General features: G+C 43.9%; 11 protein-coding genes and 1 long non-coding RNA gene across 15 annotated transcripts; 6 read left to right on the plus strand and 6 right to left on the minus strand.

The window, feature by feature from the left end:
• Positions 1 to 3,265: 3,265 nt before the first annotated feature.
• Positions 3,266 to 6,675, plus strand: LOC127765807 (50S ribosomal protein L6, chloroplastic-like). Its single transcript, XM_052290766.1, has 3 exons — positions 3,266 to 3,366; positions 4,767 to 5,075; positions 6,215 to 6,675. Exons 1-3 carry the CDS (start codon positions 3,332 to 3,334, stop codon positions 6,549 to 6,551), a joined length of 681 nt encoding a protein of 226 aa, XP_052146726.1. The 5' UTR covers positions 3,266 to 3,331; the 3' UTR covers positions 6,552 to 6,675.
• Positions 6,676 to 12,328: 5,653 nt separating this feature from the next.
• LOC127765159 (protein PYRICULARIA ORYZAE RESISTANCE 21) lies at positions 12,329 to 13,813 on the plus strand. The gene is made up of 3 exons (XM_052290001.1): positions 12,329 to 12,431; positions 12,743 to 12,827; positions 12,946 to 13,813. The coding sequence occupies exons 1-3, from the start codon at positions 12,396 to 12,398 to the stop codon at positions 13,572 to 13,574; spliced, it is 750 nt and encodes a 249-aa protein (XP_052145961.1). The 5' UTR covers positions 12,329 to 12,395; the 3' UTR covers positions 13,575 to 13,813.
• Positions 13,814 to 16,665: 2,852 nt separating this feature from the next.
• LOC127768846 (uncharacterized) lies at positions 16,666 to 19,171 on the minus strand. The gene is made up of 2 exons (XR_008016625.1): positions 17,894 to 19,171; positions 16,666 to 16,848 (listed from the first exon to the last, which is right to left on the minus strand). It is a non-coding gene; the product is annotated as an uncharacterized LOC127768846 (long non-coding RNA).
• A 7,347-nt stretch (positions 19,172 to 26,518) lies between these two features.
• Positions 26,519 to 31,969, plus strand: LOC127766914 (phytochrome C). The gene is made up of 4 exons (XM_052292091.1): positions 26,519 to 29,289; positions 29,394 to 30,210; positions 30,607 to 30,900; positions 31,459 to 31,969. The coding sequence occupies exons 1-4, from the start codon at positions 27,225 to 27,227 to the stop codon at positions 31,694 to 31,696; spliced, it is 3,414 nt and encodes a 1,137-aa protein (XP_052148051.1). The 5' UTR covers positions 26,519 to 27,224; the 3' UTR covers positions 31,697 to 31,969.
• A 222-nt stretch (positions 31,970 to 32,191) lies between these two features.
• LOC127766915 (meiotic recombination protein SPO11-1) lies at positions 32,192 to 36,110 on the plus strand. 2 transcript variants are annotated; one of them, XM_052292092.1, is made up of 15 exons: positions 32,192 to 32,330; positions 32,425 to 32,536; positions 32,614 to 32,690; positions 32,777 to 32,878; positions 32,973 to 33,046; positions 33,276 to 33,292; positions 33,582 to 33,651; positions 33,739 to 33,775; positions 34,251 to 34,298; positions 34,391 to 34,449; positions 34,539 to 34,570; positions 34,648 to 34,753; positions 35,145 to 35,265; positions 35,384 to 35,447; positions 35,809 to 36,110. In XM_052292092.1, exons 1-15 carry the CDS (start codon positions 32,231 to 32,233, stop codon positions 35,933 to 35,935), a joined length of 1,146 nt encoding a protein of 381 aa, XP_052148052.1. In that variant the 5' UTR covers positions 32,192 to 32,230; the 3' UTR covers positions 35,936 to 36,110. The 2 variants fall into 2 exon arrangements, with proteins under 2 accessions (XP_052148052.1, XP_052148053.1); XM_052292093.1 differs by having other exon boundaries at positions 32,623 to 32,690.
• Positions 36,111 to 36,226: 116 nt separating this feature from the next.
• LOC127766918 (senescence-specific cysteine protease SAG39-like) lies at positions 36,227 to 47,472 on the plus strand. The gene is made up of 6 exons (XM_052292094.1): positions 36,227 to 36,781; positions 36,910 to 36,973; positions 37,069 to 37,149; positions 38,664 to 38,801; positions 45,543 to 46,092; positions 46,458 to 47,472. The coding sequence occupies exons 5-6, from the start codon at positions 45,627 to 45,629 to the stop codon at positions 47,042 to 47,044; spliced, it is 1,053 nt and encodes a 350-aa protein (XP_052148054.1). The 5' UTR covers positions 36,227 to 36,781; positions 36,910 to 36,973; positions 37,069 to 37,149; positions 38,664 to 38,801; positions 45,543 to 45,626; the 3' UTR covers positions 47,045 to 47,472.
• On the minus strand, positions 36,949 to 41,057 carry LOC127766919 (two pore potassium channel a). 2 transcript variants are annotated; one of them, XM_052292096.1, is made up of 3 exons: positions 40,882 to 41,057; positions 37,517 to 38,444; positions 36,949 to 37,430 (listed from the first exon to the last, which is right to left on the minus strand). In XM_052292096.1, the coding sequence occupies exons 2-3, from the start codon at positions 38,404 to 38,406 to the stop codon at positions 37,277 to 37,279; spliced, it is 1,044 nt and encodes a 347-aa protein (XP_052148056.1). In that variant the 5' UTR covers positions 38,407 to 38,444; positions 40,882 to 41,057; the 3' UTR covers positions 36,949 to 37,276. The 2 variants fall into 2 exon arrangements, with proteins under 2 accessions (XP_052148056.1, XP_052148055.1); XM_052292095.1 differs by lacking the exon at positions 40,882 to 41,057 and adding an exon at positions 39,305 to 39,729.
• A 2,221-nt stretch (positions 47,473 to 49,693) lies between the features above and the next one.
• On the plus strand, positions 49,694 to 53,854 carry LOC127766673 (uncharacterized). The gene is made up of 5 exons (XM_052291788.1): positions 49,694 to 49,937; positions 50,098 to 51,633; positions 51,899 to 52,012; positions 52,159 to 52,290; positions 53,349 to 53,854. The coding sequence occupies exons 2-5, from the start codon at positions 50,164 to 50,166 to the stop codon at positions 53,484 to 53,486; spliced, it is 1,854 nt and encodes a 617-aa protein (XP_052147748.1). The 5' UTR covers positions 49,694 to 49,937; positions 50,098 to 50,163; the 3' UTR covers positions 53,487 to 53,854.
• Positions 53,855 to 53,934: 80 nt separating this feature from the next.
• Positions 53,935 to 64,059, minus strand: LOC127766674 (MADS-box transcription factor 14). Of its 2 annotated transcripts, none has more exons than XM_052291789.1 (8): positions 63,497 to 64,059; positions 58,155 to 58,233; positions 55,745 to 55,809; positions 55,557 to 55,656; positions 55,381 to 55,422; positions 55,129 to 55,170; positions 54,905 to 55,044; positions 53,935 to 54,412 (listed from the first exon to the last, which is right to left on the minus strand). In XM_052291789.1, the coding sequence occupies exons 1-8, from the start codon at positions 63,679 to 63,681 to the stop codon at positions 54,304 to 54,306; spliced, it is 762 nt and encodes a 253-aa protein (XP_052147749.1). In that variant the 5' UTR covers positions 63,682 to 64,059; the 3' UTR covers positions 53,935 to 54,303. The 2 variants fall into 2 exon arrangements, with proteins under 2 accessions (XP_052147749.1, XP_052147750.1); XM_052291790.1 differs by having other exon boundaries at positions 54,905 to 55,023; positions 63,497 to 64,053.
• A 7,441-nt stretch (positions 64,060 to 71,500) lies between these two features.
• On the minus strand, positions 71,501 to 78,430 carry LOC127766676 (MADS-box transcription factor 34). The gene is made up of 8 exons (XM_052291791.1): positions 77,692 to 78,430; positions 75,277 to 75,358; positions 73,711 to 73,772; positions 73,468 to 73,567; positions 72,724 to 72,765; positions 72,554 to 72,595; positions 72,028 to 72,161; positions 71,501 to 71,783 (listed from the first exon to the last, which is right to left on the minus strand). Exons 1-8 carry the CDS (start codon positions 77,874 to 77,876, stop codon positions 71,711 to 71,713), a joined length of 720 nt encoding a protein of 239 aa, XP_052147751.1. The 5' UTR covers positions 77,877 to 78,430; the 3' UTR covers positions 71,501 to 71,710.
• Positions 78,431 to 87,841: 9,411 nt separating this feature from the next.
• On the minus strand, positions 87,842 to 89,826 carry LOC127768411 (uncharacterized). The gene is made up of 2 exons (XM_052293993.1): positions 88,286 to 89,826; positions 87,842 to 88,090 (listed from the first exon to the last, which is right to left on the minus strand). The coding sequence occupies exon 1, from the start codon at positions 89,749 to 89,751 to the stop codon at positions 88,327 to 88,329; it is 1,425 nt and encodes a 474-aa protein (XP_052149953.1). The 5' UTR covers positions 89,752 to 89,826; the 3' UTR covers positions 87,842 to 88,090; positions 88,286 to 88,326.
• Positions 89,827 to 101,266: 11,440 nt separating this feature from the next.
• Positions 101,267 to 103,381, minus strand: LOC127768507 (uncharacterized). Its single transcript, XM_052294100.1, has 2 exons — positions 101,843 to 103,381; positions 101,267 to 101,509 (listed from the first exon to the last, which is right to left on the minus strand). Exons 1-2 carry the CDS (start codon positions 103,299 to 103,301, stop codon positions 101,412 to 101,414), a joined length of 1,557 nt encoding a protein of 518 aa, XP_052150060.1. The 5' UTR covers positions 103,302 to 103,381; the 3' UTR covers positions 101,267 to 101,411.
• Positions 103,382 to 121,113: the final 17,732 nt, after the last annotated feature.

Consider the following 121,113-nt stretch of genomic DNA (forward strand, 5'->3'; position numbering starts at 1 on the left):
CCGTAAGCAAGACTGTAAATCACAGTGGCCTCCACGATCACGTTCGTTACATGCAAGCCACTCGTTTGGGCGTATTAATTTAGCAACGCGAAAGTGGAGTAGAGTAGCGATAGATTTCGATGGATAACGGTGGTTGTCGCACACTAACCACGCCTCGCAATGGCCCGGCTCTCCGGTGCGGGGAGGCACGTGGGGATCGCGAGGCGCGCCCGCCGCCGCCACATGCCCGCGCACGCTGCCGCACGGGCCCCGCGCGCGCCACCTCGTCGCCGCCGTGGCCGCGTCCACGCGGGCTGCACGGCGAGCGAGCGCGATTAGTGGGGAAATCATGAGGCTAATTTTTTAGCGCGCATATGCTGCACTTTTGCTTCATCGAGTGCTCCTCTGTGGACAGTGGACACATCACACATGAACTGTGGAGGGTAGACGTAGCAGTGGACCAACGAGAAAAGGCGTTGGCAGAGACAAAAAACTCTCGATGGACGCATGAACAGGAACGTGCAGCAAAGCAAGAGAGAATCTAGGCCTCTGGGGGGTCTGGGGCCTTTTGCGCCACGTACGTGTTGGGCCGGGGTGGGTGGTGCTGGCTCATCGTATCGTATCCTGTAGCACGCAGGAGAGGAGAGAGGGACAGCGAGCATTGACCCCCGGCGAGTCGCGCGCGCTTTTCTGCTTTTCCGCCGTGCTGTCCCCCCCCCCCCCCCCCCCCCCCTCCCCCCCTCTGCTTTTGCATCGCAGCGCAGGTCCCCCTCTGCTGCTGTTGCATCGCTCGCGTTCCGTGGACTAGTCAAAATCTGGCCCAACCAGCCAGTCATCCATCCATGATCCATCCGTCGCACGCACGCGCGGTTGGCTCCCCTCCCCACTATTTTTTCTCGAACATTTTTCTCCTCCGCGGCGAGGCGCGGGAGCCAGCCAAAAACGTACATTGGCTGGCATTCGCTCGCGTCGCCGTCGTCGCATCCCCGACCGGGGCACCACCTGCCCACCGCCCGTTGCAGGTGCAGCCGGCCTCTCCGATTCGCTGCGGAGATGAGTGGATGGTGCCTGGTGTCGCCGTGTGCCGGGTTGCCGAGCCAACGACCGCGCAAGCGCCGAGTTTTACTGACACGGCCCCGGTCACGGGTGTAACCAACTTACTGTACGTTCAACCTCGCTGCCGTAGAAGACAGGCACGAGAGTCTAGTAGGCTATATATACCAAATATGGAATGGACTGTAACTACTACGTGGAAGGAAATGTGTACGTGGAGGCGTGGAGCTACCAATGTTTTCTCTGCATCGTGCACTACCGTGTCTGTGCTAGTCTGTGGCCCATCATGCATGTAGTGGGGCGTCGTGACGGCATCGATTGCACATTGTATAGCACCAACGCGTCAACGCGTGACGGATCTCATACATAATCTTTGACCCTTTTTAGATCCTACTATAAAATTTTTCACCCTGTCATATCGAACGTTTGGACAGATATATAAAGTGTTAAATATAGACTTAAAAAAAACTAATTGCACAGACTGCGACTAATTTATGAGGCGAATCTTTTAAACCTAATTGCTCCATGATTTGATAATGTGGTGCTACAGTAAACATTTGCTAATGACGGATTAATTAGGTTTAATAAATTTGTCTCACGGTTTACTAGTGGATTATGTAATTAGTTTTTTTAATTAGTGTCTGAACCCCATACGACAGCCTATATAATACCCCATGCGACACGCTAAAACTTTACACCCCTGGATTTAAACACCCCCTTTTATTGAGATCAGGTACAGCTATACTTGCAACTGCACAAAATTTTTACCATCCGTTTAGATGATCAACGGTTCAGATCAAATACTACAGTAATAACATGAACAATATCTTGATGCTTTGGGAAAGGGAGGTGGCATATACAGTCACCCCATCGACGGATGTAGCCATTGCCGTTGCCAAGCAGTGGTCTCATCTAGTGGCGGATCCAGAAAGAAATAGCAGTGGGGTCTAAACAAACTAAATAGAGTTATAGTACTCTTCTCATCTACATATAGTAAAAAATTTTAGTAGAGTCTTTACGAGGGCTCTCATAGTCTTCACCGTTAGTAGTGAGGGCTCGAGACCCCGCCGCCCCTACGCTGTATCCACCCCCTGTTCTCGTCCTCGAACGACCTCCTCGGCGAGTTCAAGCGCATGTAGTTCTTCCTTAGGACTGCCGGTGTCAGGTGATCAGGTCCGCTACTGTCTCAAGGCCCACCGATGCTGGATCCATAGCTCATGAGGCATGCTGCCTCCATGTTCCGCTGCTTCCATAACCTGCCTCTGTTGGATCCGCAGTTCGGGCGGTTGATGGAGTGAGAGGAGGGGGAGATGCAAATTTATTTTGTTACTTAGCTAATTGATCACACGATGATATTTTTCACAAGTAGTAACCACCTCTTTTAATACTAATTTTCGCAAATGATTTCCCTTAGGATATCGCTTGTGAACAATCATTTTTTACAGATGGTTTAGTGACCCACCTGTAATATGAAATAGGGGTGTCAACAAAATAGTGTTTTTAAGGTGTTAGAGGTGAGACTAACGACAATAGTAAAAACGGAAGAAAAATGCTTGCTTAGAACTCGCACTCTCTGCAACAATTCATAGAACGACGTTGATTGTTATTAGTGGTAAAATATAAAATTTCTCGAATTTGCTATATATTTGTCAACAAATTTTTCACCAAAAATTTGACAGATATAATTACAGTACAATCGTAGTGTAATTACACTGTAAATTGTATGTAATTACACTGTAATTATAATGTAACATGTATGTAACTTTCAAAAATCTCTCCATAACATTTGTTTCGGTAAAATGGAGGTTGTGAGAACAAATTCTTTCACATATGTGTGTGATGTGATTTTTTTCTTCCTCACTAGAATAAATTTTTTAATAGATCTAACGATTCAAAATTACGTGAAACTTATATACAAGTTACACTGTAGGTTACACTGTAATTACATGCAAGTTACAGTATAATTACATACAAGTTACAGTGTAATTACACTACGATTGTACTATAAATACATCTGTCAAATTTTTAGAAGAAAATTTATCGACAAATGTATAGGTGGTCCCAAAATTTCTGTTTAAAAATACAAAATTTTGTCAGGGCCAGAGAAATGCACAGTTTGTACGCGGGCTTTTTTTGTAGGCCCGGCCATCGTCGACGCCTTGACGGATCCAGCCCGTTCCTTATTGGGCTTCGTCTAGCTTCCTCGGTGGACAGGATAACGCAAGATAAGAAAACGGCACAGGCACAAGCGAGCCAGCGATCGAGCGGGGGCGGCTCCTCCTGCGACGGCGAGGCGTCCATGGCGTCCCTCTCCCTTTCCCTCCACCACCCGTGGTATGTTTCCTCCTCCTCCTCCTCCTCCTCCTCCTCCTGTTGATACCCGGCCATCTGGAACGCACAGTCCTTGCAGCTTGCATTTTCCCTTTCCCGTGGACTGAATTGCTAGGGCTGCATTGTTCATAAGGATGGAATTGCTTTTGTGGCGGCAGCGATTTGGTTGGGTTTCTGCATTCTTGTGGTTCCAAGAAGTTAGTCTTTATAGCCTCTCCCAAGAAAAGGGCAGGTGGTAATGGTACCCAGCATTCTTGATTCTGTGCAGAAAGGTTAGTAATTTGCTAGGCACATAACTCAGGGGACTTGCTCATTTTGCAACCGGGATTGTTCTGTCGATGAAGGGATCATTTTTTTTTTGTGTGTGTGTGTGGGTGTGTGTGGTGCCCTATCTTACAGGAATGCTAAGTTCCAGGGAAGCATGGATAGTTGTCCAATCAGTTAGCACAATACACCAATACCTTGATTGCAGTGCTACCATATTTTACAGAGATATTAGAGAAGAGATCCTGATTTGGAGGGAAGCCAGCATCTTTAGAGAAGTCGGCTGAGTGCCTGCCATAAGGCGGTTTCTTTTTCTAAGTTGTTCTCCCCTCGTGTCAAAAAAAAAAAAAAGTTGTTCTCCCCTCCCCTCTGCTCTTGGGTCTCGGCCCAGCCTCAACAGTTTAATGTCGATCTTGTAAAATTTGTAACACCATCTCTCATCCTAATAAAATTGGGACGGCCACCTCGGAAAAAAAAAAAGGAAAAGAAGAAGCTACCGTATTTGATAATTTACTTCCAATAGGTTGCTAATGTGTTTATTATTTCATATCTGGAACCTTATAAATTCACATAACATGATGGTAATAATGAATCATGAAGTTGATCTTGTTAATTATGATTGCCTTTGTGAACAAAATAATGGCCATGATAAAAATATCGATACCTCTTTTTTTTTTTATGGGGAACCATACCTCTAAATTGTGTGAAAAATCAGATCTAAAGATCTAACTTGGCAACAGTTTTGAGTGAATTAGTACATTGATCCATCATGACATGTTATCCTAATTTCAGGCAGAATTTTATATGCCTTTGTAAAAACTTAGTTTTTCTGATGATTTTACCTTGTTATTACTAAGAGTAAAGCGGCTCCGAACTACATGGTTGATATGTTGCCTGAAATGTTCAAGGTGAGCATGGCATGTTATAATCCAAGTTTACTATTATGCAGTTTCGCCGGCTGGCCTTTGTAAACTGTTTTGTGTTGGTTATGCTATTCTATTCATATTTTTTCGCTTACTGTATAAAACTAAATTAATGCATTTTTAATGTAATGGTTTTTTCCTTTGGGTATTATATGGGAGTTTTTTTTACCAATGTTATATGAGAGTTTTGATGGATTTTTCTTTGATATGAATCAGCAATTCAAGAACAGGCTTCCTTGGAAAGAGACAAGGGATTTGTCTTCATGTTATCCCTGCTGGCAGAGTTGGTTTTGTCAGAAAAACAATTGAGTGCAAGGAATCTAGAATTGGAAAGAAACCGATAGAAGTTCCATCAAATGTTACTCTTACATTAGAGGAGCAATTTATAAAAGCTAAGGGTCCATTGGGAGAGTTATCACTAAACTATCCAGGTGAAGTAAAAGTGGTGAAAGAAGAATCTGGTAAGCTGAGAGTCTCCAAAACAGTGGAAACCAAAAGGGCAAACCAGATGCATGGACTTTTCAGGTAAGATAAGTATTTTCTATTTCGTTTGTCTCTGGTTCACTTATCATTATATGTCAGTGTTTCACTATTTTATTGTTTGTTTTCCATAAGATTCCCTGGTATTACGAAATTTATTTACTGACTTAATCCCCCACTTTCCGTCATAAGTCACTTATATACTTGTTGCTTCTCTTTTGCGAACGCTATTACTCTGTAAGTACTACTCCTTGCAGTCACGAGGAATGGTAATTTTATAATCATGCCATCATTGCCTTAAAATAGCTTGTACCACAACATACTATTTGCAATGTGGGCATAGAAAGACACAGCCCTATACTCCTAGTAACCTATACTAGAATGAAGATTCTAGATAACAATATCCAACTTCCTGAAATCTTTTTGTCTAGCCACTTTCTTTTTAACAATCAATATTGGCGATAACCTTGCTTTGTTCAGGAGATCAGGAAGACAGGAACTAAGCATTACACTTTCAAGTTACATGGAACATAATAATCTACCTCGAGGGGAGTAAACCTTAAAAACAATTCTAGTAGTGCATCTGACAAAATCTGAAAAGTTTCATCAGTATGACGGTATATTTATTCTTGTATTTCTCGGTGTTCTATATCCATACCAAGGAAATATGGCATATGTTGTGCTATTGCTCCTTTCGTGGATTCAAGAAACAAGATCTGTAAATCTGTTCTTGAATTCCAAACATCATCCAGAGTTACTGACAAATTCCTCCATTTATTTAAAAAATAAAAAATAGCAAGATATCATATGTACTAAATTGGGACAAGCACCCACCTTGATTTCAAGGAGCACTCAGTAGTCAGTACAGGTGATGCAGGATCAAGGATTCATGAAAGGTGTGATGCGCCACCAAATATTTTCTGTTCACTGTTGACAAGCTTACTCAGTTACTCTCAAAACCTCCAGGCCTGTGTGCCAACTGCCAACCCTATTCCAATTCCTCTCACTAGCATGAATGCATGATAGAATCTAGTTTGTCTTTTCCTTATGCTGAAGAACCTTCTACAGAAGAATGTTTTGCTTTTGCTTACTAATCATAGCGTGGTCAGCTGAATGATCTTGTCAAGCCTTCATCTTTACTATTTATCCCTCTAAAAACAAAGGGTTGCAACTATTCAATGCAGGACCCTGACGGACAACATCATCGTAGGGGTATCAAAAGGGTTTGACAAGAAGCTTCAGTTAGTTGGGGTCGGGTACCGTGCAGCTGTAGAAGGCAAAGATCTCGTGATGAATTTGGGATTCTCGCATCCTGTTCGGATGGCTGTTCCTGAAGGCCTGAAGGTTAAGGTGGAAGAGAACACCAGGATCATCGTGAGTGGCTACGACAAGAGTGAGATTGGCCAGTTTGCTGCCTCCATAAAGAAGTGGAGGCCACCTGAGCCGTACAAGGGGAAGGGAATCCGATACGCCGATGAAGTTGTCAGAAGAAAGGAGGGTAAAGCTGGGAAAAAGAAGTAGAAAAGCTCTTCTGCTTCATCATCGTTTCGTTCGGCTGGTATTATATATACTTCCTTTTGGTTTTGATTTTTCCCCATGTGTAAGTGTAATCCATCTTTTACGAACAAAGAGAACAAGCTTTTTGAATCATGTAATCTCTCACGGCTTGTCGAGATATAGGACTCAAAATAGTGGAGTCACACTGTAGAGTCACTACTGTTTCCATCAGCCCATGTTTTGCACTTGCAGAGTCACACCGAAATACTACTGAATTAAACTAAGGCTGGTTGATTAACCTTCACGTTGTTGCTGCACTGGAGTCCAAAGGAACCAGACTTTCAGAAACCCAAGTTTGACAAAACAGTGGTAAACAACCTGGAAGTCTGTAAGCAGTCGCCACGCCATTTAAGGGCCCTGAGAAAATCCGACGCGGCCGCGCATCAGCCATCACGTGGTCCGCCTCTGATATTCCCGGTTCCAATACCGCGACGCGCGAGCGCACGCAAAGCTGACGCGCAACGCAACGCAACGAAAGCGATCTCGCCGGACACGGCCGCGGCGCACTACGCCCCGAACCGAACCGAGCAGCTGACCGGTGATCGAAGCGCTAGCACCGTAGCACGCGTGTACCAGCGCACCAAAAAACCTCCATAAAAACACGCCCTTTTGCCGCTATCTACTGCTCGTAGCACCTGCTTTTTTGCGTGGGTCGGCCGGACTCGTCGATCTCGTCATCATCATCGCGCGCTGAACAGAAGAATCAGCGGCGGCGCATGCACGCCAATCGAGGCAGCGATGATCGTCCAAACCTCTGACCTACACAAAGTCACAAACCAGGCTGGACTGGACTAGTGCAGTGCTCTACGATCAGGTACAATACCATTTTATAAGAGCAGGTACAATAGTAGGCTATAAGTCAGCTGCAAATATATTTTAAGGAGATAAATTAAGAGAGAAAAGAAACGAGTTACAGATTTGTATTCAGCTGTAGCACGGACTTCAAAACGCAGTGTGTCTATGACAGGTGGGACTAGATATTAATAGTGTAGTATGTAACTATTGTATGAATGAACTATTAGATTAGCTATAAATGAATTAGAGTTAGTAGTTGGCTATACTATTGAACTTGCTCTAAGTCAGTTATACTAACTTATAAACACATTTTAAGAAGATAAAAGAAGAGAGAGAAAAGCGGCGTGCTATAGATTTGTAGCCAGCTACAGCACGGACTCTAAAACGCAATGTATATATGACACGTGGGACCAGATATTAAAAGTGTAGTATATATTTATATGTAACTATTGTATGAATTGGCTATTAAATAACTATAGATGATTTAAACCTAGCAGCTGACTGTACTATTAAACTTGCCCTACTAGCTGCGGTGTGTGTGGCACTTTTGATCTTCTCTGTGCTCTCAGCCTCGCTCGATCGCCAGTTAAGTCGATATAAAAATTGGACGCCTACTCCAGAATTGAGTAGTGCAACAACCGCCAGCTACTTGGAAAATTCTCCCTTTCGTGTCATCATGTTCCCCTTCTCTCGCAATCGGCAGGTGATCTACCTGAAATCCTGATCAGCATCAATTAATTCGATCTGCTAATTAAGTAGTATCACTGATTCCCTTCTTTGTGTTGAGTAGGTGCCATTTCTCAAAGTGGAAGGCGGTGTTGACCTACTTGGCTGCATCTAGAATCTACCACATATTCAACCCAGTGTAAGTATACTTTATAATTAGTAATATATTTGCAATCAGCTTATTTGCACGATGTTAGTTAGTTGCCTGAGGCTGTTTGCTACGCAAGTCGGAGCTAATACTAGCTGCATTTCTTTATAAGCTAGTGAGCCCTTTTTTTCTTCACATCACATGCGCAGGAACACGAATGAAGAAAAGCATTATACAACCAAACAGAGCAGTCCTAACTCACCAACTAACCCAAAAGAAAGGAATATTGTTAACTTCTCGTTCGAATAAAAACAAGCTACTTTTTGTGAAGCCAGCAAGCAATCTGGTTGCATCGTAGCTCAGGCACGGCACGTCGGCAGCCAACATATCATGCCGATTCCTTTGCTCCTAATCTCACTTAAACAGAAGCATGCACCGGCCACTTTCGGCGTCGCGAAAGCCGGTCGGTCGATGAGATCTCCGCCCAAATCCACGTGTCAGTGCACACGGAGACGCGTATATATACATTGGCACGTTGATCGAGCATCTAAGCTTAACTGAAAATTTTGGAATCTTACTGTAAACGCAATGGCTTGCATCTTTTGATTCAGTCACTTTGCTGTAGCGGTAACCAAGCAGTAGTAGGAGAGAGAGGAGGTAGCGATTACGACGGCCACCGACACCGGCCGCCATCCTCCCTTCCTTTCGCACGCCTCGTGGAGATGCCCGGTCTGCCTCGCGCGATCGAATGACCGATCCATCCATCGGCCACCGATCGATGAATGGTAGGTTCCACGAGGCGACAACGACCGCGCGGCCGGGTTGGCGAAAAAAAAGGCGAACCAGTAACGCGACCGCGCGAGATGGGAGCGGCAATCGCAGCACTGTTCGGGCGGGACAGGATTAGGTCACGCCCGGTTGGGAGCTCGAGAATTTTCTCATCTCTACTCGATCGGTCGCCAGCTATCATGCAACAGGCCAATCGATCGCAAAAGCGCGCGCCGTGGCTATCGCCTGTATATCGCGAGGTGGGGTGGTGGATTGGCCGCGGGCAACGCAAGTAGCGCGAGCGACACGGTGGCGGGGCTCGGCGCGTTGCGGCAACGTACGGGGGCTCGGTTGTTGCGAGCGCGCGCGCGCGCGGACACCGCCGTTTTCTGCGCAACCACCGGGCACGGTGGCTGGCTGGGCGGCCGTGGGGATGGGATGGATAGCCCCGATGAGTACGTCGTCCGATGAGAATGCCATGTGCGCTGTGCCGGGCGGTGGGGATGGGCTCCCGGTTGTTGGCGGTGTTTTGGCTTTGGCTCATGGCTCCGTTGCGCCGCCAGTTCACACCTTCGGATCCATCCCGTCCCGTCCGTACGTGGCCCCCCGCGTCGGATTCATTCCGCCCGTCGTCTGGCCGTCGGATCAAAGACGGATGGCTCGACGTTTTTCGCTGTAGTTTTTGCTTTGTTGTCTTATTTTATCTGTGTTTTTTGCGGGTCCTTTCGGTTTCGGATAGGAAAGGGCGAGCGGAAAGTGAGAAAAGAAGGGGGTGAAAGGCGTAGGATCCCTTTCTCCGAACGGGACGCTTCTATGGGGCTTGTGACGTGCTACGGTATTCCATTTCCCATAGTTTGTTTTTGTCCTGGTTTTGGACGCACGAGTCTTACACCACGGCATTTGTTATTGGGAAGACGACCAATGGAACTGTGAGTTGAATGGTAGCCATGGACCATGGTTCTCAATAACAACATGTGAAAAAGAGATAAAATGGCTCATGATTCTTGAACCATTGAACCTTACGCATTGCCCAGATAAATGTACGCTTTCAAACTCAACCAATTTAGAGCATCACCAACAAATTATGTATAATTTTCTCCTAAAAAATTGTTTTTGGTTTTCTAAACTGAAAATAAGATGTGAAAAAATTCCTCCGTCCAACAGATAGCCTAAATTCAATCCCCAAAACTTAAAAGTGGGCCCTTCTGTTAAACTACCAAGAGAAAATTCTGTTTTTTTTCTTTCACGCGCAGAAAGATCGCTATCTCCCATGCGCGGGAACGAAGGAGAGAGGCGGGATTGCATGATTGGGAGCGACTTTCGCGCCCGCATATAAACGGAGCGAGCAACCGGGGGAAGAGAACTCCAAAACTCGAGTAGGAGGGTAGGGGATCTGTTGGAACTGATTTTTAGACTAAAATCCCTCAATTAGTTTTGAGAATCATATAGGTAGCCTGTTGGTGATGCTCTTAGTGCTTGGGTCGCCTGTGCGGCATGTATACCAACATGCATATACGTGCCAAAACGCTTCTTTTCTTTATATGTCATCATCTGTTTTATCTCTGTCAACTTAAGTTATTGGTAAATTGGCTAATGCATTGTACTACACAACATTGAAAATTTTAGAAACATCACTTGTAAAGCTGTACTGCTAATCAATTATTTAATGTTAGTTGTGCCTATCAAAAGGCCATGGAACCAATTATTAGGGTTTTCTGTGCGTATCAAAAAGGTCACATGATGTTCTTCGTTAGCACTGTGAGAGTAATTGCTAGCACACTACTGTGTAGATGACGTGTTCGAACATTGGACTCTCGTCAACCGCAAGCTGATCCCATTATTCTCATTGGCCGCATGGATCGGCAGCTGCACCTGGGACCCATCCACAGGTACAAGCCACATTATGGCTGTGTTTAGGTCTAAAGTTTGGATGCAAACTTCAGTCATTTTCTATCACATCAACCTGTCATACACAGATAATTTTTCAGTCACATCATCTCCAATTTTAATCAAAATTAAAACTTTACGCTGAAACACAACCTATAACTAGGATATATACGTACTGCACGAGAGAACGTGCTGGTGCACGAGACTTGCGGCTTGTGGGCGCACGGCATGCATGGTCCAGGTTTCCAACCGCAGCCTGCCTGCTTCGCCCATCCGTGCAACGACCCCCCAACTCTGAAAGGCTGCTCCGAAATCTCTGAACTATGATTAGCAGATTAGGTTTGACATTATAATCACCTCATTAATTACTGCCAGGTGTTTACTGTCATTCTCCCTACTTGACCCATTTTTTGTCCCCGGGTCGACGTCACAAAAAAAGGCTGAGCATGATTACGCACCGCTAGTTTCACTTTCATCGGTTGGGTGAGTGACTCATCCAGCCGTGTGTATGTACAAAGTGAGATGAGAACACCAAACTCACCGTCACGTCAGGTGAGTACGCGCACTAGATGAAAACTGTCTAGAAAATTATCGAACAACTGAACATCGTTTCTGGGTAAATGATACTCCCTCCGTCCCAAAATAAATGCAGTTTTACACTATTCACATTCAACGTTTCACCGTTCGTCTTATTTAAAAATTTTGTTATGATTAGTATTTTCATTGCTATTAGATGATAAAACATGAATAGTATTTTATGCGTGACTAAATATTTTTAAATTTTTCACAAATTTTTTAAATAAAACGGATGGTTAAATATTGGGCACGGATATCCACGGCTGCACTTATTTTGAGACAGAGGTAGTATAATTCTTATTTCTTTTCTAAAAATACCTCAACGTTTTAAATATGACGTTAAATAGTTAGATTGATAGATAAAATCATAGAAATTATTTTCGAAGGGATATTACCGTTTTGACCCTTTTTATCCCGGTGCATCGTGTGCAGCAAACTTTTTTTTTTCTTGGTGGAGCTGGCACTGTAGCTGTAGGCCACTGGTGATCATCCTGGGGAAGAACGCCAGGTAACAACAGCCGTGACGCGACGGGCGCGCGACCTGTTCCCTTTCGGGTGCGGACGTGTGGTTGATTGTGTGTGCGAGCCGAATGCTGCCTACTGCCGCCGCTTTTTTTTTTTTCTTCTTTCCTTTCTTCTCCCTTTAAATCTTCTAGGTACTTCTTCCTGACTTCCTCCTCCCTTTCTTCTCTCGCCGCCGAGAGACACGAAAAAGATGGTGGGTGTATAGCTACATATTCACGCCACACCGCATCGTCATCTACACATCTCCACCTCCCGCGGCATCACCACTCACTCCACCGCCGCGCGCTTGTTCGCAGCTCTTCCTCCTCCTCGCATTGCAGGCGGCTGCCGACTGAATCAAGGTGAGTGGTGTGTGTTGTGTGCCTTCCTCTCTGTAACTCTGTTCATCAGTCGGAGTTAAAAGACTTAATGAGTTTATGTGGTAGGATTGGGTATTAATTTTGATGGTGCTAGCTGGCGTTCTTGATGATTGCAGGAAGGTGACTGTCCTTCCAAGGATTAATTTCAGCTGTTGATTTTTTGGAGTGTGTTTCACTCTTCGAACTAGTCCTTTGCTTTTTCTTCCTTCGTGTGCTTAGTTCCTCTCTTCTTTTTGTATCTAGTTTGGTACTGGTAGTCGATTATGTAGTCATAAATCAGTTGCAATCAGATCAATACTTTGGTCTCAATTCTTCTCCGTCTTTAGTCTTCTGTAGTAGAGGTTTAGTTTCTCAACCCTGCTCTGCTTTTGAAGAAAAAGAATATTCAGGTAGGATTCTGAGTTCTGATCAGTGGGAGCTTTGCGTTGCAGATGAAGCGGACCATCATCGTCAAAGTGGACTTGGAATGCGAGCGCTGCTATGCCAAGATCGACAGGGTGCTCACCAGGATCAGAGGTAGGTGCTCTCGTCGCACGGTTTGCAGTTTCTAGGATCAAATGGTGTTTCTGGCAGCTTTTGAGCTGGGTTAATCGTGACAACAAAGATGAATCTTTGAGAGTTCTTGCGTGCGCAGACAAGGGTGAGTTCGTCATCGACGACATCGAGTTCGACGTGAAGCACAACAAGGTGATCGTGTCGGGGCCCTTCGACCCGGACAAGCTCGCAGACAAGCTCTGCTGCAAGGCGTGCAAGATCATCAAGGAGATCGAGATCGTCGACCTCCCGCCGCCGCCTCCGCCGCCGGCGCCGGAGCCGGAGCCGGAGCCACCCAAGAAAGAAGAGCCCCAGCCACCGCCTCCTAAGGAGGAGGAGAAGCCCGAGCCGCCGCCGGCGGTGATTATCGTGGAGCCACCGGCGCCGGCGCCCGAGCCGGAGCCCGAGCCGGAGCCGGAGCCGGAGCCCGAGCCGCCGAAGAAAGAGCCGCCGCCGCCGCCGCCTCCCAAGCAGGAGCCATGCCCGCCGCCGCCCAAGGTCGTCGAGGTCCCTTACCCCTGGCCCTACCCCTACCCGTTCCCGTCGTGGCCGTCCGACTGCTGCTGCCACCATGGCCACGGCGGCTGCCACTGCTGCTCCTGCGGGAAGGCGCCGGCGCCTCCGCCGCCGCAGTACATCCCCTGCTACCCGCCGCAGCAGCCCTACCCTTGCGGCGGCTACAGGATCGTCTGCGAGGAGGACCCCTCCTACGCCTGCGCCATCATGTGACCTAATGATCATCGTTATCTTCTCCTTAATTACCTTCTCCGATCTCTCCTCCTGTATAATTAAGCACGCACCGTACAGACACACGCACATATATACTACACATCCTACACGTACTCCTCTTTATCTACTCTTATACACTCCCTCTGTAACTGTTGATTTCCTTACGTCCCATTTAGAGGTGAAAAATAAGTAAGTATATATCGTCATTAATAAACAGTCCCAAGTAAATTCATGTACAAGCATTTGAATGCATTTTAGAGAGAAAAAAAAAAGGAGGAAGAGAGAGCTGTTCAGTCTGGGCCTTTGATGGAATGATCGTTTCGTCTGCACCACGACTGCTTTGCTTTGCTTTGCTTTATTTACGTTGCACTCGGGGACATCTCACTGTCGCCACCAGCTTTGCTTTGCTCCCTTGCCTCCATTTGTCACCGTGTGGTGATGGAAAATCACAGATTAGATAATGCAACAGCTCGCTTTTTCGCACACGTCGTAGTCCATCCCGCCCCAGCCGTGTAGCCAGATCTGTGCGAAAAGACGCGGCCGATAGCTGCTGGTACGCACGAATCACCCGCGCCCCGCGAGACCGCGAGACGGCAACGCGCGCCGAGGCGATCTGGACGAGACGACGGCGAGGCGAGACGGCCGACGTGGTGGCGTCGCGGTCGCGTGCGCCTCGGCACGGCTCGATCGGTGAGGTGAGCACGAGACCGCGAGATCCGGCGGCTTGGGGCGCGCACGCACGTCGGCGTCCGATGCGGACGTGCCACCGGTAGCGGTGCGCCACCACCGCTTTGTCGCTGCAGCTAGCGTCGCGTGGGCCTTGCCGCATCGGCTGCGTTCCGTTTCGGGTTCACGTGCGTGCCGGTGTTTCGGCTCATGGGCCTTTATTTTTTCCGGAGTTTGGCAACGCTGCGGAACTGGAGTTTTGTCCTTTTGGTGTTGCGTTGCATTGTGTGGACCGCGGGAGAATTGGTGGTATTACCATGTGGGGTTTGTTTTGATAGTAGTATTTGGGGTATGTATGCATGGATATCTTTGTTGGAATGCAGCATGGGAACTACTGAAACTGCCCCTGAACTGACAGAACATACCCAGGTTCCATCGAAGATTTGTTACTCATCAGTGGCAGGTGATCATCCCTGGAGCCAATCAAACGCAGCCTCTTTGGTTAGATGGCCCTTGTGGCCTTGTAGGCCTAGGACTAACAACTTGAGAAACAAAAAAGAATCTATAATCAGATGAGCATAAAGGTAGGCAGCCACCACACAGACCAGACAGCCTCCTCTGTGTTTACTGTTTCTGAACATTTGTGATATCTGGATTGCAGTGTTCTAGACTCGTTATCCCCTTATCCTTACCATAACAACAGTTTTGAGTTTAGGACTCCCCAGCCAACGGGTACCCACGAGGCGGCCGTTCAGACGTCCTATCAGGTGGCCAGGGTGCTTACGTGTGGAGCACCGCTGCTTTGCTTGACACTGTCCCATTAGCAAATCTTTCGTCCTTTAGCCGACTGATCTGTACGCATCCAACCGCAGCCTCCCACCTATCATGATTCCTGACCTGTATGTATCCATAATCCATAGGACATACGTGCGTGATTGCACTTGCATAGTTTGCATCTTGCATTGCCTCGTGTTTTCAGTGTTTGATTAGCACACGATTTTTATTAGGAGAGCCTACGTAAAACTTGAAAAAAAAAAGCCCATTTTGATTTCAGTTATTTTTTGACGGTTAGAAGAACATTTAGATTCGTGCGTAAACATTAAACCATCTCCATCTTTCTTCTTCTCCACCGTAACTTGCTCGAGCAGACCAAGTTCGCCAGCACACCATCCTTCCCGCACCAACCCCACGCGCCGCTTCTCAACCTCGCTAATGCCGGCGAGACCCACTGACCGTTAGAGATGTAAGTGGATAGTCCTACTACCCGCATACAAACCTGCTTGCTAGTTTATTTTTCATATGATAGTATAAAATTTAGAAGGAAAAATAAACTAGAAGTGAAATAAACATGCTAAAAAAAACCCGCTCGCCCGCCCCACTTGTATTCCTACTGACCGTCCCTCTGCTCTCTTCTCCCTCCTCACCTAAGACACGCCCTTCATTACTCACAGTCATCATTTTAAGCTCAGGAAAAACCCTTCATTTTTCCCAGCCCAACCCCTCCTTTACCATGACTGTAACCTTGAACCCTAATTAGTTGGGCCCGTCCTAGCCGCACTAGAGCTGGAGGAGAGGGATGCCGTCACAAATCTCAAAGTGATTTTGACGGTCCAAAATTTGATGAAAATCTTACTTAAATTTATATCGAATGAAGGTTAACAATTCTGATTTGTATTATAATATACCTTGCATTGAAACAAGCCCATACATTATAAAGCAATACCTTTTTAATCAACTACTGTCTTTTTAGTTTTACTCTAGCGGATTTTCTTTCTCTTTTTTTTTTCAGAGCATTGTGGTTTTTTTTTCAATGTGCAACCACTAATTTTGGTTTCCTGTGATTTTCTCCTTTTTCTCTCACTACTTTATTTCGACATACGATGCACGCGAGGGGAGCGGTGGAAAGAAGGATGACTTCTCTTTTAAGGTACTCCCTCGGTCCTTCCATCCCAAATTGATCATCCCTAGATTATTTTTGAGGTTTTCCCAAATTGATCATTATCTAAGTGTTATCTATTCGTTTATTTGCGTAAAAGTATTTGTGCAAAGTTAATGTCATCGTTGCATGTTTGTTCTTTTATCTGTGCAGGAGTAAATGGCACTAGGACTTTAGACGCGCTTCGCGGCGCCCTAATGTTCGTTAAGAGCTATGTAGCTTAGGAGCATTTACAAAAACATTGAATAGTACTCAAATCAGAGCAAATAATAGGACTTTGCGAGAACTGCTGAGACCAGTATTATGGACAACGAAAATCACATTACAACGGGCAAGTAGGCTTTGCAAAGTTCTACTGGGATTATTTAAAGCATGTTATCATATCTGTAATTGTATATAACTTCACTGTCATTCAAATATTGAAAAAAATTATATCAAATCATCATATTTTTTTAATATCCCATTTAGACTTAGATCAAGTACACAGATAGCCATAAGCACAATCGATAGATTCTATAATCACTTTAAATTACATATCGTCGGTAAGAAATGTTACAACTTTAACAATGGATTTATCTTAGTAAACATGTTCTTAATGTATTCATTCTAACAGAAACCGCTATACAACTCGAACCCTGCCATCACGTGAGGACCAAAAATAGAGCTTGAATTCTGCAAGATAAAATCACCTAATAAGTTAGTCCAAAATCCATGTTAACTTATCCTACTTAAAAGAGCAAGCAACAATATATATATATATATATATATATATATATATATATATATATAAAAGTCTATATACAAATGGACCTAATCATTCGGTTTTGTAAAAAAGAGCTAATTAAGTACCATTATGTGGCAATGATATATTATATGTTGCAGACCATGCACCTAAAAGCATAGATATCAAGAAACATCTGCTTATGTTAATGAAGCAGAAATTCATTTGTAGGACAGCTCCCCCCTAAAATAGTCTCTGATTAACTAAATGTTTTTTATGAGGCGACAGAAAAGCTAGTTGGTTAGATAAGACACTCTTTAGAAAAGTCATATGCCCAACTAATACATTACTGAAATCATTTCTGATGAACAATAATGTTTTGGATAACTAATCACATTACTCCAATACACATGGGAGTTCTACAAAGTATGTGGCATGGGTTCTCAGTCTTTATAGTTAATACCAAAATCTGAAACGTCACTTCCAAAATGCACATTATAGATAAGGCTACAGTAGTAGATGACTAATAAGACTGCAACTCTACAATGCTTGAAGAACATAAGTCCAGAAAAAAAATCGTACACCATTTACCAAAATGGACATGTACAAAGCGAAGAACAAGCTACACATAAAAAATCTGACAGTCCTGTTATATGGTAAGTTGCTAACAATGCCCTATAAAAAAAAGCACGCAACCCAATTATATGTATAGAACATGTTTACCTCCAAAGCAAATAATAGTTTCAGATTTGTTGTTACTTGCCGATACCAATATTACATTTATGAAGCAAACTTGATTTGTCAACAAATTAAGGAGTGCTCATGTATGTAAAGAAACAAAGAATTTGGGAATGGAAGGTTATAGTAGAAATGAGCATTCAGACATGTGGGATCTGATATGGAACCTTCGGTGGGTACAAATTAACTGACAAAGCGAACTTCATCACACAATCATGTGCAAAATCAAAACAATATAGTGACATTTGTCAAACTTACCTGAGTTTCTAGCTTTGTCAGATTCTTGGAGATTTTTCATTTCAAAGAAGCATCATGTAAACTCACAAAATAACTGTGTAATAAGTAAAAGAGTAAATAACAATTAATTCACTTTCCACTGATTCATCCCACTACTGCACTGAAACGCAGAATCCTTCAGCAAAGCAGTACTTGTGTATGAAATCCCTTGTAATTGCAATATGGATGCAAAACTGCATCTTTAGATGCTAGCAATCTGACATGGTGGCAAACAATTAGTACCAGGTGCTGACCAGAGCAAGTCGCTGAGAAGAATGAAGAGGCTGTACTCTCATGGAAAAAGCAGCACTGCAGGCGCAGACAGAGAATGGGAGGAAGATCATGAGTGGATCGAGCATAAAGGAGGTGATTATTTGGCCATTGCAACAACACATCTTCTTCCCCAGTAGCAAAATTGTGCCATATCGACCTCAAGCCCTCAAGGTGCCTGGGATTACCATCAACGCTGGAGGTAGAACATCGAACGCAATTCAAATTGCAGAGCCGCACGCCACCAACTTGAACCAAAGTCGAGGTCAGGCTCCATCCCACCGGATCGAGTGGTTGCGCTGTCTCTGGTCTCCACTCAGCCCCTCACCTTCTCCTGATGCATCATCACCCAGAGAAGAAGATAGATGAGTCAACGGTAGCGTGAGAATGCAAGGGGAGGAAGGGAGCCCAAGAGTCGCACGTAAGGGAGAGCTAGGAGGGAGAGAGGCGGCGGCGGCGGCTATGCCGACCTCGAGCGCAACGCACCGGATTGAGAACTTCATGTTGAGCTTGAGTGCACCTACCCAAAATCAGGCGATGGGCCAACAGATCGATCACCACACAGCCACACCATCGATCTCTATCACAGTGCCCCCAAAGCTAGCTCCGCATGGTCCACTCCCCCTGCTAGAAGAGAAGGGCCTGGGTCAGCAGATTGATCCCCATGCCATCGCTGGGAACAGATGAGAAGGGGAAGGCGGGGCCGACGATGGCGTGAGGATGCAAGCGAAGGGAGGGAGGGAGCGCCAGGAGATGGGCAGGATAGGGGAGAGCTCGAGGGGCAAGTCGTCGTCGCCGGCGAGGAGAAGCGGGGGAGGGAAGGAAAAGCGGCGGCGGCGCAAGGACAAGGGAAAGGAAGAGAAGGGATTGGGGAACAGTAGTGGCTAGGGTTTCGGGGGATTGGGTGTTCTTTTTTTTCAGAAAACTCCCTTACTTTCTCTTTTTCAGAGCGCTGTCCTATACTTGAAATGTTGTCTCTTTCACGTAAGATATATCTTGAGGGCCTTTACATAAGAATACATAAGACAACGAACTTACATTGAGGAACTTAAGAAAGATTATCAAGGTAAGGGAGGGTTTTTTTTTGCAAACTTACCAGCTCCAGCGCTCTCTGGTCGCGAGATGCTGATCGGACGGCGCTGCGGACGAGTAAGGAGAGCGCCCGAGGGCCTTTACATAAGAATACATAAGACAACGAACTTACATTGAGGGACTTAAGAAAGATTATCAAGGTAAGGGAGGGTTTTTTTTTTTTGCAAACTTACCAGCTCCAGCGCTCTCTGGTCACGAGATGCTGATCGGACGACGCTGCGGACGAGTAAGGAGAGCGCCCGAAAAACACCAGCCTTCCAGCGCGTGGGGGACGTGGATAGACACGCGTGCGTCCACACCATCCAAAATTCTCTGGTGCGAGCAGATCGCCCTAATATTTAACTACCCCGATTGCTGCATGCCTCGCATGTATTCAATTGCATATTTGCATGCCCATTTGCATGTATAATACAACACCTTAAATCGATAAGGCGTATTTTCAGAAGTAATGATGTTTTCTAGTCTTGATGTTGATGTTGTTCGTAAATATATGATCAAATTGAGATGGAGGGAGTAGTAGAGATGGGGTTCACAATTCCGACGAAAACTGGTTGAATTCCACGAAATTTCGAGGTTTCAACGAGGCTCGAAAATAGAACCCGTATGATATTTCGACGAGTTTCATCCAAATTCAAATTTCAATTGATAAAAAAGGAAAATAAATAAATAAAATATTATAAATAGTATAATACTCATAGAATCTATTGGGATATAAATTTTCAAAAAAATTAATGTATTTCGTGTATTTACTAAAATTTACAGTAGGAAAGAAAAGAATAACAAATTAAAAAAAGGAAAGCACTTTCAGTTTACCTCTTTTCAAGTTACCGATTGACATTTCGATGATTTCGCTCGGAATTTTGTTAAGGCCGACCAGTTTTTCACGAACTTATTGGTAAACTCAGGGAATTTATATTCAAATTTTAGTTTATAACCCCGCAAAAAAAATTAGTTTATAAAATTTGTTCAGAATCTACCGGCTTTCCACTTAATTTTATGAAAACCGTTATTCCGATAGAGCCCGAAACGGAAGGCCATCTCGGAATCGTAAACCCTGAGTAGAGATAGTTGAGACGAGCATGTGATTCTCTAGGCCTAATTTGAGGAAGCCCACGAGGATTTCAGACCTCTCCGGGAAGCCCAAGAAGAAAAACTCAAATGGAACGATGGGCTGGGAGCCTGGGACCATGTTGAACTGGTGTTTCTTCGTGTTTTTTTGCACGCGGAGAAAAGAAAGATGAGTCTCCAGTTAACTGAACTTCCTTCTATGGATCATCGGCATCTCAAATTGTTTTTTCTTGAAACAAGACTTCCTCAATTTTTGGTACGTGAGTAATCGGGATGAACGAATGCACAGAAATCTTTTCATTTGCGTTGCAGCTGGGAAATTCCTTGCTGAGAAAGTTCGGCTCGTCTAGGGAATAATGAATTCCAGCCGGTAACCGGATCACCCAAGCCAAGCGGAAAAGTACACCAGAGGTCCCTGGACTTATCACCGAGATACGAAAACGTCCTTGAACCGTAATACCAGACACCCGAGGTCCCCTAACTTTACAAAACCGGACACCGGAGGTCCCTCGGCGGTTTTCAACCCGGTTTTGTCCGACGTGGCGGCTGAGTCAGCTGGGACCCACGTGGGCCCCATATGTCAGCCGGCCACGTCAGCCTCTCTCTTCCCCCTTTCTCTTTCTCTATTTCTCTTTCCTTCCTCTCTCTCTGCTTACACTCGCAGGGACGATGCCGCGGAGGCGGCCGGGAGGGAGCAGCGGGGCACGCCGTCGATGCGGCAGCGAAGGAAGAGGAGGACACCGGCGGTGAAGGGCGGTGGCCAGCCCGGAGCTCGGCGGGGCGAGGTAGGAGAGGCGGCCCTATCCATGACAGGGAGCATGGCGGCGACGGCGGCCCCATCCCTACCCGGAGGCGCCACCGACGACGAGGCCGAGCGCTGCCACTCCCTATCCGCGGCGGCGGCCCGTGGGAGGAGGACATGGCGGCGCGGTGATGCGGGAACAGGAGGCGGCATCTCCCCTGCCAGCCGAGCGCCGCCACTCTCCATCCGCTCTCCCCCTGCCGGCCGTCGCGCGCCTCCTACTCTCCCCCGGCCGCCGCTGTTCTTCTCCCCAGCTTGCTCCCGCCTCGCCGTTGCTCTTCTGGTGATCGTCGCCTTCCTATCCCTCCACCGCCGCCGCCATCTACGCTCGCTTCCTCGCGCGCCTCCTTGCTGTCGCCGATCCCGATGCCTTCTCCTTCTTGCGCGCCTTCCACGAGCTCGCCGCCGCCACCGCCAACTTCTCCTCCTCCCACCGCCTCGCCGCCGCCGCCGCGGCGAGTTCTTCCTTGTCGTTCCGCTGCTCCCTCCGCGGCCACCCCGCCGCGGTCTTCCGCTGCCCGCTCCGCCGCGACCAGGCGCACAACACCGCCTGCCTCGACGTCCTCGGCCATTGCCACCACGAGCTCCTCCTCGACGCGTCGCCGCCGCCTTTGATTTGGGTTTCCGCCGATTTGACTCACGGCGGCCTTAGCCCAGAGCGAAGAGGGCGGGCGGGGGAGGCCACCGCCGCCTTGCTTCCCGCCGCTGCCGCCTTGCTCCCCCGCCGACAGAGACAAGAGTGAGAGAGAGAGGAGGAGGAAGGGAGAGAAGAGGGGGGAGAGGGATGAGGCTGACGTGGCCGGATGACATGTGGGGCCCACGTGGGTCCCACGCTGACTCAGCCGCCACGTCGGACAAAACCGGGTTGAAAACCACCGAGGGACCTCAGGTGTCCGGTTTTGTAAAGTTAGGGGACCTCGGGTGTGTGGTGTTACGGTTCAAGGACGTTTTTTTATTTCGGTGACAAGTTCAGGGACCTCCGGTGTACTTTTTCCAAGCCAAGCATCCAAGCTTGGACCTGTGTGCAGTTGGATGCAGGATACTAGTATCACCGTGTTTAGTTTTAAAGTTTTTTTTCAAACTTCTAACTTTTCCATCACATCAAAACTTTTTTACACACAAACTTTCAACTTTTCCGTCATATCGTTTTAATTTCAACTAAATTTTTAATTTTAGTGTGCACTAAACGCTTTTATGTAGGATGTGTCTGTCCGTGTAAATAGAAAATCGCCTCGGAGTGGGTGTTTCTCCCACTCTCTCATTGCCATGTGGTGCAGTTCCATTCGTGGAGTAAATTTTAATTGTGCCGTACGAGCAGTTTCGTTGGAACACCCAACGGAGCACTGTACGACCATACCGATTGCAGTCTTGCTAGGTGTACAATTGGAGTAACGATATATCGTGCGTGGTGCCGTGGTGACTGGTGAGCAGTGAGCCGGGTGATTATTCGTCGGGATCGATGGTAATTTTTCTCATGGTTTTCTACAGTAGCTCGTGCCTCGTGGTGTCGTGGGTTTGTGGTCTCGCACATGAAAGCAGCATGCCGGGCTCAGGGCTAACGGGGACATATATTTATGCCTTTTGCATATTACAATTTTGCTTTGCCAAAAGGGAGAAAGGCATATTCGATGAAAAAGAAAAGGTTTTGAAAGTATACATGTGTGTCTCTGTTGCTTTATCATTTACAACCCTATCGATTAATGAAACAATGTATACGTGCGTACCTTGCTAGGCACGTTCGACCATGAAACAATGTACTGGCTCTAGCTATTCACATCATTAAGATATTGCTCAAATTTTCACTGTACACGAAGGGCATAGGCAAGAAGAACAATAGGGAGCCATCGTTTCGCTTATTCGTGAAATAAGCGAAATGATATATTTACAAATGAAAAATAATCTGTGAATAAAACTTTTATATATGTGTTCTTAGAGATTTAAAAGTAAAGACTGAAAAAATAAACTTTGCTGAAAAAACCTCAAAATCAGCTCCAAATTTAAGGTTGAAAATTCAAATTTTGGCTGATAAATATAAGCATAAGCGAAAAAAAGAGGCCGATATATCATTTAATACCATTCATCTCTACCTCTTTTTTCTAGTATATCTTGTGGTCGAGACATCTCTTATTTGTCTCTCTTCTCCCTTTTCGTATATCCACATAAGCAAAATAATGGGTATTCCCTTTGTTGTAAAATATAAGGACCATATTTCTAAAAATTATTGTAAATTTTAACTAATAACTAAAGTAACAATACTATATATGTTGAGTATCATGAATATGATATCATTAATTAGGGTTCCTTTGAAACGCAGTATTCTCAATATACTTAAAAAAAATACAGAATTGAAGTATTCTAGTACTTTAAGTCTTGTGGATTGAAAAAAAAAACATAGAAAATTCTCACGAATTATTGTTTAGATGGAGCATAGAAAAATGTACAGTAACTAGAAGATAGATGGACACAAATGATCTTTTCCAATAGGTTGAAGTTCACGTTAGAATTCCTTCAAAATCTCTATGTCTCGAGCCAATCTAAAGGAATTTCATAGGATACTTTCCTTTTATCCAAATGACCACGTATGAAAGTTTTTTATAGAATTGATTTTTTTTCTTCTAAAATTCCTCAAGGAATATTTTGTTCCAAAGGAGCCAATAGTATTTGAAATTGCATTCATATGATGTTCAATTTTATACTCCCCCTGTTTCGAAATATAAGGTGTATTTCTTGTTTTCTGCAAAGTCAAAATTTATTTTTTTGACTAATAATTAAACTAAAAATATGAATGTTAGTCTCATGCATGTAGTATCACTTGATTTATATTTTAAAATATATTCATACAACGTTAGTTTTTTAGTTGCTGATAACATATTATAAAAATAGTATTGGTCACAGTATAATGTTGGAGACCGTATAGAAACATAATACGCCTCATATTGTCAGACACATGGAGTAACTGTTAATACTATTACGAAAGAAATTAAAAGTGAAAGTTTTATGTTGGAGACCATGAAAACTTGTATGGTATTTTGAAGAAAAGGAGTATATATAAGGCTTTGACTTGTCTAGATGCATATGTCAAGGTACAAGCTATCAACATCGAAGGGTGCACTACAACTCCATATATGTTTTGTCGCATAAGTCATCAAAGGAAAGGATAGTGAAATATCTTTCACACAGCAAATATTTTCTTCACTTTAAAATATAATATTACACTGATGACTTCTGATATTATTTCCATCCCAGTTTGATCACTACCTAAGAAAAAGGCACTAAAACATTTATCATAGTAAAATTAATCCTCATCGATTAAGGTGGTATGTCGGTTCGTGCGAATCATGTCCAACAAAAATTAATTCATACTTTAAATGCTGCATAGGTTAAACCAATAAAAATTAGTCTTGGTTAGTTGCATGTATACAGTTATATACATGCAGGGCACTCCACGGTGCACATGTACTATTTGCACAAAGAAACAAAGAGAAGCTTTGTTAAATGATGATTATTTTGAAAAAAACTTAAAAATCTTGGATGATGATCAAATTAGGATAGAGAGATTATATCGTTTGACTATGTTTTGATTAAAAGTTTAGTGTAAAATGTAAAGTTGTAAGTCATGCTTAAAATATATTTAGTGATAAAAATAAGACACACATGCTTACATAGTTTTAGTTTTCTCTAAGTAAGACTAACGATACAAATATCATATCTAAAAGTTAATATAGTCCATATATTTTAAAGGGGAAGATGATAGTTTATGTTTGTTAGAATTTAAAAAAAAAGTATTCCAAACATATACCAAATAAGCTAACAATATGGAGGTGTAGAATTGTGGGTCATGTATTGGAGTCAAAGGCTAACTTGAAGTACTACTAAAATAAGGATAGATCTATGACAACAATTTTTAATGGGGTTGTTTGGCGGGACTTGTTGCAGCATCTTTGCTACGCTGCGTAACCTCGTCGCTTGGCTACAGCCTACAACAGTGGACAGACTTGAGGGCTTGAGGCCGCTACATGTAGGATGTAGCGGCTGCTCGTTGTTGGTATAACTAGTTGTAGCTGTTGTAGTTATTGTTGGCTGGCTGCTGCAACAAGCTCTTCCGAACAACCCCAATAATAAAACATTCAACTTATTTACCCCTATGATAGTTAGGCCATGTTTAGTTTGCGAAAAGAAAATTTTTTGGTGTTAGATCGGACGTTTGACCGGATGTCGGAAGGGGTTTTCGGGCATGAATAAAAAAACTAATTTCATAACTCGTATGGAAACCGCGAGACGAATCTTTTGAGCCTAATTAATCCATCATTAGTATATGTGGGTTATTGTAGCACTAATGACTAATCATGGACTAATTAGGCTCAGAAGATTCATCTCGAGATTTCCTCTCTAACTGTGCAATTAATTTTTATTTTTATCTATATTTAATGCTTTACGCATGTGTCTAAAGATTCGATATGATGTTTTTAGGAAAAACTTTTGGTGAACTAAACAGGGCCTTTATTAAAACTTTAGGAAATTGATTATTCTTTAGCGTAAATCGAATAGCACTGGATTTCATCATCTGCCTCACAGCTCAAACTCACGTGTGTCAGGGTTATGGATACCACATACCTAATACCTAATAGTAGTTGATTAAATCTCGGCAGGACCCACCACATACCATGTCTTATACGGACACTGACCTCGGATATGGATGAAGTTCCGGATAAGAAAAGACAAACGGAGTTCTATATGGAAACGACAAGAACTACTCGGATTGTATCCATATTGGTTTCTCTAGTTTTACTTGGACAAGAGGACACTTATGGGTATAAAATACAAGACCCTCTAGGAGGAGAGGGGACACGGAACAATAGATCAAGACAGAAGATCAATATACAAGCCAACATACGCCAAGACAAGACGCCAGGTATCGACTTCAGAGATAGGTATGACTAGTCCCCTACGATGCCTATGGCTACCGTCAGGAGAGATATAGAGTTGTCTCTGATCTATGCGGATTCGAGGAGTAAGGCTACCATGTTGTCGACTATGAGTCAATACTACAGATCGCCAGGTCGACAACAGTTAGATAGGCTACCCCAAATATTGTACTGGTATGATTATGGTGAATAAGAGCAATACCGGCTTCGGCCAACAGGATGTAGGGTTATTACCTGACAATTCAGGGGCCCGAACCTGTATAAAAATCCTCGTCGTCATCTCTTTTACCTAAGTCTCGCATATATCTTAGTACCAACGATCCCCATACTATACAAATACCGAAATCGCGACATCAAACGTTGTCGACCGACAACGTGGTACAGTATAAAAAAGTTTTTAAATATTTTTAGGTCTGATCAAACCATCGAATCCAATCAATACAGGGCCTACTCTACCAAAGTTCTGGCCTTTGGGAAGCATTTCCCCATTTTTTTTAGCACTTACCACGAGTGGAAAAGGACGGACTTCTGCGCGAGGAAGAAGAACCGGATGACGTTGTACGGCTTTCCTCTCTCGGTTTCCCGACGCGACCGCCTCCGCCGCCATCGCCGCCTCTCCTCACCTCACCGCGCCGCGCCGCCCCGCCTCGGCCGCGCGCGTCCCCTCTTCCCCGCCTAAGCCCCGCATCCCGCTCACCCACCCCACGCACCAACCCCTGCCTCGCCTCGCCGTCATCGTCGCCGTCGCCCCCTCGCCTCGCCGCCTCTGCGTGGTGGTGAGGTAGTAATCGCTGTTGCTTCGGTTTCCCTTTGGTTGGGAGGTGGGAGGAGGAAGACGAAGAGAAGGAGAGAGAGAGGGAGATATTATCTTGGGCTGCCTTGCCGTGCAGTGTGGCTCGCTGTCCCACTCAGGTGCGGCGCTATTCCAATCCGTGCTTATCCCCGGCAGAATCCAATCCCCCTCGCGGCTTTTCTCCAAAAGCGCTCCGCCTTCTCGCCTATTTCGCTCGCTGCCGCGGCCATGATTCCCCGCTGATACCTCCGCGCGCCCATTTGGTTCCTCCTCGCCGAATCCCCCTTCGCAGCCGGTGGTTCTAGTTGAGGAGGAGGAGGAGGGGATTTGGTTGGGGGCGAGGGGGAGGAGGGGGTTGTGGAGATGTCGTCGTCGCGGTCGAACAACCGGGCGACGTGCTCGCGGAGCAGCTCGGCGCGGTCCAAGCACAGCGCGCGGGTGGTGGCGCAGACGCCGATGGACGCGCAGCTGCACGCGGAGTTCGAGGGGTCGCAGCGCCACTTCGACTACTCGTCGTCGGTGGGCGCGGCCAATCGGTCGGGCGCCACCACCAGCAACGTCTCCGCCTACCTCCAGAACATGCAGCGCGGCCGCTTCGTCCAGCCCTTCGGGTGCCTGCTCGCCGTCCACCCGGAGACGTTCGCGCTGCTCGCCTACAGCGAGAACGCCGCCGAGATGCTCGACCTCACGCCGCACGCCGTGCCCACCATTGACCAGCGCGAGGCGCTCGCCGTCGGCACCGACGTGCGCACGCTCTTCCGCTCGCACAGCTTCGTCGCGCTGCAGAAGGCCGCCACCTTCGGGGACGTCAACCTGCTCAACCCCATCCTCGTCCACGCCAGGACCTCCGGGAAGCCCTTCTACGCCATCATGCACCGCATCGACGTCGGCCTCGTCATCGACCTCGAGCCGGTCAACCCCGTAGACCTGCCCGTCACCGCCACAGGCGCGATCAAGTCGTACAAGCTCGCTGCCAGGGCCATCGCCAGGCTGCAGTCCCTGCCCAGTGGGAACCTCTCCCTGCTGTGCGACGTGCTGGTCCGCGAGGTGAGCGAGCTCACTGGCTATGACAGGGTGATGGCGTACAAGTTCCATGAGGATGAGCATGGTGAGGTGATTGCTGAGTGCAAGAGATCTGATTTGGAGCCGTATCTTGGCCTGCACTACCCAGCCACTGACATTCCTCAGGCATCCAGGTTTTTGTTCATGAAGAACAAAGTGCGGATGATATGCGATTGCTCCGCAACGCCTGTGAAGATCATCCAAGATGACAGCCTAACACAACCTATAAGCATATGCGGATCTACTCTCAGGGCACCCCATGGTTGCCATGCACAGTACATGGCAAGCATGGGCTCCGTTGCATCACTTGTGATGTCGGTCACTATAAATGAGGATGAGGATGATGATGGAGACACTGGGAGTGACCAGCAGCCGAAAGGGAGGAAGCTGTGGGGGTTGATGGTCTGCCATCACACAAGCCCGAGGTTCGTCCCTTTCCCGCTTAGGTATGCTTGCGAGTTTCTCTTGCAAGTATTTGGGATACAGATCAACAAGGAGGTGGAACTGGCTGCTCAGGCAAAGGAGAGGCACATCCTCCGCACGCAGACTCTTCTCTGTGATATGCTCCTTCGAGATGCTCCTGTTGGGATATTTACCCAATCACCTAACGTAATGGATCTAGTGAAATGTGATGGTGCAGCATTGTATTACCAAAACCAGCTTTGGGTGCTAGGATCAACGCCCTCTGAAGCAGAGATAAAAAACATTGTTGCTTGGTTGCAGGAGTACCATGACGGTTCTACTGGATTGAGTACCGACAGCTTAGTTGAAGCAGGTTATCCTGGCGCTGCTGCACTTGGTGATGTTGTGTGTGGCATGGCAGCTATAAAGATCTCTTCAAAAGATTTCATCTTCTGGTTCCGATCCCACACGGCAAAGGAGATTAAATGGGGAGGAGCTAAGCATGAACCAATTGATGCAGATGACAATGGTAGGAAGATGCATCCACGATCTTCATTCAAAGCCTTCTTGGAGGTAGTTAAATGGAGGAGTGTTCCTTGGGAGGATGTTGAAATGGATGCTATCCATTCTCTGCAGCTAATATTACGTGGCTCCTTGCAAGATGAAGATGCCAACAAGAACAACAATGCAAAGTCCATTGTTACAGCTCCATCTGATGATATGAAGAAGATTCAGGGGCTCCTTGAACTGAGAACCGTTACAAACGAGATGGTGCGCCTAATTGAGACAGCAACCGCGCCTATCTTGGCTGTTGACATCACTGGGAGCATAAACGGATGGAATAATAAGGCTGCAGAACTCACTGGATTACCCGTCATGGAAGCCATAGGGAAGCCTCTGGTCGATCTCGTCATCGATGATTCTGTTGAAGTGGTTAAGCAAATTTTAAATTCAGCTTTACAAGGTTGGCTCTATGTTGAACTTGGCCTTTTTGTACCATCCAACTTAATCATAATGTGTCCATTATTTTTTGGGTGACTAACTTAGGTCTTCTTTCTTGTATTTCAGGAATAGAAGAGCAAAATCTGCAAATTAAGCTTAAAACATTTAATCACCAGGAAAATAATGGACCTGTAATTTTGATGGTTAACGCCTGCTGCAGTCGTGACCTTTCAGAGAAAGTTGTGGGGGTTTGCTTTGTAGCACAAGATATGACAGGGCAGAACATTATCATGGATAAGTACACTCGGATACAAGGGGACTATGTTGCTATAGTAAAGAACCCTTCGGAGCTCATCCCCCCTATATTTATGATCAATGATCTTGGTTCCTGCTTAGAGTGGAATGAAGCTATGCAAAAAATTACTGGTATAAAGAGGGAAGATGCAGTAGATAAATTGCTAATCGGGGAAGTTTTCACCCACCATGAGTATGGCTGTAGGGTGAAAGACCATGGTACTCTGACCAAACTTAGCATATTAATGAACACAGTGATATCTGGTCAAGATCCTGAGAAGCTTCTTTTTGGTTTCTTCAACACCGATGGCAAGTACATAGAGTCACTGATGACAGCAACCAAGAGGACAGATGCTGAGGGTAAGATCACTGGCGCCCTTTGCTTTCTTCATGTGGCCAGCCCAGAGCTTCAACATGCTCTGCAGGTGCAGAAGATGTCTGAACAAGCTGCTATGAACAGCTTTAAGGAACTGACATACATACGTCAAGAATTAAGGAACCCACTCAATGGCATGCAATTTACTCGCAATTTGTTGGAACCTTCTGACTTGACTGAGGAGCAGAGGAAACTTCTAGCATCAAATGTCCTCTGTCAAGAACAGCTGAAAAAGATTTTACATGACACTGATCTAGAAAGCATTGAACAGTGGTGAGTGCCGTTTGTTCCACTGTAGTCTGACATATAGATATTTGCCAACTTTTATTCTGAGCCCTTCCATTGTTCTTGAAATCACGCTTTAATGATTTTTAACCATAGCAAATTTAGATGGTCTTGCAGATTCAGAACTGAAATCACCACTGTTTCATGCCTTTTCTCCAATTATATAGTCTATATGTAGAACAACATGATATGTAAAAAAGGAAACTTTCTATTTAGTGGTTGGAATTAACCTATACACGGAAAATTCCATTGGTACCATAACAGTTCCAGCACTACAAAATAAGTTCATATAAAGCTGTATAATATGCCTATTCCATTTGCTTTTTTCACGCACAAGAAGATCTGATAGAATACGTATTGGTTACTAACTCTGTGCTCCCACAGCTACACGGAGATGAGCACCGTAGATTTCAACCTGGAGGAAGCCCTGAATACAGTCCTAATGCAAGCCATGCCCCAGAGCAAGGAGAAACAAATTTCCATTGACCGTGATTGGCCTGCAGAAGTATCATGTATGCACCTCTGCGGGGACAATTTAAGGCTTCAACAAGTCCTAGCAGACTTCCTGGCATGCACGCTTCAATTTACACAGCCAGCTGAAGGGCCTATTGTGCTCCAAGTCATCCCCAGGATGGAAAATATTGGATCTGGAATGCAGATTGCTCATCTAGAGTTCAGGTAAGCCACCCATTTGCCTTGTGGAACTTATAGTGATGTTTCTTGAACTGCGAGTACAGCTTTACTGGTAATAGAACCAACTTAAACTTTGCATGCAATGACCTAATTTCCATTACTCCAACTCAACTTCTCTGGGGAGAAATCTGTTTGTTAACATGCGTTCAGTAAGTACTAGAGGCGCACTATTGAGTTCCAGACACCTTTATTCCTGCAGCTTGTGTTTACTGTCCATCTTATCAATAGAGGCAGGACACTCAGTAGTCACATAAAAACTGACGGTTCAAAATAGGCCTTCCATATTATCTCAACATAAACATAGCATAAACATAAAATGCAATATCGTAACATCTGAGTAATGACTATATAACCAATTCAATGATGCAACCCTTACAACTATTTAAGATAACGGATAACCCGGCCGACAACCCTTACAACTGTGAGTAAAAGGAGATTGATTAGATGATGCGAAGCTTTAGATTGTTCGACGAGCTTGCTGGGGCACAACCCCACTTAACAGAAGCGTAATCTAACATCTGCCCAACGGTTGGCTCCATGCAGGTTTGTCCATCCAGCTCCGGGCGTTCCAGAGGCTCTGATACAAGAGATGTTCCGCCACAGCCCAGGTGCATCTCGAGAGGGCCTTGGCCTTTACATAAGCCAGAAGCTCGTGAAGACGATGAGCGGCACGGTTCAGTACCTCCGGGAAGCAGAGAGCTCGTCGTTCATCGTCCTGGTAGAGTTCCCGGTCGCCCAGCTCAGCACCAAGAGGTGCAAGGCTTCCACGAGTAAATTCTGAACTTAGGGCTATGGCCAAAATTCTTGTGGGTGCTGTATTGTTGTTGTTGCTGCTGCTGCTATTAGCAGATCAGGCAGTCTGAGGAGTACGTTAGCTGAAGATGTATCAGATGTGTGTAGCTTGTGAAAGTGAAGGTAGTGGTTGGATAGATGTATTGGTCACGTTGATGTCTGGAGAGCTAGTGAGCGAGCTACTAGGTGTTAGTGTAATTTAACCGGCAAATGTATGAACGAATTATGAATAAAATCTTCACTTGTGTTGTCATGAATAAAATCTTCACTTGTGCTGTCATTATTTCCGAAATTATTCATCAAATTCGAAAAAAAAAAGAAGTGAACTATTTATATATTTTATCGGACAAATACACAAAAATCTTAGAATTATATCGAGTTGTGTGTGAATTAGATTGCGAATAGGCCCTTGGTAAAAATGAAAAAAAATATGGGGGTTTTCAGTTTTCACAAGCCCATTTGGTCAATACAGGGCTAGCCGTTGTTGGCCCGACCGCCGGAGGCTCACTCGCAGCGGTCGATCATGGCGGGGAGGGAGAAGAGGCGGCGGGTGGCGGCGCTCGACGGCGAAGAGCGGCGGCGGCGGCAGGAGGAAGCGGCGACCCTCCTCCACAGGATCAGAGGTGCACTCCCCCTCCCTCTCGTGATCAATCGCCTAAAAAACTTCTGAATCCTTCATCAACCGAAGTAAACACGCGTCCCTCGTTTTTTGCGCAGGGTTGGTGCGCTGGGTCGTCGCCGAGGTCGCCGCTGGCCGCTCCCCGACCGTCGCGCTCCACCGCTACCAGAACTACTGCTCCTCCGCCTCCGCCGCCGCCGCGTCCCCATGGTCGGTTTCCGCGTCTCGCCCTACCCTACCATCTCATCGGCCGTTTCAAATTCTCACCCCGCTGTATGCGCTTGCAGCGCCTGCAGCTACGACGTCCCCGTGGGCACAGATGTACTCTCGCTCCTCCACCGGGGCTCCCACGCCTCCCGGCTCAGTACGCGTCGTTGATTTTTGTCTCAACCTGCGTATCTACGATCATGTTAATGTTAATCAGTTTGGGATGTTTTAATCGATGTGCAGATGTGCTCCTCAGGGTTCTTCTCGTCGTGCAGCAACTCCTGCAGCAGAACAAGCACTGCTCCAAGAGGGACATCTACTACATGTACCCCTCCATATTCCAAGGTCTGCATAGGTTCCATGCCTCCGCTTCTGCTTTTGTTTCCTGCTGTGTGTGACAATTGGAATTCTGACACCTGTTTTTGTCTAAATACTGCAGAACAAGCGGTTGTTGACCGTGCGATCAATGATATATGCGTACTCTTCAAGTGCAGCCGGCACAATCTCAATGTGGTATGTACCGCGTAATCTGTGTTATTTTCCTTCAGAATCTTCAGTTTTGCTTCTAGAAGTTGCGTGTGCATCACATAATAAGATTCCACAGCTGCTACATCCTTTGTGCCCACATTTCTGTCATTAATCATCTGGAGCCTTTTTTTTCTCAATGCTGTTTTACATCTTGAATTCATGTGTATGTACTGTCATAACTGACTGGAATGTGTGCTACCTTGGCTGCTTGCAGGTTCCTGTGGCAAAAGGGTAGGAACTCTGTCAACTATCATAGAGTTGGAGTGTCTGAAGATATGTTTAACTCATTCTACTGTCCTATTGATTGTCCATGCCAATACTTAATAAGATAACTTCTAACCCCTTATCTTCCAAGCACTTGGTCTGCTTAAAACAAAATCTGGATGTAAATAGTGAGATGCTTCTCTTTTAGCAAGGGCTTATAGAGCACTGTGAAGCTACCATTACAGTGCTATGCTCATATATTCTTCACCTATTCATTTCCCCTGTTAAAAACTCATCAATGTCTTTATTATTCCAGCTTGGTGATGGGCTGGATTAGATTTTTAGAGGGAGAAAAGGAAGTCTATTGCATAACGAATGTCAATGCTGTAAGTTCTATGAGTTTCCTTTAATCACTGTAATATGTTTCTTTCTTTTTATTGATATGGTTTGATTTTTGCCTTCTTCAAATGCAGGCCTTCTCTATCCCAGTTAGCATCGAAGCAATAAAAGGTTGTTCAGAAATTTAAAGATCTAAAATTCAGTATTTATGTTACTGTTAATCTGCACTGAAAATAATTCCTTTACAATTTGCTGACATGGATTGCGTGAGGGGTTGGACCATAATCTCAATTATTCAGAATTAGCCACCATCCTTTGTTTTGAGAGAATCCACTTTGATATATTCTGAATCGAATAGCTAGGATTGATCTCTTAGCAAGGTGCTGTTCATTAGACTAAAGAATAAAGTCAGTGCTCAGTATCTTTACCCATCTTGATTTAAGATATGCCAGAAAAAGACTGGACAACAAGTGAACCCACAGTTTATTCTTCATTTTCCTTACAAATATGCGGTTGATTATACTTATATCTTTTACTCACTTTATGTTACAGATTTCCTCTCTTGTTATCTGTGAACTTCAGTGTTATCCCTGATGCCTGAATTATATCTCAAGGAAATTAAGCTATCTTAGGTTTTCTCTTGTAGATGTTGTTAGTGTTGCGGACTACATACTTATTGTCGAGAAGGAGACAGGTATGAGGCTTAAAGATTCCTCATGTGCATGTGATACTTGTACTCTTCCAGTTCCAGCCTTCCTACAGTTCGCTTCTGTACTCTCCTTGCAGTGTTTCAACGTTTGGCTAATGACAAGTTCTGTGAAAGGAATCGCTGCATTGTGATTACAGTACTTACTAACTGCTGAATCTGGTGTTATACACAAAATATTTTCTTGCATTTATTCTTATCTAGTTTGATGTTGTTCTGTCTGCTCAGGGAAGAGGCTACCCAGATATTCCAACAAGAAGGCATATACTCTTTGTTATACTTTTCTCTTTTATTTTTCTGAATTGATATTTCAAATGTAAATACTTTATTTTTCCAGATTCTTGCGCTACCTTGTTGAACAGCTGCATTTGCCAGTTTACTGTTTGGTGGATGCAGACCCTTATGGTTTCGACATTCTGGCTACCTACAAATTTGGTTCACTGGTGGGTCATGATTTATCTAATTAGCTGTTTGCTTTGTATTTGCTATTATGCACTATCTGAGCATACCTGTTAATTAAAAATCACATATAACCACTTTATGCAAATGACTACTACACTTTCCTTATCAGTAGCTCCCAATAGCTGGATTGACCTTTATGCATTACATTTTTGTCCAGTATCAAGGCACATTTGAATCAAACAGTATGCCTTCAGTTTGTTTGGCAGCTCTAAGCCCTTTTAGCATGTCTTGTTTTCACGATATTCTGTCCCATTTTGCTGGTAGATTTGGACCTTGCAAGTTTATTTAATTTTCCTTGAAAGCTTGGTGTATTTATTTGTGTTAACTAACTACCTTCTGCAATGCGCTTGTGTAATTCTCATTCTATTTAAGCAATTGGCATACGATGCAAATTTCCTGCGTGTGCCTGATATTCGGTGGCTTGGGGTCTTCACATCTGATTTTGAGGATTATCGCCTTCCAGACTGCTGCCTACTTCACTTGTCGTCTGAAGGTGACTAAACTGAGGGATATAAATGACTGACATTTCTACAACTTTTTCTTGGAACTTATAAGTACCTTGTTTGTTCTTATTCAATTGTCAACCTCATGCTTCATGTATTCTGTTGCAGACAGAAGGAAAGCTGAAGGAATTCTCTCAAGGTGTTACTTGCACAGGGAAGCCCCACAATGGAGGTAAGGCTGTACTTTTCGTACCCGTATTACAAGCAATTCATGATTATGATGGGAGTTTACAAGTTAGAGCTCGGACTTAGCTAGTGGAACATTTCTTTGCTTTTGTTTTAACAGTAGTTAAAGTCATTTTTTTGAAGACTTTCTTATGAAAAACAGGCCAGCTTACTAATAAAAGCTGTACTCCTAACTTAGTGCCTTCCCTTCAGTCTCATTTCCTTAGTTTGAAAAACTCCACTACGCCCAGTAGGTGCAAGTTTTGGGGATGAATTTTAGTGTACCACTTGCCTAGGAAGACTTGGCCCATTTTATTTCCAGTAACTTTAGCCCTGAATTTTTTACACTGATATACTTTATTTGGCAGGTTGGAGTTAGAAGCCATGTTGCAAAAGGGTGTCAAATTTGAGATTGAGGCGTTATCTGCATGTTCCATTTCCTTTTTATCAGAAGAGTACATTCCCAAGAAGATCAAACAAGGAAGACATATATAAGATTGGTTGTACCTGTATCTATCCAGAAATTTTCATGTGGCAAAAGTCTTATTTTGTTTTTGTCATGCTAACTGTAGTCACATGTATGGCACTCTGGTAGTTTAACCCCCAGCAAGTATTTTGTAGCAATTGTTTATATATGACGGTGATTTGGTGCTGTCTCAAGAACTGAAAACCACAAATTTACAGCAACTGAAATTTTACTATTACTATCTCTGCTACTAAGAGCATCTCCAAGGTATGTCTAAAATTAGGCTCCTAAAAACCAGTATTGGGAGTATCACAAAAGATATTGGGCTCAAAAATCACCCACATCTCCAACAGTATCCCAATACCTGATTCCAAAAGAACTTTAAAATCTGCCATATCATCACTGGTGGGTTCTCTTAAACTGATTTTTCTCCAATTGGGAGTGCGTGGAGGTGCCCAAAATTAGCTCCTATTGGGTTGGATTTTGGATGTGCCTAAATATTGGGACCTCCTTTGGGAACCTGTTGGAGGGTTGGTTTTACCCTTAATTCCCAAAATTTAACTTTTAGGAACAAGATTAGGCCTCTCTTGGAGATGCTCTAACAATACCACCTAAAGAGTTGTGCAGCTTTATTTGGTGCTTATTGCATTTCTAACAGAAACCTTTTATAAGTGAATACCTCTATAGTCTGCAATTATGCATGTCTTTTCTCATTTTCTGCCAGATCGTCATCCTGTGGAAGCTGAGATTAACTATCCCGATCTTACCTGAGACTTAGTCTCCAGCCATCATCAGCCTTTTTTCCTTGCAGAGTTGCAGTTATGGAGTTAAGAAGAACGGGCAACAAAACAAAGGAAAGGTTGCTTAAATTCCAGGTGAAATCTACACCCACACAAGTTATATCATTTGCACATAACAAGCCGAAAGCATTGCATTGACTGAAAAGTAGCTTATCGAGTTTCATATATAGTCTCCAGCCATCATCAGCCTTTTTTCCTTGCAGAGTTGCAGTTATGGAGTTAAGAAGAACGGGCAACAAAACTAAGGAAAGGTTGCTTAAATTCCAGGTGAAATCTACACCCACACAACCTATCATTTGCACATAACAAGCCGAAAACATTGCAATGACTGAAAAGTAGCTTATCGAATTTCATATATGCAGGTGTGTGAGCTCGGTGTTACTTCACAAATACTTGTCTCTTACACATGTTCAGGAGCTGATCCACTATGTTAGATGTAGGAGGTAAGGACCACTCATTTCTTTTGTTACTTACTGATTACCCGTGGGCAATTAGATAGAGTATAGGTGATAATTAGCGGAAGCAAAGGAAATCGTTGAAACAACAGATCAATGGAAAAGGCATCTGTTTTCACTGAGCAGATTGTGCTAGGGTCAGGTCATATGGGGAGAGAGTGCCAGAGTGGTCGACATCGAGCTTTTCAAACTCCTCCAGAAAAGAAGAAATCTCCTCTTGGTTGATCTTACCCAGTTCTTTGAGCTTGTACACAACAAATTCTGCAGCACTGCACAGACCAGATTTCATATATCAACACTGATTCTTTTAGGGACACGATGGAATAAAAATACTCTATGTGAGTTGTGTACTTACCCAACTTGTCGATCATCATCCAGATCGGCTGCCTCAAGATCCATCTTTGTCATTTTCCGTGTGAGAACCCAATTGGCCAGCATTTTCTGCCGTCGCTCGGTGTAGATCTCAGCAAGGTACATGAAGAATTGTGCCATGATGATAGTGCTCGTGATAATCCAAAAGACCGCGAAAACACGTCCCAGTTTGGATGAGAAGCTTTTATCCCCATAACCCAGGGTAGTGATTGTGGCACATACACAGTAGAAGGAATCAACAAGACTCAGTTTCTCCACTTTCCACAGAAATACGGTCCCAGAAATAATGGATAGCACCAGAAGCAGTGCATTTGTGTAAAATTTGTACTTTATCCTGTTTGTCTCGATTGCTCTAAGCATCTTGGTCTCACCACCCTTCAGATTCGTGTGCAATGCTTTGAAGAACAGCACCTCCTGCTTCTCAACAAGATAATCTGCTACTTTGCTGACAAAGAGAGCAACAACTGCCATACCCATGAAGACGAAAGCACAAGCAAGCAGTTTTGTTGTGTCATTGTTTGGGACGAGGTCTCCATAGCCGACGGTGGTCATTGTGACAACACAGAAGTACAAGGCGTCAAGCACTCTATTTGTTCGCTTGCCTGATATCTCATCCATGACAGCATAAAAGGCCAGGACGCCCACTAGAAGATAGATAAAAAGGAGAAGTCCTACTAGTCTGAAACTTGGCCTCATCTCCTTGAATAACTCCTTGGCTTTAACTGATGAGCCCTTTTCAGGGGGGCCTTGAAGAGGATCCGTGGAAGGAGTCGACCTGCATCGTCGAAACCGATTTACTCCTTCTGACGGCTTCCGCTGCAGCACATTAGGGTTATCAGCTAGCAGTGATTGCTGAATGCTGTTGTCATCCATTGGATTAGCCTGGATCTGTTACGGTCACAGCCAAAAACCTAAAATCCAGAAAATGGCATGAACGTTGTGCAATTTGACAAATAAGTGAGATGGAAAGAAAGGATTTGTAAGCTCAAAAGTTATGTAAAACTAAGGCAATATTTGCTGGATATCACAGGATTGCACAGAGAACCGAGGGGCTGCATTCTTCTAAGCATTATTTTTTTGTGAATTATTACATGCTAGAATCCTACAATATCTGATTGCTCCAATTGCAGGTGTGCTACGCCAGAAAATTCCAGTCACCTGCATATGCCTCCTATAAACTGAATTCTATCGGAAAGAGGTGCACGGCTGGTCATGAGCAACTCTAATTGAGCAGCAGGACGTGAAACCATTCTGCTCCATTTCCCCAGGTGAGTTACCATCATCCTAAACCCTAATCAGCTAATGTGTTATTTGACTTAAGCATTATTATACGCTAGCAGCAGCAGGCAAGATGATCTGGTTAAGGCCAAAATCAAAGCAAGGCAGCCTGACCTTTTTGACCAGTTGCCCTTTGGTCACGGGAAGGGTGCAGGTATTGACTATTGAGGATCTCTACTACCCTGATCGGATCTCCCCTCGATCTGTCCATTTCTTTGTCGACCAAGTTCCCCCACCTATCTCTATCCTCATTCGTTTAGATAATATTTCTCCAGTTCTCTCTTCTTCTCCATGAAAAGGGCATCAAACCGTAGAAGAAATTTGCGAGACGATGCAGGGATTGACTAGGGTGGTCGAAACAGCAAATAAGGTACTAGCACACATCAAGAACAGCTGCTCTCGATACAGTCCCACGGCCATATGCCAGTATGCCACTGCTCTTCGTGCGAAGAAAGCAAGGGAGGCAACGGGAGACAGAGAGAGCTTCTTTTACCTTTCCTCCGGCCGAGGGGACGCCGCGCGTCGATCTCCTCTCCCTCTCGCCCGACCTGCCCTGAGCCGCCTGAGACGGATGCCCCGCGCGCGCGCGCCACTGCTGCTGCGCGCCTGCGGGGTTGAGGGCTCTGGCTCCTGGCTGCAACACCACACCGGCCAAGATTCTGCGCGTCGTTGCCGCGTCCGGGGCTATTCTATTTTAAGGCGTCCGGCTAACTCCACCGGAACGGTGGATGTTGTCAACGTTGGGGCCAGCCCAAATCTATCAACGAGCTCAGCGTACGCAGCCGCAGGTGTGTTCTGACTTGTGAACTTGTGACGGCAACTGCAACCAGCGGCCACAAGTCGCAGTCACAGGCTGGATCTACTACTAGGGCTGTGTTTAGACGTAGTTTTGTAAAATTTTGACGTGTCACATCGGATATATGGACACATAAACAAATTACAGAATACGTCTTTAAACTGCGAAATCATGACGCAATTAGGCTTAAAAGATTTGTCTCGTAATTTACACGTAAATTGTGTAATTAGTTATTTTTTTTGTTTATATTTAATACTCCATATATATGCCCAAATATTCGATGTGATAGGATGTAAAATTTTACAAGGGGATCTAAACAGGCTCCAGTAGAACGGAAGGCAGGGATTGGTTTGCACGAACCAAAGGGGAAAGAAAAAGAAAAAAAAGGTTCGGTCTGATATATGGCATTGCCCTGCGTCCGTCGTCGTGCAGGATGCGTCCATTAAGGGGCCATTTGAATAGCAGGATTGAGAAAATACAGAAATAGAAAAAACGTAGGATTTTGATAGGAATATAAGTGTAAAATAGAGGATTGCAAAACACAGGAAAAACATAAGAATGGGGCCCCTTTTGAAACGCAGGATAGGAAAAACACAGGAATATGAAAAACGTAGGAATTGAAGTTGTATGTTTTTCTAATTCTACAGGAATTGAAAACACATGAAATGGAGAGAAGAACCCTTTAATTATACCACATGATACCCTCAACAAAGGAAAGTTTCACAAGAGGTCTAACCTCTTGCTTATTTTCCTATGGAATTGATCATAGAAATGCAATCCTATGGAAGTTTTCCTATCATCTTCCTATGAATCAAAGGGCAATATAGGAAAAAATCCTTAGGAAAATGAATCCTCCAAAATTCCTTTGCTAATCCTCCATTTCAAAGTTTAATTGAACCACAGGAAAAACGCAGGAATTGGATGAGAGAGATAGACTCAAAAGAAAAGTTACCAAGAGGTTGAAGCTCTTGCTAAATTTTCTCCAAAATCTCTATAGGAACGTCCATTCCATAGGATTTTCAAAGGATTGGATAGGATTCGATCCTTTGTTTCAAAGGGCTTCATAGGAAATTTTCCTGTAGGATTGAAATCCTCTAAAATTCCTATGTTTTTCCTCCCCGTAAGAGCAACTCCAACACTCTTGCTAAATTTGCCTCTCTATTTACTCATTTGGCCAGCTCTCCAACCCATTTGGAGAGTAAAGTTTAGTTTTCACTGCAACAGTCTCTCCAATATACTCTCCAAACTGACGGTGGGACCAGTATCAGTCTCACCTTAGCAATAGTCTTCCCAACGAGCACCGGTGGCGATTCGGTTGGCGAGCTCCGGCGGCGCGGAGAGGCGGCGACCCAGCGGGCAAGCTCCTGCGGCGAACCGGTGGTCGGGAGGTCGCGACTCGACAGGCTGGCTCCGGCAGTAGGGAGAGGCGGCGACCCGGCGGTAGGGAGGCCGCGACTCAGCGAGCTAGCTCCGGCTGCGTGGAGAGGCGCACCGGCGGTGATTCGGTCGGCGAGCTCCGGCCGCGCAGAGAGGCGGCGAACCGGCGGTCGGGAGGTCGCGACTCGACGGGCTGGCTCCCGCGGCAGGGAGAGGCAGTGACCCAGCGGTAGGGAGGCCGCGACTCGGCGAGCTAGCTCCGGCTGTGCGGAGAGGTGCACCGGCAGCGCGGAGAGGCGGCGAACCGGCGGTCGGGAGGTCGTGACTCGACGAGTTGGCTCCAGCGATAGGGAGAGGCGGTGACCCGGCGGTAGGGAGGCCGCGACTCGGCGAGCTGGCTCCGGCGGTGCGGAGAGGCGGCGGCCTGACGGCTAGGCTCCGGCAGCGCGGAGAGGCGGCGAAGGGAGCCCGCACCTCGGCGGGCTGGCTCCAGCGACGCGGAGAAGTGGCAGCCCGATGGGCGGAGATCGCGTGGAGGCGGTGGAGGTCGCGCGACTGGCCAAGTCCGGCAGGGGCGGCGAGGCTAGCAGTGGCGCGGAGTACACCAGTCGCCGCGGGCTTCCTCCGCGCGTCGTCGTCGTCGCCGTCGCCGGAGCGGATGGTGGTGGCGGCAGCGGCCGGAGCAGGTCGCCATGGCGTCACACCAGACGTCGTCGTCCCTCGCCACGGCGGCACTCGAAGCCGATGGTGGTTGGCTCCAGCACTGGAGCACGAGAGAGGACGGGATTATTGACGTGGGGAAGTGAATCCATGTGGGGCCCACCATTTGGCGATGCGTTTTTGCCTAGCCAAAGTTGGCCATCCGTGGGCCAGTCTATTGGACCTCTTTTTCATGTTTGAATGGCTAAAATTTAACTTGGAGAGACTGTTGGAGATGCTCTAAGTCTTGAAAGTTTCGAAGCATTTGCCATTAGAAAATAGTATTAGCTTCATCTGTTTTATAAAAAATCAATCAGTATCATATATGACACTTAGGTACCTTATTAAAAATCGTTTTAACAGTTGAGGGATGCGTCCTATATGGTATTGTTGTCCAGAGACAAATTTCAGACTCAATGATAAATTGAGGACCTAAAGTGAACTTATTCATTCGTGCAAACGTTTAACAATCACCTCTTTGCGACTTCCTCATATGTCTTCTCTAGTGTGATGATCAGATTCTCCTCAATGTTTTGGTAGGGATTGCCACTATGTAAGGATTGTTGCAAAAACCATGGGATTACTAAGAAAAACTGAGAGATTTAAAGAACCGAGAGGATTATCACACGAGATAACCGTGATAATTGAGGAGATAACTGCATCGGTTTAGTAGCGATAGAAACTCATGAGACGTCGTTAGTACAGTAGCAGTCATGATACACATAGGAGGGGAAACTGCCACGCTGATTTCAGAACATCGAGCGGTTGGTGCTAATCGATCTGAGAGAAGTATGAGAGTGTTGAGATAACTTATATCTCCGGTTAACTTCGTATCATCTTTAGACAACTACTTCAACACCATATATGTTGCTCCCTCCGATCTAAAATGTAATAACTTTTAGCAAATTATTTGGACAAAGGTATGTCTAGAAACATAGCTGAAAATTACTATATTTTAGGACAGAGGTAGTATATGCAAGAAAAGAGCAAGACGACTCTGATCACTTGGAAAAACTATGCTCAAATGTCTCTTCCATTTCTCTCATCAAAACAAAAGGTAGCTCGGTTGATGAAATTTATACCCGTTTCTATATTTTGAGGTGTTTTTACAATGATCTTTACTGGTAGTAGAATTAATCTAAATTATCTATATTTTCTAATCCGAAATATCATACTCCCTCTGTCCTATAATATAGCATAAGATCAGACGAGACATTTCATATTACAACAAACCCGTCCTATGGTATAGCAACGAATCTGGATATTTCATATTATATTTAGTTCTAAGTTGTTATATTATGAGACCGAGGGAGTATATATTATACACCACCCCAACTACTGGAAGTTGAATTTTTTTTACTGATAGAAAAGCTCATAAATCAATGGTTAAAGATTATTTTCACTGATGATAATGTTATTAATAGAATGCACTACTAGTAAAAATCACCCACCACCGTGTAGATACTCTTCTATTTTACCTTCAATTCACCTGTTAGGCAATGGCTGACGTAGTTGGAGGTAGACTAGAGCCATATCATACAGCACACATGAAACAATACAACCACAGAATCAACATCACGAGAGAAAACATGTAGTATCATTCATTTCCCTGCAGGATCAAGACAAATACCTCGAGCTGGACAGTTCTCTTCTCTCGACACACCCATTCTGGAGAGGACCCATCTGACCTTTTCACTACGGGCCACATGCTGGCATGGCGAAAAAGCCATCGCCAATCCGCCATTGGTGTTCTCAGCCTCAAGCCCAGCCTTCTGGCCAGCACTGCCTACTTGCCTTCATCCCAAGGACTCATCCTCCTCCACTTCTTTCCCTCCTTGTTCTCTTCCTTATATGAATGCAATCACCTTTCAAAAAAGATTGAATGCAATCTTTGTTCTTCATCGATCATAGTAGTTTGGGGCTGTCCAGTGACAGAAGAGAATGCCTTCTTCAATTATGGCAGAAAGCTCTCTGGCTTGTCCTGTTTCCTGACGTCGGAATGGCTTATGCACAGAAGACCATGTATTAACATGTAACTATGTAAGGCAAGGAAAATTCAGAACATTTTGGATTCAATTCCACTGTGAAGAAAAAGGGAAATTTCAGAACATCACCTTGTATAGTCATAATATTGAGTTTCAAACCTATGATACCTAGAAATTTCAGAGCACTTATTTTGCAGGAACCATACTTTTCCTAAGATTTGCAGAACAAAATTTCTTGGCTTCAAACTTGGAAGAGTTATTCGGAGAACAGATACTGGTGATGTGCAGTGTAACACATCCACAGCATGCTCCACCAGAGCAAAAGATGTGGAGCTCATATTTAAGGCAATCCCTCTCTTGAAACATACGCCATTTCTCTCATTTGTTTTCACTTGAAAACGGCAGCTTATTTACCTACCCTACCCTGAATTGACAGACTCTTAAAATCATAATTTACGCATTGCTAATGAGCCTAATTAACCATGTTCCAGATGTAAGTTTTTTCATCTCCTTGGTCCATACTTGGAGGTTATACTTACTCTCTGGATTCACCAATGAAGCCATTCAATTTCAGGCTCCAGCAGTGGTATAATTGGAGGAGGTTGTACTCTTCAGCAGAGCCATTCTCTTTATCATGTTGTAGTCTCTTATCTCTGAACTTCTCTGAAACTTCAATTCCATCCTTGAACTTTCTCTGAAATAGCAGGAGCAATTCAGCACTCATGATCATTTCTTCACTTCCAGCTATTGCATGAGATTATATTTCACTAGCACTCATTTCTGACAAGACAGAACGATTTAGAAGCGAGATTAATTAGTAAGGGAGTGATTGGCTGATTGCACTACAGTGAGAGCAAAGAAACCCTGACCTCATCAGGATAAACCAAGGTCTGAAGAGAAGGTTAGCTGGGACTCTTGTTACGTGCGCAGCCAGCAGCCGATAAAGCAGGAAACCGTGATAGGATCCCGTTTGGAAGCGTTCGTAGCTGACAAAATGTGAGCCCCATAAGCTGTCAATTTTTAGCCTGGACTCCTTTCTCTACTTAAGTAGAAATGCGCTGTTGTGTTCAACCGTTTTTCTTGCGTGCCCAAAGGGAGATACCCTGATGTCGACACGAATCCTCTCCATCGGCTGTCGTTTCAACTGTTGCTGATGAACTCTAAGAGAACCGCAGAAATCGATTCATGCCATCTCTTTTGTTCTTTCTTTGCGTATGATTCAAAGAACATAACACGAAGCGATGTACGGGAATTTAGCTGGTTTTTTTCATGAGATTGGTTATCAAACATTCGCTCAATTCATTGCAACAAGTACTTGTTTAGCTGGCAGAGTTGACACTTGAGAGTCCCCATCGATTCAACCTGAGGCCAAGAGATTCCAAGGTCACTGTTGGAATCCACATTATCTTTCGGCTTGATCCTAACCTTGGTTGGGAATCACTCACAGTTCCATCCAGGAGAACGGATGGCTCACGACACCAATGCAAAGTCGATAATAATTCGATTTATTTCATAAGGAGCACGAATGTGTGCATGGCCTCCATGTTCTTGCAGGTCTCACTCAGCTAAAAAAAGACGGCAACATCATGCTCGTTATCTAATCAATGCATATATAGCAGAGATCGATCGATCGATGTCATCCGGCCGTTAGCTTCAGCAAATTAAATTATGCGTGTGTAGGATCTTACTTCACGGCTCTTTTGATCTTGGACCTTCTTGCTGGTCATTAATTGTGATTGCTACATGTATTTTCTTTAAGGCTAATGTGATCGTTTGCTCACTGTTAATCCTGCCTAACTCGTCTTGGTTTTTACATTTCATTTAGTTTCCTGATGCTGCATCTGCTTCTATATAAACCCCTTGCTGCCTTGCAGCTTTTGGCCAAGCAAGAGCTAAAAGCTAGCCGTTGTGTGAGGGACTGAGAGCTAGTGGTGCACTAGCTGGCTGTGAATCTAGCCATGGCTCTGTCCACGTTCGTCCTTGCCGTTCTTGTCATGAGCGGCGCCGCCGCCCTTGGCCGCGAGCTCGCCGGCGACGGCGCCGCCGCCGCCGCGGCGGCCGACGTGGCCATGGCGTCGAGGCACGAGAAGTGGATGGCGAAGCACGGGAAGACGTACAAGGACGAGGAGGAGAAGGCGCGGCGGCTGGAGGTGTTCAGGGCGAACGCCAAGCTGATCGACTCGTTCAACGCCGCCGCGGAGAAGGACGGCGGCGGCGGCCACCGGCTGGCCACCAACAGGTTCGCCGACCTCACCGACGACGAGTTCCGTGCCGCCAGAACCGGCTACCAGCGCCCGCCGGCGGCCGTTGCCGGCGCCGGCGGCGGGTTCCTGTACGAGAACTTCAGCCTCGCCGCCGCGCCGCAGAGCATGGACTGGAGGGCCATGGGCGCCGTCACCGGCGTCAAGGACCAAGGCTCGTGCGGTACGAACTCCGGCGAACACGAACAAACTAATGATTACTTGATCTTGCATGCGTCAACTGGTAATTACGTAATTGAATCGAATAATCACCTGATAAAATTTGCAATTAATTAACTGGGCGTGCGTGCATGGCATGGCATGACACGTACCCGCGGTCAAACGGAAAGGTAAAAATGGTCAATCCAAGTAAACAGAAGATTCTACCGAGCCAGTCTACAGAACAGTCTACGCATGCACTTTTAGTCAACACGAGAGTCAAACATAGCTAAAACTGTTTGACTAATATGTACTACTAATCACAAAGAAGAAGCTGTATTAGTGAGCTGATGGATTGACTAATTAATCAATATATGCATGGGCATGCAGGTTGTTGCTGGGCGTTCTCGGCGGTGGCGGCGGTGGAAGGGCTGGCGAAGATCAGGACGGGGCAGCTGGTGTCGCTGTCGGAGCAGGAGCTGGTGGACTGCGACGTCCGCGGCGAGGACCAGGGCTGCGAGGGCGGCCTCATGGACACCGCGTTCCAGTACATCGCGCGCCGCGGCGGCCTCGCCGCGGAGTCGTCCTACCCGTACCGCGGCGTGGACGGCGCGTGCCGCGCCGCCGCTGGGCGCGCGGCGGCGTCCATCCGGGGGTTCCAGGACGTGCCGTCGAACGACGAGGGCGCGCTCATGGCGGCCGTGGCGCGCCAGCCGGTGTCCGTGGCCATCAACGGCGCCGGGTACGTGTTCCGGTTCTACGACCGCGGTGTGCTCGGCGGCGCCGGGTGCGGCACGGAGCTGAACCACGCCGTGACGGCGGTCGGGTACGGCACGGCGAGCGACGGCACGGGCTACTGGCTGATGAAGAACTCGTGGGGCGCGTCGTGGGGCGAGGGCGGCTACGTCAGGATCCGCCGCGGCGTCGGCCGCGAGGGCGCCTGCGGCATCGCACAGATGGCCTCCTACCCCGTCTGATTATATAAACAAAACACACGCCGATCAACCACGTCATTAATTGATTCGATGGATCAGTTTCGCAATGAAAATCATCCTAGCATTTTCTACATTTGTATTAATGTTAATGAATCTAATATAAATATAGGAAATACATGAATGACTTAAATTATAAAACGGAGGAAATATAAAAATTAATTAAGATGTGTATATATGTGCTCTAGTATGTATAGCGACACTGCACCGTGTCAACATGTATTCTGAAATCTGAACCGGCCGGCCCGTGCAGGAAGTCTGCAAAAGTTGGACGCGCGGGGCTGTACGTAGCTGTGTGTATATTGTATAGTGTATATACTACTTACCATGATGAAGTTGTACAAAGTGAAATATGTATGAACGAATTGAATATATACCATATTACCGTACAGTGTACACAGTCTTCACTAGTACTTCTTTCTTAGGCCTCTTACAGTGCGTCTTAGGTGGACTGTGCCTTAGTCCCGCCACGTATTTTGCCGCCGTGTCGCTTGGACCCGCGCCTTAGCTAGGGTGCTCGTGACCAAACTAGGCGGCGCGAAACCTCGCCTGTTCGAGGGCGCGCACGAAGGAATCGCCGCGAGACACGTGCGCTGTGGGCGTCATTCCCTCGCCGTCCGGTGCTCTCGCGCGGGATTCCCCTGGCGAAATCCCCTATTCACCCTCCCAAAAATCCCCTCCCGCCACAGATCGGATTGGAAGAGAAAAGGCAAGAAATTCTTGAGGATTGGAATTGAGGATTGGAAGAGAAGAACAGATCGGATTCAACAAGATGAAAAAGAAAAAGAAAGCAAAATCATCATAGCAAAATCATCCAAACCAACAGATCTGGACATGCAAGAAAAGAACGGCGGCGGCGACTCCTGCTTCTGCTCCTCTTCTTCGTGGCGGCGGCGGCTGCCGCGCTCGCCGCGGCGGCCTGTGCCGCGTGGCTCCGCCGCTCCCCTGGGTCCGGCGGCGCTGCTCGAGGTCCCCCTCGGCAAGGTCGCCACGGTGGAGGCGTGCCCCGCTCGAGCCTTTCCCCTCCTCCTCCGCCGGCCGCTCGTCCGCTCCCACCGCCGGCCGCTCGTCCGCTCCCGCCGCCGGCCGTCCGTTGGCGCCACATCGTCCACTCCCACCGCTCCCGAGTCCGCGCGGGAGGAGAAGCGAGCGGCGCGGTCAACGGCAAGGCGCACGGCGGCGGCGTCCCCGGCGTCCGCCGCGAGGGAGGAGAGCACGACGAGGGAGGAGAAGGGAGGAGAAGGCGAGGCGAAGGGGAGGAGAAGCCGAGAAGGCGATTTGCTGAGGGTGGGGGTAGGTGAGGAAAATTAATTTGTGTGCGCTACCCGTGTCCTCGCGTAGGGTGCAGCCCACTGCGGGCTTCGTTTCTTTTATCTGTGTCTCTATCCAACTAAGCCACACATATATAGGTGCTTGCACTGTGGGCTGGGTGTCTTTGGACTAACCTTTTAGGCTAGGGGTACGGGCCCCGTAGCTTTCAGAGAGGCCTTGCTACACCGCGATGCGCGATCTTGTTCTGGCTGGCAGCTTTTTTGCCTCTGGTGCTCTACATGATAATGGTTGAAAGCGATAGCATTTCTTTCGGAGACTATTCTCACTCAATTGAAAATTAACTATATCTATCAATATATTTATCAATTCATCTGTCAGTATTGACAACAATCTGACCATTTCTTTTGACGTCGTGTTGTTATTGACACCGAACATTTGAATTGATAAATATAGTTTCTTCTATATAGATAAATTTGTTTATATATCTTTATCTAATAAAAAATACATAAGAATTTCGGTTTAACCGTCGCCGATGATGGCCGTCTAGCGAGCTTCCCTAGCATTCTGAGGCTGTGTTCATCATTTGTTGTTCCCAGCCAGAACAGTCCGTACGAAAAATGGAGCGACATATTAGCGCATGATCAATTAAGTATTAGCTTTTTTTTCAAAAATATATTAATTTGATTTTTTAAACAACTTTCGTATAAAAACTTTTTGAAAAAACGCACAGTTTAACCGTTTGAAAAACGGACGTGCGAAAAACGAGGGAGATGGGTTGGGAAAAGTGGGTGCCGATCACACCCTGAGGCTGTGTTCGGATGTACGTGTTACCAACCCAGTGCACACGGAAAACAGAGCGGTTCATTGCTGCGTGATTAATTAAGTATTTGCTATTTTTTTAAAAAAAATGGATCAATATGATTTTTAAGCAACTTTCATATAGAATTTTTTTTTTAAAAAATGGATCAATATGATTTTTAAGCAACTTTCATATAGAATTTTTTTTAAAAAAAATTACACCATTTAACAGTATAAAAAGCGTGCACGTGGAATACGGGGGAGATGCAGCCTGAGTCCGTCCTGATTCTAGGAGACGGTATCCCGTCCTTCCCGTTTCACGTGCACCAGCTGCGAGGGGGAACGCCCGCTGCGCGCGGGCAAAATCGCTCGCTTGCGGCCTTCTGGTCCATCATTCGTACTAGCCCCACACAGACCACAGCGGCGGCACGCTGCACGCACGCAAAATTTCCACCGGAAAAGCCCATAAAATCCAGGAAAACGTGGTGGTTTTGCCAACCTCCCGCCCCTCGTCCAAAAAAAAGGCCCGGAAATAAAAGCGGATTGGAATCTGGTGGCTCCGGGTCCGTGCGGTGCGGGTGCGGCTCGCTCGACTTGGCGTCGTTGGAGTCCACCTGACCTCCTGTCCTCCACCGCCCGCTTCCCCTCGCCTCGGTCGTCTCGGCTTCGTCTACTCGTCTCGTCTCGAGTCCCCGACTCGGAAAGTCCAAAGCCCCAATCTTTCCGTTCCTCCCCCTCCTCCTCCCGGATCGGAACAGGAGAGCGGGAGCTCCGATTCGGTAGCTTCCCCCCGTCGATTCTCCCCGCTGTAAGCGCGATCCCCCCATTTCCACCTCTTTTATTTCTTTCCGTTCTTGCTCGATCCGGTTCTTGGAAACTAGGGTTCTTGGGGGTTGGGATTGGGATTGGGGTTGGTTTCTTTGCATTTCGGGGGGGTTCCGATTGACCGAATCGAGGTTTGTTCGCAGGATTTTTGCCCTAGCCCTGGCTGACGCCGCTGCTGCTGGGCTGGGGGGCGCCGCCAATCGTTCGCGATGTCGTGGGGGCGATTCCACCGCGCGCCGTTCCCGTCGGGCATCCCGGCGATGACGAGGTGCTCCAGGCACCAGCCCCCCGCGCCGCCCACCGTGGTGGTGATCGATGAAGACGACGACGACCTAGGCGACGGCCCCTCCGACGAGGAGGTCTTCATAATCGATGGTGATGCGGCGAAAGGCCGCGCTTCTTCTGGGTGCAAGACTAAGAGAGGGAACAGCTCGTGTAGTAATGTGATTAACTTAGATGATGATGATGAGGAGGAGGAGGAGGAGGGTAAAGAGGAGGGTGGTGGTGGTGATAGGGCAGGACCCAGCTCTGCCGGTGCTGCCGCTGGTTCTCCAGCAGTGACGACGCCCGGCCGTGTCTCCCCGAGAAACAGATATGGACTGGATTATGTTTCTGACAGTTATGAGAGTGATTCGTCTGAAGGACACTCCGACGGAGATGATGGCTCGGATTGTGAGATTCTTGATGACGCCTCTGGGTCAGCTCGCAAACAGTGGGAGAAGGCTGCTTCGAGGAAAAGCATGCCTCAAGGTTTCCGGAAGAGTACATCCACATCAAGTGCCGAGTCAAGTACACAGCCAGATGAAAGTGAGGAGAATGATGCAGAATGCGATATAAATGAGTACATCAGGAAGTATTTTAGTGAAGATGTATTGAAGAAAGGTGGACCAATCAGTACAAGCGGTGCAAATGCTAAATCTTCAGTTCCAGATGCCCATGATTGTTCAAAGGGCAATGCTTCCAATGCAAATGAAGCTGAAGACTGCAATGCCACCTCCAGAATTGATCCTGACCCAGCTTGTAATGACGAAGCAACTCATTCCCAAAATGGTTCTGTGCCTGAAAAAACTGCAGAAAGAAGTCAATCTCCACACATAGATGAAACCTTTGAACCTGAACAATGTACAGACTACAGCTTTATCTCTGCCAACAGGGTTTTTCCTGCATGCTCCTCAGCAAATTGGAAGGATCAAAGTCCTACATTTGTCAGTACTCCTGAAAAGCTGGATGAAAAGTTATCTGATGGCACATATGCACGGAAGGATGAAACACTAATAGATGCTCACAATAAAAGTACCACAAAGAACAAAGAGATGTGTCCTAAACCAGATAATGGTTCTCTCGATGGTCGACTAACAGAAGATCCACCTCTTTCTAGCAGATGCGACTGCTCAAAGCAATCCGAGAAAAAATCGGCACATTTAGATGCAAACTGTTGTGCATCTGCTGCTTCCTCCAATAAGAATCCTTCTGCAAATGTCATATTGGGAGGTTGCATGCCACCTCAGAAGGATTTAGTTGATGGTCCAGAAAAATCAGGCCAACCTGCCGTGGCTCAGGTTGCTGCAGACATTCAGGATGGTCTAATCGGTGCACGTGAAAAGCACAAAGAATCCGATGAGTACAAACGGGCACAGGAGGAGGAGTGGGCATCCAGACAGCGTCAACTGCGAATACAGGTACGATTTGTGCCGCTTTTAGTTTAATTGTTCTAAAGTTATACAAGAAGGATGTGAACTGCATGAATATTAGAATGTAAATAAGTTCAGTGTTAATCTCAATGAGCATTATGCTATTGCACTATATTGTTGGAATGTTTAGTTTTGAGGACATTGCGGCATGATAGTGTAATCACAAAACAAATAAATAAATGGATAGCAGGCTGAGGGAAGCAAGTAGCACCTACATGCAATTCATGATGTTTCCTTTTAAAAATTATTGCAGGCTGAGGAGGCACAGAGGTTGCGAAAAAGAAAAAAGGCTGAAGCAATGCGATTACTTGACATGGAGAAGAGACAAAAACAAAGATTAGAAGAAGTCCGTGAATCACAGCGAAAGGTATCTTGTTATAACCTCTAGCATATTAGCAAACACTTGCATGATTCTCTATTGTCCGCCTATGTGTTTTCAAGAGCATTTGGTTGCTTCAATCTTTATGTGCTATTGTTTAATATTTAGATTGTTCCTTTATTTTGTTGAATCAGAATGAAGCGGATATACAACTAAAAGAAAAATACCGAGGGGTGGTGAGATTGGAGCTCGAAAGTATGGAAAGAAGATACATTGATATGGCTTCTATATTGCGTGCATTAGGCATTGCTGCTGAAGGTGGTGAGGTATATTATTCATATTCAACCTATCTCTTCCTTGTAGTAGTAAAGTTATTATTTGCTGCTGTTTTTCTTCTTGTTATATCTTATCTGTCTCTCCAGTACAATATAAAATGCTAGTATCCCTTGTCCCTTGCATATTGCTGTTAAACTCAATACCTTATAACAGTAAGCTTCATGAACAGTTGTACGTTGTCCATTTCATGATATCCATCTCATTCACGGACCAACCACTAATTGATCTCTAATAAAAAGATGAGGAATTGCCATAGATTTTCATGCTAAATTGCAATCTGGAACCACTTAACCTCTTCTGAAACACTATGATGGACTGAAATTTTACTCCCTATGTTGAATTTTTAGGCACCTCTAGATTTCATCTTGTTGATTGAAACGCACACACAATAAACTATGCAAAATTTGTATACACCATTTCTGGCTATCAACTTCCATGCTTTACATTCACATCCATGCAATTCAGTTGCAAACAACACTATTTCGCATGGAGAGAACTATAGTTAATGCAGATTATTGCGTTATTACTACAAGTAGTTTGGTTTTTACCTTCCTTTGATAGTCTCTGCTTAGTTCAAAGCCGGGTAACAAATTTTAATAGAGGGAGTGATAATTATACTTGATTTACTAACGGATAAACATTGTGAAGCAACATTTCTTAGGAAAATTGGCAAACATTATGAAATGGAAGTAGTTATGTTTTATGTACCATATGAAACCAACTTACGAATCTGTTACTTCAAGTGAATTAACTTATTACTTGTTATTGTTGTGGCATAGGCATAGATAGATATATGCACTTGGAAATTGTATTTCAATTTTCTATGGAGAAATCCCAAATTCGTTTGTTTATTTATAGAAGAGATAGCTTCTCATGACAAATTTTGGAAGAAAGATTTGCCAATTATTGCCTCTGGCAATCTAGGCGAGATCAATTACCACCTTATGCCATGTTCTGATATAAGTTCATAAAATGATACCCATAAATGTAAATAAGGAATTATTGATCTCTTCCCTCTGACAATTGTTTAATATGAAACTTTTTTCAGGTTAAAGCTGCTTACAAGCAAGCTCTTTTGAAATTCCATCCGGACAGAGTATCAAGAAGTGATATGTATCAACAGGTCAAAGCAGAGGAGACATTCAAGTTCATTTCACGCCTGAAAGAGAAGATGCTTCGAGTTTAATACTAGCATATCCCTGTTCAGTTAAATACAACCTCTGACCAATATCTTTATGTTAAAGTTGTGGCTAGATTAATTTATTCATAGGCTGAGTTCTCATCAGCCGGCACATAGTTCCACAGTTCTGAATGCCATTCTTAGAAGACTAATGCTTAGCATTCGTTATCCTCTCTTGAGAATTTTTAGTGGTAGGGGAGTCAGCAGTGACAGTGAGCTTGGGCGCCTTGGTATATTTCTTGGTTTTTGTAATGGGTAAAATGTTTGTATAGGAGTGACGGCAGAAGATCATTATATACAAGATGATCTCCCATTATTTAACTGAGAATGTCACGCCTTATTTTCTTTGTAAACAGTCGAACGATTTATGCCTATCAACTTGTTCGCATACAATTTATTCGTTATGCAGTATGCGCTCAATCAGCTCTGCCGGTGATCGGACAGATTCAGCTCCAATCAGCAAGATAACGGAGACTTATTGTCTACAAAGTTTATTTATCTTACAGTAATCACACTATGCACAATGCTGAAATTCGCTATTTAAGTCACACATGACACCAATGGAGATGGTTGGAAACGGGAAAATTTGTTCATGCTACTCGCATATATTACATGGGTAAATTACTGGTGGGAGGAAGACGGTGCTGGACGAAGCCAAAATATACACATTGCAGCTTGCTACTAATGCTGAATTTAGGGCTAAAATGCTTTCCTCGTCTCGCAACCGCAAGATGACAATAGTACTAGTAGTAAACCAGAGCAGCAGGCGACCGGACCGGGTCAGGTTGCAACTTGTGATTACTGGTATGGATCTGAAGCCTCCTTAGCCGTTGATGTGGCTCAGCATCCATGGTGGCAGCCCAATGCGAACATGCTGTGGCTGCCCTGCTGCTACATCCTCTATCCTTTCGCCAGCTGCTGCAGGGTAGTTACTGTGGAACGAATAAGCACCCCCTCTTAGCTACATCACCAACCAAAATGACAAGAAAAAGCCCGCTGGCGTTTTGGGGGAAAAGGGGCAGATTTGGCGTGTTTTCAGACAAAAAAAAAAGCGTAAAATTCTGAGGTGCCTAAAAAAGGTTTGATAGTTATTGGTTTATACAACCTTGTTAGAACTTTCAGTTGTTTGGTGGTTGGTGCCAAAATATGCCCCTATTAAGTTGTTGGTATTTTTAATAGTATTTTAGCTAATGTTTGATTTGCTATTAAAATATACTGATAACATATATAAGTTGACAAAAAAATGTAGCACTTCCAATATTTGTCTAGGTTTTAGTATCGTCAATATTTTGATATGGTAGTGAACTAAACGAGCCATTTAATTTTGTTTTCTAATAAAGCTGGATCTAATGATCTTTAGTCCAAAAGGTTATTCGTCTGTGCTACATAAGGACGAAACTAACTTCAGGCTGCTAGTTACTTACCTGATATTAGTTGTTGGAAGGGCTTCCCTCATCATGAAGGAGGATGATGAGGAACTTGTTTGAGGTTGTGTCTGGTCCCATTGCACTTGTTGCTTCTGGACTTTCTGCTTCTCCACCAGCTGTAGGAAGGAGGAAGGGTTCTGTCAATTTAACTTGATTGATGTTAAACAAACCAAGATCAGCTGAAGCATGGAAACTAGGGGGCATCAAGGCTAGCAGCCTACTTCTTTCTGTAGGACCTTATTCTCCTCCTGCAGTGACTTTTCCTGCAGCAAGAATCCGGCGTGCATGTTAGAAAATGAAAGTGTGGCAGCACTTGCAGTTGCAAGCATGGCGGGAACTTAAAATAAGAGTGTGAAACATAACACGCGATGGTATCAACTGGTGGCCGGCCAAAGATTTCTCGAGTTTTGACAAGGTTATTTCTAGCAAGTCCCAGTACTCAATTAAAGGTCTAACATGGTTGACAACATTACCTTCCGTTGAAGCTCGTTAATGGACTCGAGCATTAGTTGGCTCTGCACATAAAGGAGATTTGTAATTGTCAGCTCGTAAAACATACAGGACATCTATATTTAGCTGTATAAAAACCATATAAATTTTGCACATATTGTTGATATCAGCCTTGAATAATTCTCATCACAAAAACCACCTTTCTGGATCTGATATGTTTCAACGAATTTTCCAGCTGCTGCTCCAGCTGCTGCAGCTCTTTGAGATTCAAAGATTCAAGATCCTCTCCCATGAGGTGCCTGCAGGATTTAAGGCGAACAATTTTATGTCAACAGTGTATAGTACATAATGTCATAATGGCACCAGTTGTGAGTAGTTTCCAATTACTTTTGACATTTCTGTATTGTCTCAACCTTAGCCTTCAGTTTCCTATATTCGTGGCACCAGTTGCCCTATACAAGCAAGCATAGAAGATTTACATTAATAAATTTGAGTAAATAGGAAGTATCACAGTACTATTCATACATTAGCTGATATTTGAAAAATTGCCAGGAAGAAATGATTGTGCAAATGATTGTGCCCTTTGGAGTACCTTGAATTTCTATATTAACAAGTGTAACTTTAATCGATTTTGGCACTGCATATAGCTAAAACTGTGGACACCTAGAACTGCAAGATACCTCCGTGGAGAATTGCTTAGGTACGGTGTATATTGAATAAATGGATTTACTTCAGTGTGCTTGCAGTAAAATATGATTAACTTTGTCCCCCACTCCACACTTACCTTTTCTTCTCGACACTCATCAAACTAAATTTACTGGTGGATGTACAGTGACCTCCACAATTCTAAGCACAGAATCACTAATATTACAAGTTTAGAAATTGAATGTGCTGAAGAGTATACAATAGTGCCATCCAAAATCTATATAGAGAAAAGCTCTAAGCAGATAGTGCATGTTAGGAAAGGGAACTATAATGTATGTTTCCTTGACAATTCATCAGCGTGATAACTATATTATCTACTATCTCCAAAGTAGCAAACATTTCTAGGAATGATAACAGGGTTACAGTCTGCCTAGCTAGTTCAGCTTTTTGTAATATCTTGATTAGAAAATTCTCAGTCTCACTCTTTGTGGTATGAAAATATGACTTACCACTGTCTGCATAATAACTACATTAGTTCAGTCAACAATGTTCATATACAGCAACTTCTTACAAAAAATATTGCAAACGAAGAATATGCATGTCTACATGGGGGATGCTAATTGGCGAGCGCAAGTCAGTTACAGAACTGGCGCGTGCGCCAGCTGGCGGTCCCACGCGATTTTTTTCCTTTTTTTTTTGTGTTTCCTTTTTTTCCATCTTTTTCGTTTTTTTTTCTTTTTTCGCTATTCTTTCGTGTTTTTTCTGATTTTTTTAATTGTTAGGACACGTGTTTTCAAAAATATTTGAGCTGAAAATTTTCAAATCTTAACTTGAAAGTTTTTCAATCTGAACTTGAAAGTTTTCAAATCTGGGCTTGAAAGTTTTCAAATCTCGAGTTGAAAGTTTTCAAATCTAAACTTGAAAGTTTTCAAATTTGGACTTGAAAATTTTCAATCGCGAGTTGAAAGTTTTCAAAGTTTATCTTACAAATTTAAATGTCGAGTTGAAAATTTTTAAAATTTGAATTCAAAGTTTGAATCTTAAGTCGAAAGTTTTCAATATGTTAGAAAAAAAATCTTCCAATAGAAAGAAAAATCTTATCTTAATTACCGTCATTATCTAAAACTAATTCAGTTAGTTAGAGTTGTTAGGAGGTAAACGCTCCCGGAACGCGCGCCGCCAGCGTGCGCGCGCCCGGCAGCTTTTCCGGTCTACATGTATCTAGCCATAAAAGAACTTCTGATTTTGGAGTACACCATTAGTCCATCAACCCCAACTAAAGAGTAAAGATTATTCGTAACAAATAGACGAATGGATCTTTTTAATAGCATAATTGACTATAGTAAGTCCCAGCTAAATGAAAACAAGGATTATTTAAGGTTCCAAACTTCTGATGAGCCACGCCAAAAGTTCTGGAAAATGTTTATTTTGTTTTATTTGATGAAAAATATGTTTTGTGATATTCTCTGGCACACAAAATTCCATAATGAGTGTTGATGTAGTCATGCATCCAAAATTTTTTTTTATAGTTTTTCATTAGGCAATAACTATGATTTTGTTCCAGTAAAATCCACAAAAGGTATATTGAATCATAGTGTAAAAAATGTTTGAATAAGAGGGAACTGGCAAAGCTGTATACGTGTAAACAAACATGGAAGATAAATTTGATCTAATTTGTGAACAAAATTTCACTTATGAAATGCAACAATACCACAATTTTTAATGATCTGACCTGAGAGAGAGAGCCTAATTAATTGCACCAATATAAAGAACAGTTCAGTTTGAGTTTTCAAGATTTCAGACAGCAAATAGGTTCAATTGGGCTGGGATGCCAAAAGGTCAGGACGCTATGTAATAAAAAATGGATATAATCTAATTTAGAATAAATCTACATATTTGATAAGTACATTGAAGTAAGAGATTACTGTTCAAAGAGATGTAAAGCAATATTTATTAAAAGTTGATCTACATAACAATGGAAAATTGCCATAAAAAATGACGCCTAATTGATTTATCCAACTTGAGGAGAGCTAAAATGTTGGATGTACCCGTCTTGAATGAGTCAACCGAAACAGGTGTAGTGAAAAAGTTCAAAAAATAAACAAGATATTGAGATATGAGAAACAACAGAATTAGAGCTCTTTATTTTTACCTGAGTGTCAGATTCAGCTGAAATAAGGACCTTTTCTGCATAGGAGTAGCGCTCATAACGTTCAAGGATTTTGTCCATACTGTGAAAAATGAGGAATATACGTTTCATCATTTGAAATAATTGTAATAATAACTAAGCAGTATATATATTCTTCCATCTCAACAACAAATGCACATATGGCTGTACCTTACCTTTTCATATACAGGTCAGATACATACACTGTATTTATGATTCTGGTCTGTTTTTTCTTGAAGTCCATTTTTTTAAGAAAGGATAGGAATTTAACAGGAAACCTACTTTAGTTTCCAGGTTTAAAACAAAACGAAGGAAGAACAAGAAAGTTGCACAGGCGCGCACACACACTTCAAAATCTACTTGAGTGCAACCCCTTATGTTTTAACATGGAGTTGTTTTAGAAACTGCGTATGCAGTATTGTCAAAACGAAAAGGTGTATCACTGTAACATCCTAACTGAAGGATGCCCATTTCTTTGAATGTCTTAATAGGTAAGTTAGTGACTATCACTATGATGAGAATATATATATATAAGTAATACAAAACTAGATATTGTTATATATTTATGTGTTGAAGTAACTTACATATTGTGTGGGAATATAATATCAATACGATTTCACTTGCCATACATGTACTAACCAAAATCATAGGACTAGCAGCATCTAACAAAGGCCCTTAACTACTAATAATCTCTAGTTCAAAACATGAATAGGTTTCTCAAATGTCACAGTGGATATTATGACATGTAAATGCGTAACCCATAATAAAATGCCATTTGTTTTATTCAAATTCTTTTTTGCAATTATGTAAAAAAAAAAGAGTCATGCTTAAACTACCTTTGATGCTTAAAACACATCACAACAAAATAAATGACAATTACGTATTTTTTAATAAGACAAACGGTCAAACATATGTATAAAAGTCAACGGTGTTATACATTCAAAATCCAAATGGGGGTACTTCGTAGTGGTGTAAATAACAACACCTACATTTTGCAGTTTATTCTTATAAGGACTTATGTAAGATATAATACAGAATAGATTTGCCAATCTACTTCTAACACAAGAGTTGGATTAACACACCACCCCCTCACACACAGAACCCTAAAAAAACAATAAATTGTTGTATTTATGCAGTTCATGAAAACGGTTTTTTGGGCAAAGCTAACAATAAACATTTTCATATATCAGAATGATCAGCTTTTGGTGGTAGCACTGATATGTTTCAAGTTCTAAAACATTATTAAGTCTTACTCCATCCGTTTCATATTACAAGTCGTTTTGACTTTTTCCCAAATCAAGCATCTTTACATTTGACCAATTTATAGAAAAAAATAGCAACATCAACAATACCAAATTAGTTTCGTTAAATTTAATATTGAACATATTTGATAAAATATTTATTTTGTGTTAGAAATGTTTTTATTTTTTTCTATAAATTTAGTCGAACTTAAAAATAGTTTGACTAGGAAATAAATTCAAAGTAACTTATAATATGAAATGAATTATAAATGGAGGGAGTAGCTTCATTGTTTGCTAAAGTATTTCCATGTTCTTGAGGCACTTTGAACAAGTTCACTTTATAACCAAAGGATATATACTTTCTACGGCATACTAAAATGTCAACCTTTCAAAAGGGTCTGTATAACCTTTTGGGGAAAGATAATATGCATATATATAGAAGGTATACTTCTGGGGCAAAGTCAAGGTAAACATGTAATACAAGCATACATGTCAAGAAAAGCTTAAGCAACTGAACTGTATCTCATTTTCGTTAAGAAAAAGAAATGAAACAGGATAGCAAGTATAACTATCTATAGAAAGAATTAAGGGGAAATACAACACCCTAGACTCTTAAGCAAACATAACTTTGTTGAAAGAGAACATATTTGCTTCTTATTCCTAGACAGGGTCTAATCAATGATAATCAAGTAAGATCACATGTGATATTGGGTTGTCTACATTAACTAAATGAATACTCTGCCGCGTTGCTGCGGGAAATTAAGTTGCATAATATATACAAATAAGATGAAATATGAATATTAAAACTAAAACAAATTGATACTTATGAGTTTGAGGCCTAAAAATGATTGAGATTACTTGGTGTAATGAGAGAAGAAAGAAGAGACAATTTGAACCATATATCTATTATCCAATGGCTAGAAATAATTGGGGTAATGCAGTCTAATAAGAGGAGAGAAATATCATTAACTACACTTAGTGGAGATGAACTATATAAGTATATAGGATAACTTGAAATTAATCAACCTATGGAAAATTAACAAAATTATTACAAAAATGAAGTGTCAAGAGAATTAATACAGTATTAATGCTTAAAAGATATTGTGAATAATGCAATCCAAACTGAAAATTTATCATTAGTCCCGGATATATACAGACGTTGCTACAGTTCAGTCAACAGCAGGAATCAACTCAATACTGTATAACCAAATAGCTGAACAGGTATATTATGCGGTTATGAGTTTGTATGTCCTACGCGAGTTGGACCAGTAGGCCTCCGAGCATAGTTAGACCAATTAATGCCCGCAAATATATATCCATTTTATTATTTTGGGCTAACTTATAAGAGAATATTTGTATTTTTCTGAATCAAGTAGACTGGAAGTCTGGAACCCTAATAGCGTGTGAAACAGTGAGAGCCAGAGTTAACTCATTGCCGACTCATCTATATACGGCTAGATGCAATACTACAAGAGTCTTGTTGTGAAAACAGCATGCAAGTCGCTGCGAGCTCTATTAATCAAAGCAGAGTTCTGAACTTCGTGCATTGGATTAAGATGGAGGAAACCAACTTTACAATTCTACTGCTTATAGTTAAAAAGAATTAAAATATCTCCCGAGTCACTTCAAATATGACTACTGTTTGTCTGGGTAGACGTTCATCGTCCAAAGAGCAGTAGGAGAGTATTTTACTACATTTGAAGTACGGAGAGTTTTCTAAATTGGCACCCAAACAAATATGAAAGAACTAGTGTCTTGCTACTCCTAAACGACAAGCATTTATAAATATTACCCATCGTACCAATGGAGTAGGCTCAATATTCTTATTGGCGCAGTAGGTAACTACTTGCTTAGCTTTAACAAGAAAGCCAGTCGATCTATTGCCTTGTGATGAATTGTAAGTGGTTGCATTTGCCGCTACGTATGCCAGCTTAAGGAATGCTAATTAAAGTAACATCTTAATTAAAGTTCGAAGAGGATTTGTCATGTTTCCCAACTAGGTTCATGAAAGCATCTGTTTAAAGCTAAATCTTGGAAAAGTCTTAAGAAGGATTAATTAGCATAACTACAGTACCCTGCAGGAACCTAATGGAGTTGATTTCCAAATAAGACGTTTAATGACGTACGAGAAACGAAAAAAAAAATCAGATTAATCCATCGGCTCGTGTACTCCCACCCCAAACTTGATACCTTGAAATCCAAACACTGTTACCTCACGTGAAGCTCTACTCCTATGTCTTAACTCACTGATCAATGGTTAGAGTGAGAAGGATTTCAAAATATGTGATACTAATGACTCTTATCTAGAGATGTGGTTGCTAGCATTATGGGGATGCCCAACACACTACCCTTATTGGATTAAATCAGCGAGGAGTTAATTAAGTTAACTAGTCGTTCATTCATAGAATTAGAATAGAGTATAAGCTGATAATCACTGATCATATGGGGAGTCTGATTAGTAGATATAAGGATGCCCACAAAACTGAAGAAAATTTATAACAGCCAGATCAAACTCTATTCGTATGTAGTGAGGAAAAAGGAGAGATAAGAAAATTTTTAACTTAAAAAATATATAAGAACTGGAATTAACCATCAAACTCTAAGATTTGCATGTTGAGTTAACAAAGCTTGCATAACAATGCATTAATAGTAAATCATTGTCGAAAACATCAAGAAGGATAAATATCCTTCAGATGATATGGTATACTGGAAGCATCCAACGTTTTGCTTCTTAGTTCTAAATTTCTAATGTCTGTTTCTTCAGGAACCATATGCACATCCCAAGAAGAACCTGACAGAATAGGTAGAACCCAGCAACTAAAGCGCTAACTAGGATGAACCTTTAGCTTATAAGTTCATTTTTTTCCTGTTAACTCCTCTCTACCTCTTACTAAGTCTTAACATCTTAACAGACCTCCGATGTAATGTTGTAACCTTTGTACCTCCCCTCTGAACTAAGAAAATCGAATGAGTTAAGTGGGAAACTCTCCCCCAAGGTGACTTTTCGATAAAAAAGAAGCAGCATGAAACCAGTCTGTAATCAGGCTAGCTAGAAGCATGGATGTTTCTTCAGAAACCATGTACATCTCAAAAAGAACCTTATAGGAAAGGTAGAACCCAGCAACTAATGAACCATTAGATTGAACTAATGACAGCCGGGAATTAAGAAGTAAAGATTAAAGGCCAGCCCTAGCTTATAAGTTTGTTCTAGTAAAATCTTTTCGTTCTGAAAAGCATGGCATGCATCAGCAAAGAGTCCAAGAAAGCTAGAGGCAGACGAACCAGCGAAAAGGGTTCCAACAAGTCACCAGCAGCTTAAGATATGAACTCCTCCATCTCCCGATGCATCCCGTTTCATCTTCTCCCTTAATATGCTTAGTTGCCTCAAGAGAAAGAGATGGCCAGGGAGAGAGAAAGAAGATCTAAACGAGCCCAGAATTAATATGGGGAGTAGTGAAGAAAGAAGAGGCACACACAACACAAGCAGCAAGTTCAGTAGAATTTTAGATGAACACAAGCCAAGACCATTTTAATCCCCAAATAATTCCAGGTCCATCAAATCTACGTACTAGAGTTCCTAGCTAATCACCCCTCTCCCCTTTGGGTGCAAAGCTAGCTTGTCGCCAAGCAAGCAGCACCCATCGGCAGGGCCAAAAAAAATTCCCCAAATAGCGCAGCAGCAACGCCCTCTCCAGCGAAAGCGGAGCATAAAATTACCCTCGTACGGGCACTATAGCTACAGTGCACAGATGCAACGCATCTCACCTCACGCCGTCAGCTCAAAGCCTGAAATAGCAAAACACGCTGCCTCCTCCATCGCCGGCAAGCAATCAACAATCGCAGCAGAAATTCAAACAGATTATTGGGGATAACCCCGAAACACACGCAACAAAATTAATTCGAGCAATCAGGACAGATCGAATTAATCACACACAGAATTCAAAGGCAATCGATCGATACGAACAGAACGGAAACGGGAACACATCATGTAGCGCAAGGATTGCTCGATTAAGCGAAAAGAACTGAAAGCTTAGAGACAAGCGATGAGGATGAAATTTAATCAAGCACACGTACGTACGTACGTACCATGAGTCGGTGGCGTACTCGTAGAGCTTGCCCTTGGTGGAGAAGATGATGAGCGCGACCTCGGCGTCGCAGAGCACGGAGATCTCATTCGCCTTCTTGAGCAGCCCCGACCTGCGCTTGGAGAAGGTCACCTGCCGGTTGATCTTGTTCTCGATCCGCTTCAGCTGCACCTTGCCCCGCCCCATCTTCCTCCTGTTCTTCCTCCTCCTCCTCCTCCTCCTCCTCCCTCCCTCCCTCTCTCTCTCTCTCTCTACCTCCAACCAAAATTAACCCTACCCACCTCGCTATCAGCGACGACCACTAGCCCTATAGCCACACCTATCCCCACACGGCAACTACTGGTGGTGGTGGCTGCTGGCTATCCGCCTATCCCCTAGCCCCGGCCCCCATCACGTGGACACGGCGAGACGGCGGCGGAATGCGTCGCGCGCGATGGGGGGGACCGATCGATCGATGGATGGATCGATCGAGTGGGGGAGACGACGACGACGACGACGACGAGGAGGAGGAAATGGGGGGATTTTAAAGGGAGCGCGCGCCGGATCGGAGGAGGAGGAGGAGGCGGTTTGGCGATACCGGGATGGTTTCGATCGCCTCCGCTGTCGAACGGCCATTGGGCGAGGCGGCGCCGGCCCGGGCCCCGCCTCCCGGCGACGCGTGCGTGCGTCGTACTCTCGTGGGCTTTTCTGGGCCGATCCTTTTTTGGGCCGTCTCGTCTGGCCAGGCGGTGGGGGTGGGCCATGGCTTTTCCTGCCCAATTAGGCCGCGGCAGCAATGCGTCGTGATGGGACGGGATGGCTCCTGGCTTGGCTTGGCTTGGGTCGGCCGCAAAACAGTGCCTGCGTCGTCTCGTCTCCCGTCGGCCCCGGCGAGGGGGTGTGCCCATCAATGGCGTCGCCTGTCGCTCCCAGAGTGGATGATTGCCTGATTGGCAGTTGGCACCCCTGCAGCTCTGCTTTGGGTTGAATGCAGCAAAGGCATTCGTTCTCTTTCTGCTGCTTTTGACCTTTGTGGATGAATGCATTTCCTCCGTATTAAAGCCTGTTTAGTATATCTTCATCTCTTAAAATTTAACTTTAGGAGTTAAAGTTTAAAGTGAAGTTGTGTAGTGGTCTGAACTCAACTCCACCTCTCTAGTTCATTTTATGATAGCGATCTAGCCAACTATATTTCTATTTTAGGTGTAGAAACTATTTGGTTGGACTCCAGCTATAGGATGAGTGGAGCTATAGCTAGAGCCATACTAAACTGGCCCTTAAATAGACTTCATTTTCGATCGCTTTAACTTTGTTCTTTCTTACCTATAATTAATCTGTAACTCAAAATTATTCCTAGGTTATCATTTGACGATAATTTATTTTCGTATTAATGAGTGTTCATTTGATTTTTCTTCTCTCACCATTAGTTTGTTAGCTTTGTTCTAAAAATGTAGTCTTCGTAGAACGGAGAAAGTATTTTGAACAGGAAGCAGGGACCTACTCATGCAGTAGGATGATTGATTGCCCTCCCTATGCACAGTAGGAATTTTAACATTGGCTTGTCTGGTTCTCAGGGGCTATGCAAAACTTGAGCTACATTATTAAATATTTTGGATCAGATCTAACATCACATCGTTTTGGATGGGACTTAAATACGGACTTCACTGTGCATTCTTGGATACACTAGCTAGAATGTTATTTCATTCTCTTATAAAATTACGGATTTAATTGTACGATTGGATCTATCTGTCTCTTACAGTAAGGATGCAGGCAATGCTATCTTACATAAGAGCCCATATTCTAAGTTAATTTTCATCAACAAGTATATAATAAAAATGGATGAAAAAAAAGTACAATTAGGTTTACTGGGCCTCAAAGCCTGCAAGCATGTCGCGTTGGCATCCCTATTTTCTAACATTTATGTAATGATTCTATTTTTCCAACTACCATATATTCTACCTTAAAACTTGACTTCTTGACGTATCATAGCAGCATCTCTTTAAGATATGGTGTATGATTGATAATGTTAGATTCCCCATGGGCAGAACTAGGTGAGGACAAAAAGCTCAGCTCAGCTTGTAAGCCAAATTAGCTGAGCCCGAGCCTCCATCATAGCTCTTTTCCAAAACGAGCCAGAGCTGCAGAACCGTCTAATATGTATTTGGTTGAAAGGGATGAGATAGTCATGTGGGGACAAATCTATTTTCAGGGTGTTCGGTTCGATAACAGGTGGGACAGAATAATCCTTGAAATGGAATATTTTTCTAGATCCAGGTCAACTTTATAAAAAAAAATTAACGGACTCGAATTGAGATGCGGACCACACCCTCACATTCCTTATAAAAAAAAATAAGAGCATTATATCCCTTATGCCAAAGACATAGATGGGGCTATCCCATCTCAGAAAATAATAAGGATGGACCTAACATATCCCACTTTATCCCCAAATAAACACACTTCTATAGTTGTACATCAACTTGCAATTGCCAATGTATTTGGTAGTTTCATGATTTATATGTGCAATACCTGTACGTAGTGGACCCAAGGGAACAGAGAATCATGGGAAATGACTATAGGGGATGAACCAAGGGAATATATAGGACACATTAAAGTGTTGCTAAATACTAGAGATACCCCGAGAAATTCCCCTCTGAAATAGGGAACAAATGGAATTTAATTTTGGATGAGGGGATTGAATCCAAGATAAGCTAAGAGAACAGGAACTGTGTTGTCACACTCACATGTTATGCTTGGGGAATTTGCTGTGACAAGGGGAAAAAAATGAAAATGTAAGCAAAATACCAAGAATATATCTTATTAACTGAAGCTCAACCATAGTCTCCACCCCCCACACCTCAAATCATCTCTCTGGTCCCTGTTCGATTTTGCTCATGTTAGCATGGAAAACACGCTGAGACATTAGTGTCCGATTAATGAAGCATTACTACCATGAACTTGAAAATGGATTTATGTGGTTTTTAAGAAACTCCTATAGAATTCTTTTTTCAAAAAAGTGCACCATTTATCAACTCGATAAGTGGGCTCACGATACAAGAGAGTAGCTCACCCCATCAATTCAAAATGAGGCCAAAACCCCTAACCGCTCCGTCACTTCCTCAACCTCACTAATGACAATGCACAGTGCCCGCTGGAAGGCCACTTCATGGTAAACCCGCCTCTCTTGCATTAACTTGTTTTGTGACAGTCAAAGTGCTATATGCCTCACCAAAGATCAGATGTTTCATGAGAGGACAAAGCACATTGATATCAAGTACCATTATGTTCGTGATGTAGTCGCGCAAGGTAAGCTAAAGGTATGCAAGATAAGTACTCATGATAATCCTGCTGATATGATGACAAAGCCTGTTCCTGTTGCTAAGTTTGAGCTTTGCTCAAGCTTAGTTGGTATAGTGGTTTAGCCCGAGAGGCTATTTGACGCCGAAAGTGGTTTTTGTCTTTGTTGTGTTCAGGGTGAAGGATTGATTCATGTTACAAGAAGGAATTTGTCTCAAGGTGCAGTTTGTTGAGTTGTGATCCAAATTCATGTGCACTTAATAAAGGCCAGCTTCTGCCGTAGCGGAGCGAAGGCTGAAGCTGGCCCATTGGGCTGTGCGCCTGGGGACGCTTGGGGGTGCGGGGGCGGAGCCCCCGCGGTACGGATCATCATCCCTTTTAGGGTTCCACTATATATATACCTCTTGTAAGCTGCCGTGCGGTGATGTAACCTCACCTCAGATATAGTGAAGATATTTTGCTGGCTGGCGCCTGTGGTTTTTTCTCTCCTATTTTGGGAGGGTTTTCCACGTTAAATCTCGTGTCTTTTGTGATTGATCTATTGTTTTTTATCGTTTGTTCGCCTATCGTTTCCTAACAGCCTCTAACCGGGCAAAGATTAAAAAATAATATTTTTATGATCTAAATTATTATTATTATTAATAATAGAAAAATAATCTTGTTTTGTTTCAAAGGAGGAATTTTCCTTTTTTTTCATTTACCTTGAGCGAAGCTGGACCAAATTGGGATCTAATATTTTTTTGTCCGTCGACTTTGAGCCCTTCTTTCTCCCCTCCCTCCTCCCCGCACAAATTTTCATAATCTCTCCTTCATTATATATGACAAGCCATCCCAACAACTTTGCCTAGCCACTAAATCTAACCATCTTAATTAGCTGACCACACTACCAAGGGATCCCTCCTTAGAGTGGCCCTATTAAAGAGAATAATAATAAAAAAAAACACCGTACATGATGTATAATGCTTGGTCATACCTCAAAGAGACTGGTGGTTGTGTGAAGTTAGAGCTATAGCATTGACACAGAGCGAGATGTATGACAATGATGATATACGCGTAGGGGAAATTAATTAGAATCGCCTGATCACGAGCGAGAAGTTCCTATATTATATGATGATGATGTCATGCCATTGTCAGCGTGTGAAGAGCCTTGTTGTGCTTTGAACTTGCTAGTTATATGGCCGTGTGGTCTACAGTTGTTAGGTAGGTAGTTAATTTGTTGGTACGTATGATTGTTTTAGCCCGATTTTCTCTTCATTTTGAGACTAATCATTCGGTGTTGGGGGTGGTGGTATAACAGTTCTCTCCTTAAAACGAGTCACTTTTTTTAAAAAAATATAACGATGAAAAATTACCGTGATTGTAGCATGCAGATACACGATATTGGAGAACAATGTGTGCCGTGTTTACTTCCAAAGTTATTCTTCAAAACTCCAACTTTTTTATCGCATCAAAACTTTCCTACACACGTAAACTTTCAACTTTTCTGTCACATCATTTCAATTTCAATTAAATTTCTAATTTTAGTGTGAACTAAACACAACCGTGGGACTCTATCCTATGTGTATTTTACCTCTACCATTAATGCTTTATGCCGACCACGACCGTCAAATAGCTGATGAACGCACAACATGCAATCCTGCAAAAGATTACATACTTTACAGTCATTGGATAGTAACCACCATATCAGCGCCCCTTGTGGATGACGACAACTTTCATTCTCATGTCGTGTCATTGCCAAAAGATATGGAAGAAACTTATCTTTACATGCATAGTGTCTGCACAATGGGTGAGATGCAAACATGTAATTATCTAGGGCAATAGAGATTAATTAGAGAATTCATATTACTGAAAAGCGACAAAACACATGTTGACAGAAGGGATAACCCACTAGATAACAATATTCTTTCTGGCGCCTTTCTAGCAAACATTCATCGTGGCACAACTGCTCAACTGCTTAACCTGCTGTTAAATGTTTCTAGAAAATTTAGATTTCTTCAGAAAAATAAATCGTACGGAAAATTGCTATATTAACTCATGCACATTTCATTTTAGCATATAAGTACAATAGTTACTCTTACTGACTAAATGTAATGTTTATTTCTTTTGGAACATGAGTGCTCGTACTTATGACTAATTAGTCTTTCATTAGTATAGACGACGTACATGTTAACAGCGAGACGTTTGTGCACTCCGTTAATTTTAAGATATACCGACCCAATCTTTTTAAATGTGCTCACATGATTAGGGTGTGCGTGTGTGTATTTATAAAGGTGAGCACGCACGCGTTGTAAACGCTTGTGTTTGTACCAGCATATGCACTTCTGAGCACACCTCCCTAACTGATATTGATACTTTTTTGAAACCTAAACTGATATTGATACTCTCTCCGGTAAAAAAAGTACTGATATTTTGATATGCATACAGTCAACAAGTTTAAATTTTAACCATCAATATCGCTTTGAATATTTTGATTTTGATTAGATTAGTCTTCGAAAATAATTTCAAAATATTATAATTTTACTATATTTTTTATAGATTTTATTCTAGTAATTACCAACAAAACAAGTGTCTTGATGACCATGACAATATCCAGAACACACTTAGAGCACGTATAATAAAATGTTATAAGGGGGCTATAAGAGTTACCACACCAGATTTATGATGTGTTGGAGAAGAGAATGGAGGAGACAGAAGAGAAGTGTGCTTCTGTAGCAAGCTGTAATATGAGCTCCAAAAATCTTTAAGAGAATAAGGTGTGCAAAATACTTCCTCCATTTCACAATGTAAGTCATTCTAGCATTTCCCACATTCATAATGATGTTATATTGATGTTAATGACATCAATATGAATGTGTGAAATGCTAGAATGACTTACATTATGAAACGGAGGGAGTACGTATTAATAGTGCTATATGTATAACTATAGTTAAATATTGTATGGGTAAGATATTAGATTAGTTATAAATGATATGGTAAGAGCAATGTGATCCATAAGCAAACCATATATATATTTATGTGGAAGAGAAAAATAAGAAAAAAGTGAAAAGTATTGGCTCTCATGCAAGAGTTAGCTCTACACATGCTTAAAAAAAGTATATATTAAACTCATAGTAAGAGAAAGAGAGAGAAGAAAAAAATATAGCTAACTTTATATATAGCTAATCTATTATATATATGTTAGCTAAACAATGATCGCTAATTAATAGTAAGGCCGGTCTACTATTAAACTTAGTTACGTTGGCTCTACTATTAGGGAGCAGTTAACTGTTTATAAGGCAAAAAAGACAATAAATTAACTCTCATCGGTACTGTACATAATAACGTTAGGCGGAGAGCATAAATGCAAACAACGCACACCCTGTGCAAATATTCGCAAGGATGGATCAGATGCAGATCCGCAGTGAAGGAGAAAAAGACGGGTATATATATGTACGAAGTTCTCAAAAAAAAAAAAAGTGTACGAGGCAGGAAGCTGCCGGCGTCGCCTCATCACTCATCAGATTCCACCTGCAACCAAAAAAAATCTGTGGACTGTGGAGCATGGAGATCGACCACAATTAAATTCGTCAATAATTCCTGCCCAAAGCTAGAAAAACAACAAGCCAATATCAGGAGAAGCATATTCCTAAGTGAGATTACAACAAGAGAGCAGTTAGGCCACACATCCCTCTCCACATAGTACTCCATCTGTCCCGTAATAAGTTTATTTTTGGCTCATTATATTTATCCCAAAATTAATTTTATTTTTAGTGATCATTGCATCGAAGTTTATGAAAGTACAAAATAATTATACTGAGAGTATATAAAGTGAGAAATAATTGCATTGAGATTTGATAAAATATGGGTGTTTCGGTCTTTTTTGTTTTGTATCGATATGTGCGAGATGAATAAGACAGGGGGTAGGCCATAGCTTCGTGCTACGCGACATAGTAGATTAATTTGGAGATGAAGCTTGGGAGGAGGCCACGGGCAGACAAAGTCGTTGTCCTATCCAAATGTACGACCATCTCTGTCTAATACATCTTTGCTTCCGTCCATAAATATAAGGATTTTTATTCTTAAGTAAATGAAAATGTTTTTGTAAACAATGGTTATTTTTAAAATTTTGAATTGCTTGTATTTCCTTCCCAAGCATCTCATTGGCTAAAAATATATAGATGTTAGTGTTTTAGAATTATATTGTGATACAAATTTTAAATCGTAAAAATGCTTATATTTTGAAACATAGGGAGTAGTACTCTAGTGCCCCACCTGGCTCCACGCGGCCCCTCTCTTATTCATTTTCTTTTCTTTTGGTGGTGATAGTGCGTGTGGCATTTTTATATTTTAGCCGGTCGGTGGATGGACCTCGACCGTGCCACTAACAATGTCCACTAGTTTCATACCTTGCACGTGAGTGTTGTCTAGTCATCATGACTATACGCATATCTTTACCTACCGATCATGCTTCATTTAGAATATTATGTACAGCTACCTTTATTGATGGGGTGAAATTATGTTGTCTTTTATACGAATATTACGCACTTTTTTAAAAAAGTTTTTTTTTTGGCCTAAGGTAGCTACATATGATAAATGGAGTGCGATATTTCTAAAAGTAAGGTCTATAACTGTTGAGCACTACAACATCGTGGATATATCGACTTGATATCACAAACATGATGTAAACGCAAAAAGGATGGTTGTCCCGCTTTTGTTTTCACGGTACCATATCACGCACCTTACTCGCAGTGACAGTACTCACAAACTGTTCATACAAGACAAAACTATACATAGTAGTAGTACATTACACTGAGAAAAGTTTGGCAAGCACTTAATTAGCAACAAATTGAAGAGGAAGGAGAGAGGAACTTCTGAAGCAACATATAGAATCCATACATATGGCCAAACTCAGCTGATACTTGACCCTGATTAACTGAAGCTGAAACGGTAGCTAGCTAGCTAGCTAGGCCATCCACTCAGGAGGATAACCGCCCGGTGGCGGCGCCGGCGGCTGGTTCACGTCCACGGCATGAAGCCTGCAAAAATTAGCAAGTGCATATTTGCCATCAGTCCAACATGATTCATATATAGACAACCATCACTTTGCCATTATTAGGACAAATCTTGATAATCCGTGGAAAACTAACTTGTTTGGTGCAAAAGCGGAATTAATGATTTTTTCCCCTTCTAAATGAAAGCTCCATTTGTCAAAAAGAGTGTAGAAATCTCCCTTTTTCTAACAAAAGTTTAGCAAGGATGAAGACAGTGCAGTTCACGCACCCGAGGGCCTGGAAGAAGTGCTCTGGTTGGGGAGGCTCACTGGAAAACACGCCGCCGCCGCCGCCATGGCCATTGCTGCAGTTTCCGTTCCATGGAGGCTGTGGGGGAGCTGCCTCTACGTCGATCTCCTCAAGCTGAAACAGGAAAGGATCAAACAACCAAATTAACCAAGAGAAGAGCAACGTTGTCACTGCCGATCACTACAGAGAATGATCAGGATCAAGAAACATGTGCGTTCTCCAAATAGCATGATGTCAAATTGATGCAGAGAGGTGAAGGCTGAGAAGCCGATGCATGCATTTTATACTGCTGCCATGCCACCAGCCGGGGGGACCTACCGACCTATATATACTTGGCCTACTATCGGCTTTTCAATCACGAGCCCACAAATCTACTTCAGAGGAGATCGAGCAAAATTCTTGGGAGTGGTCCAAGAAGCGAGTCATGCGGTCCCTAACTACAAATGCAGAGAGAGCTTTTTCTATATGGTTTCTAGGTAGCATTTGAGTAAATGGAAATCTCGTACCTTCCTTTTCAGGACCCTGTTTGCATCTTGTAGCATTTGTTCCTGAAGAAAAGTTCAATATTGGAGCAATTAGATAAAAACAAACCGGATTTGCCACTGAAAGAGGTACAAGTATTCACTGTAGTGTAGTATATCATTTGGCGGCATTGAAGAAGATATTTCAGTGTTACCTTTCTCTTTAGGTCGCAGAGTTCATCAAGTAGTACCTGAGTCTGCAAAATATGTATGAAATCATGCACAGAAGAGTATTAGAAGTCACCTAGTTTGGAGCAGCTTTTTGAATCGTAGAGAATAATATATATCCCTTAATTTTTTTAATGAAAAAAGGAAAGCAAATAGTTGCACCTTTTCTAATCAATTGGCAGTCACCAAGTGTACAGCAATGTACTCCCTCTGTAAAAAAAAAACTAAACCTAGGAGGGGATATGACATTTTTTAGTCCAACGAATCTGGACAAAGGGCTATCTAGATTTATTATATTAAGATATGTCACATCCTTGTTTAGGTTGAGTTCTTTTTTTTAAGAACGGAGGGAGTATCAGTGTGGCAAAATGCAGTTACTTTTTTTTTTAACGTTACAGTTACCTGTTATTCACAACTCCTAGTCAGAAAATCCCACTTTTAATTTAATCCAACCTTTGTAAATTATTCTAATTAAGCTTAAGCAACAACTAAGGGTTAAGCCTCGTAGAACATTGATCTTTTATCACATGGATGTTGGGTAAGCCAACAAATACAAATCCACATCACATATTACCACATTTGTATAGCTTCAGATATAGTGCATAGTAAGCAAACCATAATATATGTAACAAAGAAGCTAGCGCAACGTTACGGATGAAATCTGAAAATTTTAATCGGTAAGTATACTACATATTTATACTTGAACGAGTTTCCTTGCTATGTTAATTTACCTTTCTTGATCTGATTTGCTTCAAGGTTCTGACTACTTGACTCTCAAGCTGCTCAAGTTCATTTGTAGCCAGTGGAGCTAAATCCTCACCTAGAAGGTTCCTGCAACATTATCACCAGTTAAAATATTTTGCAAAACAAAGGGAGCAATGGAGTAGAGCCAGTGTTCTTTAGACTAAAGTATTAGACCCAACAAAATTGAAGAACACATGTACATATGAGTATGAACATAAAGAATCTATTACCTTTGTGATTGTTGCAGAATCTCAACATGTGCCTTCAAGTTCACATATTCCTGATAGTTGTTCTACATTATAAAGAAAAGCGAATTGAAAACAAGCTAAAATTTTAAATTTAGTTATTCTTGTCATACACAGCACAAAAGCGGCACTAATGATTTACTGAAAGTGTACTGATAATATACATTTGTAATAGTGACAACGTTTGACCTATATTAATCTACAAACAGTTGATCTATATATATATATATATATATATATATATATATATATATATATATATATATATATATATATATATATATATATATATATATATATTGTATTGTATTATTAAGATAGCTTAAATGGAAGCTACCACGTTTGCTCTGGAGGCTAAAACCTATATTAATCGGAGAAAAGGGAAAAAAATGTTTGGACCATTAGATCGTGGGGTCTAGCTCATTATAGTTTAGATTGATGAATATATCTGCATATAAAATGCAATTGTAGCTATAGAAAAAAAAAGGTAGAAATTGTATATGAAATCCAATTCTATTTTTTTTAAAAAAAATATATTAGGTAGAAAATACAATTGTATCAATCGAATAGAGTTAAAGTATTGCATATCAAATCTAATTCTACTTTTGAAATCTAGCACCATGCAATTTGCATGAGACAATCGCCTAGTTATATTAAGTATAGGCCAAGTTATATTTGCAGTACGTATAATAAACAAATTAAAGATGTGAACAACATGGTAATTAAAACTAAAATGGTCCCTGTAGATAGATGCGTAGAATTTACGATGGATGCCAATAATTGACGGAGTAACTACGAAGAGATACTATACTCTATCTAGTGCACCCAGATCCCCATGGATATGTTCAATAAACATTTATCACATTTACATCATGTATGCGTTGCCCATTTAGCTAGATAAATACTGTTCTTATCTGCTTCTTTGGGCTTGCAAGCAAATCCGAAGCTCCACAAACTTAACTAAACTGGAATTCAAAGGAAGTGCACAACGCATTAGTATGTGCTTGCATGAGAATTGTTGAACAAAGAAAATCCTTATAGAAGGTAATGCATGAAATGCACTAGGCCAATGGCCATCGATTTATACATGTGTTCCCAATTTCCGGTGACTTAGGTATCTCTGGTCTTAATGCCCGGTGCAAATTACAAATGGGCACAATTGATCTTTCTTTTTCCTTGTCAAAAGTTAAATGGCCGGTGAGGCTAGCTATGAGAGGAAAGGAATCTTTGCCTTAAGAAGAGTCATTGTATTTCAAGCTATGGATGTCTATGACTCAAGAATTTACTATTCTTTCTTCTCATAGTGAGAGAGGAGTACGGTTTTTATGATCACATCTCATGAGTACTTTTAAAAGTTAAATTTCATGAGAAAACAGTTTTCTAGTGTAAAGATTGCCTCTCATAAATCAATCTCTAGTAGATTATTCACAAATAAAAATACTGGAAGCAATTACCTGATGGTTAATTTTCTAGGGGACATTATGCAAAAATGATTATGTCAATAAAAACATCAACAAATAATGTGCCATAAACTGAATAAAATTATCAAACCTGCATCTCATCGCTAGTTGGTGCGGCAGCATCTTGCGAAGCATAAATGTACCTCTGGTATCTCTCAAGCGTCTTAAGCATGCTGAAATATGAATTAGAGATAGATGGTTAACTAGCACACTATACAGAAAATATGTTTCCCCTAAAAGAAATAGTATATTAATAAAGCTGTTAATTATGTCTTCCGATCAATTTGTGAATGTTTCGTTGTCATTTTCTTCCTCAGGAAAAAAAAAATCAAGCCTCCTTTAGGGTACATTCACTGGAGAGGGTTGGGAACTGTTCCCTCCCTCACACAAAACAAAGTAACGCACGATTAATTAAGTATTAGCTTAAAAAACTTAAAAATAGATTAATATGGTTTTTTATAAGCAACTTTCCTATAGAATTTTATAAAAAAACGTATTGTTTAGCAATTTGGGAAACGTACAAAGTAAACGAGATAATAGAAGTTGAGAAAGTGTCTAAAAGAAGTAAAGAACCCAACCTAAGTCCATCTTAGGTGCTTTGGTGCCACCAGAAAATTCATTATACCAAATTAAACAAGAAAAATGCAAATAAATATATGGAAAATATAGCTTTAAATTTGTATGCCGCTCCATCCGAAGTGTTTTCATCCCCCCCCCCCCCCTCACCTTTAGGAGAAAAATAAAAGGTGATCTAATTAACAAAGCAGCCCTAGTCTGTGCCAAGCCACTAATTGTACATCCTTTTTTCACTGAGGATGAAGGATAAAAATAAAACAATATTCTAGTGTGTTATAACCCAATAAGACACCATTTTTTTCCTAGCAATATTTAAAAATTATTAATATGAGAAACGTGTATCTATGGATGATGCATGTCACATATGACAAATTAACAGTTCACCAACGGTGAAACTTTGTGTGATCATCACATGGTAGCTAGTGAACACATATACTACAAAAACAAGGTACTGTGGCACTTGATAAAGAACCAATAACGGCATAGCATTATTATACAGAAATCTCTTATTCAAATACAGTAATCTGTCTCCATGGATGATACCCCTTATAACAACAAATTAACAGTGTTAACCAAGGGTTGAAACCTGTGTGATCATCATACGGTAGCTAGTGCGAATGCATATTCCTACAAAAATATGGTACATATATATATGATACTTGACAAAGAACCAACAAGAAACAGACAAAAAAACTGGACCCTTATGGCAATTTAGTGATTGATTGGAAAAACTAAATGTGCAATAATTCAGTAATAGAAACTACTAGGTCATTTGATTTCCCTTTGTAACGTATATATTAATTGTAAGAATGTAGCATACATTCATATGGGGAAAAAGGCCAAAACATATTAGCATCCCCATACAAACTATAACTCACTAGCATGTATATTAACATGGTCAGTGTATTCTTTAATATGCAATTTTTTCTAATGTGAGTTCCACATTTCATGCAAACTGCCCCAAATTTGAAGATTATCCTGTACGGGTCAATTACACGTTAATATAATAATATACTATAAATTAGCAATTCTACCTCACAGAGTGTCTATATATATGGACGGTGCATTTGCCTACAGTGAATTGTTTTATAGAGCTGAAAGTAGTTGTACAGTTGATCTTTTCCAACGTAGCTATAAGGTAACAGTATTTTGGTACTGTCAGATATACAAAGTCAGAGCTTGTACGTTAAAGTAGTTCTTGCAAGTTCCAAGCCGTAGATGAATTAACACATGACGATGTTGGTGAGTTTAACTAGTGTGTTGTGTTCATGAGATATTTATTGCAGCAAGTTTATAATTAACACACAAAAGTATCCTTGATAATATATAAGTAAACGACAAATTTTGATCAAAAGTGGCATTCTTCAGCAAATTTTGCTCATCAACAGCTAGTACTAAAAGTGGCATTCTTCCAAGTAAATTATTTAAACTCCATCAAGTTAAATCCTCCAAATTTTAGGCTAATTCAGATTCTAGCATTTGTACACGCCATGATATTTACATCAAATGAAACCCCTTTCTTAATTTTTCTTGCCTGCTATGACACACATACATATATACACACACGGTATATATACGCATATATGTACATGTCTGGATCTCCTGCCGAGGACAACCTCGTCTTCTTTGCCTTGTTCTTTTGTAGCCTTTTTTACATGAACAGTAGCTTCGCCCAATAGAACAGAAAGAAAGGAACAGGCGTAGAAAAAACAACACGTACGAAATCATGGCCCCTCCCATAAGTTCATGCACGGACGACGACGGATACAGTATACGCGCGAGAAAATTCAGATCGGTCGTGATTTCTTGCAGATTGTGCGCGCAAAGATGGAGCAAATTGCGGTTGGGGAGTGCAGGTTAAGCAAGTTGAGAGAATTTGATTAGGGGAAGAGGAGGAAGCTGAGATGAGTGAGAGGGGCAGTGGGTTTACTTGGATGAGGAGGAGAACTGGTAGAGGCGGCCGGCGTGGGAGAAGAGGACGAGGGCGACCTCGGCGTCGCAGAGGATGGAGAGCTCGTAGGCCTTCTTGAGCAGGCCGTTCCGCCGCTTGGCGAACGTCACCTGCCGGCTGATCTTGTTCTCGATCGGCTGAAGCACCACCTTGCCTCGCCCCATCTCGATCTCTCGCTCGAGATCTCTCTTCAGTCTTCCCTTCCTCTCTCTCTCTAGATCGATCTCTAGCAGACCAGCAAATCAACACAAACCTCTGAAGAATTTTCTTCAGCAAAGCTTAGCTGCTAGCTCTTCTCATCCATGCAGCATCTGCATGATGGATGGATCGATCAGTGCATGAAATCAATTCCGATTCCTTGCTCTCTCTCGCTAGCTCTCTCTCCTACTGTCACACACGCACACCGGCCGGCCTGCAGCTGATCTGCTCAAGCTGTGGCTTAATTAGGAGTAGCTTTTTTCCCTCTATGCCCTACTTAATCTCTCCTCTCAAGAGAGAGAGAGAGAGATAGAGAGAGGCCTGGCCCAGCTTGCAGCGCCCTGTGGATGGTGGTGGTGGTGGTGGTGGTGGCCGATCTGCAGCTTAATTGGCCGAGAGAGACTGAGCGCGAAAGAAAGGCAACGAGAGCGAGAGGCCGGGTCGTCGACGAAGAGAAGAATCTTTTCTCTCGTGGGGTCGAGGCAGATTGAATTTGGATCTCATCTCATATTCTCGCCTCGCCTCGCCTCGGCTCGTCTCTCACCCTAGCTAGGTCACGTAGTAGTAGTACGTTACGTTTCCATCGCCCCAGGTATAGCAAAAATTAATACCGCCGCGAGCGCTCGCACAATCGCAATTCGCAAAGCTTGTAACAGCGACGTTAAGAGCAAGATTAATAGTATAGCCAATTACTAGCTCCAATTCATCTATAATCAATCTAATAGCTCATTCATACAATAGCTATATACTACACTATTAATACCTGGTCCCGCATGTCATACACACACTGCGTCTTGGAGTCTGTGCTACAGCTGGCCACAAATATGTAGCATGCTGCGCTTCTCTCTCTTAATTTATCCTCTTAAAATATGTTTGCAGATGGTTTATAGCTGCTATTATACATGCTCTCAGCGAGGGAAGCGACCCGGGGGGGGGGGGGCGGCGAGCCCGAGGTGTATCACACGGAGCGGCCCGGGCAGCAGCGCGCACAGAGGCGGAATCGCGACGTGTCGAGCGGCCGCTGGTGCCGCGCGCTGGCTTTTATGCCCACACGCTAAGCGGAGACTAGCTAAGCTAAGCTAGCCAGCGGCGCTGTAGCGAGCAAAGCCCAGCTCTCGTTGACGCAACAGGTAAGGTGGCTGTACGTAGGAGAGTACGAGATGGCTGCCTCTCTTCCCCCCGCCGGTCCAGCCGCTTCCCCCTCCTCGACGCTGCCGCCGTGTTTCCTACGTACCCGACGCGTACGCACGCCGGGGCGCCGGGCGACACGGCGAGGCCGGTAGCTGGGGGAGCGATACGCTAGCTAGGCAGCCATGGCCGGACGCGTGCGTGTCGCCGGCTGGCAGGGGGGGCGTTCTTCCGGCCGGTCACAGTGCACGTCGCGTCCACCGGGAGGGGAGGGGGCATGTCGAGCCATCAGGTCGGCGGCGTCGCCTCACGTGACCACGTCCTTGCATTGGCTGGGGGATGGCAAAGGACAGAGAGGAGGAGGAGAGGAGGGGGGATCGATGAGCGCATGAGCTCATCTGCACAGTGAGCGGAACAACTACTACGCCCAGCACAGTAGCTGTAGCCTAGCACTGTCACTCCTACAGTGTGGCTGCCGCGCTGGGCCCACCACGTAACCCTCGGTCTCGCTGATCGGGGGTGTACTGTAGCTGCAATCAAAGTAGTTGCCACAACTTGAAGAGCGTACAGTACTTGCTAAAACCTAAAATTAAACCGGTTAGTTTTAATTTGGCAAAATTGCTATAGGATATTTAAAGATTGTTGTTTTTGTTGTTCGTGGATATCATCAAAATGCGGATTGTCCGAGAATACTATAAAAATATGGTAATTTGCTGAAGAACATAAACATCGATTATTTTATTGTTTTCATCCTATTTGATAGAAAAATATTTTAGGAGGCCCCTATCCCACATATGTGCATGAAGGAGTATCTCTCAGTTCAAACTAGATCGTATCTCCGCCTCTCAATCTTTGTGCTCTCTCACTCAAACCCCTATTAGCAGGCAACGAGGCGATGACATGGGTGGCGAGGAAGAAGAGGAGGGCAAAATAAACATTTCATATGCCTCATCTCTTCTCAAATAAGTGGATTTTACATTTTAAAGGCTGTGATGTTCTCCAGCAAATTATCATGTTTTTTAGTGCCCTAAGACAAAAGCTACATTTTTAACGGTGTCCACCAACAAAGACCATATTTTTTAGATGTTTTGTAGATTTTTTTTTCCTTTTACTTTACATTTCTCATATTGAAGTTGAGGTTAAGTAGAAATTTCATAGGTGTTCATTTTGAAAGTTGATAAAACCCCATATCGTCACCGCCCAACTCTTTCTTTTAAACGCAATAATTTCATTGGATATTCTAGTTTGATAGGAATGGGGGAAATTCCAAAATTCTAAAGGACAAGCTATTTGACCCACATGAATTTGTGTGTGTGAGAAAGAGAGAGAGTGTGTGATATTCCAAAGCCTTGAGTATGTTGGGCCCTATTTAGATTCCAACTTTTTTCTTCTAACTTCCAACTTTTCCGTCACATCGTTCTAATTTCTTCAAACTTCCAATTTTGATGTAGAACTAAACACAACTTGGTACTTTTGTACAGACATATGTTCACGCCATGACAATAGGTTAAAGCTCGAGGACTATTTCTCTTTGAAATTTTAAATTTCCTTTCCAACGCTAGCTAGCTACAACTTCTAGATATAGGCTCTAATTTGAAAATGCCCTAATTCTTGATGTGTATTGAGTACATATAATATGGAGTTAATTAATTTGCTATATTAATTTGCACAAACAATGGTTACATATATTCAGCATGGTCACACTGTGATATATGCTGCTCCATCTTGTTCGGTATACTCATTTACACACACACACACACACACGTGAGCTCCCTTTTAAGTTTTAACACATGATTGGCGGATATAGCACGGGATAAAATTACAATGAGTGCATGGTGAAATGCATAGGAAATCAAACAGAACATACGAATGCACATGCAAAGATAAATTTTACGGTTATTAAGGAAATACCTACTGGCAAAATACTAGGTAACAAGTTTTATACTGGAAAATATGATACGACAAGGATGGTAAAATTACCGCTCGCAAAATATAGGTAGAAAAAAAAACCTTGAACTAGCTGGTGCAGTAGGTGTCCCCATGCATTAATGTACTCCCTTGATAGTTGATAAAGAAGTACTCCAAGCACTCAAATGTAGCCTGTTGTGATGTCTGAGAAAGTAAGAATATATATAGAGAGGTAGTAGTACGTGAGAAAGACATGGCCGGCCCATGTCCGTTTCAATTGCTATGTTTTGATTTGTTCTTGGATTCTCTTTATTTTGTGTACCACTCCCATGCATGTCCTCTAAGATGCACTAAAAGTTGCGAAGAAGCAATCCCAACCATATCTTCTCATCAGTGTCATTTATTAAACTGTACTTATCAAGTACAATGTTAGGTAATTATGAATAAACCTGCATGGTCCTAAACTAATTCCATCTCATATGCATGTGATATGTTCAGAGCTTTAGATAATCGATAATGTCACTAGCTAAGCGTGTTACACCAGTCCACTGATCCACTCATGCTGATATATAAGTTCAATCACCCAACTGTGTGTTACACAGTGGACAAGACAAGTGACCACCGAGAGCTAGTGAGGATATATTCAGGCTCACATATGGCAAAAGTGTAAAGTGGGAGGCAATGTCGGCACCACATAAAGGCCAGCCATATATGCATATATGAACTCGTGACAGAAAGTAGGACAAGATCGATGGAAAAGGGAGGAGGCGAGACCAGGTTGGGTATATAGCAAAGCGGAACAAGGCCATATCTATGCACACACACACGCATGTGACACGCCCCTAGGTACAGGCTGTGTTGTTACAGTCTAGGCAGAGTCGAGTACCACGTTACATGCAGGAAAAAGGAGCAAAAAAAAAAAGAAAAGAAGAAAAGGCCGGGTCGTAGTAGAGATGTAGCCCCCTGTTGCTAGCTGGCCCGGCCGCGGCGGCACGATCGCCATGTAGGGAGCGGCATGTCGGGCCTCTCGCGGAGTCGCGGTTTGGCGCGTCGGGTGCGTGGCGATCCGCTGTCCAGGCCGCGCGCGGAGCGGGGTCACGCCCTCACGCGGCCTCCGCTGTTACGACGGGCGAAATTTCTCTACGCGAGCAGTGCGCGTGCGCGGCCGTGCGCCGCAGGCGGCCGGGTGGGTGGGGAGCCGTGTGCAGCGGGCGCGGGTGGGGGCGTGGCCGCGTGGGCGTCCGTGCTGGGAGCTTGCGTCGCGCTGCGCTGCGCTGCGCGGTCTGCGGGTTCCGTGGAGCCGTACCGTGCGCACGGCCGCACGGCGCGTCGCGGGGCTCGAAACGTGGCGCCGGTGGCAGGAGCGCGCATCGGAATCGGCGAGTTGCCTCCCAGCTCCGTGCAGCTGCGGTGCTGGCACTCACCAAGTGGACGCCGGCCACATCGCGTGCGTCGTCACCCCTCCAGGATCTGAAGTGGCAGAGGCATTGAGGAGTACAGTAGGAGTACTTCAGCTGGGCATGTATTCCCTCTCTCCGTAAAAAAAACATCTTAGTACGACGTGACACATTATAATACTCTCTTTGTCTAATTTTAATTGTAGTCATGGTTTTTCGCGTCCAACTTTAACCGTTCGTTTTGTTTCAAAATTTTTTTAAAAAAATTAAAAACATAAGTCACGAGTAAAGTATTATTTATGTCTTATCATCTCATAACAACAAAAATACTAATTATAAAAAATTTTCAAATAAGATGGATGATCAAAGTTGGACGTTAAAACTTATGGTTGCACTTAAAATGGGAGTACAATGAATCTAAACATAAAGCATGTCCAAAATTATTGTAGAATGTGATACATCATAATACTGAAAGAAATTTGAAAATATACTTTATTTTTTCATATTTTGCATTTATATACCTGGCTGCGATTAATTTACAAAAATATACCAAATCCGCTGAACGGATGCGCGGGAGCGGAACCCGAGCCGGTCGCGCGGAACCGAGATGCGCGATCGAGCCGGTCCCGCACAACTGGCCTGCGGGACCGAGTCGGTACCGCGGCGCCGATGCGCGGGAGCGATGGAGCCCATGGTAGGACGAGTGAACGTGGCGGTGCCGCAGAATATCGGCGCGGGACCGACGCTGTCGCGCGGTTCCAACGCGCGGAACCGATCAGGTCGCGTGTTCTTTGAGATGTGTTCTTCCCCTAATTTTTCCAACTCATCCGCGCGCACGCTTTTCAAACTCCTAAACGGTGTATTTTTTATAAAAAGTTTCTATACGAAAGTTGTTTAAAAAAATCATATTAATCCATTTTTGAAAAAAAATAACTAATACTTAATTAATTATATGTTAATAGCCTGCTCCGTTTTCCGTGCAGAGGAGATCGGATCCAATTCGGGAAACCGAGATGGGGGCGGCATGTGGGAGCGCCGGTCCCGCACATCTGGCATGCGGGAGCGTTGCCGCGCTCACCACGCCCGCGGGACCGGCGTGGTACCGCATCCCCGGCCTGCAGGACCGGCTGCTCGTCCTCGCTCCCGCGCAACCGTTCCGCGGATTGGGTATATTCTTGCAAATTAGTCACAGCCAGGTATATAAATGCAATATATGAAAAAATAAAGTATATTTTCAAATTTCTTTCTCATAATACTAGGTTATATTTTTTTGACACAGAGGAAGTAGGGGGCTAGGGGCTAACCTGCCTAGTGCATTCTCTGTCTAAAAAAAGATAAACCCTAACTATAAACCTAAACGCGTGTATGTCTAGATTTACAAGTTAGAATTGAATATTTTTTTGAATATTTTTTTAACTGAGGGAGTATGAGTCATTCTTGCCACATTTTTTCTTTAGTCTCATTGGCACGGGTCAACATAGGAAAAATCTTGCCACAAAATATATCTATGAACTAAACAAGCATCTTAAACTTGTCTAACTAAGGCTGAGTTCGGCACTTAACTTTCTAACACACTCCTCTCGTTTTCCTCGCGCACGTGTTTTTTTTTAAAAAAAAAGTTCTTTACGAAAGTTGCTTTAAAATCGCATTGATCCTTAAAGGCTAATACTCCGCTTCGTTTTCTGTGCGGGAGGTGGAGTCTTGGTGTGCCAACCTTAAGCAAGTTGTGAGTGCCAACCAAACAATGCTGTAAACTAAGAAGTATCATAATCTAAAAAATGCTAAGTTTTCTATCTTGTAGTTCATTTTTTGATTCTATAGCTACTGTTAGTAAAATCTAGATAAAAATATTAACTGTTTGAGAGAATTGAAGATTCTGGAGAAGTTGCAGTTACTATCAGCTCTCCAAACAAGATCGTTAATTGACCGTTAGTAGATTTAGCGCTCCTTTTTGGGAACATTTACGGGCTGTTTGGTTGAGTGCCAACATTTGCCAAAGTTGTGGCATCCAAGTTTGACCAATTAAACCTAGTGTTTGGTTCATGCCACAAGTGAGTTATGCCACAATTTTTTAGCAAGTTGGCCCACTTGTCATTGAGTGATTTTTTTGCCATAACTTGCCACAATTGTGGCCAATAAATTCTTAGCCATACAATATGTGGCATGCCACACTTTGCCAAATATTTTGTTGTAAACTATAGAAGTCATCCAAACAGCCCCTTAGACGCTAGATTTGTTGCGTTCAGGAAATTACAATGTTGTAAAAATGCATTTTTCGAGAGCTCGAACGTTACTAGTAGTATAACAATTAAGGCTAACAACATACTACAGTATTAAAAAGCTCGGCGAACCACCTGTTTTAGTTTCCAGCGTTCATAACATTGTCGGAATAAATCTCCAGTCAATACACAATCAGTAAAAACACACATTCGCGCGCGCACACAAGAACTATATATCTAATCGATCTTTGTTCAAGATGATGGAAATCCAATCATCTCAAGCGAGCTAATCATATGCATGAGCCGTATTGAGTATGACACACCATCCGTGGAGAAGAACTGGGAATTGATATTATCCCATCTCCACACAAGGCATGTCACTAGATTATTGTGCGATCAACAAGCAAAACGTTGGTTCACCGGCAAACCTGAGCTGAGGCACGATTCGTTCCAGCACGACCCAGGACGGCAGAGGTCGAGGCGCCGCCATAGCTGATCAGGACTCGGTCGACGGTCCTGATTTCCGCCTTCTTCGAGGGAAGTCGATTGGAATTACTAGGTGTGTTGGGCTGGACATTTGGGCGTACATATGGGCCAGCAAATGGGTGGCTCCGTGGCTGGGCTTCTGTTTCGTCGCGTCGGTCGTTGGGCCGTAACATTTTCGGATGGTTTTGTGCAACGCGGGGATCGGATATTCGGAGGCCATGCGGCGCCAGCAAATGCGACGATTGCTACGTCGTCGTCGACGGCGGCGGCGTGCGTGCGTGCGTGCTTCCCTGCGGGACGTCGTAGTGCGTGGCGCTACCTACGACTGCACGATCCCTCCCTAGTCCTGGGCTCTAAAACGTGGCACGGTGGCTGGCAGGAGCGCGCGTCAGAATTGCCTCCAGCTCGACAAAGCGATCCGGAGAGGCGTGGGTACTGACTACTGAGTAGGAGAGTGATTTTTGTGAACTAGTGATCCGACTCCCACAGCAGGGCTGCTGTTTTCCTTTTCTTTTCCATTTTTTCGCGAGGAAGGGTTGATGTTAGATCAGGCGCAGATTAACAGATTTAGCTAGTTCTCCCAATAGGACATGTTTAGTTTTTTTTTTCTTTTTCCCCAATAGGACATGTTTAGTTTTTTTTTTCTTTTTCTTTTATGGATTCTAGTATATGCCGAGGTTAAAATGCAATTAGTTTCATATATATGTTTGGATGATAGTATATACTTAGTTCACAATGCCATGCCTAATTATGTGTCAGGCTAATTATGTGTTATAGAGACCATGAGACTTGACTCGAGGATCAACTTGGAAATCCTGAACGTTGATAGAAAACTGGAGGGGCACAGCACAACGCTTGTTTAGCACAATCCGACGAAAGATGATCAACACGTAGGTGAAAAAGGTAAGATGATCTGGGCCTCTGGGGCTATCCCTGGCGCCAAATCGAATCGATGTCCTCGTCTCCACAGGATGTAGAAACTATAACTTCTCAAGTATTCTCACAGTGAAAGAGGGAGCATTCATATTCATTCAAGACTCAATTACAGAGCAAGACAATCAAAGCTAAGCAATAAACTTTAACAGTTCGTCCACGACAGAAATGCAATTCATCAAACTATTGCTGCCTCTTCAACAGATTAGCAGCACCTTCCTAAACAACCAAATTATAGCCCATGTAGTCCATGAATTGCTGTTTTGCAGATTATTTACTACAGAGTGCTGACAGCTGAATGAATCCATTCCAAATTATAGCCCATGTATTCCATGACTTGCTGCTTTGCATATTATTTACTACAGAGTACCGACAGCTGAATGAATCCATTCCATTGGCCACTGAATGAATAACTAGATTAACCACTGATATTTTCGACAAAGTCTGACATTTTCAAGTGGAAATATGGTACTAATGTTATGGTAACAAAATACTCCATCTGTTTCACAATGTAAGTCATTCTAGCATTTCCCACATTCATATTGATGCAATATGAATGTGAGATGTTGATGCAATATGAATGTGGGAAATGCTAGAATGACCTACATTGTGAAACGAAGAAAGTAGTATAAGTCCCCCAACAAACAATCTGATCAAGTATATCCATGACTAGTGTGCTAGAAAATACATGTTGCGTTGCCTAGCATTATTAACACCACCATCACTGGTGCAATAACTTAACATAAATAAACCCCTTCTTCCAACAAACTTACCAAGCAGCGGCTGAAGTGTAACCATATTTCACACAAATCTTTGTTGTTTGAAGAAAATATGGTTACACTTCAGCCTAAACCCTAAACCCTAACCCTAAACCCTAAACCCTAGAAACCAAACCTTTGCCACTTGATAGAACATTTCCAGTATCAGCATCCACAAATTATACGCTTATACTTTGTGAAACTAGATGTTTCTGTGAGGTTCCAAAAACAAGAGGTCGATTTGACGGAGCTAAATTAAAGAGTAATATATCTGTGGCTTAGCTAAGATTATATAGCCTTGATCCAAACAATAAGAAAAATATCTATACACAAGGATTGATAACGAGCTTAAAACCTGATCAGCTCCACAGATAGAATATATTGCATTGTAATCTTAAGATATAAGAACCACACAGATACTGATAAACCTAAGCTACTCTATGTAAGTTCATTGACTATCTAGAACTAATCATGTGTGATATTGCAGGTCCTAAGAGAGTAAGAGAGATGCCTCTTTAAACCGTTCGTGTTTGCTCGCACATATTTTATACATATATATATCATGTAAGTAAACTAGTGCTCCTGCCTCTAAATGTAATTAAGTGGCTTCAACAGCTATTCTGCAGGTATTGGTGTAAGAAAATTCCAGCATTGCAATACATGTCCGAACAAAGGAAAATGATTAATTAACCATTAGACAATACACCTCCTGCTCAGCTGCTTGATGCAGCAGGTGTCTGTGCACGGCTACTTCGCTTGCTGCTTGGCGAAGCAACTAGCTGCGGCAGCATAGCATCCAAGCACCAATCTATCATGAATGCACCCACAGCACACAGAAACACTGTCGAATCAATCATACAAACATCCACAGATATTATGCACTATCCAATGGATCTATCTATGTTCAAGAATCAAGATGGTTGATAATGCAATTATACAAATCAACCAAAATCATGAGGCAGATACGAGTATCACACCATCTGCAGAGGAAGCACATCAAACTGAAAACACTATAAGATTGAGCATGAGCCTTCTCGAAGGGAGGCATGTGAGTTCTAGCGAAAGCGTTAAAATGAAATAACCAAATAAACTCATGCTCCTTCAGTGCATCAAGATTAAGCAATCAATGAGCAAGCACATACTGGTAACGATAAACAATAGTAGTACTAAAGAGACATGCAGGCTGTAGCAAAACAAACCCAGCTTGTGAACATAAAACATGTCATTCAGAATCTGATCTCCTAATCAGCAGCCTGGCGAAATAAAAATAAAAAAAGTCTAGCTGGCTCCCACACCACACGAATTACTTCTCTGATCTCTACTTCTGCATGCTCTTCCACTCGCTCCATTGCTGGCCAACAAAAGAAGCAGACAACTCAGATGAATAGTACACTGCTAATGCCATAACATGCTTGCTACAGTTGTAAACAAGACAATTGAGTAATTGTAGCACTAAAAAGAAGATGACAAAGCAGCAATTTCAGCATGTATGAATTGCAAAAGTTCAAACAAATTAAGCTTGTGTGTATGAGACAAAACGGATTACCTGAGCACACAACCCTAGGAATTCACTTGGGCAAATTAGCATCAGTAGTCCTCATTCAACTTCCTCTTGCCTTTGCCACAACCAGGAACCTGAACATGACGGTCAAGGTATCTGAAGAACTCAGAGCCAAACAAACGCTGCGGAACAATCATATCTGGGGGAAAGGAAAGAGGGCTGGACTCGAGCCTCATGCTTCTCATGTCGAAGCGGCACATGTGGTGCACCGCAGGTTCCCCACATTCGCTGATTGGCCCCAACAGTAAACTGGACAGCGTGAAGTAGAGGACATTGTCTTCATCTTCCTCCTTCCTCAGGAAAGGGTAGACTGGCTGAGTCTCCGGCAATCCATTCTTCTTGAAGTCCTCCAGCTCCCACAGACTTCCCAGGCTGAGCTCCACATCCTTAGTCCATCCCCAAGAGGCCGTGTCCAGCGTCCACACTGTCATGGTCTTTTCATCCACCGGCATAGAATCTTCGAAGGAGATGGAGACGAACTTGATCGAGCTCCCAGAGGTGCAACCCATGGTCCGGTATATCTCCGCCGGCGCAGTATCCGGCATGTCCAGGGCGTCACACTCGCACCCATGGGGCAGCTCGATGAAGCTGAAGTTGACGTGGTAGCTGTCGAAGAGGTCGCTGCAGCGGCAGCACAGGACGCCCTTCGTGAGGTCAGCCCAGAAAGCATGGCTTGTGGACGTGAACTTGACGTGGTGGCGGAACTCCGATGGCGTCTTCCCCTCCGGGAAGACGGGCTCCTTCAAGTGCCACGGCTCAATGGAGGGACCCGGGGTGTCACGCAGCAGCAGAGGCGGTTTCTCCGACGATGGCGGCGGCGGCCACAGGCAGAGCACATCACGGTGGTAGTAGTTGCATCCTTGTTCTTCTTTCTGGTACTCCAAATTCCGCGCGAAGAGTACAAGGGTGTACTCGTCGCCGTAGCGCACAGGGAGAGGGTCGCACGGGTAATAGGCCTGGCAATAGGGATGAGCAGATACATGGGGTATCATGGAAAGCGACCGGAGAGTGGCATCGTAGATAAGGTAGTAATTGTCACGAGCGAAGGAGTAAGACACGGTGAGGATGATGAGGTTCTTGTCCGCGATCTCGACGTAGCCGGTGACACACGAGGCGTGCACGATCCCGTGAAGATCCATCTTCAGGCAGCCAGTTTGTTCCGTGAGCTCCTCCTCTATGATGGAGCGGATGACCCCGTCGTTTGCAGTGATGGCCAACTCTGATTGATCCAGGCCCGCGTCGCCGTCGGCGAGGCGCACATATAGCTTCAGACACTCCGCCATCAATTGGCCATACTTCTTCCCGGCTCCGTAGTTCTTGTTCGTAAAATCGACGACCTTCCACCCTTTTGCTGTTGGACCGATGCAAAATCTGTAGTCCGACACGTTTGGATCCAGCAGGACCCAGGAAGGCCATGGCGATGACGGAGGCGGAGACCGAGACGCCGCCATCGCCGAGGATTGCGGTAGAGGAAGGAGGGGGGAGGGGAAGGAAGGGGAAGGAGGCGGAGATTAGATGTGTGCACGGTGAGATTTGATGGGGGAATACTTGAGAGAAACTCCCTCTCTTAATAAAATTGGTCGATCCGGAAAAAAAAAAGGAACTAGCTATATTTATAGTGCCATATTTTTTACTAAAATATAGTCGGCATGTATTTACATTGTAAGTCTCTAAATTATATATATAATTTTAGTGTATTTACAATGTAAGTCTTAAAATTACATATGTAGGTCTTAAAATTACATATGTCAATCCCAAAATTATATATGTAAGTGGTGTGCAAGTGGGGTGTAACTACCGTGTAAATTTATATAAATATATAATTTACAACAACAACCAAAGTTTAAAAAACATAACAGTATGCATCTATGGCAGAGTGTCAGAACCAATCACCGACATGAAAAAAAAAAGTAAAGCCTGTGTGCTGATGCCCTGTGAGCACGAATCTTCATACCAATACTAAGGCTCAAAATTCGACTGCGTTTATGGGAAAAATCTGTCGCCATAATTATAGCCAATCTGAAAAAAAAACTTGAGAGAGATGGTGCGATTTTGCACGGTGATACGATCATACGAGTAGTAGAAAGAAAAGAGGGCTGAGTCGTTAGATTTGGGTTGTCGCGGATGTCCGATTAGCGGACGGTGGATGTGTGCTGTAAATAAAGAAACACATAAACAAAAGCGGAAAATCTATTTCAAGAGCGCTCTCGGTTTAGCTCTATAGCACGAAGCATCTCACAGCCGTCTGATCGTGCACGTCGTCATGGCGTCCATCCACGTGGATGTCTTTTTCCTCTTCAAATAAAGTTCTCTCAAATTATTTATCCGATCTACAATCCAATTACACCATCGTGTTCGTTACAATTAAATCTTCACAATAAGATCTTACATGATTATATTACGATGAAAAAATATTTATATTTGTAAATTACTTTTATTATATATAAAAAAAGTTACTTTTAGATTTGACTAAATTATTTCTTAGACATATAAATGTAAATTCAATAAAGTCTAAAAGTAATTTGCATATATTATAAAAGTAACTTAAAACAAAACGGAAGTAACTTTGTCACGACATTAAAAGTAAATTCTGTCAGGATTATGGATACCACATACCTAATAGTAGTCGACTACATCTCGGCAGGACCCACCACATACCATGTCTTATACGGAAACAACCTTCGGATATAGGAGGAGTTACGCATAAGGAAGGATGACTAGAGTTCTACACGGAAACGACAAGGACTACTCGGATTGTATCCATATTGGTTTCCCTAGTTCTACTTGGATAAGGGAACACCTATGGGTATAAATACAAGGCCTCTTAGGAGGAGAGGGGAAACAGACAATCGACACACCCACCACAATCTACAGAACAACAGAAGCCACAACATACAAGCCAACATAGGCCAAGACAAGACGTCGGCGGATATCGACTTCAGGGATAAGCACGGTTAGTCCCCTATGGTGTCTCTGGATACTGTCAGGAGAGACGAAAGCGCTATCTCTGATCTCGCCGGGCACGGATTCGAGGAGGAAGACTACCCTCTTGTCGACTACGAGTCAGAACTTCAGACCGCCATGTCGACAACAGTTAGATAGGCTACCCCACATATTGTACTGGTGTGATTATGGTGAATAAAGAGCAACACCGGCTCCGGCCAACAGGATGTAGGGTTATTACCTGACAATTCAGGGGCCCGAACCTGTATAAAAATCCTCGTCCCCATCTCTTTTACCTCAGTCTCGCATATATCCTAGCACCAACGATCCCCCATACTATGCAAATAACAGAATCGCGACATCAAACGTCAACAAATTCGTTGTAAGGATAAAAAATATGACTTTATCTAGAAATTAAATTTAATCAACACAAATCAACACACGTAAGTTTAACAAATTTTGTAAGTAACTTCAATGTTAATTGGAAGTAACTTTTGCATGGTTCAGAAGTAACTCTTTATAAATATGTTTAATCACCGATTGCTTTTTTCCTTTCATTTTTGTTTTTCATGTAGAATGAGAAAAGAAGATAAAACCTTTAATGGATTGCAGATAACATTGATGGAATAACTAATGAGAATTAACCATGTATAAGAAGTAATAGTTACTTCCTGATAACATTGAAGTTAATTTTCTAACATGTAATAAATTACTTTTAAATTAATAAAATGTTTGAATATTGTTGTGACCTTAGGGCACAAACAGAGTTGGGGGTAAACGGGAAAGTGTAAATTCCCGTTTACCCTGAGAGTGAGCCCAAAAGTAGATGTCAGGATGTATATAAGATACTTTTTTCTCTATTTCATTGTGTCCTTGCTACAGGACTCTGGTCGGCCTTTTATAGTGTTCGACCATGACCACAAATATTTACATCTTTGCCATCATGGGCTTACATGAAGTTACCGTATTACCCCTAGTGATCCATATGCCCTAGGGGTATAATAGTACTTTGCTGGTGGTCCCTAGGTGACATCTGGTGCCAGCTGGTTAGAGTAGTTGAAGTGGTCCCCATAGTTATTTTTCTCGAATGAGTCAATTGCTCGATAAGACTTTTCCATTATCTTGGCGCCTTGTCACTCCATAGGAACCTGCTCGGATACAACTATTAAGAAAAATAATGTCAGGTGGATGATGTTGGCTCGAATACATCTGTCTACTTGACATTAACTCGAATGTACTTTTCCTCATAATGCTGTTTCCTTTGGGTAACAACATGTCCTAAAAGAACTTTTCTATAAAGAGGAGAACTTCATTCGAGTTTTTATATTTTAGGGGAAACTCTCTGAGTATTTTATCTTTAAGTAGGCTTTTTGGGCGAAATGTGTTTTTGGCCAAACTTGGGGGGCAAAGTTTACCCCTTGCTACAACAAATATATTCAATATGAATCTCGTTTTGTCACATATTTTGGTGTGGAGTACAATGATGTAAATAGATCTTAAAAATAATACGTAATTTAAAATATATAATTTATTAAAGAGATTAAAAAAAGATACATACTATTGCATTTTTTAAGTTAAAAGGAGACACTAGATGGAGTACAAACCAGCTACCACTAGCTGTGTACAAACCAGCTACCACTAGCTGTGTAGTCACGTCCACAATGAAAAAAGGCATGCATTAAAGTTACTTTCTTTTTTATAAGTTACTTCTATAAATTACTATTAGGCTTTATTGAATTTACTATTATATGTCTAAAAAGTAATTTATAATTTTTCATCAAAATATAATCATGTGAGATCTTGTTATAAAGATTTAATTATTACGGACACAACAGTGTAATAGGATGAATAGTTTAAGAGAAAATTTTATTTAAAGTATATATGGATAGAGTCTCTCGTAATAAATAGAGTGGTAGTTTGGTTAGTCAAACCAGCTCCAAACAAAAGCCTCCCTTAATCTGCTACGGAATACACGGTAAACCGAGTAGTCCCGCCGATACACAAAGTGCAAAACCGCTATATTCGGTTCGCAGCCTTATTTTGACAAATTGACCCTTTACGAAAACTTATTTTAAGATTGGTCCATGCTAAAAACTAATTGAAAAATGAGCCGTCGGCTCAGCGCCATTGAGATTGGCACTGATATATAACGTTTTAGCGCCGGTAACGTTGGCGCTAAGATCCTAGATGCGCTGGTAGCAAATTCGAACGTGGCAGAGGGTCAGCGGCAGAACCACGTACCGGATAAGAAGGAAGCAACAATATGTAATATGTGATGCAAGTGTAGCCTAGTGGTGAGAGATGTGCTGGCATGCAAGACTTCTCGGGTTCGATCCCCTGCAATGCAAATTTTTTTCTTTATTTTTTTTCCTTGGTCTGTTCTCTTTCTGCTTTCGTGAACTAGCAAACAGCTGAGAGAATAATCAATGTCACATTTATTTTGTTTTAAAAAGCCAACCGAGTGAATAGAAAAGAAGGTAAAAAATCATTTATTTTTTTAAAAGCATTTATTTATTTATTTATTCTTGGTATATGTTCTCTTTCTGCCTTCTTGAGAGAATAAAAAAGATGAGAGAATTTAAAAAGCCAACTGAGAGAATAAAAATAATAGATAAAAAATCATTTGTTTTTTAAAAGCAAACAACAGAGGAAAAAAATAAAGAAAATGGGTTCTACATGGTGACGGCGGGAATCGAACACAAGACCATGCACACACCAGGCAAGCAACCAAACCATTGCACCACTATCACACTTCCAACTATGATGCAAAAGGAATATTCTTAATGTAGTACGTGGGGTCAGCGCCAAAAGATTTAGCGCTGACCCTCTGCCACGTGGAATTTGCTGACAGCTTAGCTAGGATTTTAGCGCCAACGTTGCAGGCGCTAAGACGTTATATATCAGCGCCAATCTCAATGGCGCTGAGCCGACAGCTTATTTTTGCAATTAGTTTTTAGTATGGACCAATCTTAAAATAAGTTTTCTTAAAGGGTCAATTTGTCAAAATTACAGATATTCGCAATCAGAGACGCGCAAGATCAGGTATGTTTCCTTTTCCCGGCCCGCTGTGGATTCCGATCTCTTTCCCTTTCGGGCTATCCATAAATTGGCATGGGGGCTTGACCCGTTCGGGGAGCATCGACAACGTTTTGGGCTTCGGCCTGTTTCTTTTTTGAATAAGTTCATATGATATTCCTTAACTTGTCGACGAATCCGATTTGCGTCATTCAACCGAAAAACCAGATACAACGTCAACTGTCAAAACCGGTGCAATATAAGTATTGTCAGGGTTACGGGTCAGGCATACCCTCTACCCCACGATATACGTCACATATCGACAAGGCATATCCACGTGTACACGGATAAATCCTTTAGCACATAAGGAAACTCTTCGTAAAGACAACAGACAAGGAGAGACCTTCTCGGACAAGAATTGGGTTGCCTACGTATCGTACCAGGTCTGGTATATTCGAGTCCTACTCGGATAGTGCCCAACCTACGGTATAAAAGGGACCCCCCGGGGAGGGCATAGATGATCGAATCTCAGAGCCAACACAACCTACATAGCCTACGAAGTCGGAGTCTGCAAGGGGCCAAGTCAACGAGAGCTAGTCGAATCGTCTCGACTACAATCTCGCCGAATCCCTCGAGTTCCGTCTTTTCCTGTGTAATCCGTGTTTTCCACCATATAATCCCATATCAACTGGATTAGGGCTATTACCTATCAAGGGGCCTGAACCATTCTTGTCTTTTGATTGCTCGATGTCGTACTACGTAGATCCTTATACCAGCGTACCCTAATACCCTCTATATCCGGTCTACGGGTATCCCCCGTCGACAAGTATCATGGTGGTTTAAACAGTGGTGTTAGCTGAAGTGGCGTCTACGTGGCTAATTTGAAGGGAATGAAGGAGGAGCCAGCCTGGCGCGGTGCGCTCGTAAGGAAGGAGATCGGCTTAGGGGAGGAGCAGAAAAACTAATTTTCTCAAGGACCCACTTTTCATTATGCGGGCATTGAGATGTTTTGTGTAAAATTCCTTAAAATATCGTAGGACCTATGAGAGTTTAGTTTGTTACTGCCTCTGTTTTTTAATAAATGGTACCGTTGGCTTTTTAATACGTTTGACCATTCATTTTATCCAAAAAATTTACGCAATTATAATTTGTCTGGTCGTGAGTTGTTTTATCACTCATAGTACTTTAAGCATGATTTATATTCTAAACATTTGCATAAAAATTTTGAATAGACGAATGATCAAACATGTGCTTAAAGGTGAATGACGTCATCTATTAAAAGCAAAGGGAGTACCATTTTCATTTCTATCCGATCATGGTATATTTGGCATTAACAATATTTGGTTGTAGTTTATGCATTTAGTTCGAAAACTTATTAAACTTTGATCGTGTTTTTAATATTGCAAGTTTTCAAAATTACTAAATTAATTTTGATAGGGTAGAATTTGCATTATTATGTTTGGTTTATTACCCTGTTACATTTACCATTGCTAAATTTTGTTACGGTTCAAAGTGGCCACGAGCTAACACTACTATAGAAAGTGTTATTGGTGCCGATCGGGAAACCCCATTGAGGTCTGTTTTCCTAACAGGCACCATTAAAACAGCACAGATGACTCGAGTAATTGGTGTCGGTTTCACAACTAGCATCTTTAAGGCGCACGCGAGGCAAAAAAAACACACACACACACACACAAATCGGCTCGATGCATTGGCTTGAATGAAACCAATGCATCGAGTTGCTCCCCATTGCCCCAAATCAAAGTCAAATCCCCGAATCAAAATTAAATTGCCACCAAGATCGATTGACATCAGAGAATAAATATACCCAACAACAAAAAATAAATCCACAAATCCGACGCCACCTTGGTGCCACCACTAACGAATCCGGTGCAAGAGGCTGGGGAGAGGTCAGCCGCTGGCTATCGAGCTTCTCCGCGCCGCATGCTCCACCTTCTGCTTCCTCGCCACCGCCCGTCGGTTCATGTCACGTCCAGAAATTTAATCCAAATTTTCAGACTATTTTGTGTATTAAATCTCTATCTATGAATCAGCCAGGGTACACAAAACGATAAATTAATATACAGATCTAAACGTAAATAAAGCGTAAATACTTACAAAAGAGGCACTTCGTCCTCACACCGAAAAGAAAGCAGCAGCAACGGAAAAATAGCGATCCTAACGGGGCTTCAGCTCCACTCCACATGCAAAATTTAACTGGGGTCTGAGCCTTGGTCCTCTAACTTCGTCTTCGACTCAGAAGCACTGCACTTCTGAAAAGGGAAAAAATAGCAAGACTGAGTACAACCACCGTACTCAGCAAGCCACACCACCGATGCATTCGTGCAACGGGAGACAAAGGGAGGTTTGTGGCTATTTGTATAAAGGCAGTTGCAAAGCATTTGTAGTTTTAAAAACAGTAAAATAGTTGGTTAATTAAGACAATATTTAATCTCCACTGGTCAACGCTACACCACGTTAAACAGGCCCAACCATCCCACCTGAACTAACCAGCCAATTTATTAAGGGTGAGACTAATCTCGGTGAATTTAGTCGATCGCCCATAACCGCGGGCACGGCTATTCGAATAGTTTCACCTTGGCCAGAGGTGCGTAACTATATCCACAAGACACAATCCACTGGCATGTTACATTGCCCGGCCGGACACGTCACCATGTCGAGTGATTGTGACAAGACCCTTCGCATAACCCTCCCCTAACCATCCACACTATGCTGAGGTTTCACCTCCACCCCCTACACCGGGAGTGGACAACGGACACCCTGGCCGACCCAACTCCATCACGCCCACCCTCGCTACCAGTGCCTAGGAAAGAGTCGAGCTATACTACAAGTCAAGCAGTTATCTATTCCCACTTATGGTAAACGTTGTAAGTCTTTCAGGTTTCTCGTGAACCGGTTCTTAATTGCTATGGGTGCGACTAACAAAACAATGCACCCACAGCCCACCATTAAGTCGCATTTTAATTGGATAGTTACGACCAATGAAACATGGTCGGATGCCTCGAGCACGCAGCTTGTCGCTTTACTCCTACTTCTATATTCCAATATAAGCTAGTTACCACGTAGATTTAGATGTGTTCAGCAAACAGACATTTCAACTTCCTATAACTTAAAAACTACATATTTTGTACCCACAAATATCTTTGTGAGAAAGCATGCGTGTTATACTGTAGGTCCATGCTTTCAGGAATTTCACATCATTTTTAGGCCTTTCTGAGGATATTATGTGTGATTTGCAGGTCCAGAGATGCCTCCTGACAAATTCATGTATGCTCAAACTAACGTTTCTGCATGTAGGCTGTAGCGGTTTCAGCAGCTATTTCTGCAGGTTCAATGTGAAGAAAAATTCTAGCGTTCAAAATATAGTCCTAACAAAAAGAAAAATTGTAGCATTCTGCAGCGTGTGAAAGAAAGAGAGATTGTTTCGTTTTCCGAGCGCACACTTTCCGAACTACTAAATGGTGTTTTTTTTGCAAAAAGTTTCTACAGGAAAATTGCTTTAAAAAATCATATTAATTTATTTTTAAAGTTTAAAATAATTAATATTCAATCCTATAGTTGATCCCCACTAAGGACTATTAATGCTATTTTTCTGCAATTTGGTGCCTCCACGTCATCTCAGTTATTTTGGATCGTTGGATGTCATTTGTGAGGCAAGATATCAGCGCTTGTAGCCTCCAACGCTGGCAGCTGGCTTACGGGAACTGTTTATGGCCACCACGTAGGCTGCCTGTTCACTTCCCCCATCAACTCCACGCTCCTGCATGCCGCATTAGTCCGGAAAGGCTAAGGGGCGATCGATCGCTACCAGCTATCGCCAGCGATCGCCCCTAAAACCCCCTCCCTTAACTTTTCTTTTTCAGCACCGTATTACTTTCCTATTTCCTATTTTAGTAATTTTATTCATCTAAAGTTTGTACACCTTAAATTTACACATATAAAGTTTAGAGACCTAAATTTTATAAGTCAAATGTTTATATATCCGATTCAAATTTGAATTTGAATTCACCTCAAATTTACACATATAAAGTTTAGAGACCTAAAGTTTATAAGTCAAAAGTTTATATATCCGATTCAAATTTGAATTTGAATTCAAATATTTTTTATAGATAGTATTTATATACATCTAAAGTTTATACATCTAAAGTCTATAGACCCCAAGTTTATAAGTCAAAAGTTTATATACTCGTTTCAAATTTGAATTTGAATTATATCCAATTCAAATTTGAATTTGAATTCAAATATTTTCTTTATATAGTATTTCTATACATCTAAAGTTTATACACCTAAAGTTTATATATCCAAAGTTTATAAGTCAAAATTTTACATACCCGATTTAAATTTGAATTTGAATTTGTTTTTTTCTTTCAAACTAATTTTTTGATTTTGTTATCAAAACCAATCTAAACACACACGTGCACAGGAAGAAGAAACTAACTACACCAATCTAAACAAATTAAGCCGTTGCACATGAGAATGTAAACTGATCGTGCACGGTGATCCTACGCGATCACCCGTGAATTAGGCGGCCCCGCATTAGTCGGACACTCGGGCCTCTGGTTCGGCTTTTTCCACTTCCCCCGTCGGCGTGGAGGTTCCTCAAAACTACTACTCTCTTCATTTCTTTTATTTTATTGTATGACGCCGTTGACTTTTTAACCAACGTTTGACCACTCATTTTATTCAAAAATTTTATGCAAATATAAAAATACTTATATCATGCTTAAAGAACATTTGATGATAAATCAAATCACAATAACATAAATTATAAATATATAAATTTTTTAAATAAGACGAAAGGTCAAACGTTTGTATAAAAGTCAACGGCGTCATATATTAAAATACCGAGGGAGTATCTTTTAGCCTCCCACAGTCCCACCGCCATTGAAGACCTCCAACTTCATGCCATCAAGGCTTTAATCCTCTACTACACATGTAACTGATGCATGTTAGGTTTAAATAGCCTTCACTATATTGGGGCTTATTCCGCTCCATATAAATAGATGTTATGTGGGGAATCGGCTATCAGCGGAAGCGCGCGCAGAAGCAGCGTGAGTCGGACGCAGCGCCGGGATCAGCGTGAGGCCGGCGTGCGTGGATAAAGATAAGCTTGCACTTAATTAGGATTTGGCTGTTAGAGCAAGTTTAATAGTATAGCCAACTACCAGCTCCAATTTATTTATAGCCAATCTAGTAGCTCATTCATACAATAGTTACATACTACACTATTAATACCTGGTCCCACCTGTCATACACATACTGCGTCTTGAAGTCCGTGCTACAGCTGGCTACAAATCTGTAGCCCGCTACTTTTCTCTCTTCTTATTTATCTACTTAAAATATGTTTGCAGCTGGCTTATAGCCTGCTATTGTACCTGCTCTTACTAGGATTTGGTTGTTATCCTTTAGGGCCCCTTTGAATCGCAGGGTAGAAAAAACGGAGGAATAGAAAAAACACAGGATTCTGATAGGAATTGAAGTGTAAAACAGAGGATTGCAAAACACAGGAAAAACACAGGAATGATCGTTTGATTGGAGCGCAGGAAAAACGTAGGAATCGGATGAGAAAGATAGACTCAAAGGAAATTTTCCAAGAGGTTGGAGCTCTTGCTAAATTTCCTCTAAAATCCACATGCAATGTGCCATTCCATAGGAATTTCATAGGATTTGGAAAGCTTTAATCCTTTGAATCAAAGGGCCAAACAGAAAAATTTCCTATAAATTTTTAAACCTACGAAATTTCTATATAAATCCTTTGATTCAAAGTGGCCCTTAGTTTTGGAGAGTTCGTTACAATTGTAAGCCTCTAAGATGAATAAAGCAAGCAATCTTCAGTGTCATTATCGATCTGTTACACAACTCCGGCACGGGGCAGCGAGGTTAACAACCTCGCCTTCCCGTCGACCCCCCTTGTGGTCTCGTTTGATTCTAGATGTTCACAGTCCTTCCCCTTGCTGTTTAACTGTTTGCCACCAATACCCCAACATTATTTGATTGGCACTTTGATATTTTCCTTTTAGCTTAGGCAAAGGTCTTTCCACTAATTTTAATTTCATCTCTTGGTTTTGGCAGGTGTGATATTCACATCTTCTGTAGAATAAGTGGATGGGATTTGTTGATCCAGCATCTACGAATTACCGCTAGCTGGTTGTGCAAGTTTTGTTGTATCCCTGTCTTTTTAATCAGGTAATCATCTCATGTTGGTATAATATACTACCAATTATTGAGCTTTGTTCCTGCAGATTTAATTAGGTATTACTTTAATACAAAAATATTTATCAATATGGTCTTACATGCCCGACATCAGATCGAAAGCTCTGAAGAATTAAACCTACATCCTACAACGTCAGCTCCAATGTTCATCTTGAAATCAAACTGACTAGATTTTTCCCTCAGGGCCGTGAGTACTTTCAGTTTTTTTTTTCTATAGAGTTGCAGTGAACACACTCAAGGAGCACTACTCCGTGGAAAGTACTGTCAATCATTTAACAGCTATGATCTGAAGACTTTCTTTAATTTGTACTTTTTGTTCTCTCCACTGCTTGAGCCTTGAGAGGTAATTATTGTTTTAGCAGGCAAATGCAAAAAAATCCCCCTACTAGTTAATAATACACTAATGGCTCACCTCGTTTTATGTATCTTCTGTTTCGCGTATCTTCTCAATCATCTCTCGGCTGCTTGGGCAAGCAGCAGCCTATATGCCCTTCGTAAATATCCACAGAACACTGCCAATTCATCATACATGCTCCCACAGAAGTGCTATATAATGGATCAAGATGGTTGGGAATTCAATTGCATCAAATTGACCGAAATTATGACGCAGATAAGAGTATAACACTACACCATCCACAGAGAAGCACTAGGAATTGATATATGTATCAGCAAGCATCAAGCACGTCAAACTGAAAGCACTATAGAATGAGCATGAGCCATCCCCAAAGAAGGTATGCGAGTTTTTGCAAAAGCAGTTCACCCAAGATAAATTCATATTACTTCAGTGCATACATAAGGTTGTGAGATCGACAAGCAAAAACATACTGGTACCAATAAACAGAAGTATTAAAGAACCCAGCTTGTGAACATCGAATGATGGAATTCAGAGTCCGATCTCCCTAATCAGCATTTGATCTCCCTAATTTGCCTGGCAAAACAAATCTAGCTGGCTCCCGGACCACACCATTTGCTTCCGTGATATCTCTCTCTGCATGCTTTCATCAACTTCCTCCAATGCTGGGCAAGAAAACAGTAGACAAGTCAGATGGATGACAATGCTATTGCCATAGCATATTTGCTACAGTAGCAAACAAGACAATGGGTAATAGTAGTAATTCACAACATCAGCATGTATAAAATATAAGAAAACAGTACACAAGTCAGGTGAATGACAATGCTAGTGCCATAACATGTTTGGTACAGTTGCAAACAAGCCAATGAGTAATAAGTGTAGTAATTCACAACATCAGCATGTATAAAATGTGCAATCAAATTAAGATGTTACCAATTTCAGCATGTATGAACTGGAAATTCAAAAGCAGCTGTGTGTATAATCACAAAACTGATTACCTGACTCCATCTCGACCCAGGATTGCACTTTGCCCGCATCCATCTTCCTATTGTCAGGAACAAGGCGCTGACTATCAAGGTGTCTGAAGAATTCACAGCCCAACAAACCAGAAGGAACAATCTTATCTGGGCGCCAGGAAAGAGGGTTGGACACAAGCTTCTTGCTTGTCATGTTGAATCGGCAGACGTGGTGCACCGCAGGGTCCTCCCACCGCATGATTGGCCTGGACAGTATGAAGTAAAGGTCTCCACCATCGCCTTCCTCCATGCTCAGCAGGGGGTACACTGGCTCGGTCTCCGGTAATCCATCCTTCTTGAAGTCATCCAGTTCCCACAGAGTTCCGAAGCGCAGCTCCTCGCCCTTGGTCCACTGCAAGGTACCCATGTCCAGTGTCCACTCCGTCACCGTCTTGTCGTCCTCCGGCACAGAATCATCGAAGGAGATGGAGACAAACTTGATCAAGTCCCCAGTGCTGCAGCCCATGGTTCGGAACATCTCCGCTGGCCCAGTATCGGAGTCATCAAGGGCGTCAGACTTGCACCCAGGGGGCAACTCAATGAAGTCAAAATGGACGAAGAAGCTGTCCAAGAGGTCCTTGATGCGGCAGCACAGGACGCCCTTGGTGAGATCAGCCCAGAAAGCATGGCTACTGGATGTGAACTTGACGTGGTGGCAGAAGGACGCTGGCGTCTCCTTCGAGAAGCGCGGTTTCCTGGTGTGCCACGGTTCACCGGAGGGATTCGGGTACATCTTCTCTCGCGGCGGCGGAGGCGGTGGTGGCGGTGGCGGCGACGTTGAAGGTGACGACGACTTTGGAGGCGTCCACAGGTAGAGCAAGTCAATGCAGGTGGATCGTCCTTCTCTCTTGTAGGGATAGTTCTTGGCAAAGAGGACTAGGGCGTACTCATCACCGTACCGCACAGGGAGAGGGTTCGACGGTAAGTAGATATCGCAGCACCAATTCGGGATGGGGATCATGGACATGGATGCGTGAATGGCATCATAGAGGAGGTAGTGCTTGCTAGATGTGAAGACGAAGGACAGGGAGAGGACCATGAGGTTCTTGTCTGCGACCTCGACGCGGGCAGTGACACCTGAGATCTCGTCGATCTTGTCGAACTCGATGGCGCGAATCGCCAGATCCGGCACCATGAGGCCGGGGGGTGAAGATTCGGCGGCCTTGGAAGCTTTCTTCTTCTTGAGTTCTTCCGCCACGATGTTGCGGATGATATTCTTGTCGGCGCAGATGGCCAACCGAGAGAGAGCCGGGTGCTCCTCGGCGAGGCGCACATAGAGCTTCACGCTCTCCGCCAACAAGGGGCCGTACCTCCCGCACCCTTGGTACCTCTTCTTCTTCAAGTCGATAGACGCCCACCCTTGTTCTGTTGGACCGATGGAGAACACGTAGTCGGGCACACCTGGATCCAGCAGGACGCACCGAGACGCCGGCGACGCCATCCCTAGGGTTTCGGTGGAAGGGGAGGGGAGGAGAAAAAGGGGACCGGTAAGATTTTGATGGGAGAAGAAGAAGATTTTGATTCGGAAGCGGTGGAGCCGAGGCAAACCCGATCCGACTATAGTACGAGCAAAGAGGAACGAGCGTTGAATCGTTAGATTTGAGGTGTCGCGGATCGTGAGATTGGTGGACGGTTGGATGTGTTGCCTAAACAAACACATAAGGCGACATCCCCCTGAACTTGGTGCACGGTAGACCGCGTAGCCTATCTGGGAACGCGCGCCATCTATTTTTTTTCTTTTCTTTTTTAATATAAAAAAGTGCCCGTAACATTTTAACGGGAAGAAAATTGAGGAAAAGTCGAAATATTTACATTCTGGAATTAATGGAAATACAAATTTTATCATCTTTATATAACGCTACATATAAAATCATAATTGCACATATATACGATGTTGAAGAAAAAAAGGCACATAAAAATTAAGGTGAATTCTAGGCTGACCTGGCTTGGCTATATGATAGGTCTAACATCACCGTACTATCTGTCGAATTGCAAACACCAGCACGAACGATTAGAGCTGCATGTAATGTTGCATCGTAGTTGCATATCCTCTCTAAGAACTGATGACATCATTGAATATTGGGAACATGTTTTCATCAAGTCATTTTTATTGAGGCCCCGTTTGGTAGTGCTCCAAACTCCAACTCCTAACACTAAACTTCAACTTCAGTGAGAGTTAGCTCCTATTAGAGTTGTGCCATGGTTATGGATACAACACCTAATAGTAGTTGACTAAACTCGGCAGGACCCACCATATACAATGTCTTATACAGAAACAAACCTCGTATATAGAAGGAGTTCCGGATAAGGAAGGATAAATAAAGTTCTATATGGAAACAATAAGGACTACTCGGATTGTATACATATTTATCTCCCTAGTATTATTTGGACAAGGGGGCATCTATGGGTATAAATACAAGCCCCCCTAAGAGGAGAGGGGATACGTCACAAAGCCACAAGCCAACACACGTCCCCCCTAAGACGACGGTTAGATATATTATCACAATTATTGTACTTTGTGGTTTCTATATCAATCCCATATAAACAGGATGTAGGGCTATTACCTGTCAGATAAGGGGCCTAAACATGTATAAAAATCATTGCCTCTGTCTCTTTTACCTCAATCTCGTATATACCCTGGAACCGACGATCCCCATACCATACAAATACCGTAGTCGCGGTACCACCCGTTGACAAGTTGGAAACTCGTTAAAAGTGTTCGGCTAACTTTCAGCTCTAGATCCGAAAAAAATTGAAAAAATAAAGAAACCAAGCCACCTTGGCCCCAGCTGCGCATCGTCTCCACCGCGCCGCGCATGCTGCCCGTTGCCATCCCGCCGCGCCGGCCGTCTTTGTCCCGGCCGCGCACCGCCCGTCGTTGTCTGTCGTCGCCCGTCGCCGCCCCGACCGCGCGCCGCCGGTCGTCGTCCCGCCGCGCCACCCATTGACGTCCCGTCCCGCCGCGCCGGTCATCGTCGTCCCGTCCCGCCGCGGCCACCCTTCGTCGTCCCGTCCCGCCGACACTGAATCGGGATTAGGAGGAAGATGTGGAGGAGAGAGAACAGGAGGAAAGGAAGATGGGGGTATTTGAGTGGCATTTTCACGTAAATACACTAAAAAGTTACTACCTCCGTCCTAAAATATAGTAATTTGTAGCTCTGAATCTGGACACGTGTTTTGGGGTAGTAGGTCTTTTGGGGTGGAGTGGAGCTATGGAGCAGCAAAAACCCAGCTCCACCCCGTAGTTCATTTTCTAGGAGTAGCTTTGCCAACTCCACTCAAAAAATGGAGGATCTGGACCGTTTGGCACAGCTCCGGCTTCAGGTAGGTTAAAGTTGGGAGCTAGAACTGTGCCAAACGAAGCCTGAATTGATCTTATTGAACTCTATTTTGATGAGCGGTGACAACAGAAATTTGAATGATGCACAATTCTTGTGATCTGTGAGGGACATACACATGCATAAGTATCATCTTAATCCAAATTGAGAATGGGATGAGCTCTTATACCTTGATTTTCCTTTTAGGGATTTATAAATTACGTCTAGAATTTATAATAAAGTTCAATTAATTTACCAGTGAAGTGAATGTGAGAAATAAAAGTTCCCAAATAAAATATGGCTGAATTTAGTTTTTATTAAAGTCTCCATGATTAATTACACTATATGATTATTTTTCAGAATATTCATAGCTCAATTGACAAGTTTAGTAATACAAATATCTTTTTAGCATTTATCTCTATCTCTATATTATATATATCTCTATCTCTACTATTATAAAAATTGAAGGTGTTTTTACCGGTACTTTGGTACGTCATCTGTATATAAGTCGGTTTTTAAGTTCGTTCGCTTTTAGAAATACATATCCGTGTTTGATTCGGGTTTTAAGTTCGTTAGCTTTTGAAAATACAAAAGAAGTTGTATAAAAAATCTCTTTAAAAAAACTTGCATGCAAACTTGAGATGACCGAACTCCTAATTGCAACTCATGATTTTATGGAAAAAAAATATACAAGCGAATTCCCACAACGAATTCCACCTTAACTGAACCGTATAATAATAGTAAGATTGAAATAACCTTCACCCGTTGCAACGCACGGGTATTTTTTCTAGTACTATTATAAAAATTTAAGATGTTTTTGCCGGTACTTTAGTATACCATCTGTGTTTGAGTCGATTTTTAAATTTTATAGTTGGGTGCCCGTGCGTTGCAACGGGGAAAATGTGCATCATTTGAAATATACAATCTATGTCATATATAAATATGCACAAATCAATGAGGAATCGTTTCCTTGATCTGAACAAAACGAAATTGTAACGAATCTGATTCATTTGCCAAGTTATTATGCTATATATTAAGAAGTAAAACATGTAGATCGTTAGATTCAGCAAAGAGAAATATGGACATGTGCACCCACGTCAATTCTATGCTTCTTTATATGAACAACATGGTTTAATCACATTCCGTAGCACACAAAGAAAAATAGTACGTATGCAGATCAAAAGGATTGTGTGAAAAATGAGAAAAGGAGAGGCTACAGAACATGGGTACTTAGAATTAACTGACGAAGCATGAATTTGCGATATTTTCAAACCATGCCAAAATGTTACGATGCATTTCTTCAATCACCAAATCTGCATACAGAGCTAGAATGAGCATCTCTGAACAAATATAATTTTCATCAAGGAAATTCGAGTTCAACAATCAGATAATTCTAATTACAAACTAAGAGAGACAACAAAGAATGATTTCTATATCAGTCTATCTTTCTGGTCAATGGTAGCCCGACACATACTCGTCTCAAACACGATAAAATGCCCAAACATAGATAAAATAATGAAAACAAATCCATTTAGTTGTTCTCATGCCCAAGGTGCATGCAAAGTTTTATATGGGCATGGTATCTTAAATAAAGCTTTTAAGGGGGTTATTGACCAAATGAAAGGACTACTGAACATTAAAAGCTTGCACGGGTTAAAAGCTTAAAAGGAACCTCAAATAAAGCTTAAAAGGACAACATTAGGTACCTCAAATGATGTGTACCGTCAGAACATTTAAAACAAACTTGCTTGGGTTCAAAACCTTAAGCTGCTTTTCATCTGGCAAAATAACTGGAATATTCATAAATGAACAGCAACAAACTGAATTTCACGATCTTAGAGGACACAAATAATGAAGGCGTAAAGTATTCAGTTAAAAATATATTGTGCTGAAAGGTTGAAGTATTCTTTTTTCAGAGCAATACATGCTTAAAACATGACAATTCAAGAGCAAATGGCGTCCTATTTACTTTATATGGTTTAAACGGTGATAGTGGCCTTAATTAAAGTATGCAGAAATCATCGGCTCTCAAAAGTATTACTGATTTTGACTGTAACTTAATCCTAGTTCCTGCACCAATCAGTCGTTTCAGTCATCCCATAGAGAATGCATTTGGTTCTAATTTAAGCAGTTACTGATTCAGTTTGAATGAGCTGAACAATCTACTACAGATTCTGGTGCATAAATTATGTAAGTGTGCACGTGGAACCCACGTCAATAATAAGATAAAACAGAGAATAAGCCCATAATATTTTCACGTCTCTAATAAGATGAAACAGAAAATAAGCTCCTATATAACAATTTAATGATTCCATGCCTCTAATACGATAAAACAGATAATAAGCTCCCATACAATAATTTAGTGACCATACAATACTTTGTATAGATAATCTTTCTGATAGGAAGAGCACTGCTACAGACCAAAGGATGAACTGCCCCGAAAGGGCATAGCATGAGTACAACAGACCCATTATATATAACGTTAAATAACAAATACATAAATGATCGTCTTCCCATTTTACTGCCAAATGATGCCTTCGAAGGCTCATAGATGAAGGAAGGGTTATATTGGCCTCAGTCCTCAGAAGTACTTTTCCATGAACCCGAGTTAAATATAATAGAGGTGACCAACATCAGTTAAAAGAAACACATGTAGTAGAGAGAATAAACTTTATGCAATGTAAATTATGAACTAATGCTCACGGAATCAGTGTCAGCTAAAAAAATGTGTGGTTATGTATTAATGTGATCTAAATTAGAGTTCGTAAGTACTGCAGCCTATTCTCTACAACGTTAAATGGATACGGAAATTGACGGGGCAAGGCAAACCGGCAAAGTGTTCTCTCGTACTGCATTCCAGATAATCAAATGTGCAGTGGATAGTTTACAGCGATATGCAATAATATTAACAACCTTCCTTTTCTATACTCATTCAGCTTAATTGAAGGAAATGATTCTGCCAAGATGCATTGATAGCAGTAAGATGACTGCATTGGTAAGGAAGATAATATACAGGTAAAGAAACTAACCGTGTGAGCATAGATGATGCAATTTACTCCATGACTGAATCAGGGATTAGTGTATTTTCTGCTCGCATATTGACTAAATTTCATTGAGTGGAGGTCTTCTCTCACATTTATAGAATTCAGGTGTGGTTTATCACCATGAATTCCCATCAGCAATTACGCTGATCATCAGAACTTAACATGAGACAGGCCACGGCGGTGACCGACGGCAGTGACCTGAAGCAGGTGCGGTAGTGGGTGCGGAGGCGCGCGGTAGAGGTGAAGGAGCAGCAGGTGTTTTACGAGGTTGCCCTCCGCTCCTCCTGCATGTTCTCCTCCCGTCGGCCCTATCCCTGCCACCGCGACCGCCGCCATGACCGTTGGAAGAGGCAAGAGGGTGAGGTTGGCCGCCGCCTGCTCCACCCGCCCGCTCCACTCCACCGCCCACTGCCCGCCACGATCCGCTGGCCCGTTGGCTGCTGCCCGCCTCGCTCTGCCCCGCACCCTCCGCCGCCTGTCGCCCACTTGCAAGGGGAGAGAGAGGGGATTGAGAGAAGAGTAGTGTCAGGGTTATGGGTCAGGTATACCCTCTACCCCTCGATATACGTTACATATCGACAAGGCATATCCACGTGTACACGGATAAATCCTTTGGCCTCTAAGGAAACTCTTCGTAAAATCAATATACAAGGAGAAACATTCTCGGACAAGAATTGGGTTACCTACGTATCGTGCCAGGTCTGGTACGTTCGAGTCCTACTCGGCGAATACCCCACCTACGGTATAAAAGGGACCCCCCGGGGAGGGCATAGATCATCGAATCTCAGAGCCAACACAACCCACACAGCCTACGAAGTCGGAGACTGCAAGGAGCCAAGTCGACGAGAGCTAGTCGAATCATCTCGACTACAATCTCGCCGAATCCCCCCGAGTTCCATCTTTTCCTGTGTAATATGTGTTTTCCACCATATAATCCCATATCAACTGGATTAGGGCCATTACCTATCAAGGGGCCTGAACCAGTATAATTCTCGTCCTTTGATTGCTCGATGTCGTACTACGTAGATCCTTATACCAGCGTACCCCAATACCCTCTATATCCGGTCTACGGGTATCCCCCGTCGACAGTGGTGCGCCAGGTAGGGGCACTTGGTATTCAAGGTTCTACTACTATGCCATCAAGCTTCGTCGACTACAACGCCAACACCAGCTCCGGTCAAGCTCTTCCTACCTCAACAATGCTGGTATGGACTCAAGTCGGCGAAATTGTCTACCCGGTTTACACCACAATGCCGATCTCAACCAGTCCCCCAACAACTAGGCACGAGAACGCGGTGGCTACGAACCAAGACACCTCCACGTCGAAAAATCCACCCGTTGAAACGGAGAATGGATTACCAACCACATCCAAGTTCGTGAAGGATTCTGATGCGACCAGGCCTTTTCCCTCCGACACAAACCGCGGGCCAGCTAAGATGAATTCCGAAACTATCAGGTCTTGGTGTCCTATCTATAAAACCAAGAAACATACTCTTCAAGATTGCTGGGTATTCGTCAACGCTCGTGCTGAGATCCGCGCCTGCAAGGAATGTGGGATCCAGCGTACTTCTCCAACTCGGAACGTCTATTGTCTTATCCATAAGACAAAGAATTACGACCTCTCGAGTTGCAAAGTTCTACTCGGCACCATGAAGACTCCGTCTCCTAAGTCATACATCCCAGTCCGGGATAACGGCAAGGAACAAGGAGCGACTCCGGCCCCAGATCGGTTTGTCGGGGTAATTGATCTCAATCCCCACGAACCGTCTGTTTTACATCTCCTCGAGGAGTATGGGTCATCAACATCAGACGCGGCGCGGGAGGTGTTGGCTATCGATGGCGTTGGCACGTCAGCACAAGCTAACGCGGAGACACCGGATCAATCGACCACCCCAGCCCAACATATCAGGTCTGTTCAAGCCATATTGAGGGAAACACCTTATGATCCTGTTCTGAACAACGACCTCGAGCGCTGGAGAGAACGACTACGGGCATCGGTAGCTAGCCTCAGCAGCGCGTTCGAAGAAGCCGCCACCACGGCGCAACAGAACCGATCACCCATCGGCGATGCTAACGGTGAAATCCCAGAACATAGAGAATCACCTCAACGAGCTACCCCTCCACCTCGTGGCACGGGTGACCTTCGAGATCAAATCAATGGGCGTCGAGAAGCACGACGTACACGGGACGAAGCGAACCGCTCTCGACATCATATCTCCTCACGACGCCATGATCGAGGAAGTCGCCCAAACGGTAACCAAGATCACGAGGATCGCGATCGGCGAGGGTCAGACAACACTAGTCACGGCCGTCGCCGTAACGACAAAGATGGGGGAGATCGGCGTCGAGACAACAACGAGAGACGAAGACAAGATTCCCGAGATCCAGGTCGTCACCCTCGTAATCGCACGCCGGAACCGAGCGATCCATCGTCATCATCATCATCATCCGCGTCCTCTTCATTGTCAGACCGACATCCACGAAGGTCACGCGACCACCGACAACCCACCGCTCCAAGCGCTGGGTGCAGGGCCTTCGGTCGTTCCCTACGTGATGTCCGATGGCCTGAGAGATTCCGACCCGGAGCTATTGAAAAGTATGATGGGAGCACCGACCCAGAAGAATTCCTTCAAGTCTACTCAACAGTGCTTTATGCCGCTGGAGCATATGACAACGCGTTGGCAAACTATTTACCAACCGCGTTGAAGGGTTCTGCACGTTCGTGGCTGATGCATCTCCCCCTCTACTCGATTTCTTCGTGGGCAGACCTGTGGCAGCAGTTTGTCGCCAATTTCCAAGGAACATACAAGCGCCACGCGATCGAAGACGATCTTCACGTGTTAACACAGAACTCAGGTGAATCCTTGAGGGAATACGTTCGGCGCTTTAACGAGTGCAGGAATACCATCCCCGAAATCACCGACGCTTCTGTAATTCGCGCCTTCAAGTCTGGCGTCAGAGATCGCTACACTACCCAGGAATTGGCAACAAGACATATCACAACTACTCGAAGGTTATTCGAGATCGTTGAAAGGTGCGCCCACGTCGACGACGCACTAAGACGCAAGAACGACAAGTTGAAGACTGGGGGAGAGAAGAAGTCAGTCGCAGACACATCTGAGTCGAGCAAGAAGAAAAACCGCAAAAATGGAAAAAGGAAAGCTCAAGCGGAAGTCCTCGCAGCAGAATACGCGAACCCTCCCAAGCGCCCGGACCCACAAGGCAGCGACACAAAGAAATCATGGTGCCCCATACACAAAACAGATAGACATTCTTTGGAGGATTGCCTTGTTTTCAAAAATTCGCTCGAGAAGCACATGGCGTCTGAAAAAGGTAAGCGAGTACGCGTTGTCGAGAAGAACGAGGAGTCGCCTCCTCACGAATCGGACTCCGCGTACCCAGACTCTGACCTCCATGTTTCGCATATCTTCGGCGGTTCCACGACGTACTCCTCCAAGCGAGAATACAAGAAAGTGGAACGTGAAGTTTGTTCGACATGGCAGGGGGCTGCACCCAAGATGAAGTGGTCTGACCAGAAGTTGGAGTTCTCGGAAGCATACCACCCCAAGACCGCAGTTATCCTAGGACGATATCCGATTGTGGTCGAACCCACTATTCGGAACATCAAGGTAGCACGAGTCCTCATTGACGGGGGCAGCTTGATCAACCTCCATTTTGCCAGCACCCTGGATGCAATGGGAATCCCACAAAGTGAGTTGACACCAACCGATCAACCTTTCCATGTGATTACTCCCCAATCATCATCCAGACCTTTGGGCAAGATTACGTTGCCTGTAACCTTTGGCCAGGCCAACAACTTCCGAACAGAGCAGATCACCTTTGATGTCGCTGAATTCGATACAGCTTACAACGCCATCATTGGGAGAACTGCACTTGCGAAGTTCATGGCCACATCCCACTACGCATATCAAGTGCTCAAGATGCCGGGACCGAAGGGATCACTATTCAAGGGAACGCAAAACTAGCGGTGCAGTGCGACAAGCGAAGCCTCGACATGGTCGAGCAAACGCCCACTCCACCCGCCACGTCTGAGCCACCCAAGAAAGTGAGCAAACCGAACAAGACGCCGAAGCCGGACGGCGCCATCAAGATCGTTCCGCTCTCTAGTGCTAACCCCGACAAGACTGTCAAAATCGGGGCTACACTAGATGAGAAATAGGAACTCGCGCTCATCGCCTTCCTCCGCGACAATACCGACGTGTTCGCTTGGCAACCGTCCGACATGCCGGGGGTCCCTAGGGAGGTGATTGAGCACAAACTAATGGTGCGACCCGATGCCAAGCCAGTCAAGCAAAGACTGCGGAGATTTGCACCAGATCGAAAACAAGCCATACGAGAAGAGCTCGACAAACTTCTCAAGGCTGGCTTCATCAGGGAAGTACTCCATCCAGAGTGGCTTGCCAATCCAGTTATGGTGCGGAAGGCCAATGGTAAATGGAGGATGTGCGTCGACTTCACATACCTCAACAAGGCGTGCCCCAAGGATCACTTCCCTCTCCCCCGAATAGACCAACTGGTGGATTCAACAGCCGGATGCGAACTATTAAGCTTCCTCAACGCTTACTCTGGCTACCACCAAATCAGCATGGCGAAGGAGGACGAGGAGAAAACAGCGTTCATCACCCCGTTCGGAGTATTTTGCTACGTCAAGATGCCCTTCGGATTGATAACAGCTGGCAATACTTTCCAACGCACGGTCCAGGGCGCACTCAGCAATCAGCTTGGTAACAATGTCGAGGCGTACGTCGACGACATCGTTGCCAAAACCAAGACAAGCGACTCATTAATTGATGACCTCTGGGAAACGTTCGACAACCTCCGATGATACCGTCTCATGCTCAATCCAGAGAAGTGCACGTTCGGAGTACCATCGGGCAAGCTACTCGGATTCCTTGTTTCTGGCAGAGGAATAGAGGCAAACCCCGAGAAGATCAAAGCAATCAAAAACATGAAGTCGCCCACAAGACTCAAGGAAGTACAGAAGCTAACCGGATGCATGGCAGCGTTAAGCAGATTCGTCGCTAGGATGGGAGAACGATGACAGCCTTTTTTCGCCTTGTTGAAGAAACAGGACAAATTTGTATGGACACATGAAGCCGAAGAGGCATTGATTGCACTCAAGCGCTACCTATCAAACCCACCTGTACTCGTTGCTCCCCAACCTAACGAAGAATTATTTCTTTATATTGCCGCTACGCCACACTCCGTTAGCACTGTCATTGTAGTCGAACGAGAGAAAGTACAGCGACCAGTCTATTACGTCAGCGAAGCTCTCCATGGCGCAAAGACAAGATATCCACAGATTCAAAAACTGCTCTACGCAGTCATCATGGCATCAAGGAAGCTACGCCACTACTTTCAAGCCCACAGAGTCACAATCGTTTCCTCCTTCCCCCTTGGCGAAGTTGTGAGAAACAAAGATGTTGTCGGCCGCATCGCGAAATGGGTAGTCGAGCTAAGCCAATTTGATGTCCACTTCGTGCCTCGAACAGCCATTAAATCTCAGGTACTCGCCGATTTCGTGGCTGATTGGACCATGCCAGATAACAAGTCATATGACCAAGGCGACAATGAGACATGGACAATGGCGTTCGATGGCGCGCTCAATAGCCAAGGAGCAGGGGCTGGATTCATCTTAACATCTCCATCCGGAGATCAATTCAAACACGCAATCCATCTCAACTTCAGGGCAACAAACAACACAGTAGAATACGAAGGACTACTCGCCGGGATACGAGCTGCAGCCGCACTTGGGGTCAAGAGACTAATTGTCAAAGGGGACGCTGAACTAGTCGCAAACCAGGTGCACAAAGACTACAAATGCTCTAACCCCGAGTTATCCAAGTACCTTGCAGAAGTCAGGAAGCACGAGAAGAGGTTCGACGGGATCGAGGTCCGACACGTCTACCGCAAAGATAACGTCGAGCCAGACGACCTAGCCCGACGCGCATCCAGACTAGAACCGCTCGAGCCCGGCACCTTTCTCGACGTCCTAACGAAACCTTCCGTAAAAGAAGTTAACGGCGAAGTCGTCCCAAGCACCCCCGACATCAGCTCGGAGATCATCGAGACAGAACGCGCCGTAGCTGACATTGAAACAACGGATGACTGGCGCACCCCGCTAATCAAATTCATCAGCAGCGAGGAGTTACCCGAAGACGACACAGAGGCCGAGAAAATATCCCGTAAAGCAAAAATCTACTGTATAATCGGCAACGCTTTATACAAAAAAGCGCCAAACGGGATACTTCTCAAGTGTGTCTCTACCGACGACGGCAGACAACTCCTCCTCGACATACATGAAGGCGTATGCGGGTCACACGCCGCCGGTCGAACATTGGTCAGCAAAGCCTTTCGACAAGGATTTTACTGGCCAACAGCCCTCAAAGATGCGTGCGACATGGTCCAGCGATGTGAAGCCTATCAATTTCACAGTAAACACACCAAGCTACCTGCACAAGCGCTTCAAACAATCCCTCTGACTTGGCCGTTCTCGTGCTGGGGGCTAGATATACTTGGGCCATTCCCACGAGGACAGGGCGGCTACAAATTCCTATTCGTAGCAATCGACAAGTTCGCTAAATGGATCGAAGCATCACCCACTGGAGAAATCAAGGCCGATAACGCCATCAAGTTCGTCAGAGGGATATTTTGCAGATACGGACTACCGCACAGCATCATAACCGACAACGGCTCCCAATTCATCAGCGTCGATTTCCAAGATTACTGCATCGGTCTAGGAGTCAAAATATGCTTCGCCTCGGTCTCTCACCCTCAAAGCAACGGACAAGTTGAAAGGGCAAACGGCATAGTACTACAAGGGATAAAAACCCGCGTCTACGACAGACTCATGTCACACGACAAAAAATGGGTTGAAGAACTCCCATCAGTACTGTGGGCCGTGCGCAATACACCGACAACGTCCAATAAGGAAACACCCTTCTTCCTCGTGTACGGCTCTGAAGCCATGCTCCCCGGTGAGCTACGATATCAAAGTACACGAGTACAGAAGTATTCCGACGAGAACCAGGATGAACAGCGAGACCTCGATGTAAACCTTCTAGAGGAGCATCGTGAGCGAGCTGCCGTACGAGCAGCAAGCTACCAACAGGCCCTCCGCCGTTATCACGAGAAGCGCATTCGAGCACGCATACTTTCGATCGGCGACTACGTCCTCCGGCGAGTTCAGACCCAAGCAGGTCGAAACAAACTCTCACCAAAATAGGAAGGACCTTACACGATCACACAAGCTTTGCGGCCAGGTGCATACAAAATCACAGACGGCGACGGTCGCGAATTAGCAAATTCATGGAACATTGACCAACTACGTAAATTCTATGTATGAGTCAATACCATTGTACCTGTAAGCATCCTTATAGTATCAATAAAGACCACTCTTTGGTCCCATATAACGACCAAATTGTTTTCACCCGACAACCCCCCACTCCAACGACGCCTAGCGTTGAAACCTATCCTGATGTCCCTTTACGCCGTCTCGACAAGGCCTCCGAGGAACCCAAGGGATCTTCGGCTGGGGACGCCCAGAGCCGATAAGGCCTTGTCAGATCCTTCAGAGACGAAAGACCATGTAAGATCTGGTCGTGTAAGAGTTCTCGCCGTGCGTATTAACCAAGCCGTGTAATCGGAAACCAAGCTTTCCAACTTCACGGCTGGGGGCTAGGATCAGAGCCTATTCAACCAAGACAGGCCAGGAGTCCAAGAGCCTTGTTACCCGAGGACATCCCTCCTACAACAAGGCTGGGGGCTAGGGAGAGTGTACAACTCAAACAGCTAACTAAGGTCGTTAACTGAGAACGCACTCTTATACACAACAAAAAGCGTAAGAAACATTTGTTAAAGATAAATTTCTTTATTCACAAAATATTCCTTACAATTTATACATAAGTATTTTGCCGCATTACATCTTTCCCCAAGAGATTTTGTTGCAGGGTACAAATCCTACCAAGAAGGCCAACGCCAGTCCATTGATTGGAAAATCTTCTCGGCCAACGGCGACATCGTTCTCGCAAGATGGTCTATCTCCGCTGAATTCCTCCTAGAATGGCCAAAACCTTCACGGAGAAATTCAAGATCCATATGCGGGCGATGATCTCGTATGCAGGCTAGCACATGACCTCCGGCATAACGGCTCGCCCGACGACACTCTTGCTTCAAGGCTTCGTCGATACGCTTGCCAACGCCATCTAGTTGGGCACAGGCCCCGTTGAGCCACGAGATGTACCCGGCCGCCGATTCTTCAGGATCACCACGGATTACCCGAAGCTCTTGGCACACCCGGGCCATCGAGGTGCAGCAACTCTTCAAATAGGACGAGAACCACACCTCGCGACCTCGGAGCGTCTCCACAGCTTGATCTTTCTTTGCGGCCAGCATAGCTCTCTCGAGTTCCGCCACTTCAAACTTCGTCTTCCAATATTGAATGCGACGATCTTGGGTCACAAGGGCATCCTCGAGATCTGCTGAACGTAAAAACCACTAAGACAACTCGGAAAACTCCAGAACATTATCAAAGTTGATTGGCCACTCACTTGAAGCAGTCGCCGTCACTTCGACCTCCGCATCAAGAGTTCGGTCCTCGACATTATGCGACACGTGTGGTTCAAACTCAAGTACCGGAATTATTGCCAGCGACTTAGGCTGCCCGCGCTGCTGGACATCCTCATCATCGGCATCTCTACAATCGACAAGACAGACTCTCGAGATCAACGATGAACAAAGAGGGAAATCATGCACATAAGGGAAACCAGAGTTTAAAATTTACAAGTTGGAAAAATACAAGAAGTCCTACTCTTCAAAGAGGGGGAGGACAGACTCCCCCAGATCACCAACTTCCTCCATCACCCCCTTCCGCGCGTCGCTTGCCGCTCCCTGATCCAAGACCTCACGTAGGTCGAGTTCTGGACGTGACAACTTCACGCAAGCGAGGACGTGACATGCCCCGGTATAAATACCGTTAGACGTCTCCTCCGCAATCCTGGCCGCGTGCTTGGAGGGGATTTCCCCCATCGCCGTCGCCAGCTCCGCAAGAGAGGAGGTCAACGAGAACTCGTCGGGGTTCGCCGGAATCGTGGACGTGACGCCACACTCTCCGGCGAGCTGGTGGAGGCCGGTGTATGTGACCCTCAGAGAACTGCGGATCTCGGAGAGGTTATCCCCGAGTTCCGCCATCCGGTTCTCGAGCCCTTTGCGCTGGCGCTCGTTGCCAGCCACCAGCTCCCTCATCTTGGTGAGGTCCTCGCGGGCTTTGGCCAGTTCCCGCACCAAGCGCTCAGCGCGCGCGTTGGCTGCCGCCGTCTCCGCCCTCGCTTCCGAGACCTCGCGGCCAATGCCGCGAGCACCGGCTTCGAGAAGATGCCCCATCTCGACTTCGAGCTCCTCCCAGGTGAGGATGGACTCCGGCGCACTGCGGCTTCCGACGGGGTCGCTGGTAGGGCCGCTCGGCGTCGCCTCCCGACTTCTGATCGCGGGAACGATGTCGGTGGACGCCGTCACAGGGGACGTGCTCGAGATCCCCCCAGACTTGGCCCGAGCAGTTTTCGCCCGTGCCTCCCTGTCAACACTAGCGGATCAGAATTTGATTCAAATAGAGGACGATAGAATCTGAAAATTCCATGACTTACTTCTCGCCGATTGTCACGAGGCGTTGACGACGCGCAAGAGGAGGAGATGCGTCGGAAACCTGCAAAGCCGCCAATACGAAGTGAGAAGAGAAACTTTCTGATTGCCTAGCTAAATGACAGGGCAAGGGTTACCGATGAGGTCTCCGCCTTGCGACGATGTCCGAGCACAGACGAGAACTTCCTCGGCTTGCTCGAAACCTTGCCACCACTACCAGTGGCGATGTCGGGCGTCTCCTTGACCACCTTCTCTTTCAGAGAAGCCGCCACCTGGTGATCCGCGAGCGGTCCGATGACGTCAGTCAAAGGAAGGGCCTACGCTAAGTCCGATCACAAGCTGATGTCAAACAAAAGAAGAAAAAGACGTCTATTAAACTCACATTGATCGCCTCGTCGCGTTCCGCCGCTCCCTTTTCACAAAGGGGTGCGGGAATGTTGCTCGTCGCTGATGGGCCGCTGATCATCACTTGACCAGCACGCCGCTCTACGACTTCACCGCTCAGACCTGTCAAGAAAGAATCAACCTTTGATAAGTCAAAGTGGAACGCGAGTACAAGCGTATCAAAAATGAATACAAGAAAAATACCCCGAGGAGAAACCCGGGTCGCGTCATCTGGCCCGGAATAGTTATATGCCGGGTGGGCCCGAGCTTGGAGCGGCTGGATCCGCCTACCAACGAAGTCTGCAACGACTTCATACCCCGATAAGCCCCGTTCTTGGAGATCATCGATGATGTCGATAAACGATCGGAGAGAGGGGGTCAAAGGGGGCTTGGCGGTCCAAACCGGAGTCTTGTCCGGTAGTTCCTCGGGAACAATGAGAGCAGGATTCGAATCCTTGATCTCAAGATAAAACCACTTGTTCCGCCATTTGCTGCGAGAAGAGGGGCACTGGAAAGGGATATAACGCGACTTCATCCCGTCGCGAAGACGGAACCCAACGCAGCCAGACACCTTGTTGGATTCCATCCAACGCAATTCGTAATAAAAGCGAAAAAGATCTAGGAAAGGCTCTACTCCAATGTAGCCTCACAAAGATGCACAAAAACGCTAAGGAAGGCAATGGAGTTGGGATTCAAGTGCAAAAGTGAAAGCCCATAAAAGTTTAAGACTATCAAAAGGAATTCAGAAGGGGGAGGAAGAAACCCGCAGACAATGTAATCCTCAATCGCAACCATGCGACCGAGGAGGGGCTGTGGGGTAGTACCTCCTGCTTCCCTCTCCGCCTTGTCGCGGTCAGGGAGGCCGCCCTCCTCCTGGAGCTTCTTCAGGCTCGCGGCGGTGGAAGTTGACTTGCCAAGATCCATGGCTGCTGGAAGATTGCCGGAGACGAACAAAGAATCGGCGAAGTTAGGGCTTTTTGCGATGGCGAAGAAGGCGAGGAGCGCAAATGAGCAGCGTTCGTTTAAGCGAAGTGGGCGGACCTCAAAACTCGCACCCAAAGTCCCTTTAAATAAGCGCACTCCCGACGGTGCGAATTCCAAGGAAACAAGAGGAATCCCCGCCGGAGATTTCTAAGGTCCGTTGTGCATGGCGGTTTTTGGACTTCAGTTCAAAATTCATTCGTGACCGTTGGGCTTCAAACGGTGCGCTCGACTACATGTCATCTCTTTGGTTCTCGCATCTGGAATGACAACGTTCTCGACACCTGGAGTCGTAAACGGTCGCAAGAGTTCATTTTTGAGCAGAAGTCGGGGGCTACTGTCAGGGTTACGGGTTAGGTATACCCTCTACCCCTCGATATACGTTACATATCGACAAGGCCTATCCACGTGTACACGGATAAATCCTTTGGCCTCTAAGGAAACTCTTCGTAAAATCAATACACAAGGAGAAACCTTCTCGGACAAGAATTGGGTTACCTACATATCGTGCCAGGTCTGGTACGTTCGAGTCCTACTCGGCGAATACCCCATCTACGGTATAAAAGGGACCCCCCGGGGAGGGTATAGATCATCGAATCTCAGAGCCAACACAACCCACACAGCCTACGAAGTCGGAGACTGCAAGGAGCCAAGTCGACGAGAGCTAGTCGAATCATCTCGACTACAATCTCGCCGAATCCCCCCGAGTTCCATCTTTTCCTGTGTAATCTGTGTTTTCCACCATATAATCCCATATCAACTGGATTAGGGCTATTACCTATCAAGGGGCCTGAACCAGTATAATTCTCGTCTTTTGATTACTCGATGTCGTACTACGTAGATCCTTATACCAGCGTACCCCAATACCCTCTATATCCGGTCTACGGGTATCCTCCGTCGACAAGTAGGAGGGGTGAGGATGATATGTGGGGTCACATTGGCCCCACCTTTTTTTAGTGCAACTGACATACGGGTCCCACGAGTTTTATTATTTTTCAGGATTAAATTGCCACGTAAGCGCCACATCAATGTCATGTTGGACGAAGACCTAGTCAAAGCAACGCCATGTTAGCCAAACCAAGGACAATACTGTCAAGGGACCTCGTTTACATGGTTTTGCAAGTTGGGGGATGTGTTGTATCCGATTTTGTGCTACATGGACGACTTTTGAACTCGGTGACAAATTGAGGGACCTAAAGTGAACTTAACTCTTTAGGGAAGACGAGATAGTAGTTATGTGGGTTGGGTTGGATTTCTTCTTTTTTTTTTTTGAAATAATACACCGAAGGTCTCTCAACTTGTCATCAAGTTACAAAATCATACCCCAACCACAAAACCACATATCCGGCGTCTCTTAATTAATCAAAACCGATCACAATAGATCATTCGGTGGTTTTGACCCTGATTTTATCCTAGGTGGCAGCTGAGTCAACGTGGGACCTACATGAGCCTCACATGTCAGACGTCAGCACCTACTCTCTTTCCCTCTTCTCTTTCTCTGTTTCTCTCCTTCCTCTCGCTCTCTGCTCCCGCACGGGCACGGCGCTAGGGCTAGCGTCCACGGCGGCGCGCAGGCTCGGGGCGGCATGAGCTCGCCGGCCTCCCCGCCCCCCTCGTGCGGGCCGGCAGGCGGGGCGAGGCAGGAAAGGGCGCCCGGCGACGGGCGGCGGGGTGGTGTGGCGGCGCGGCAGCGGGCGGGCCGGGCGTAGGCGGGCGCCGCAGCGACGGGCGCGGAGGTGGAAGCAGGCACCGTGGAAGAGGCACTGCGGCGATGCGCCGCTTTGTTTGTTGTTGTCGCCGCCAACGCTTCGATCCCTCTTTGACTCACCGGAGTGGCACCACTTGAAGAGGAAGGAGACGGGGAGCCCAT

Source organism: Oryza glaberrima, chromosome 3, assembly GCF_000147395.1.
Source record: "Oryza glaberrima chromosome 3, OglaRS2, whole genome shotgun sequence".
NCBI classification, from domain to species: domain Eukaryota; kingdom Viridiplantae; phylum Streptophyta; class Magnoliopsida; order Poales; family Poaceae; genus Oryza; species Oryza glaberrima.

Bases quoted from the DNA above. Each gene is read 5' to 3' on its own strand.
- LOC127765807 (XM_052290766.1), top strand. From the start codon at position 3,332: ATGGCGTCCCTCTCCCTTTCCCTCCACCACCCGTG. The intron at 3,367-4,766 runs GTATGTTTCCTC...GATATGAATCAG, and splicing joins CTTTCCCTCCACCACCCGTG to CAATTCAAGAACAGGCTTCC. The intron at 5,076-6,214 runs GTAAGATAAGTA...TATTCAATGCAG, and splicing joins CAGATGCATGGACTTTTCAG to GACCCTGACGGACAACATCA.
- LOC127765159 (XM_052290001.1), top strand. From the start codon at position 12,396: ATGGTGCTAGCTGGCGTTCTTGATGATTGCAGGAAG. The intron at 12,432-12,742 runs GTGACTGTCCTT...TTTGCGTTGCAG, and splicing joins TTCTTGATGATTGCAGGAAG to ATGAAGCGGACCATCATCGT. The intron at 12,828-12,945 runs GTAGGTGCTCTC...TTGCGTGCGCAG, and splicing joins GGTGCTCACCAGGATCAGAG to ACAAGGGTGAGTTCGTCATC.
- LOC127766914 (XM_052292091.1), top strand. From the start codon at position 27,225: ATGTCGTCGTCGCGGTCGAACAACCGGGCGACGTGCTCGCGGAGCAGC. The intron at 29,290-29,393 runs GTTGGCTCTATG...CTTGTATTTCAG, and splicing joins TTTAAATTCAGCTTTACAAG to GAATAGAAGAGCAAAATCTG. The intron at 30,901-31,458 runs GTAAGCCACCCA...GGCTCCATGCAG, and splicing joins ATTGCTCATCTAGAGTTCAG to GTTTGTCCATCCAGCTCCGG.
- LOC127766915 (XM_052292092.1), top strand. From the start codon at position 32,231: ATGGCGGGGAGGGAGAAGAGGCGGCGGGTGGCGGCGCTCGACGGCGAA. The intron at 32,537-32,613 runs GTCGGTTTCCGC...ATGCGCTTGCAG, and splicing joins GCCGCCGCCGCGTCCCCATG to CGCCTGCAGCTACGACGTCC. The intron at 34,754-35,144 runs GTGGGTCATGAT...ATTCTATTTAAG, and splicing joins CCTACAAATTTGGTTCACTG to CAATTGGCATACGATGCAAA.
- LOC127766919 (XM_052292096.1), bottom strand. From the start codon at position 38,406: ATGGATGACAACAGCATTCAGCAATCACTGCTAGCTGATAACCCTAAT. The intron at 37,431-37,516 runs GTAAGTACACAA...TGGTCTGTGCAG, and splicing joins GATGATGATCGACAAGTTGG to TGCTGCAGAATTTGTTGTGT.
- LOC127766918 (XM_052292094.1), top strand. From the start codon at position 45,627: ATGGCTCTGTCCACGTTCGTCCTTGCCGTTCTTGTCATGAGCGGCGCC. The intron at 46,093-46,457 runs GTACGAACTCCG...ATGGGCATGCAG, and splicing joins CAAGGACCAAGGCTCGTGCG to GTTGTTGCTGGGCGTTCTCG.
- LOC127766673 (XM_052291788.1), top strand. From the start codon at position 50,164: ATGTCGTGGGGGCGATTCCACCGCGCGCCGTTCCCGTCGGGCATCCCG. The intron at 51,634-51,898 runs GTACGATTTGTG...AAATTATTGCAG, and splicing joins AGCGTCAACTGCGAATACAG to GCTGAGGAGGCACAGAGGTT. The intron at 52,291-53,348 runs GTATATTATTCA...AACTTTTTTCAG, and splicing joins TTGCTGCTGAAGGTGGTGAG to GTTAAAGCTGCTTACAAGCA.
- LOC127766674 (XM_052291789.1), bottom strand. From the start codon at position 63,681: ATGGGGCGGGGCAAGGTGCAGCTGAAGCGGATCGAGAACAAGATCAAC. The intron at 55,045-55,128 runs GTAGGCTGCTAG...TTAAATTGACAG, and splicing joins ATAAGGTCCTACAGAAAGAA to AACCCTTCCTCCTTCCTACA. The intron at 54,413-54,904 runs GTAAGTAACTAG...TTCGTTCCACAG, and splicing joins CTTCCAACAACTAATATCAG to TAACTACCCTGCAGCAGCTG.
- LOC127766676 (XM_052291791.1), bottom strand. From the start codon at position 77,876: ATGGGGCGAGGCAAGGTGGTGCTTCAGCCGATCGAGAACAAGATCAGC. The intron at 72,596-72,723 runs GTAACACTGAAA...ACTTTTCTTCAG, and splicing joins TCTGCGACCTAAAGAGAAAG to GAACAAATGCTACAAGATGC. The intron at 72,162-72,553 runs GTACGAGATTTC...TTCCTGTTTCAG, and splicing joins ACAGGGTCCTGAAAAGGAAG to CTTGAGGAGATCGACGTAGA.
- LOC127768411 (XM_052293993.1), bottom strand. From the start codon at position 89,751: ATGGCGGCGTCTCGGTCTCCGCCTCCGTCATCGCCATGGCCTTCCTGG.
- LOC127768507 (XM_052294100.1), bottom strand. From the start codon at position 103,301: ATGGCGTCGCCGGCGTCTCGGTGCGTCCTGCTGGATCCAGGTGTGCCC. The intron at 101,510-101,842 runs GTAATCAGTTTT...TTTCTTGCCCAG, and splicing joins CTGGGTCGAGATGGAGTCAG to CATTGGAGGAAGTTGATGAA.